At 38.8% G+C, this 129,281-nt stretch overlaps 1 protein-coding gene across 1 annotated transcript; it reads right to left on the reverse strand.

Annotated features, from left to right (window-relative positions):
• Positions 1–27,072: 27,072 nt before the first annotated feature.
• ENPP1 (ectonucleotide pyrophosphatase/phosphodiesterase 1) lies at positions 27,073–97,104 on the reverse strand. Its single transcript, XM_072813656.1, has 25 exons — positions 96,918–97,104; positions 64,761–64,833; positions 62,874–62,990; positions 61,929–62,054; positions 60,991–61,051; positions 58,949–59,046; positions 56,981–57,060; positions 55,853–55,972; positions 54,678–54,787; positions 53,711–53,776; positions 53,328–53,400; positions 51,001–51,109; positions 48,640–48,771; positions 46,840–46,871; positions 45,559–45,686; positions 44,140–44,209; positions 43,325–43,412; positions 41,533–41,702; positions 40,652–40,703; positions 38,597–38,751; positions 36,907–37,036; positions 32,230–32,310; positions 31,265–31,397; positions 29,534–29,696; positions 27,073–27,646 (listed from the first exon to the last, which is right to left on the reverse strand). The coding sequence occupies exons 1-25, from the start codon at positions 96,999–97,001 to the stop codon at positions 27,476–27,478; spliced, it is 2,622 nt and encodes an 873-aa protein (XP_072669757.1). The 5' UTR covers positions 97,002–97,104; the 3' UTR covers positions 27,073–27,475.
• Positions 97,105–129,281: the final 32,177 nt, after the last annotated feature.

A 129,281-nucleotide genomic window follows, 5' to 3' on the forward strand; every position in this document is an offset into this window, starting at 1 on the left:
AGACTCGTATAGAAGTGGATAACCTATGTTCACACAGGCATAAGGGGAGTAATATTTAATATAAAATTAATATTGTCAGTTTTCTGTTTTATAACTTCTCTTTTAGAGAATTACATTATCTTTTTTTTATTTATTTTTTTATTTTTTTATTTATTTATGATAGTCACAGAGAGAGAGAGAGAGGCAGAGACACAGGCAGAGGGAGAAGCAGGCTCCATGCACCGGGAGCCCGATGTGGGATTCGATCCCGGGTCTCCAGGATCGCGCCCTGGGCCAAAGGCAGGCGCCAAACCGCTGCGCCACCCAGGGATCCCGAGAATTACATTATCATACAGTACACCTCTCTCATGATTGGAGAAACAGGGTGTCAGCCTATCATCACACAAAAATGATTTCTTAAAAAGACCATAACAATGTTTCCAAAGTTGTATTGTAAACATGACTGTAATATTGTATGCTATGAAATTTTGTGATGACCCACTAGTCTATAAACTAAGCTACTGCAAAGCAAAGCAATGACATTGATTGTACAAGGCTCCCAGAAAACAATCATATTGCTACTTCATTATCACTTCATGAGTCATTATACTTGTAAATAAATGGGAATTTCTTTTTCATTTTTCGTTTTACTTTTTTATGTGTAGTGTTAGTAATATGTATAACATCAACAGTGTTGTATCATATTAGATAATATCTATGTAGGTTCTACAGATACTTCATTTTGTAAACAGATGACATAACTTTGCAGTATGGATAAATGCTATACTATAAGTGTATTTTCTCTTCCTTATTATTTTACCAATGACATTTTCTTTTCTCTAGCTTACTTTATTGTAATAATACAGTGTACAAGATATGTAACGTACAAAGTATGTTAACTCTGTTATCAGTTAGGCTTCTGGTCAACAGCAGGCTATTCATAGGTAAGTTTTGGGGGTGTAAAAACTTATACGAGGATTTTTTACTTCATTGAGGTTGGCACCACTAATAATATTCAAGGGTCAACTGTAATTATTTAAAAATAATAAGCTGCTTAAAAATACAACCAGAAAAAAATGTTCATTGACAATATCTGTGTACCTACCTATGATTAGATAACCTCTTATTGCTGAATACTAAGGGCAAGAATCCAATGTACTGATTATACCTCTGCTGAACTGCTTTACTACCTTATTTATGCCCCAGTTCTTATATGTCACTACAAGTGATTTCTATCAACTCACAATTCCTTACTGCATTTGATTTAATAATTCACATGTGTATATCATACTATTATATGTCAAACCCAATGTCATCTTTGAAACCTCAGTGTTTATTACAATGCCTGGCACATTATAGAAAGGCCAGTGAATGAATGAGCTATATCCAAATAAACAGTATGTTACTTTTAAGAAATGGAAGAACAAATGAATGAGTAATTGCAGATAATGGCTACAAGAGTTTTCAGGAAGTATTTTTGTGGATAAAAAGGTCTGTATTTTCATGGCAGGAAAATCTTGTAAGGAATGTTCTCACTCTCGCTGTCCTGGTTTTCGCCTAAAAACATTTCAAGATGGCCAGCAGGGGGAGAATTACTCCTTACTTTAGAGTTAGAATCCAAACTACGTAGCAGGCATCTTCCGCTTTTTGAAAGTTTGTGCTAGGCCACTTTGCTTTTACACACACACACAAAAATCCTACATTATTAGTACCTAGTTTTGCTAACCAAAAGAAGAGGATTTGAAGAGGATTTTTGCCTTTACAAAAAAAAACCAAAAATTCAAAAGGCAAAAGTAGCATTCAGCACTTGCTTTGCAGTGAGCCTTTACCCAGGCAGTGTGCACCTCCTGCAGCAAGAAGGGCTCCACCAGGCTCCTTCCTGAGAGAACTACATGGCATCTCAGCATCAAGCCACCAGAGCTTTGAACTGTCTGTGAGCATCTGTGCTTTATCTCGATTTATTTGGTGACTTTGTTAGCAAGATATGCCCTAAGGTACCAAAAAAGCCTATGAGAAGATATTGTTTCATCTGGGAACACTCAAAACAATTTCCACATACACTAATGGTAATTGCTTCTTCGCTCTATACCATTTCTACTTAGCAAAAGGTTCATAGGAACGCTCTATTTTCAGATAGTGGGGGGAAATTGTATTTGTGGCTCTCGTAGTTTCCTATGTTCAATTTTATTTCAATGCCAGCATTTATGGAGCTAAACATTTCTAAAGTGAGGATTGTCTTTCGGTATTTTTACTGCTGTTATATTTATTATTGCTGTGAAGCATACCTGTAAACTTGCAGATTACCATCTACCATCAGGATAGATCTATTCTGTCACCCTGTCCTCTCCCTCCTCATTTTTTTTTGTAAATTATTGTAAAACTGACAAATAAAATCATGTAACACAAAATTTGCCATCTTAACCATTTTAAGTGTACAGTTTCATAGCAGTAAGTATGTTAATACTGTTGTACAAAAGATCTTCAGAAAATTTCCATCTTTCAAAATTGAAGCTCTGTATTATTACATAACTCATATATCCTTCCTCTCCAACCCCTGGTAACTAACTACCTGGTAACCTTTCGCTTCTATGACTGACTCCGTTAGATAGTTCATACATAAGTAGGACTGTACAACATTGGCTTTTTGTGTCTGGCTTATTTCACTTAATGTTCTCAAGGTTCATCTCTGTTATAGCATCTGATATATTTTTTCTTTCATTTTAAGGCTGAATAATATTTTATTGTTTGTAGATAACATATTTTATTTATCGATTCATCTGTCAATGTACATTTAAGTTGCTTCCACCACTTGGCTATTGTGAATAGTTCTGCTACAAACATGATATGCATCAATATGGCCTTTTTAAAATTTTTTTATTGGAGTTTAATTTGCCAACATATAGCATAACACCCAGTGCTCATCCTGCCAAGTGCCCCCCTCAGTGCCCATCACCCAGTCACCCCCACGCCCTGCCCACCTCCCCTTTCACTACCCCTTGTTCATTTCCCAGAGTTAGGTGTCTCTCATTCAACATGGCCTTTTATTTTTTTATAAATTTATTTTTTTATTGGTGTTCAATTTGCCAACATATAGAATAACACCCAGTGCTCATCCTGCCAAGTGCCCCCCTCAGTGCCCATCACCCAGTCACCCCCACCCCCGCTCACCTCCCCTTCCACCACCCCTAGTTTGTTTCTCAGAGTTAGGAGTCTCTCGTGTTCTGTCTCTGTTTCTGATATTTCCCACTCATTTTTCTCCTTTCTCCTTTATTCCCTTTCACTATTTTTTATATTCCCCAAATGAATGAGACCATATAATGTTTGTCCTTCTCTGATTGACTTATTTCACTCAGCATACTACCCTCTAGTTCCATCCATGTCGAAGCAAATGGTGGGTATTTGTCGTTTCTAATGGCTGAGTAATATTCCATTGTACACATAAACCACATATTCTTTATCCATTCATCTTTCGATGGACACTGAGGCTCCTTCCACAGTTTGGCTATTGTGGACATTGCTGCTATAAACATCTGGGTGCAGGTATCCTGGCGTTTCATTGCATCTGTATCTTTGGGGTAAATCCCCAGCAGTGCAATTGCTGGGTCATAGGGCAGATCTGTTTTTAACTCTTTGAGGAACCTCCACACAGTTTTCCAGAGTGGCTGTACCAGTTCACATTCCCACCAACAGTGCAAGAGGGTTCCCCTTTCTCCATATCCTCTCCAACATCTGGCCTTTTAAATATAAAATCAATACACATACAAATGACTTAGATCTCAATTTGTAACTCAAACTTGTTGCTTTCACAAACAACTGAAGATAGATTTTTGAAGAATGCCAACATTATATACCACATACTAACATAGGTAGTCCTTTCTCTGCCTCCCACAATCTCTGTAGCATTTTCCAACCTCTGCCTACTGCCTGGTCCCAAAGTCAATGCTACATGTTTCAAGTTGTACTCGGGGAGGTGGGGCAAGATGGTGGAGGAGTAGGGTCCTCAACTCACCTGGCCCCACCAACTTACTGAGATAACTTTCAAACCATCATGAAAACCTACGAATTCATTAGGTTTAATGAGAGAAAAGTTGGAACACTACAGAGAGAAGGGTTTTTGCTTGTAACAAGGTAGGAAGGCAGAAAAAAATAAAATAAAAAAGACTAAAGTGGGGGAGGGGCCCTGCGAGGAGCAGGGGTAGGCCTGCGGCAAAAGCCTCTGGGACAGGAAAGCCCAGGCCAGGAGAAGCAGGACCTTTAAAAAAAAATCCGCATCAGATTCTGCTTGGACTGAAAGGTCCTTAGCGGGGAAATCGAACAGAATGGCAGGAGGGGCAGGGAAGCCTCCAGTCTCCCAGAGTCACCAATAGAGGAAGTGTGCCCAGGGGAGAGCATACCACAAACTGTGGGCTGATATCAAAGAGCTGGAGTGCGCAGCCAGTGGGGAATCAGGGAGAAGCCAGTGGGTCAGGTGGGCGGTTCCAGACAGAGGGGTCTGTGCCCTGCTGACTTTGGGAGCCTCGCACCCCGGGAGTGTGATTCCAGTAACACAGGCCCTGGATCCCAAGGCGCCAAGCGAACACAGCCCAGAATCCTGCGTTTCCCCCAGAGAGGCAGAGGACAGGAGGACACAGGACAGCGAAGACTCTCCTGCCTCTGGGTGCCCCCGAGCTGTGCAGATCAGTGCCACCACCACCACCCCGGAAGCATCTAGGCTAGTGAGGACTGGGAGACTGCAGTAGTTACTGCAGGGAGCTGACTCCAGAGCTGGAGACCTGGCCGTCAACAGTGTTGTTCCTCCTGGTGTCACCTGTGCCTGGGAAGGGCGAGGCTGCTAGGAAACAGAGGCCTCATGGAGTCAACAGCTCCCACTGAGCCAGGCACCCAGTGGGGGATGGGGCAGCCCCCCCAGGTACACACACCTGAGAATCAGCACAGCAGGCCCCTCCCCCAGAAGACCAGCTGGAAGGACAGGGGAAGAGCAAGTTCTTGACCCAGCAGCACTGAAAAGCTCCAGGAGAAGTCCAGGGATTTACAGTATATAGAACCAGAGGGTATCCATCCTATTTTTTTTCTTCCTTTTCCCAGTAAAACTCGTTTTTATATCAGACTGTAAATTTCCATTTTTTTCTCTTTTCCCACCTTAACTACAATACTTTACCACCTCTTCATTTTTAAGATTCTTCCTTTTTGACTTTCACACTTCTACAATTACAGGTCCTAGATATATTTTCCACCTCTAGATTCCCTTCAACATTCTCAACTTAATTTTGGGAGATATACAAGATACGATTTTTTTGTTTTGTGTTTTTTGTTTTTTCTGCCTCATTTTGTTCTACAATGGTGGAAGTTAAAACCTTTTAAAACATGAGCAGCATGTACCCAGAACCAAGTGGTATACCATGCTGGTTCATTCGATGAGATTCCTCATTCCCATGCTGCCCCCCTCTTTATCTCAATTATGTTTTGGTGGTCAATGTTGGGGCCTCTACAAGTATTTCTGCTTTATATAAATTTGGGACTAAGCATCTTCTAACATACAGAACTTACTATACTCATAACCAAGAGCATCATTCTCTAGAACCCATCAGGTAGACTACATTCTCCCTACACTACAACTCCATCACCACCACCATATTCCTGCCCCCACTCCTTTTTCTTTCTTTTTTCTCCTTTTTTTTTCTCTTCTTCTTTGAGATTCTTGGCCTATTTTTTTTCTACTTTGTTTTAAAATTTGCTTTTCACTTTAGTGGTCCTTTTGTTTTATTTCGTTCTGATCTTTGTTTTCAGTTTCTGGTCTCTGACCAAGCAGAATCATCTAAGGTGAAATTTACTTAGGTCATGGTTGATATTCTTGACTCAGCCTGCTCATACAGCCACTCTGCACTGAGCAAAATGAGTAGAAGGAAGAACTCACCACAAAAGAAAGAATCAGAAACAGTACTCTCTCCCACAGAGTTACAGAATTTGGATTACAATTAGATGTCAGGAAGTCAATTCAGAAGCACAATTATAAAGCTACTGGTAGTTCCGAAAAAACGCATAAAGGAATCAAGAGACTTCATGACTGCAGAATTTAGATCTAATCAGGCCGAAATTAAAAATCAATTAGGGATCCCTGAGTGGCTTAGCAGTTTGGCACCTGCCTTTGGCCCAGGACATGATCCTGGAGTCACAGGATCAAGTCCCAAATAGGGCTCCCTGCATGGAGCCTACTTCTCTCTCTACCTGTGTCTTTGCCAATCTCTCTCTCTCTCTCTCTCTCTCTCTCTCTCTCTCTGTGTATCTCATGAATAAATAAAATCGTTAAAAATTTCTATTAAATGAGATACAATCCACACTGGAGTTCCTAATGATGAGGGTTAATGAGGTAGAAGAAAGAGTGAATGACATAAAAGACAAGTTGATGGCAAGCTGAGGAAAAAAGAGGAAAACAATTAAAAGACCATGAGGAAAGGTTAAGGGAAATAAATGATAGCCTCCGAAGGAAAAATCTAAATATAATTGGGGTTCCAGAGAGCACTGAGAAGACAGAGGGCCAGAAAGCATATTGGAAGAAATCATACTGAGAAAATCCCTAATTGGGGGAGGGAAACAGGCATTCCAATCCAGGAGATAGAGATACCGCCCCCCAAATCAATAAACACCGTTAACAGCTTGAAATTTAATAGTCAAACTTGCAAATTACAAAGAAAAAGAGAAAATCCTTAAAGCAACAAGATATAAGAGATCCCAAACTTATATGGGGAGAAATATTAGAGTAATAGCAGACCTCTCCACAGAGACCTGGCAGGCCAGAAAGGGCTGGCAGGACATATTCAGGGTGCTAAATGAGAAGAACATGCAGCCAAGAATACTATATCCAGTAAGGCTCTTGTTCAGAATAGAAGGAGAGATAAAGAGCTTCCAAGATACGCAGAAACTGAGAGAATATGTGACCACCAAACCAGCTCAGCAAGAAATATTAAGGGGGACCCTATAAAAGAAAAAGTCCAAAGAAATAATCCACAAAAACGAGGACTGAATAGATATTACGATGACACTAAATTCATATCTTTCAATAGTAACTCTGAACATGAATGGGCCAAATGATCCCATCAAAAGATGCAGGGGTTCAGACTGGATACAAAAGCAAGACCCAACTATTTTCTGTCTACAAGAGACTCATTTAGAACTAAGGACACCTCCAGCCTGAAAATGAAAGGTTGCAGAACCATTTACCACTTAAATGTCCCTCAAAAAAAGCTGGAGTAGAATCATATCAGATAAATTGAAGTTTATCCCAAAGAATGTAGTAAGAGATGAAGAGGGACACTATATCATACTTAAAGGGTCTATCCAACAAGAGGACCTAACAATCATGAATATTTATGACCCTAATGTGGGAGCTGCCAAGTATATCAATCAACTAATAACCAAAGTAAAGACACACTTAGTTAATAATGCACGAATAGTAGGCGACTTCAACATGGCACTTTCTACTAATGACAGGTCTTCTAAACACAACATCTTCAAAGAAACAGAACTTTATTTTTTTATAATAAATTTAATTTTATTGGTGTTCAACTTGCCAACATACAGAACAACACTCAGTGCTCATCCTGCCAAGTGCCCCCCTCAGTGCCCGTCACCCACTCACCCCCACCCCCCGCCCTCCTCCCCTTCCACCACCCCTAGTTCGTTTCCCAGAGTTGGAGTCTTTACGTTCTGTCTCCCTTTCTGATATTTCCCACACATTTCTTCTCCCTTCCCTTATATTCCCTTTCACTATTATTTATATTCCCCAAATGAATGAGAACATATAATGTTTGCTTTAAATGATACACTGGACCAGATGGCATTCACAGATGTATATAGAACTTTGCATCCAAACACAACTGAATACACATTCTTTCAAGTGCACATGGAACGTTCTCCAGAATAGTCCACATACTGGGTCACAAATCAGGTCTCAAGTGATACCAAAAGATTGATATTGTCCCCTGCAATTTTCAGACCACAATGCTTTGAAACTAGAACTCAATCACAAGAAGAAATTTGGAAGAAACTCAAATACATGGGGGTTAAAGAGCTTCCTGCTAAAAGATGTATGGGTCAACAAGGAATTTAGAAAAGAATTAAAAAGATTCATGGAAACTGGGATCCCTGGGTGGCGCAGCAGTTTGGCGTGGGCCTTTGGCCCGGGGGCGCGATCCTGGAGACCCGGGATCGAATCCCACATCGGGCTCCCGGTGCATGGAGTCTGCTTCTCCCTCTGCCTATGTCTCTGCCTCTCTCTCTCTCTCTCTGTGACTATCATAAATAAATAAAAATTTAAAAAAAATTTAAAAAAAAGATTCATGGAAACTAATGAAAATGAAAATACAAGCATTCAAAGTCTTTGGGATACAAAAGCAGTCCTAAGAGGGAAATGCATTGCAATACAACCATCTCTCAAAAATTGGAAAAAAACTCAAATACACAAGCTAACTTCGCACCTAAAAGAACTGGAGAAAGAACAGCAAATAAAACCTACACCAAGCAGAAGAGAGTTAATAAAGATTCTAGCAGAACTCAATGAAATAGAGACCAGAAGAATTGTGGAACAGATTAACAAAACCAGGAGTTGGTTCTTTGAAAGAATTCATAAGATAGATAAACCCCTAGCCAGCCTTATTAAAAAGAAAAGAGAAAAGACTCCAATTAATAAAATTATGAATGAAAGCGGAGAGTTCACAACCAATAACAAGGAAATACAAACAATTTTAAAAACGTATTATGAGCATGTATACATCAAAAAATTATACAATCTAGAAGAAATAGACGCATTTCTGGTAAACCACAAATTACCAAAACTGGAACAGGAAGAAATAGAAAACCTGAACAGGCCAATAACCAGGGAGGAATTTGAAGCAGTCATCACAAACTTCCCAAGACACAAAAGTCCAGGGCCAGATGGCTTCCCAGGACAATTCTATCAAACATTTAAGAATAAACATTTAAGAATAAACAACACCTATTTTACTAAAGCTGTTCTGAAAGATAGAAAGGGACAGAATACTTCCAAACTCATTTTATGAGAGCAGCATCACCTTGATTCCAAAACCAAAGACTCCACCAAAAAAGAGAATTACAGACCAATATCCCTGATGAACACAGATGCAAAAATTCTCAACAAGATCCTAGTCAATAGGATCCAACAGTACATTAAGAAGATTATTCACCATGACCAAGTGGGATTTATCCCCAGGATGCAAGGCTGGTTCAACAGTCATAAAACAATCAATGGAATAGATCATATCAACAAGAGAAAAAACAAGAACCATATGATTCTCTCAACTGATGCAGAGAAAGCATTTGACAAAATACAGCATCCATTCCTGATCAAAACTCTTCAGAGTGTAGGGATAGAGGGAACATTCCTCGGCATCTTAAAAGCCATCTATGAAAAGCCCACAGCAAATATCATTCTCAATGGGGAAACATTGAGAGTCTTTCCCCTAAGATCAGGAACACAACAGGGATATCTGCTCTCACCACTGCTATTCAACATAGTGCTGGAAGTCCTAGCCTCAGCAATCAGACAACAAAAAGAAATAAAAGACATTCAAATTGGCAAAGAAGAAGTCAAACTCTCCTTCTTCACATATGACCTGATACTGTACATAGAAAACCCAAAAGACTCCACCCCAAGATTGCTAGAACTCATACAGCGATTCAGCAATGTGGCAGGATACAAAATCAGTGCCCAGAAACCAGTGGCATTTCTATACACTAACAATGAGACTGATGAAAGAGAAATTAAGGAGTCAATCCCATTTACAATTGCACTCAAAAGCATAAGATACCTAGGAATAAACCTAACCAAAGAGATGAAGAATCTATACCCTAAAAACTACAGAACACTTCTGAAAGAAATTGAGGAAGACATAAAGAGATGGAAAAATATTCCATGCTCATGGATTGGATATTGTGAATGAATATTGTGAAAATGTAAATGTTACCCAAGGCATTTTACACATTTAATACAATCCCTATCAAAATACCATGGACTTTCTTCAGAGAGTTGGAACAAATCATCTTAAGATTTGTGCGGAATCAGAAAAGACCCCGAATAGCCAGGGGATTGTTGAAAAAGAAAACCAGAGCCGGGGGCATCACAAGGCCAGATGTACTAAGTTGTACTACAAAGCTGTGGTCATCAAGACAGTGTGGTGCTGGCACAAGAACAGACAGATCAATGGAACAGAAAAGAGAGACCCAGAAATGGGCCCTCAACTTTATGACCAACTAATATTTGACAAAGCAGGAAAGACCATCTACTGGAAAAAGGACAGTCTCTTCAGTAAATGCTGCTGGGAAAATTGGACAGCCACGTTCAGAAGAATGAAACTAGACCATTCTCTTACACCAAACACAATGATAAACTCAAAATGGAAGAAAGATCTGTGGAGGCTGAGAAAATTAAGGCCATTTCACCTCAAGTTTAGTGTTAGCACAAGTACAGCCATCTCAGGCCCCTGTGAATAAGAGCTGAATTTTACAGGAAAAACCGCAGAATGCCCTTGACAGAAAGTCCCATATCAGAATGAAAACAGAGCTCAGAACGCCCTTGACAGAAAGTCCCGTATTGAAATGAAAACAGAGCTTAAGAAACTCCTCTACTCCTTCTGAAAATCCCGTAGGCCAGCCCATAAAAACCCAACTGTAACCCCCCTCGGGGTCCAAGTCCCTGCTCCGTTGTGTCGGGAATACTTGGACCCAAGCTCGAGCTTGTTAATAAAGTGCCATGTACTTGCATCAGTGTCAGCTCCTTGGTGGTTTTCTCAGATTCGCAATTTTGGGCACAACATTTAAGGGCTCGTCCAGGATCCGAGAGGCCCCCAGGACCCCATCTGGAGGGTTTCACACCTGGTGAATGTACTCAACTTTTTCTACCTGTGTCTTTGTTATTTTCTGAGAGCTCTAAACTGTATTTTTACCTGTAGGAATTCCAATCTGTATTAGGTCAACATTGGCTTAGGTGGTCGCGCTGGCAGGTTGTCGACTTGGGGTCTTGGGAGACATCCCTTGCCCCCGCCAGGAGGACGAAGTCCTCATTTGAGGGGGTCTTAGGAGATGTTCCTTGCCCGCTCCAGGAGGATGAAGTCGTCATCTGTGAGGAGGACAGGCTGTCATTAGGGACTACCTGCCCTTCGGTTTACTTTGTTTTGTCTCGGCAGCCGCACTGGAACATTTGTCTGTTTTACTGTGTCTTTGTTAATTGTCATAACTGTCTGTGCCTTGGTGTGGATGGGGGACATAATGGGGCAGACACAAACCACCCCCCTGTCTCTTATGCTCTCCCACTTTTCAGACGTTAGGGAAAGAGTTCATAATCTGAGCACAGACATATGGAGAGAAAAATTTCGAGAACTTACTGCATGTCAGAATAGCCAAGCCTTGATGCAGGATGGCCCTGAGAAGGAACTTTCCACCTACCTATTATCTTACAGGTTAAGGCCGTGGTCTTCAGGAATAAATCTGACGGCCACCCTGACCAGGTGCCCTGGCCTGGCAGGACATGATGAAGAATCCCCTTCCTTGGCTAAAACTATTTTTACCCCCAAGCAGGACCTACCAAGACTCTAGCCCTGCGAAAGGCCGAGAAGGAGACTGACCCTAAGCCCCTTTATCTGGTCTTGCAGGATTCCTCCCTGGAGGACCTGATTCTCCCACCGCCCTACCCGACGCCCCCTCGCCCTCCCCCCCATCAGAGGCACCGGGGGCTGCAGAAGGGGCACCACCCCTCCCTGATGAGGGAGTTCCTGTGCACAGGCTGGCAGCAGGGACACGTGGACAGACCCACCAGGCAGCCCCACCCCCTAATGCGGGGCCAGCCAACTCCACCGACCCTCCCCTCCACACCATGGGACCCCCAACGAGACCAGTGGACAGCCAATGTTATATTGGCTGTTCTCCGCCAGTGATTTATATAATTGGGAAACCCAGAATGCAAAGTTCTCTGATAACCCGAAAGATCTAATTGGGCTTTTAGATACTGTTCTCTTTACCCACCAACCTACAGCTCTTGCAGGTTCTCTTCACCACCGAAGAGAGAGAACGAATTCAGGTGGAAGCCCGGAAGTCTGTCCTGGGAGAGGACAGACAGCTGACTCAAAACCCAGACCTCATAAACACTGCCTTCCCCTTATCCCACCCCACCTGGGACCACAACTCAGCTGAAGGTAAGGAGAGACTCCGGGTCCACCACCAGACTCTAGGGGCAGGTCTCAAGGCTGCCGCACAAGCCGACCAATCTGGCCAAGGTATATGATGTGAGACAAGGTAAGGATGAGAGTCCAGCAGCCTTCTTAGAATCATAGAGGCTTTTAGGTAGTACACCCCTATGAACACAGAAGCCCCAGAAACAAAGGCCGCAATTAGCGTGGCTTTTGTTAACCAGGCCACTCCAGACATCAAAAGAAAACAAATGGGATTAAATTCTTTGGACATCTAGGTCTTTTCCAAACAGGAAAAAATGCTGAAACGTGCATTTGAATCTGTTGGTGAACATGCTTTGTACTTAACTGTTTCATAAATTTGCCGTCTAAAGAATTCTGGTGTGATAGTTCAAAATCGGTTACTCCTTAGTTTTCACTGGAGACTAAGGTTTCTAAGAATGAAAAACTGCTAAAATAAGACTGATGACTGATAAAGGAAGCAACTCTGTATGTAGGAAAGATGTGTAAGAAAGATATAAGGAATGGGAATATATTTTTGTTCAAGGTAAAAGAAAGCAATTTTGTCCTAAGTTAGACTGAAAAAAAAAAAAAAGACTGGAAAAAATGGCTTGGGACAAATTCTGAATGCAAAGGAAGGTGTAGAAGGTTTGTGAAGGGAAATCCTTGGAAAGGAATTTTATATATGGTCAAGACAGACTATCAGATATGCGGGGGCAGCTGTAACCACGGAAACGGAGACCATCTGGGCAGAGCCGTTGGCAGCCAGAACATCGGCTCAACAGGCAGAACTGATTGCACTGGCCAAGGCACTGACCATGGGAGAAGGTAAACGAATAAACATCTACACCGACAGCAGGTACGCCTTTGCCACTGCTCATATCCACAGAGCACTTTACAGAGAGAGAGAGAGCTTCTGACAGCAGAAGGAAAGACTGTTAAAAACAAAACAGAGATCCTTGAACTCCTGAGGGCCCTCTGGCTGCCTAAGGTACCAGCTATCATCCATTGTCCGGGCCACTGGATCAAACACTTGCCTATGACCCAGTGATTGTGTGACTGGTGGAGGGCCGCAGACTCCAGCATCATCTTGCCAGAGGAACTGGGACGGCGAGTCCTATCCAAAATGCATCGGAGTACTTGTATGGGAACAAGATGAATGGAAGACCTCATACGACATGCAAAGATCACTATTAAAGACTCTTGAGCAAAGATCAAGTAGATCGTGGCAAGCTGCCATACATGTCAATTAACTAATGCCACTGCCCATGGATCTAACCCGGGTACCCAGCTCTGGGGGGACCGCCTAGGAGCCTGCTGGAAAGTGGACTTCACTGAGGTAAAACCTGGGAAATACGGATACAGGTATTTACTAGTGTTTGTAGATACTTTTTCAGGATGGACAGAGGCATTTCCCACCAAACATGAAACAGCACAGACCGTGACCAAGAAACTGCTGGATGATATCTTACCGAGGTATGGTTTTCCTGTTAAGATTGGATCAGACAATGGCCCAGGATTCTTCTCTATGGTAACATGGGGAGTGGCACTAGTACTTGGGGAAGATTGGAAATTACATTGTGCATATAGGCCCCAATGCTCAGGACAGGTAGGATGAACAGAACATTAAAGGAGACCTTAACTAAATTAGCCCTGGAGACTGGCAGGGACTGGGTGACTCTCCTCCCCTTCGCCCTATATAGGGTACAAAACTCCCCACATAAGATGGGACTTACCCCCTACGAGATCATGTTTGGTATTCCTCCACCTATTATACCCAATTTAAAACCTGAGGTGCTCACTGAATTTGATGATCACCAGCTCCTTTTCTCCCTCCAAATGTTACAACAAACTCATGAACAGGTATGGCCTAAGCTGAGGGCCCTTTACAAGACCAGGCCACCCCCAGACCCCCATCAATGTCGGCTGGGTGACTGGGTGTACGTCCAGAGATACCAATACCAGACACTTCAACCATGCTGGAAGGGACCCTACCTCATGAGCCTGACCACTCCTACCACTCTCAAAGTTGATGGGATTACTCCCTGGGTCCAGTAAACCCACATCCGGCCAGCTGACCCACACGCCGTTCTCAAGGACTTTGTTCCAGAATAGAAAATTCAACCAGACAAGGACAATCCCCTAAAGCTAAGACTGTGCCGTTCTCACTTACACTACTAATGTTGCTTATGCTATGTCCTCTTCATGCCAGAACCAATCCCCATCAGCCATTTAATCTAACCTGGCAGGTAATAGATGTCTCAAGGGGAGAAGTAATCTCACCCAGTCACCTCACTTCCTCCCCTAGCCTACTATGGGGTTTCATCCTGTCGCCCCCTGCTTCGCTTCACACACACACACACACACACACACACACACACACACAAGGACAGGTGGGTACAAGTTCCACTGGAGGAAAAATGGCAAGGACTGACATTTTCCCCTTGTAAAAGGCCTTCATACCAGATAATGAGCTCAAAAGACTGCTTTCACTGTGATTGTGCACAGGAGGAACCTGAGCCTTGGGTCTTGCATGTCCCTGGCTCACTCACTGCTGAGGAAGAGGAAGGAGAGCAAGGCTTAAGCTAATGTGTAACTGGTCAGTTGGCAAGTGGCAGAAAGAGCCTGCAAGGGAAAATGTGGGGAGGATGTGCAGGCTATGCAGCAAGGCCCAGCATCCCAGGTGGGCAGCAACAGGTGAGGTGAGAAAGGCAAGAAAGACTATGTTTGGGATGCAATGCAATGAAGGGTATCAAAGGAAATAGTTGTGCTCTGCACTAGAAAATTGGGTTATGTAAATGATGGTATGAATGCTGAGCCAGAGGCGAGATCAGGGAGTTGGTATAAGGTCTGTTTATTAAATGGGTGAGTCTGGTGCCGTTTCTTTTAGCGAAGTCGGAATCGAAATTGAAGAGATCAGACCATGAAAATCACTGCACTCGTTTACCATCAGGATTAAAAATATGCACCCAATTCAGCCTTGCTTTTAAAGTCTTTTAAAGTTTAAAAAGATGGGAGCATCTTAACTATAGAGAGGCTTTTGCAAGCAAGGGGGGCTTAAACCCACAGTATCATGTTTTGCATTAAGAAAATAGACTTTCCCTTGGGTGACTACATTTTAAACATGCAAATCTATATGCTGCCTTTTCTTTACTGACCACTCAGGAATAGTCTAGGAATCTATGGCAAAAGTCAGAGAAAGTTGGCTAGACATAAACAGGAATGAGAACAGCAACAAGGTTGGTTCGAATCCTGGTTCAATCATTCCCACTGGCTCACTCTGAGACCAACCTGGACCCATGATTGGGTCCTTCCTTAGGTTCCTCTTAGAGGGGGAAATGTGGAGGCCAAGAAAATTAAGGCCATTCCACCTCAAATTTAGCATTAGCACAAGTACAGCCATCTCAGGCCCCTGTGAATAAGAGCTGAACTTTACAGGAAAAACCACAGAATGCCCTTGACAGAAAGTCCCATATCAGAATGAAAACAGAGCTCAGAACGCTCTTGACAGAGACAGAAAGTCCTGTATTGAAATGAAAACAGAGCTTAAGAAATTCCTCCACCCCTCCTGAAAATCCCCTAGACCAGCCCATAAAAACCCAACTGTAACCCCCCTCGGGGTCCAAGTCCCTGCTCCGTTGTGTCGGGAATACTTGGACCCAAGCTCGAGCTTGTTAATAAACCCTCATGTACTTGCATCAGTGTCAGCTCCTTGGTAGTTTTCTTGGATTCACAATCTTGGGCACAACAGATCTAAATGTAAGACAAGAATCCATCAAAATCCTAGAGGAGAACACAGGCAACACCTTTCTTGAACTTGGCCACAGTAACTTCTTGCAAGGTACATCTATGAAGGCAAGGAAACAGAGGGAAAAGTGAACTATTGGGACTTCATCAAGATAAAAAGCTTCTGCACAGCAAAAGCTAAAAGTCGACAAAACTAAAAGACATCCTACATAATGGGAGAAGATAGTTGCAAATGACATATCAGATAAAGGACTAGTATCCAAGATCTATAAAGAACTTATTAAACTCAACAGCAAAGAAACAAACAATCCAATCATGAAATGGGCAAAAGACATGAACAGAAATTTCACAGAGGAAGACTTAGACATGGCCAACAAGCACATGAGAAAATGCATCACTTGCCATCAGGGAAATACAAATCAATACCACAATGAGATACCACCTCACAGCAGTGAGAATGGTGAAAATTAACAAGACAGGAAACAACAAATGTTGGAGAGGATGTGGAGAAAGGGGAAACTTCTTGCACTGTGGTGGTAATGTGAACTGGTACAGCCACTCTGGAAAACTGTGTGGAGGTTCCTCAAGGAGTTAAAAATAGAGTAACCCTATGACTCAGCAATTGCACTGCTGGTGGTTTACCCCAAAGATTCAGGTGCAGTGAAAGACCGAGACATCTGCACTGCAATGTTTATAGCAACAATGTCCACAATACCCAAACTGTGGAAGGATCCTTTGTGTCCATTGAAAGATGAATGAATAAAGATGTGATATATACATATATATACACAATGGCATATTACTCAGCCATTAGGAACAACGAATACCCACCATTTGTCTCAACGTGGATGGAACTGGAGGGTAGTATGCTGAGTGAAGTTAATCGGAGAAGGGGAAACATTATATGGTTTCCTTCATATGAGAAATATAAAAAATAGTGAAAGGGATTAAAGGGGAAAGGAGAAAAAATGAGTGGGAAATATCAGAGAGGGAGACAGAACTTGAGAGATTCCTAACTCTGGGAAATTAACAAGGGGTAGTGGAAGGGGAGGTGGGCGGGGGGACGGGGGGACTGAGTGATGGGCACTGAGGGGGGCACTTGATGGGATGAGCACTGGGTGTTATACTCTATGGTGGCAAATCAAACCCCATTAAAAATATATACAAAAAAAGTTGCAACTCAGTACTACCCACTCTCAGGCATCAAATGTATATGATTGCATACAAGCACTCTAATACATAGTAGCTTAAAAAAATGATTTAATAATTCTCATGATTCTATAGTTGTGCTCAGCAGAGTGGTTCTTCTGTTGGTCTCTCTGGGGCCATTCATACCACTGCCGCCATCGGGCAGCTCCATTCACAGTGGAGGGCATAAGATGGCCTTACCCTCTCCTCTGTTGGGGCCTTGTACTGGTTGTGACCTCAGCCTTTCTTCCACACAGTTTCTTGTTATCCATTGCGTTAGCCCTGGCTTCCTACCTGGTGGTAGGAGTATTTTCAGAGCCTAAAGCATAAGGTACAAAGACCTTTAAGGATCACATCATAAGTGAAAAAAATGTCACTTTATGTCAAAGCAAGTCACAAGGCTAGCCCACAATTCAAGGCTGGAGCAACAAAGTCACACTGAAAAGAAGCATGCAGGACAGAAAGAGAGAACAATCTATCTCAATGGTGGAATGGGGGAATATAATGAGAATTATTCTGGGAGAAAACTCAGGGACATAAGGAAAGAGAAAAGGGAGTTGAAAGAGATATGCAATCTCCTGGGTATCCATCAAATTGAGAAAATGAGCCACAGTCCAAGAGTATCGAACACAAGAATTGTTTACTCTCCAGACAACGTGAACATTTGTATGAGACACAAGCTCAGAAGAGGGAAGACCAAATATATAGAAAGTCCAAGACAAACTCAAACTCTCTTTTCTCCCACCACTACTTTACCCCTGGGCTTCAAAAAAGTGGATGGGAGGCAAAATATTTCTCCCTGAAACTATAGTTTAAAGGAATAAACACATGACTCTCAGATACGATTGGAAGATGGTCACCCACTCCATCTCTGAGTATAATAGCGTGACAAACAGGAGGAAGATGAAAAGGAATGGCATTAAACCCAGCAAATATATTATGGGCTAAGACAAGAGGAAAGAAAGGAGGGAGAGACAGAGGCAGGGAGGCAGAGGGGAGGTGAGGAAGGAAAGCTTACGCCATCTATTCCACCTAGAGGAGAACATAGGTCAAACAATAAGAAGATAGACACATGAATTCAATAAATAAAAATAAGCTCAAAGAAGATATGATAAATAATAAAAGATTTTAAAAGAGCAGATGGCAGGCCCAGAGAAATAATACTACAGAAATAATAAATCACAAATAGCAAAGAAGAGAGTAAACATACTGAAAAATAGATTCAGGGGCATAAAGGGATTCTTGAGATAATTACAGTGATTGGAAATATATCTAAGAAAGATTAATGCAATAATGGAGAAACTAATGAAGAAGCCAGCATGTGAGTAGAGATCTGCATGGGATGATGATTATTTCTCACCTATACTTTGCAGAATATTGTTACATTTCCAAAATAAAAATGAAATCTGTCAATTAGGAAATCATTGTTCTTTTTTAAAAAGAGCGGTTATGGGAGGTGGGGAGGGCTGGGGAGGTGATCAGAAACCAAATTATTAGAGTTTCAAACAAGGGGAGAAGTTAGTGAGGCAATAAGGTCAGGGGCTATAAGCCAGGCACCTACTGGCCCTGTTTCACTGTTTGAGCTCCAGGGACAGATGCAACAAGGGGGATGCATAGGGAAAAGGAGGGACCAGTACATACAGGTATCTCTCTAGATGGCAGCAGCACAGAGGTGGGAATCACAGATGGTGGCTGAGGAAGAAGGGTTAATAACGAAGAAACAAAGCCCTGGGAGAAGTGAGAACTCAGGTCTCAACAAACAAACAAATCCCATTTTCTCCATGAGAGACTAGAAGTTAAGGTGGCAGGTGCCAACACAGAAGCTTGGAAGGGAAAGAAAGAGGACCCAAGACAAATGTTTTGTGTCATATGGTGAAATTCAAGTCCAAGTGAGCTTTTTTGGAAGTGTGTGAACATCAGCATGGTGAGTAGCAGAGCAATGAGGGAATATCGCTCATACACTACTAATATGCACCCAAGCAATATCCTAGGTACTGGGTACTGTCTGCTGTTTGGATGCTTATCACCACATATATAGACATGGGTGCAGTCACTTCAAATATTTTCTAAGATTCAAGAGTACTTTTTGTCTAAATGAATTTTACTGGTGTTTTTTTCCCAGATTATAGAAAAAAGGAATTATAGAAGAACAAGACAGTGAGGATCACCCCAAACCCCCAGCACTCAGTTAAAATCATTGTAAATATTTTACTGTGTACTAGAAAAACATATAGAAGAAGAAGGGGAGGAAGAAGAGGAAAGGGGATTTTATTTTTCCTTTCACCAAAATGGATACATTATCATATGATATTTTAGAAGTTCATTTTTGATTCCTGTATTGTGAAGTTTTCCACTTTAGTAAATTCAGATAAAGATCACATTTGAGAGAATATTCTATTGTATGAATATACTATAACTATTTCTCTAATAAGAGTCAACAATTTCAATTGAGCATCATTTTATGTCTTCGTACAATTGTACAATGGCTTCAGAATAATTTGAGGAACTGAAATGTGAGTCATAGTTCATGAACAGTTTTTAGACTTTTGGAATGCAAATTATCAAATTTTACGTCGGGCTCCCGGTGCATGGAGCCTGCCTCTCCCTCTGCCTGTGTCTCTCCCTCTCTCTCTTTCTCTCTCTCTGTGTGACTATCATAAATAAATAAAAATTAAAAAAAAAAACAAATTGTGTTCACATGGGCCATAACAATTTGTGCCGCCACCCTCAAGGTGTGACTCCTGCCGATTAACTTCCCAACTCTGGAGATCTGCATCTTTTAAAGCTTTTCCCACATGGTAAGCACACAAAGATGTCACTTGTATATCTTTGTTGTTGTTGTTGTTGTTGTTTTTTCACTTGTATATCTTTATGAACTAAAACACTTTTTATGGTTTTGCTTTCTTTTACAGCTCTTTTCTTTATGAATGTTTTAATCTAGACTTTTTCAATTTGAGAGTTAACATTTTTTTAAATTTTGCTTTTAAGTGCTCTTTTTAAAATAGCGATATTTCAAGTTCTTAATACACTATTAATTTAATTCAGAACTGATTTGGAATTCAGCTGCTGATGGAGTAGACCTTGATGAATTTGAACACTTTTAATGTTCTCTTCAAGAAGGTGGTGTAACATGCTGTTTAAATATATGAGCTTTACCAAGACGTGGGCTCAAATCCCTGCCAGTGATAACACACTAGCCAGGGTTAGGATTACTATTTTCACATTACAGAGTTGTTGAGAAAATACATGTAAAATGTCATTTGGTACAATGTCTGGAACACAATAAGCACCCAGTAAAGTTAGCCATTATTATAATTATCATCATATTTGATCTAGTTTCAGAGACATCTTTGTTATCATAATGATGAATACTAGGTACACAAATAATCAAATTGTCTACTATCAACTTTCCATGATGGAAAGGGATGATTTCATATCACTAACATCTCTTAGTTCGTCACTATCTTAGCCAATGCTAGATTCAATTACCCTAAACTTCACAGATAGTGAGAAGATGTAGGAGAATCTCTCTTGTCTTCAGTAAAATGAAGTTGCCTGAAATGTTTGTTTTAAGGTGCTCCAGCATGGTTCCTACCAACTTATTTCTTCCAAGCTGATATGTTTTTCTTCATAGAAAAAGGTGTTACCTGAGGTTGATAGAGGAGATGCTCCCATGCTTTTCCACCTTTGCCACTGAATGTTTACGACAGCACTTTGTTGCTGGAAAAACACTACATGCTTTGTAGAGAGGTTTTCATTTGAGATGTCAAAACTCTGAACAAAGTTCATTCTTTTCCTCTTCAGTTCACCAGGCAACATACCTTCCACAGGATGTAGTCAATGAAACTATGAGTGGCCCTTGAAAGGCATTCTTGATCTTATATTTATTGTATTTTTATTTTTATTTTGTATTGTATTTATTTTTAAATTATGCCTTGTACACTAGGAAGACATATACAGATGCACTCCTTTTAAAAAAAATACCCATCTGGCACATAAAAACCACAGATGCAAAGAATAATTAATGTCACTGTGATGTCCCATAGCTGCATTCTATAACCTGTGATTCCCGAGCTACCTTAAATGAATGCTTGGGTAGGATTAGCTTATTGGGTTTTATTCATCTGGACTTTTTTTTTTTTTTCATTATTAATAACCAACGACTATGTGCCAGGCACTGTACTAGAAACAGTGGCTATAAAGATTATTTCTGTTCTCAATGACAGTTTTGGAGACAAAATGGAGAAATACATGAAAAGGAATTTGTCAATTTAAAAAATATATGCTTAATGTCAAATGAGAGTTACAACCACTGTGGGGGAAAGTTCCACAGGATTCAGTTGTATTTCTTATGAAACAGCACACTCTTGACATAAATCTCATCAAAGTTATAGTTTTAGAGAAGAAATTCAAAGGGTATATTCTTAGCAAATTTAACAGAAGACCACAGGCTGGAAATACTTAGATAATGCAGCTTCTTGGGACTTCTCAATCTCAAGAGGTTGGTGGAATGTGTTCTCTTTAGGATAAGACCCTGCCAGGTCCCTGAAAGCCCTAGGTGGAAGCTAATACTTCTCTTATACCTATAACCACATCACCCTGAAATTATTTCCTTTTATGGTTGCAGACTACCTTTAACAAGCCACACACTTGGATCTAGTATCAGGGCCTGAGTACAGTTTCCTAGTAAGTCACAGCGCCACTTAGTAACATTAGGTACAGATTATAGGACAATAAAATGCATTACACATGTGCAGTTGGTTACAATGACTAGCCTGAGGGCCTGTGGCCTGTCTTCTCTGAAGCCTGGGAGGGTCTGATCACATGACCATGCTTTAAGGATAAAGAGAACTGATGTCAAAAGCAAATGGGCCTTGAGCTATATCTTGAAATCAAGGTGAAATGTTGGTAAGTAAGTATCACAAGGGCAGGCATCCCATCTGTTCTGTTCCCCAATTTATTCCTAATGCCTATTTCCTTGACACAGAGTAAACACAGCTTTGAAATCTGTTGTCAGTCTTGATTTAATTGAATTTAATCTAGTTGAAGGCAGCAAAGTGTCCTATTGAGTTAAACAGTGATGAGATCTTGAAAACACACAAGAACATAAAAGACCTCATGGGTTAACCACTGTTTCTGTTTGGACCTTCATAAAAGTGAGTAACTCTTCAAAACAGTGAAATTGTGTCAAGATCTAGAATAGTTTATGAATGCAAAATTGTAGATTTTGATCTCAGATTTTTTAAATTGTAAAAATTTGAGCAATGAGATCCATTCATTGAACTGAGAAAATACTAGTCTCATTTATTTAAAATAATCTCCAGTCTCTATTAATTTATAAACCTTCAGTTCTGACAGGTTTATATTACACTTATTACAATGTCATCTAATTGTAGGCATAAAAAATTTTGATAGTGAGAAATACCTGGATGTCCTGGGGCAAAATTATTAAGAGATATAAAAACTCATTTCCTGGATATTTATTAAATTGTTTTGTGTCTCTATCTGTGAAAGCTGAAATCTATCCTAATTCTGAGTTCTGAATTTGTTTCAATGAAATTCTATGAGAGTTTTAAATGAATGGGTTATTTTTAATAAAATCCTGCCCCCTGAGTTGAAGTTTTATGGGCAAGTACGAAATCAAATTTAAAACGATGACTTTGGGGTAGAATGAAAGGCACATTTTTTTTCTGTTGCTTCCTTTCACATCTCAGGAAGAGATTCTTTCATTTCTAGCAGACCAAGACTAATTTTATGCACCTATAGTTTCTGCCATAGCTATAAATTCTAGTAAATATTTTTCCCTCAATTGCTGGTTATACACAATGGAAAGGAGAAGTACAAAAATTTCATACTAAAAAATTCTATGGAAGTTACAAATTGGATACTTTCCCTCTGGCTTCAGACCATTCTAAATATTGGAAGGATGTTTATACATGCCAGTCTTTTGTTTTTACCTACAAGTATGATTCCAAATAATTAAAAACCAAAAACAAGAATAATAAGTCACAGATCAGAAATTCATGTTTACTCTGTGAACCTGAAATGAACTTTGGATCTTTTCTCCCCTACCATCAATACAACTGTGGCTGTCTACAATCCTTGCATGCAGTACCATCCCTGAAAAAAAATCACCATCCCATTCCCTGTCCCCGCCCTCCACACACATGCACACACAGGAAAGCAGCCACGCTTCTGCATATATCACTTTTATTGGTAAATCCGCATTTCTTAGCTTAGAGACATATTCTGTAGATTATTCCCCTCCCCCTTACAATATCTAGACTGCCAAAAATCAAGGAAAATGTCACTGGACTGCAGTCATGTTAAAATTTTACCAAATGCTTATTACGAAAGCACCAACACACCAGATTCCTGTGATAGGCTTTGGCATGAAGTGTAATCACATTTAGTTTCAAAAGTTCAAATGCCTGTTCCTGTTATACATAAGCAGGTACCCACAAGGCAAGGTAGGACAGTTACTGTAGCTAATGAAAGAAAAAAGTCAGGGTGAGGAGAAGTAACCGCCTTTCCTGGAGGAGTGGGTGGTCTCCGCTACAATCTCATCTGCCTCCTCTCCTGAAACAGGACTGGGCCAACTGGCCTAATGGTCCTCTACACATTGATCTACCGTGCTGGAACATTGGCCTTCAGCCCCCTAAGGTTTGCCCTCTTTTCTCTGAAACTTCTAGGTATTTTTAAGTTCCAGCTGGTTCTCTGCTCTGCCATAAACGAGCTGACTGAGCTATGAAATCTTATACGGAAGTTACTTACATCATTTAAGAAGTACTAATCAGAGGCATTGCAATAAAATGAGGGAAAAGTAAAGGTTTTGCTTTGTATATGAAAAGCAAAGACCAGCCTTTACTGTAGAGAGTAGGATAAAGACATTTTCATACATAGTCTTGTGACTTTACCATTCAAATTGAGAGAGTGAAGGCCAGTCTCTTAAATTGATAATATGTCAAAGGAGAGATCTCTTTCGAGACAAAATAAGAAAAAGAACACTGTAAGAGGAACTGAAAAAACAAGCTCAGTAGGAATAGATGTGGGTGCCCTTTAAAGAGCCAGCATAGCATTTATAGTCTGACTTTTAAGAATAGATTATTATAACAAAGCAGAAAAAATAAAGCGGTTGTACATCATAAGTTGGTCATAGCAACACTCGTAGGAAATATCAGAAGTAAAAGAGTAAATGGGAAGAGGCCAAGGATGTATTCGTCCAACGGATATTAAAATGTCCTTTCCTGGAATGCCTGGGTGGCTCAGCAGTTTAGCACCTGCTTTTGGCTCAGGGCATTATCCTGGAGTCCCGGGATCAAGTCCCAGATTGGGCTCCTTGCATGGAGCCTACTTCTCGCTCTGCCTGTGTCTCTGCCTCTTTCTCTCTCTGTGTCTCTCATGAATAAATGGATGAAATCTTTAAAAAAATTAAAAATAAATAAATTTGAAAAATGTCCTTTCCTTACCTGTTCACCTGAAGAGTTCCACTTCACACCAAGTTCCAGTCCAAATGTCACCATCCATGGGAAGTCACTGATAAGACTACCACGTACCACCCAGTGTCTCTTCTCTCCTCCCTGGCACCCTGCCTGGCTCCATTAAAACAATTACCACCCTTTTGGGATCATCTACACTTCTGCTATGTCCTCTCCCTCCCTAAAACTGTAAGGATTATAACTTGTCCTTCTTTGTATCCCTGGTGACTGGCAAAAGGGAGAGACATCTATCCATTTAATTAAGATCTGCTAAGATACTTTATATAGAGGCAATCATGTGTCTGCATGTCTTTTGAAGAATATATAAAAATCAATGAGACACTTCTATAAAGAAGTAGATATTCTTCTGCTAAGTGCAGATAAAAAGCTTAGATATTACATATAAAACAAAAATAGGAAGATTCTGACAGGTGGAGAGAAGGAGGCAAACAGGCTAGGGACCTTGGGACCCAAAAGACAAAGCTGTGATGAATTGCCCTGAGTTTGCTTTTTAGTTCCTATGTCCCAGACTTGGAGTGAAAGAAGTCACAACCTGTACATGCCAACAGAGTGCGCAGAAAAATGTCGGAAGAAAGGCCTACTCTCTAGCCAAAGGACTGGAAGAGTAGCCTACCAAGAGAGAAAAGAGTAATGGCTCCACTCCAGGAAACACCACTGAAAAGACCATGGCCCTACCCATGCCAGCAAAGGCCAAGTGGGGAGCCTAGACTTCCAGCCTCAACAGGTTGTAATGAAGTATCCTAACTCCCCTGAAATTGCGGTGTCTGAGAAGGTTGAGTAGGCAACTGGTCATTTCATCCCCTCTTGGGTCATAATAATGCTTTCCCAGCATTCCTGCCCAGTGTCAGTGGATACCACATGGGAGCAAGGACACGGCTCACTGCACACCCTAGCCAGGAATGCACTCAATGGAGGCCCAGTGGAGAGCTGACCTCCCACCCTACACAGCAGCGACAAGGGTCTCATCTCGCCCCGACCATCACTGGAGGCTGAGTGGGAAACCTGGACTCATAGCCACGCGTGGAAATAACTAGACAGTGCTTCTAATTCGCCCACTGAGCTGATGTCAGAGAAAGTCTGCTAAAACAGATGGTTTAAAAAAGATCTATACTCACATAATACCTAAATTATTCAGTTTTCCACTGAAAATCATTCATCATGCCCAGGACCAGGAAAATCTCTTTCAATTTGAAAAGAGACAACATATGCCAACCTTTAGATGACACAGATGCTGGCATTATTTGAAAAGAATTTTGCAGCAGCCATCACCAAGATGCTTCAGTGGGAAGTATGAAGTGCAATGGAAAAAAATGAGAAAATAGAAAATCTCAGCAAAAAAAAAAAGAAAATTAAAATTCTCAGCAAAGAAAGAAATGACATGAAGAAGAACTAAGTGGAAATTTTAGAAAACAAAACAAAACACAATTATTGAAATATAAAAATCAGTGGGTGGGTGGGCTCAACAACAAAATGGATGAGAGAGAAAAAAAAAATCAGTGAACTTAAAGACAGAACAATAGAAATTGACCCAAATTGAATAACAGAAGACAGATTGGAAAAAAGTAATCTACAAACTCTCAGGACCCTATGGGACTAAGACAAAAAACAACCCAACTATATAAGTCATTAAATAATTTCTAGATACAAATTATATTATCTAAAGGATTCTGTGCCCTGTAGTCTGTTGAAGAATGATTATTATATGAAGAGCAAATACAGATTTCTGGTGGACTAATATATCACTGAAATCAAACCCAGGTTGCCTAAGAGTGAAGGCCAACTCTGAACGTTCACAGGTTGGGACTAAAAGATACAGGCTATGTGGTGGAGAGGTCAGGTTCCTTTATGACTGATGACCAAAAAGACGTAAAGCAATGGTTACACATTCTCTCCATATCTGGGGAACTTCAAAATGAACAGCTCAGCACAGTTCTGCTGTTGGCGGGGTCATTTTTGTGCAGAGGAAAACAACCTACTGTCTTGAAAAATGCCACGACGCATGTGCTGACAAGTTCTCTGAAGTTCCACCAAGTCATTTTTAATAGTCTAAAAGAACCACTTTTAGAGCTATTTTCCACCTATGTTAATTACCAGTGAACAGGATGGGAATCTCTTTTTGTATAAATGTAGAAGAAAATTTTATAGCAGGTAGATCTACTAGATTACTCAATTCACACATCTTTCCTCGAAGTTTAACTTGTTAAAGACTTTAAATCTGAAGAAGCCAGTCACAACTAAAAAAAAAAAAAAAAAAAAATACCCACAGGATGACATATTTTGGCTTTTGAAGGGGTATAGGGCAAAGACAGAAAGAGGGCCTTAGAAATATTTTTGCTTCTACTAATTTTTTCAGTTAAAACTAAAATGAATGAAACTCCAAGTTAGAAAGTATCCAGAATCACTTTTTAAATCCTTGTGAAAATACTAATGTAACACAGACTATTCCAATCCTATCCATTCAGTTGTGTTTGCCAGTTCCATAAAAGTTTATTAAAGAAAATAAAATTCAAATATCTGGTGTCCAGACAAGGTTCACAGCTACTTCTGCCCTTAAGAGAAGTAGAAGAGTAGTTTTAGAGATAGTCTGTCTTTATTCCCCAAATTGGAACAATTAAGAATTGTTCATTCAACCGTGTGTGAGATTCAGTAAGAGCATTTTTCTACTGCCAAGCGGAGGCCACAGGGTTCCCTGAGATGATTGTATCGCAGAGGATTCTCAGCTCTGGTAGACATTTTCCAAACAATGTGACAGCGTGAAGAGAGGACTGTATAAAATAAAAGGTTCTTTCCAAAACATTGTGCTATGTTTTTAGAATTAAAAATATATCAGTCTTCAAAAAAAAAAAAAAAAAAAAAAAAAGAAAATCAGTCTTCTTGGTCAAAGGCTGGCAGCTGTGTTTTCAACTTTAGAATGTCTGAAATTGACTCTCTTCTTTCTTGATAGAAGCTGAGTCCAGTGAGGTGTTCAACATCTGTGATCCGAGCTCTGTGTAACCTCAGTAACTCTTCAACCCACAGAGACTCATGCTTTCCATGCTATGAAAGTGAGGGGGGAGAAAGAAGTCACTGGAGAGAACAGTCAGTTCACTTTCCTTACAAGCACTCCATCTTCACATTTCAAAGATTTACATCACTCTAGCTCCCAGAAGGCAGGTGCTACAAGCTTTGTTAGGCATGATCTCTGCTCTCGAGTAGCTCACCATCTAATACATACCAAGCAGGCTTATTTAATTAGATGTCTCAAGTTTGGGAAAAGGGACATTTACCTGGAATCGATGCTCATGTACTGCATTGGTGCAAGAACCTTCAACAGTGTGGGAATTAGCAGAGAGAAACTTGGATTTAAGTCCTGGTCCTGTCACCATCACACCATGTAAACTGAGGCAAGTTATTTAACATCTGAAATCTGATGCTCCTACCTACACCCTCCTGAGACGGTTGTTCTGAGGACCAAATGTCATGATGTGTGCAAATGCACTATGAGAACACCAGTTCTAATCAGAATCAGTTATTTACACAGTTGCAATGCAGAGGGGATCTGGGGACATAGTAAAACACAATTTCCTTTCTGGTGGGGTAATGATGTCGCGACAAGAAGTAAAGACACATGCTCTGGCACATGGAAGCAGAGCCAGTAGCTGAGGCAGGTAACAGAGATGGAAATCATACACTTATGTGTAACTATACATTTTTCTGAATATGCCTCCTGTTGGAGTAGGATGAAGAAGGTATGCATTGCTGGTGGGCTATAATTGTACTTTAAAGACATCCTCCAATAAAGATTTCTGTACCCTTGGGGCATTATATTAGTTGGAAATAATTCAGACTTTCTATATAAAAAGGGAATGGATCAATCATTTCCATTTTCCCATTAGCCTCCAATGATCACTATACCCAGTGCTACTTACTACCCCACCCAAGCTCTTTCTCTCCAACAATCTTCACTCTGGCTCTTAGAGGAATAACCCTGACTCAGTGGACTACTAGGCCAGTAGATACTTTCCATTCCTGTTGTCCCAACACATAGAGATAGATAAAAAGTACAGGTAATGCATCTTCCTCTCACGTCAATATCTTGCTGATGGTTAGTCACTACTTCAGAGATGAAACAGAAGCGATCAGTCAACATATGTGATACACCTTCCAATAATCCTCTCTCTGGTTCAAGTCCAATATTTAGTGTGTTCTAGGTATACTGCTATTATAGAATTTGGTTAAATGTTTACATTTAAGACATTGGTACAATAGCTTTTGGAATGGTAGAGATGGAAAAGGAGCCCAGTGCCTAATTAGGGACAAACGTGATTTTTATAATGAAGTTATATGTAGAAATTAATCTGAAATACTACCTAGCCATAACTTTAAGACTAATTTATAACAGTGCTGACACTTTGAGAATTATCAATCTAGTTTTGAAACAAGAGTAAATTTGTAGTTTAAATAAACCTGGAATTTAGCAGCTAAGCCAAATGCAGGTGCTAAGATTTTATTTTATTTTTTTTTAAGATTTGTTTATTTACTCATGAGAGACAGAGAGAGAGGCAGAGACACAGGCAGAGGGAGAAGCAGGCTCCATGCAGGGAGCCTGATGTGGGACTCGATCCCGGGTCTCCAGAATCCCAACCTGAGCCGAAGGAAGATGCTCAACCACTGAGCCACCCAGGCATCCCTTAAGGTTTTACATTTTGATCTGTTTTTTTGTGTTTTAACAGACAAGAGTGGTCTTCGCCAAAGATCTATCATCTCGAAGTTTCGAATTCAAAACCACTCTGCAGAGTTCATATAAAGTACATTCTTTCAAAGTACATGCATATTCACATTCTGTTTTTGCCCACAGTAATGTCAGATACGATACACACAAATATACTTATATTCATATTTTCTATTCAAATTAACAAAGGTAAATTAACAAAGGCTTCTTACCACACAGCTCTCACTGTTGTCAGCCCTGTGAGGCAAAATGAAAGCTAAGCTGTCTAAATCATCACACTGTGAGGGAGTCTGGAATGTGTCTTTACAATTTGTCAGCACAATGAAGAAGTGAGTTGGGATCAGAATTTCTTGATTATGGATGAGTCGGCTGTTTCTAGAAAACATGAAAATCTTCACTTTAAGAAAAACATAACCATCTTTTTTTAATGAATATGTCAGTAAAGTATATTTTTAGTACAATGCATCTAAAAATAAAATTCAGTCAAATAATTAAAAATATTGTGAAGAAGTTAGTGATCATAATACCTCAACATGTTCTGCCAGATTGAGAGAATTAGAGCTAGAAAACAGATGAACATGAGCCAAGAAATTTTTATTTCCTATAAAAATTTACTGAACTTCAGATTTTTTTTTTTGTTAGTTCTACCTTAACACAGTGGAATTGGGACACTAAAGAAAAAAATCTATCATTCTCGAATCCCTACAACCAGGATTCCAAAGCATTATTGTCTTCCAACTCTGTGCTGCAGTACACAGATGGCAGACAGAGAGGGAACTGGTTTGGGATGTTTTCTACTCCAGCCCTGCCAGAGAAGTCATGTTTCTGTGAACCCTCCTTGCTTTTAAAGGGATTTTCTTTCTCATCCTGAGAACTTCTTTTAAATTGCAGCACATTTTCCAACATGTCCCTTTACCTCATCTTAATGCTATTTCCTTTGGCCTCAAAACCAGGTTTATTTATTTGTTTTTCAGTATCTTTCCAAATTTAAGTTAGTGGGAGCATTGTTTTCTATCATAACCTTATGCAGAACCATAATATATAAAACTTATTAAAACTGAGAGCTCTGGTGGAAGGGGAAAGGCATGAAATTCTCTTCTTTACCCATTCTACTGCTATGACCTCTGAGGCAGTTATGTTGAGACCCTTATTTATTTATAATAAATAAACAAACAAACAAAACCTGTCATTTTACAAACCAATGTCTATAAATTATACAGGACAAACTAATGTGTCACCGGTACATGTGTGTAAGAGTAATCCCTGAGCCCGCCTGGGAGAGCAGTTCTCCAGAATGAGCTGAACATCAGCATACATCTCATTCTCTTTTTCCTGTAAGCCTTAATAGCAATATTGCTTCAAAAAATCATGCTGTTATTATTTTAAGAAAAATCAAGTGGTTTTGAAAATGTTCTGCTGCTCTCCTTTATAAAAACAGCACCCACTGATGGTTTGAGTCACTGATGGTGACTCAGCCTCCCTCTAAGCAAGGCTAGGTAAAATCTGTGACATTCACCCAAGGTCTATGCTTAGATACTACATCTTTATTCTTCCATTCATGATGCCTCTAGCCACACCACGTGGTTATCTTCTAATCACTTTATTAAGACAGTATCGTAACAATTAGCCACACAGAGAGATCTTAAACATGTATCTTAAACCTTCTTAAAATATGGCAGACTTCAGTGTTTGATCTGAACTCAGGAATTACTCATCTAAACTGAGTGGGGGAGAAACACTCTTTCTTTCCTCTAAAAAAACATTTTACTGAACACTGAGCAAAACATCAAAATTAATCAGATATTTCAAGGGGCTTCCAGTGTAATCAGAAATGTCATGTTCAGCAATATGAATAGTATCAGACAGAAAAAGCTCCACTGACTCAACTGGATGGTAATCTCACTTGACAGCTGTTTTTAAGAGTAAATGAAATATGTTCTTACTGCCTCAAGGTCTCTGAGGAATCATAACGTCCATCATAATCAGAGTCAAACACAGGACCGCTGACAACATTGACACCATTTCTTTCCTCCACATATCTTTGCAGAAGGGTACCATGAAAGTAGTGCCATATAACTGAAACAAGAAGGAAGTCATGCCGCCATGTTAAATAACTCAATAATCTTATTCAAAATTAGAATCTGTAATAATTAAAGACAATGTCAAATCTGACTTCAGTCTTAGTGTGATGCCAAAAATACATTGTTCAGCTTTGGCCTCTGGCAGAAGAGACAGATGTTGAAATCAACACTATTTTGGGCATCCCTGACCATGTGCATCACCATGAATTTGTGATCACAGATCACCATTAGGCATTAAAAACCATGAACCTAAATGCAAGGCAGGTTATTCAGATATACTGTTAATATCCAAAAATTCCCTTTGAAATATTCACAAGTATTCTACACGTAGAGTAAAAGCCTCCTTGTGTGCTCTGTATTTTGAAATTCTATGACATCTAAAGAAAAAAATGTGTATTTATTTTTGTAAGAGTTCCAAATACTGTAATAGTTAATGATGATGCAAAAATCTATTCATTTTAAGATCAAAAACAATTATCAAGAACCTCCAAAAGTTAAATGGGAAAACATATTGAAAGTTAATGTGTTAGTAGGCTATATTAGCCAGATAACTTAGGAAAAATATTACATACTTTTTCCACCAAAAAATGTTTATAAACATTTAAATACAAAGTAGAATAATAGACATTGGAATATATCATAATTCTAAGAGTTGTAGAAGTTTTGTGTACTGATATTGTTAAAGTTAAGAACAGATAAGAACATATACCTGTAAGAATGTGTTTGATAGTCATTTAATTTAGAGGATAAGTCTTATTAATATAAATTATACCTATAATATACAGAAATTCATTGAAATTGTGAGATACAGGGTTAAAATTTTTTACCTTGAAAACTCTGGTACATTGGCACTATATTAGTACTAAGCAGTGCTTCAGAATATAGTTGATTTGAACCTTTATTTAGTTCTACAAAGAAAATTAAAAAAAAAGTAACTATTTCGTTCTTCATGAATAACATTAGAAATTATACTTTCTCATGGGAGGGCATTTATTTTTTATTTCTTTTTAACTTGTTTCTTTTTTTTTTTTTAATTGGAGTTCAATTTGCCAACATATAGCATAACGCCCTGCTCATCCCGCCAAGTGCCCCCCTCAGTACCCATCACCCAGTCACCCCAACCCCCCACCCACCTCCCTTTCCACTACCCCTTGTTTATTTCCCAGAGTTAGGAGTCTCTCATGTTCTGTCTCCCTCTCTGATATTTTCACTCATTTTCTCTCCTTTCCCCTTTATTCCCTTTCACTATTCTTTATATTCCCCAAATGAATGAGACCATATAATGTTTGTCCTTCTCTGACTGACTTATTTCACTCAGCATAATACCCTCCAGTTGCATCCACGTCGAAGCAAATGGTGGGTATTTGTCATTTCTAATGGCTGAGGAATATTCCATTGTATACATAGACCACATCTTCTTTATCCATTCATCTTTCGATGGACACCGAGGCTCCTTCCACAGTTTGGCTATTGTGGACATTGCTGCTAGAAACATCGGGGTGCAGGTGTCCTGGCGTTTCACTGCATCTGTATCTTTGGGGTAAATCCCCAGCAGTGCAATTGCTGGGTCATAGGGTAGCTCTATTTTTAACTCTTTGAGGAACCTCCACAGTTTTCCAGAGTGGCTGCACCAGTTCCATTCCTACCCAAGAGTGCAAGAGGGCTACCCTTTCTCCACATCCTCTCCAGCATTTGTTGTTTCCTGTCTTGATAATTTTCACCATTCTCGCTGGTATCTCATTGTCATTTTGATTTGTATTTCCCTGATGGCAAGTGATGCGGAGCATTTTCTCATGTGCTTGTTGGCCATGTCTGTGTCTTCCTCTGTGAAATTTGTTTATGTCTTTTGCCCATTTCATGATTGGATTGTTTGTTTCTTTGCTGTTGAGTTTAATAAGTTCTTTATGGATCTTGGAAACTAGCCCTTTATCTGATATGTCATTACAAATATCTTCTCCCACTCTGTAGGTTGTCTTTTAGTTTTGTTGACTGTTTCTTTTGCTGTGTAGGAGCTTTTTATCATGAGTAAGTCCCAATAATTCATTTTTGCTTTTGTTTCCCTTGCCTTCATAGAAGTATCTTGCAAGAATTTGGAGTGGCCAAGTTCAAAAAGGATGTTGCCTGTGTTCTCCTCTAGGATTTTGATGGATTCTTGTCTCACATTTAGATCTTTCATCCATTTTGTGTTTATCTTTGTGTCTGGTGTAAGAGAATGGTCTAGTTTCATTCTTCTGAACGTGGCTGTCCAATTTTCCCAGCAGCATTTATTGAAGAGACTTTTTTCCAGTAGATGGTCTTTCCTGCTTTGTCAAATATTACTTGACCATAGAGTAGAGGGTCCACTTCTGGATTCTCTATTCTGTTCCATTGATCTACGTGTCTGTTTTTGTGCCAGTACCACACTGTCTTGATGACCACAGCTTTGTAGCACAACCTGAAATCTGACATTGTGATGCCCCCGGCTCTGGTTTTCTTTTCCAACATTCCCCTGGCTATTCAGGTCTTTTCTGATTCCACACAAATCTTAAGATGATTTGTTCCAACTCTCTGAAGAAAATCCATGGTATTTTAATAGGGATTGCATTAAATGTGTAAAATGCCTTGGGTAACATTTACATTTTCATAATATTCATTCTTCCAATCCATGAGCATGGAATATTTTTCCATCTCTTTGTATCTTCCTCAATTTCTTTCAGAAGTGTTCTGTAGTTTTTAGGGTATAGATACTTTACCTCTTTGATTAGGTTTATTCCTAGGTATCTTATGCTTTTGGGTGCAATTGTAAATGGGATTGATTCCTTAATTTCTCTTTCTTCAGTCTCATTGTTAGTGTATAGAAATGTCACTGGTTTCTGGGCACTGATTTTGTATCCTGCCACACTGCCGAATTGCTGTATGAGTTCTAGCAATCTTGGGTGGAGTCTTTTGGGTTTTCTATGTACAGTATCAGGTCATATGTGAAGAGGGAGAGTTTGACTTCTTCTTTGCCAATTTGAATGTCTTTTGTATTGCTGAGGCTAGAACTTCTAGTACTATGTTGAAGAGCAGTGGTGAGAGCAGATATCCCTGTTGTGTTCCTGATCTTAGGGGAAAGACTCTCAGTGTTTCCCCATTGAGAATGATATTTGCTGTGGGCTTTTCGTAGATGGCTTTTAAGATGTTGAGGAATGTTCCCTCTATCCCTACACTCTGAAGAGTTTTGATCAGGAATGGATGCTGTATTTTGTCAAATGCTTTCTCTGCATCAATTGAGAGGATCATATGGTTCTTGTTTTTTCTCTTGTTCATATGATCTATCACATTGATTGCTTTATGAATGTTGTACCAGCCTTGCATCCCAGGGATAAATCCCATTTAGTCGTGGTGAATAATCTTCTTAATGTACTGCTGGATCCTACTGGCTAGAATCTTGTTGAGAATTTTTGCATCTGTGTTCATCAGGGATATTGGTCTGTAATTCTTCTTGGTGGGGTCTTTGTCTGGTTTTGGAATTAAGGTGATGCTGGCCTCATTGAACAAGTTTGGAAGTATTCTGTCCATTTCTTTTAGAACAGCTTTAGTAGAATAGGTATGGTTTCTTCTTTAAACATGTGACAGAATTCCCCTGGAAGCCATCTGGCCCTGGATTTTTCTATCTTGGGAGGTTTGTGATGACTGCTTCAATTTCCTCCCTGGTTATTGGCCTGTTCAGGTTTTCTATTTCTTCCTGTTCCAGTTTTGGTAATTTGTGTTTTTCCAGAAATGCATCCATTTCTTCTAGATTGCCTAATTTATTGGCATATAGCTGCTCATAAGTTTTAAAGATCGTTTGTATTTTCCTGGTATTGGTGATAATCTCTCCTTTTTCATTCGTGATTTTATTAATTTGAGTGTTTTCTCTTTTGTTTTTTAAGGCTGGCTAATGGTTTATCTATGGGAGGGCATTTAAAAAAATTAGCTATCACCTTAAACTCATAAAACATTCCTAGGTACTGAGTCAAGGGAAAGTGCAGTGTGTTCGGTCAAGTCCCTTAAAAAAAAGTAAAATATAGATCTTTTCTTTTTCAAGATGAATTTACTAAAGAAACAAAAGTTTAATAACAGCCCCAATTGGGGATCCCTAGGTGGCTCAGTGGTTTAGCACCTGCCTTCAGCCCAGGGCATGATTCTGGAGTCCCAGGATCAATTCCCACGTCGGGCTCCCTGCATGGAGCCTGCTTCTCCTCTGCCTGTGTCTCTACCTTTCTCTCTTTCTATGTCTCCCATGAATAAATAAATAAAATCTTTAAAAAAAAATAACACCCCCAATTTAAATATATTCAAATTTCAACTAAAATGTATTGACAACCCTCTCTCCTTAAACTCTTCCAATAGTGAGAAGAAAAAAAGAGAATATATGGCTTCAGAACAGTACTTACTACCCAGAAAAAACATCGCAGGATGCCTGCCACTAATTACTGTACAAGACTTCTTTGTATAGATTTTTGGCTTGGGCCTGGTCTATTTTTATAAAGCAATAGTCAAGTTCTGACTTCAGACACTTACTCTGGGGATTGGACTGGATATTGAGAATATTTGAGCACCTGGAGCCTTCTGATTTTTGCCTTTTTTAAATTTTTTTATTTTTTTATTATTTTTTTTTATTTTTGTCTTTTTTTTTTTTAAGATTTTATTTATTTATTCATGAGTGACACAGAGAGAGAGAGAGGGAGAAACAAAGGGAGAGGGAGAAGCAGGCTTCATGCAGGAAGCCCGATGTGGGACTTGATCCCAGGACTCCAGGATCACGCCCTGGGCCAAAGGCAGACACTCAACTGCGAGCTACCCAGGTGTCCCTGATTTCTGCCTTTTAAGGCCAGCCTCAAAACATCTTCTCATTAACCCACAAATGTGCCACATTAAAAATAAACACAACTTCAAAAAAAAAAAAAAAAAAAAGCCATTCCCTAGCAGCTCCATCTCCATGAAAGAGCAAGTACACCTAGGCTCTGCCTATTCCTAATTCTTTGACAAATTACATTTTCCCTTTTTAAAAAATTTTTATTAAAAATTTATTTTATTTGCGAGAGAGGGAGAGAGCATGACTGACAAGTGGTGGGAGAATGAGGGGCAAAGGGAGAGGGAGAAGCAGGCTCCCCGATGCGCAGGGAGCATGACATCCCAGGACCCTGGTATCATGACCTGAACCGAAAGCAGACACTTAACCGACTGGGCCACCCAGGCACCCCTACATTTTTCCTTGTAAGAAACAAAAGATATTTCCTTCCTAAGAAAGAACCCTGATATATCCTTCTGATCCAAGCTTTCTCAAATTCCATGTCAAAGAAATGTAGAAACGTGAAGAATGTTCTATTTTCTAAAATTCAAGTTTTAGGCACTGTACACTTTTCCCTAATAGTTATACTTTTCATTCACAATTTTCACCAATAAAAAAAAACAAGATATGTACCCTGCCTCATAAGGAAAAGAAAAGGAAGACAGAAAGATGACAAGAGGGAGAAAAGGTCAGAGACTTAGAAACTTACGTGGTGGATAGAGGAACCCATAACTCAGTTCAGCATTATTTTTATAAAAGGAACACTTATGGATAGGACTCAGAGGAATTCGAAGATCCTGGTAAAGACAGTTGGAAAAGTCTTCTGTAGAGAAACTGTCCTGAACAACAAAATGAAAACAGCCATCAAGTATCACACATATAAAAGAAGATTGCTTTGAGTAGCTGAAGGTGAATAACACCATACAATTATAGAGCTCCAGCTGTCCTCCACCATTTCCCCATTTTTCTAGTAGTATATTCATCTTTTTACTAAAGATGTAAATGTAAAACCTCTTTAAGATATTAAGGATATTAGACATCTGTCGTATATGGGCAAATATTTTCCTATTATGCTGGCTCATTTTGTGGCACTGCTTTTGTTTGGTCAATTGCAAACCGACTGAGGATGAAATGCTGTTTTGGGGGAGACCTGAGTCTCTCTTTCATACACAACTACACAGACTATAAAGCTAGGAGTGGGGAGCCACTGAACAATAATGCGGCATGAAAGCCTCAGGAGTAGTGATGACAATATATGCGGCTTTGATTATATAAGAAAACTGAACATTTGAACAGAATTAAAGAACACTGTAATTAAGGCTTTAAACAACAGTACATCTGCTGGGGACCTACAAAACACCACACAGACTCTCATATATCACAAAGTCAAGTAAAAAAATGTATTTACAGTGTTGGAAAATAGTCTTCAAAATTACAACAATCAAATTTATGGTAGAAACTTTATGTAATCATGTGAATATGTGCAGGTACATTGTACATACACACACACACACACACACACATATTTAACACAGAAATTACATATATACACACACATATCCCTATCTTTTTATTTGGCTTTCTCAGTGAGTATTAACAATAGTTTTATTCTTTAAATCCAGCTGCTACACTCAGTTAAGCTCTCTCAAATCCCCTTTCCATCTCTTAAGGGCATCCTGTAGCTTGCCAGGCATTCACTTTCTGAAAATCTGGTCTAGTTTAAAACTTCAATTTGATTAAAATCTAAATCTCATCCCCTCCTCCATTCTCTCTTCCAAGGCCCATCTTCCGTTTCTCTTTATATCACAGCAGCCAGGGAGCAGGGGTGAGGGGGAATGATGGTCTTATTCTGAGGTATTTGCCCTCTTCACCCCCAACTCTTTTCAAGGCCTTCCTATGTTCTGGGAGGTGGACAGGACCCCAGCCTCTCCCTGGTTTGGTTTGGGGGTCGTCCTGTGAGTGGTATATACAGGGAGGTTACTGAGCTTTAACAGCCTCCCCCATTAGTGAGGACCCCCTCAGGTGCGCGCAGCTAAGGAAGATCCTTTGTGCTCACACATCTATGTATTTAGAGATGAAGAACTGTGCCTGACTAAAAAATTGATTTTGCAAAATTGTAAATTAGAATCATAAGATAGTAAAATGAACAAAAAGCATGGGAGGAACTCCTATTACATGCAATCCCTCATTTCACAGAAGAAATCTGTGGAGTCGCATAGCTAGTTAGTGGCAGAGCTAGAACCAGAACCTAATTTTCAGACTCCCAGTTTAGTGACCTTCTACCTCAGGAATTGAGTATAGAGCCAAGATTAACTGACCAAAATTAACTATGCTTTCAATGTTTTGCTTCATGATAATTTGAAATATCCACAATAGCTAAAGAGGAGACCAATACTTGCATTTCTGTCGACAGTGTAAGATGTCCAAAGGGGCATCAGGATGTCATGGCTGTAACCACTCACAAACTGGTGCTGGTATAGAAGACAGACTGTGGTGTTCTTCTGGATAACTCTGGGTCTTCCATAAGGTAAAGTGCCGCGCTTAATAACCTTCTCTTGGGTCATAGGGGAATAATGAAACCACCATTCAAACATACTTACTGTGAGTTCTAAGACAATATATAATGATACATTCATCCAATTCTTTCCTCTACTTTTCCTACTGAAAAGTGATTTTTAAGTGTAAAAAAAACCCCTAATTACAAAGACCAGAACCATGAACAATTAAGAAAACAAAAGAGATTCACTATAGTTTTTGCCCATGAAGATTCTGAAAGATAAACATAATATCAAGATATCACAAGAGGACACTATATGAAATTGCTAGAAATTTCAGCAACTAGGACTTAAAAGAATATTACTAAAATTCTTAGCATTATTTTAATGATTTATTCTTCAGGGAAAACTACAGACAGAGAAATTTCTGGGTGATGCATGTGCTTAGGAAGTAAAAAATTCACAGCCGAAATTATGAGACTGAGCTGAATGAAGCATTAATAAGATAGACCATTTATTGTATTTTTGCCAAGTATCAAGTGCTTTGTAGAGTCTTTTATATACATCATCTAACTTAATTCTTACCTAGCCCTATGAATTAAGGTTATATGCCCCATTATACAGATGAGTAGTTTACAGGGATTGAATACTTTATCCATGGACATACAGTTCCTATGCTCATATTCAAACACTGATCAGTTCCAGAAGTGTCATCCTTTACCACAACTCTTTGCCATTACAGAGCCATCAAAGATTTCTCTAAACATTTACAGAGCTTTTTTATTTCATTTGATTTGATTTTTATGTTATGTTATTCTATTTTTGAGAGAGAGTGAGAGCATATGCAAGAGGGGGGAGGAGCAGAGGGAAAGGGAGTGAGAGCATCCCAAGCAGACTCCAAACTCAGTGTGGAGCTCGATGTAGGGCTCAATCTCATGACACTGAGATCATGACCTAAACCAAAATCAAAATCAAGAGCCGGATGCTTAATTGACGGAGCCACCCTGGTGCTCCAAATTTAAAGAGATTTTATATAAGCAAATTCAACTTGGGAATGATGCTGAATTCACTTTTATTCCAGAAGGAAAAAACTGAGCCAAGTAACTTAAGGATCAGAGACTATATCCATGTGTATCAGAGACCATATCAAAGTGATGCTGAACATCCCAGTCACAACTGATGAATGTTAACAGTTGTCTGTATATTAAGCATACCTAATTTTCATTCAAAAGTTATGAAGAAATAACTTTAGATAAATAATTTATACACTCTGAACTAAGAACCAAGTGAAATAGAAATTTAACAGGTGTTTACAATGGAAATCTGAAGATCTCTTATAGACCTATTAAAATCCTCAAAATCTCAAACCACCTCCACTGTGTTCATAAAGAGTAATTCAGCTTCCATTAAATATATGATGTGCTTTAAAGATTCCTTCTTTCTTTATGATGAACAGTCTAGAGTGTTAAGCAATGACCTCTCTTTGTTTCCTCAGGTGGTCCTCCACCACTACTACCTTTAAGTTATTGGTTGTTCTCTCTCTCTCTCTCTCTCTTTTTTGGAGTTCTCTATAGTCTTTTTTAAATTTTATTATTTTTTTTATTGGAGTTCAATTTGCCAACATATAGCATATCACCCAGTGCTTATCCTGTCAAGTGCCCCCCTCAGTGCCTGTCACCCATTCACCTCAACCCCCCACCCACCTCCCTTTCCACCACCCCTTGTTCATTTCCCAGAGTTAGGAGTCTCTCATGTTCTGTCACCCTCTCTGATTCTTCCCACTCATTTTCTCTCCTTTCCCTCCTATCCCCTTTACTATTTTTTATATTCCCCAAATGAATGAGACCATATAATGTTTCATTGTTCTCAACTAATGTCCCCAAACCAACTTTCTGTGGTTGATACTGTTGAGAAAAAGCCTGCTTCCACATTCCAAGCTCAAGAGTAAACATGTCTTACCTTCTGCCACAGTCAAATTCAACTGTGTCTCAAAATCTGTAACTGGCAAAACCTAAAAAGGTAATAGTACTATTTTAAGTAACGAGAGACATGGGGTTTTATTTTGTTTTTGTCTTAAGACATGCTTTAATCTTGAAAGAAACAACTTCTACAGCCATCATGGGACAAAGGTAAAACCATCTTGTACAAGTGAAAGTTATTTTTTTGAAGAATAGGATAAAAGGTCAGATGACAGCTACAAAAAGGCAAAACTGTTACATAAGCCCAACAGTATGAATGAAAAATGAGAATTGCTGCTTTATCATTTTATCACTATTCTTATAGTCTTTCTTTGAGCCTAAAACAAAATGGAAAGCATAAAATCAACTGCTCCCCAAATCTCTAAGGACACTCTCAGTTTTGTTCACTTGTCACATATTTTTATCTTCTTACAACTGTATGTGAAGATAGGAGTAAAAAAGAAACAGTGCCATATATTCATTTCATACCAAAAGAAATGTGATTTTCCCTCTAACTTTAAAATAAATTGAGATATATTTTAGAGAAAGAATACTGTGATTGGTTTATAATAAAGACCTCACTGCTAGGATAACAGCACAGATTCTCATGATTCAAGATGCTCTAGGACTTAGCTGGACTTCTCCCAACCTGCACCTAAGTCAAGTCACAGCACCAAGGGATAGAGACAGAGGTGAAAATGCAAAAACTAGGGAGAGGAAAAATAAACAATAAAAGTGGTGCAGTGTTCTACCAGAATTAAACATAAATATATATTTATGCCCACTCATAGATTTTAATTTGACCATTAATTGTTTCTAGAACACAAGCTATGCAGAGGGTGCCGTAAGATCAAACTGGGCTACGTTTTTGAAGATACTTACTGAGGGATCGCATGAGCAGTCAAGGTTATGTCTGGGGGCTCTTGTGAAGGGGCACTGTACCATGGGATGAACTTCTTTGGGGTTCTTTGGGGTGTAGACAGGATTCTTTAGAAGGTGGTTAAGACTTCCATGAGTTCCATTATTAGGAGCAGGTGTCAAATTCAGTAAATCTGCATAATTCCAAGAATGATAAATCGTTAGAGGTTTCAAAATCAAATAAACAGTAGACTTATCCTTTGATTTTTATTTTTTTAAACCCTATCTATAAAAGAGTTTACTCTCTACCTAAAATGAAACTGTAACACTCTCTTGAATTTTAGAACATTTATGACTAAGGTATTCTTAATGGAATTACTAATATGTATGCTGTAGTTCTCTATAGAAACTTCTGAATTTTAATGTGTAGGATAGTTACCACCATTAGTATGCTTATTATATGCCAACCACTGTGCTAATATATTTTTCTTACTTAATCCTCAAAACAATTTAATAAGTTATTGTCAATACTTGGTAGATGAGTAATCACAGTGTTTTGCTCAAAGCCTCAAAGCTTTAATGGAGTAAGACCTAGGATTCAAAACTAGCTTACTCTGAGTCTGACTCATGCTCTTGGTAATAACAACAGCAAACACGGGTGCCTATGTGGCTTAGTCAGTTAAGCATCTGCCTTTAGCTCATGATCCCAGGGTCCTGGGATCAAGTCCCACATGTGGCTCCCTGATCAGTAAGGAATTTGCTTCTTCCTCTGCTCCTCCCCCACTTATTCTCTCTCTCTCTCTCTCTAACACACACACATAAATTAATTAATTAATTAATTAATTAAATCTTTAAAAATAAAATAGCAAACACTTCTATAGTAAAGCACTTAGGATGTGCTGGGCATTGTTTTAAGTGCCTTAGGACATATTAATTCATTTAAATATATAGGTTCCCACTGAAAGAATTACACTGAGGACATATTTAAGTTTTGCAAATGCCTGGTATCATTATCAGAAAAAGGAAATAATATTTAAAACACATATCTGACCATAAAAGTATTAATTATATGGTCTCATTCATTTGGGGAATATAAATAATAGTGAAAGGGAATAAAGGGGAAAGGAGGAAAAATAAGTGGGAAATATCAGAAAGGGAGACAGAACATGGAAGACTCCTAACTCTGGGAAACGAACTAGGGGTGGTGGAAGGGGAGGTGGGTGGGGGGTGGGGGTGACTGGGTGGCGGGCACGAGGTGGGCACTTGACAGGATGAGCACTGGGTGTTATTCTGTATGTTGGCAAATTGAACACCAATAAAAAATAAATTTATTATTAAAAAATAAAATAAAAAAATAAAAGTACTAATTAAGAAAGTACAGAGTAAACCAAGAATGTATCTAATGAGTCCTCCTCAATTTCTACCACCTTGACACTGTCATCCATTCAACTATGATTACTACCAGAGGCTCTGCCTGTTTGGTGTACCCTTCACAGACTCCAAACTCTCTCAGGCTTCCCCCCAGGCCTGTTTCAAATGTTATATAATTAAGCCCAAGTCCTGGCAAAGTGTGAGGCATTGGGGATGTACCTGCTCTGGATGTTCCAGTTTACGTGTGTGCAGCCTAGTGGAAGAAACATTTGTAATCAGATGGCATGGTCCCCATATTTTTTTTCAATCACTCCAGGTCAGGAAGAAGAAGGTCTGTTTCCCCTCATCACCCTCTCTATAAAGGAGCCCACCACGTGGCCTACTTTGGATAGTCCTATATCAGCTCTGTTTTCAGACAAAATGAAAGAAGCCTGTTCACACTTACCACACATTAAATTATAGACTTCAATATTTTCAAAGGAGTCAACTTCAATGTTGTGCTTGAATCCAGGTCCATAGCCAATAAAAAGTGCCTAGATTGGCCAGAAAAGTGAGTTTGTCAATTCATTTCAGCTATGTATGTAGTCAGTGACAAAAACTATTTTATATTATCCACACTGTATATGTATAAACTGGTTAAGATAATGGGAAAAATGCTTGTGTCCATGGACTCCACAGGATACTGTTTTAACCCGTGGTGCACATTTAATCTAAGGACACATGGGCTATTTCTCTCAGCTTTACTGCAATCCTGACTTGACAGTCAGAACAGATGATGAAATCATTGCTCATCTGTAAAATGGGATATAAATGTCACCCTGCTCACCACACACTGTGCAGTAGAAATCAAATTAATCATTGTGAGTATATTTTGAAATTTTAAATTGCTAGTTAAATATAAGGCATTATCTTCATTTAGGAAAAAAGCATGATATCTTTTCCCCTATTAAATCACTAGTTTTCATTTACTATAGAGCAATATTCTTAATGGAGCAGAAATACAGGCAAAATAATTATTAGAAATTTAGTCTAAGGTAAAAACCACAAGTTCATGAAACATGAATATAACATTTTAACAAAATTCTATTAATGTAATGCCCAAAGTAAAACAGCTGTATAAAATTATATGCTTCATTAATTTTCCTTCAAGACATATAATCACATTCTATGTTTCTAAGTCTATAACTTCATACAGTTTTCTTCAGATATAAACTTTTTTTTATAAACTATCATTTTTTAAAGTATAACAAGTTTACTTACTTGCATATTTGAAAACAAATTGTCAGAACCATGGAATCCACTTCCACAATGTTTTCTTTCTGAAGGATTCCTAATTTTGACATAGTATGAATTAATGACGTAAAGTCTATTCATAGTACCAAATTTATAATCATGACATTATTTATGTTAATAAAGAATAAGGCCCTATTTTGTTAAAGCAAAAAAAAAAAAAAAAAAAAAAGCAAACAAAGTCACCTGGCTTGGAAAGAATTAACTGGCCACCCTTATCTTTTATTTTGTAGATAAATCAACTCTATAAGCAATATAGCATAGAGGAGAAAAGACATAAGCATTGACACAGAGTTGATTTTGAATGCTGACTAGGCTATTTACTAGCTGTGACTTTAGCAAGCTAGTTTTCTTTTCTTGGTTTCAATTTTGTCGTTTTTGGTTATTTGTACAAATTAAATGGTTTAGTCTAAAGAAATCTTTGGAATATAATAGATGTCATTGAAATATTAGTTCTCTCATGAGGGTAAAGACCACCACTTCCTTCATATTTTTCTTCCAGACACTAAAAGTACAGCTCTCTAGTAAATGGAGTGAAACATTAACTGAATCCTTGTTCATTGCTTAGGCTTTGCTTTATCATCCCTGACTTCCTGGCAACCATCAAAAGAGTTAATTATCATGTTTTGAGATATTAACAATATTAACCATTCAAATAGTTTTCCAACACACCAAAAAACTGAGGTGAAAAACAACTCTGTAAAATGAAGAAAGTAATCGTTCATTATAAAGAGGTTTTACCAATTAGTTGCTGGATTTATTTTTATTTATTTAAGTATTTATTTGTTTGTTTGTTTATTTATTTATTTGGCAGACAGAGAGAAAGAGTAAGCACAAGCAGGGGTAGTGGCAGAGGGAAAAATAGAAGCAGGTTTCCTGCTCAGGAGCTCCATCCCAGGACCATCGGATCATGACTCGAGTTGAAGGCAGCCGCTTAATGAACCACCCAGGCACCCTATTTGCTGGATTTAAAGGTATTAGTAGGACAGCTGTAATGTGCAGCAGGGATACAATGGTAAGTGGTAGAGCATAAGAAATAATCATATGGATGTGAGCAGAGGAGTGGTATCTAGCTGGGGGTGAATGGCTCTCCCCAGGGAAACTGGCAATGTCTAGAGACACTTTTGGTTGGCACAACTGTGGAAAGGGTGCTTTTTAATCTAATGGTTAGAAGCCAGGGATGCTTTCAAATATCCTGCAATGTGAAGGACACCACAAAGAATTATCTGACCCAAAAGGTCAACAGGCCAAGGTTAAGAAATTCCAGGATAGTGTGAAGAGAATCTATTTGTACAATTTTCATATAACAAGATTGTTGGAAAGGGGCCAATGGTTACATGGAATTACTAACATATGAGGCTAAGTTTATCTGGAAGCCATCAAACTTACAATGCGAGTTGCCACTGAGGGTCCAAATAGAATGTCAAGGGCTCAATCCTGTCATTTTTGGCAAAATGCATACGCTTTGGTAAGAAATGTTTCAGATAAGGTTTGAAGTGCTGGTTTGGTTCCCGGCACTGAAATTATAGGAGGTAAAGAAAAACTCTTATTTCCATATCTTTTTAGGTGTAAAATTGCTTAATTCTGTATGAATTTTTTCTGATAAAATTTTTACCAGACTGCTCAATAAGTCACAGATACAAAAATAACTGAGTTCTTACCAGTTATATAATGTACCAGTTGACCATTCCCAACAATTCAACACTCATATTTTTTACAAGAAATCAGACTTCATAAAAACCCACAAACTCTTAAGACTTTGGCACTCAGTTTTGTTATTACTGATTATATTATTTTCAAACACTTAGAACTACAATGTCAAGAATTTTAATACTTAAAACATACCATGTAAAAAACTGTACTGTAGATAACTTATCAACAAGACAGACATTTATTTTTTAAATAGGTATAAAAAGACTGCTAGGAAATATGTAATAATGTTAACAGTACCTATGGTAAAATAGCTATAGATTTTTTCCTTCTGTTTTTTCCAATTATTTCTTTTCTTTTAAAAAAAAAAGATTTTATTTATTCATTCATAAGAGACACAGAGAGAAAGAGAGAGAGAGAGAGAGAGAGAGAGGCAGAAACACAGGCAAAGGGAGAAGCAGTTTCTATGCAGGGAGCCCAATGTGGGACTCTATCCTGGATCCTTGGGATCATGCCCTGAGCTGAAGGCAGACTCTCAACCACTGAGCCACCGAGGTGTTTCTCCAATTATTTCTTTACTGTCATAAAAATGAAACAATGACAATAAACGAATTCTTTAAAATTTTTTTAATTAATTAATTTATTTGAGAGAGAAAGAGACAGTGTGCATGCATGTGTGTTGGGGAAGGAGGAACACAGGGAAAGAGAGAAGCAGACTCCCTAGTGAGCAGGGAGCCTGACATGGCCTCAGTCTTGGGTTCCTGAGCTCATGACCTGAGCCGAAGGCAGATATTTAACCCACAGAGGCACCCAGGCACACCCTTAAAAACTTTCAATGCTAGCTTATTGGGACATATCCTCAAAGTTATTTAAAAACAACAGAGCATATAAATGTTGGCCCATATACTCAAAATTCTAATGCTAATTCTAATGCTAAAACCCCAAGAACTGAACCCCCTTTCTAAACACATATTAAACAAACAAACAATAACTAGATAATGGAGACATAAAGATACTTACAGAAAGATTTTTGGCAAGATCTTCATAATTAACTGAAGGGGGACAGAGATAAGAATTATTGTTGATGGTATGCTACAATTAAAACAAAAATGCTGCATGTCAAACTCAAACTCTATATTAAAATATCAAAATATGTTTCAAGCACCTTATTTAAATCATTAGTTATTGGCAAGATTGAGAAGGCAACCACCTCATGCCTCTAAAATTATGTCATATTGTTCAATGAAAAGGCAAGTTACAGAATAACTTTCTATCCATTCATCTGTTAATTTATATATGTGTCCACCCATCTGACCACCCACTTATCTGTCCATGCACCTAGATCTAGAACGATTTCATGGTATAAAAATTAAAAAACAAACATGTTTTGTATACACATACCAGATATCTGGAAAGACATATCCCAACCTAACAAGATTTATCTCTAGAGAGAGGAAATGAGTCATGAATTAGGGAGATTTAGGGAAACTGTTATGTTTTACTTTACATATTTTGATATTCAGTAATTCTAGAATTTCCAAATAAAAAGGAAACACGGGAACTTAGGAGAGGGCAAGTAGACTAGCTTTGAAACTGAATTTGCAAAGCAAGATTTAGTGTATTCTGTGCTACAAATCAATAAATGTCTAGCTTTCCAAAGATCCTTCTAGTATACTTTATATAAACTTGAGAAAATTACTCAGATAAAAGAACATGTATTATAAATATATTTTATGTATGTATACTGATAAATAAATATAGATACAGTTTTTGCTTTAATTTGGGAAACAGAAGCCTAAGGAGATAAGGGTGTGGTCAAAGCTTAGCCATCCCATCCTAAACAGCTCTGGGCACTGCCTCTGCCTGCATAGTTCTTATAACAGGTTTTACAATAATTGTATACTACTTTTATAAATTAAAAAACTACTAATTAAAACTTGCCAGGCATATACAGAGTCTATGCTTAGTGTCACTACATTAATAGTTTAATATTTGCATAAACATTTTCCTGCAGTGACATCTACTTCTCCTCATGAATATTCAACATGACACATACAGCATCACACTGCCCAAACCTAATTCTGATAAATGTCAGACAAGCTTTTTATCTCTTCTATTTCAAAGTTTACTGTAGTAGAGAGATAAACAGGACCTGCTGTAGGCATCTGGAAGTTAACAAAGATGGCAATCAAGAAGTGGGCTACAACAGAGGTTCAAACAGTTAGCAAACGGACCTCACTTGCCAAATAATTAATATTTAAAACCATTTCTTGGCAGGTGGGGTTCCACATGTGTCAGGACAGAATGTGAAGAAATTTCTTCTCCATTTGCAAAACACATTCTTACTCTGTTTTGGAATGGTCAAGGAAAAGTCATTTATGAGGACAAAAACCAGTTGTTTATAGAATTTTAAGAATTACGGAATTGCCAACATTCCTCCTCATAATGGAATATTATTCTATAACAGCTCTAAGCTATTTTAATGGAATGTTATTAAACTTGAATACGTGTAGCTGAACTTTTCATTTTTTTTTTTTAGTACAAGTATTCTTGAACCTAATACAAGTAACACACACACTTCAACATAAAATTGTACTAAGTTCATCAAATAATATATTAGCAATGAGCAACAAAGATAAGTGGTTGGACCTGTGTCCTCATACCCAGTCCCCTTATAGAATCCCTTTGAGTGCCAAAGATCTGCATTGGAGAACTGATCATGAAAAAGAAATTAACTTTGATGCACTTTAGTGAAGAGACATAATAATTTAGAGGAAAGTATTATAAATATAATCCAAGTTAGCATCCATGTATACTTACATGAAAAGTACTTATTTGGGACATCAGAGGGTCTCAATCGAGCTGCAGGTCCATATACAATTTTGATATCTTTAACATCTCCCAAATATTTATTCAGATATACATATTTCTTGCAACTGCCTTGTTCCATGCCTGGGAAGAAAAAAATTCCCAAACATTTTGCAATTTTAATAAGGAATTTAAATGTAGAAGAGAATTTCTTTTACCTCCAGAATTTAACATCTCCCAAATATTTATTCAGATATACATATTTCTTGCAACTGCCTTGTTCCATGCCTGGGAAGAAAAAAAATTCCCAAACATTTTGCAATTTTAATAAGGAATTTAAATGTAGAAGAGAATTTTTTACCTCCAGAATTTATTTCAATAATTACATGCTCAGTGCTTATGTTTGTTAAACATCTAATAGGTAAGACATAGAATTTCAGCTATATATACCACTCCACTTCAAAAAAAACCAAAGAACTTTTTCCCTTCTTTCATCCACAATTCATTTACTGTTTCTTCTTATTTATGTAGTATAGTAACTTTATGTGAGTGAGGAGGAATATCAGTTTCAGACTGAAAAGGAAAGCCCACTTATTTTCCCTAAATCACCCAAAATACTAATGGTAGCATAAAATTCTCAGTCTCATTCCAGAACTGCAGCTTCTTTGGCATAGAACTTCTTACAACTGTTTCTAGAAATAGCTTTTAGTAATTATTTCTGAAGCAAACAGTAACAAGAGAAAACAAATAAGAATTTGTTTTCTATTTTCTTATATACTCATTACTTCTGTACTCCCAAGGCTATTACTGTTCTAAGATCAAAGTAAAAATGAAATTAACATAGTGCTAAAATTAATTTATACTGCTTCTGAAATCAGATTTATCATGGTAAAGAAAATAGAAAAAGCACCCAACAATGTGCTCAAAGGAAATCTAAAATTGTTAGACTAGATTTACCAAAATTTATTATTAAATAACTTTGTTTTAACTATTCAGAATTCCTGGTATAAACCTTCCCCAAACTTCATCAAGATAAGAAGCTTTTGCACAGCAAAGGATACAGTCAACAAAACTCAAAGACAACCTACAGAATGGGAGAAGATATTTGCAAATGACATATCAGATAAAGGGCTAGTTTCCAAGATCTATAAAGAACTTATTAAACTCAACACCAAAGAAACAAACAATCCAATCATGAAATGGGCAAAAGACATGAACAGAAATCTCACAGAGGAAGACATAGACATGGCCAACATGCATATGAGAAAATGTTCTGCATCACTTGCCATCAGGGAAATACAAATCAAAACTACAATGAGATACCACCTCACACCAGTGAGAATGGGGAAAATTAACAAGGCAGGAAACAACAAATGTTGGAGAGGATGCGGAGAAAAGGGAACCCTCTTACACTGTTGGTGGGAATGTCAACTGGTGCAGCCACTCTGGAAAACTGTGTGGAGGTTCCTCAAACAGTTAAAAATATACCTGCCCTACGACCCAGCAATTGCACTGTTGGGGATTTACCCCAAAGATACAAATGCAATGAAACGCCGGGACACCTGCACCCCGATGTTTATAGCAGCAGTGGCCACGATAGCCAAACTGTGGAAGGAGCCTCGGTGTCCAACGAAAGATGAATGGATAAAGAAGATGTGGTTTATGTATACAATGGAATATTACTCAGCTATTAGAAATGACAAATACCCACCATTTGCTTCAACGTGGATGGAACTGGAGGGTATTATGCTGAGTGAAGTAAGTCAGTCGGAGAAGGACAAACATTATATGTTCTCATTCATTTGGGGAATATAAATAATAGTGAAAGGGAATATAAGGGAAGGGAGAAGAAATGTGTGGGAAATATCAGAAAGGGAGACAGAACGTAAAGACTGCTAACTCTGGGAAACGAACTAGGGGTGGTAGAAGGGGAGGAGGGCGGGGGGTGGGAGTGAATGGGTGACGGGCTCTGGGTGTTATTCTGTATGTTAGTAAATTGAACACCAATAAAAAATAAATTAAAAAAAATAATAAAGTGAGGACATGTGACTCCTCCTTTCACTTAAACATAAAAAAAAAAAAAAAAAAAAAAAAAAAAACGCCTTCCCCAAATCAGGAGATGGGTGTATTGTAATTTTTTTTTTTTTTGGGTGTATTGTCATTGATAGGCTTTTAGGTTTCTGTGAATTTTGTGTTTTACTCGTACTTTATGTTTAATATAATTTTTTTCTAAAAACTTTCCACAAAAAACTACATTAAAAAAAAAAGAATTAACTATAACAATCAGAAGAAATAATGAAACAATAACCAATCAAGGAAACTTCTTTTTGGCACCATTTAACCTGAAGGGTAAATGATACAAATTCAGATTACCATGGTCTGATATAAGGATGAGGTTCAGGCATCGATGCAAGTTCAGCCCTTTCAGGCCATCCATCAGCATGCCAACCATGTTGTCAACCCTCTGCAATGCTCTGATGACCTAAGAAAGGGAAGCAATTTCATATGATGGATTCCATACTAATGGCTATTTCTATATCTGTTAATAAAGGGAACGTTCAGTGTATGCTATGATGAACTGACTTACATTAGGCTAAGACAGGTCAGTTAAGACAATACTCATTAACAAAAGAAGGGCCCAAATCCCATATGTGCTCAATTATAAATATTAGGAATGACACCAGCTGATCTGATTGTCTTAACTGCCAGATGTCAAAATTATTCATGAAATGCTTTTTATAATTCTTTGTATTTGATTTTTAAAATTAGAATTCTTAGGAATACAACCTATTATTTCCTTCCAAACTACATGTATTTTGCACAAGTTTATCACAAGGACACAGAAGAGCAAATGGTTTTAGCAACTTGCTTTTTGACATTTCCCTTTACAGCTCTCTTTGCAAAGCTGCCTGAGGAAAATTCTTTGCAGTTCTACATGTGCTTTCTGTTATGTATCAAATCAATCTTATTTCTATGGTCAATGTATTTCATCTCTACAGTCAATGTATTTCACTGAAATATGAAACAAGCTCCTTCAATACAGTCTTTCATTCATCCAACTTGAATTCAAAGTTTAAAGTATTAAAATAAGGTGGGTTTTGATGTGCCAGAAATACTAGAATTTAACAGCTAATTAAAGCTAATTCAAGCTATCCAACTTGAATTTGAATTTTAACAGAATTAGAATTTAACAGCTAATTCAAGCTAATTCAAGCTATCCAACTTGAATTCGAATTTTAAAGTATTAAAATAAGGTGGGTTTTGATGTGCCAGATATTAGAATTTAACAGAGTTTACAAGTTGGCGACTATGATGAAAAGCAATGGGCTCAATCTTAATGCAGGTGAATCAAAAAAGTAGTCCTTTGGCAAATCTTCTGTGAAATTAGAATAGGCAGACTTTACAACTTCTAAGAGCTGATCATCAAACAATTACAAAATGATCCTCAGACTTACTTGTAGACAAACTGACCTCGACAGGAATCTTAAGTGTCAGGGTATTTAGTGAACAAATAAATAATAGGCATCTGGCCAACTGTCAAACCAACATAACACCAACAAGAAGGTTTTCCCTTCCAGTTATGACATCATTGCATTGTCAGCTGTGTGTCTTCTTTACTCCACCTCTCAGGAGCATTTTGTCTTAGTGGAAGGCCAGAAGCAAAGCAAGGCACATGGAATTACTAACTACATTAGAGCTGCTGCAGATGGGTTTTGATGGAAAGAACCTAGAGAGTAAATACTGACCTAGACTGAGGATCAACTTCCCTCTCTCTTTGTCTCTTTTAGCTGACAATGTGGCATCCAAGAGGAACCTATGCTTTAAGAGAGGCAAATCTGGTGTAAAGTAAAAAATCCCTTCCCGGGGCAAGGGAAACCAGAAGATGGTGTAGGCAGGTGTTTTAAATTCAAATGAGAAAAAATGAGCCATGTTTTCCCCTCCTCCTGCTGCTGCTGAAGGAAGCATTTAGAGCAAATAGCACTCTCAAAACCAGAGCTCACGACAGACAGTGGTATAGGCTCTGGTCTGGACTCTGTGCTACAGAGTCTTTGAAGCTCACAAACTATCCATCCTGAGGGTGAAATTCTAGCTATTCCTGGTCTTTTATCTCTTGGAGTCACATGGGGAAAAAGAAAACAAGGATTCTGAGATTAGGGTCCCTGGCTATATGGATTCTCCTTTCATTATGACCAACAATATTCACAGATCTTATTTCTTGTTTCTTTTCAGATCCTGGGTTACAGATAAAATATACATCATAAGGGAAGTCAGCTTAGAGGTACAAGGAAAGAAGTTCAAATCATCATCTGTGCTATCGCTTCCTCTGCTCCAAGAAACAAAAATTACATAGCCACTCAAAAACTGAAAGCAGTATTTGATCTTCTAAATCTCTAAATCTCTTTTCTATTTACATAGAAAATTGGAGTCTTACCCATTTTCAGCATTTCCAAGGAGCCCTTAGTTTTTTAAGTTGATGTAGTGAGAAATGGAGTGAATGAAAGCTTTGGAAATGAGAATACGCAATTTATCACCAGTTCAATTTAGCATTGCAAGACGTTTAGATAAGACCAATTCTCCCTACTATTTTTACTAAAGTGCATCTTATTCATTCCAGAATCATGGAATCTTACAGAATGGTCCAGAAGCCTGCTTCAAAGCAAGGTTTAGTTAGAAGTAATCACTGATAAAAAGGCACTTACTTCACTGCTGACTGGTCCATATGAATGACCTGAAGAATCTGGTTCTTCTAAATACAGAGTGTAAAAGTGTGGTCTAAATCAAACAGCATCAAAATGTAATATTTTATAAACACATTGTAAAACAGAATGGAAAGAATAATTTAACAATCGACAGTGAGTAAAAAGTCTACAACACTGGGGTAACATTTCTAAACTTCCTAAGAAATAATTTACAGATTTGGAGTTCTTCAAAATGTGGCTATTAGAGCTACATTAAAAAAATTCATTTGGATATAAGATGCCAGAGCCAATCGCAAAGTTTTTTTTTGCAACTTATTTAAAAATATTGTGTGATTTCTGTAAAACAAAGCAGTATTTATCATAGAAATTAGTCCTCTACATACCTTTCATCTTTAGGAAGCTGTAACCACTTAAGAACAGCTAAAATCCTTTCTTCAAATGGTATTGAACTAAAATTAAGGATAAGCAAAATGAAACAATTTGTGACAATGGTCTGAGTTTAAAATGGCAGTGTTTTTCTTACTCAAAACAACACTGAAAGACTAAAATAATCCCTTGCATTGTGTTTGAAACAATGTAAAAGTTTTATTTGAAAACTCAAATTTCTTTTCCCAATAAAGGAACAAAGGTTAAGATTTACACATATGAGAACTGTAACTGGGTTTAAAAATTTGCTTCTTGGGGCTCCTGGGTGGCACAGTCTATTAAGCATATGACTCTTGATTTTGGCTCAGGTTGTGGTCTCAGGGTCATGAGGTTGAGCCCCCATGTAGGGCTCCCCACTCAGTCTGCTTGAGACTCTCTTCCTCTCCATTTCCCCCTGCCCCCTGCTCACATTCTCTCTCTCTCTCTCTCAAATAAATAAGCAAATCTTTAAAAAATAATAATGAATAAATAAAAATAAAAATTTTTCTTCTTATATCTACTTGAGGATATTATTTCTCTGAGGACAGTAACTGCTTCCAGGTGAATGACCCATGTGTTGATACATTCTACAAAGGGTACCTCTTGGATAGTTCACTCACTTGTGACTCTTACATAAAAGTTGGAGTCAGTCACCACAACTTCATTTTTTCCTCCTGCCCAAAGATCTGAATGCAAACTCCAACACATTACCAGCACTTTCTAGAAAACCTCTAGAACAAGACTGTCTAGTTTTACTGGCCATCCATGTATCCAAAACTTACTTATCTTCCACCTAAAAGGTAGCTGAGATAGAGTTCTTATTCTGACCATTCTCATTTTTCAGCCAACGCATCACAGAAATGCTGGAACTTAGACTTGATAACAAGGAGAAGCTGAGATTTAAAACAAATAAGCTATTCTGAAAAAAAATACAACTATACATACCCATTATACATTTTATAGATGTCTGGGAGAATTCCTTTAATTTCCACATCTGATCCTGGCCAAAAAAATGTGCCACTTTTCAGGCCTTGATATTTAGTGGTGAGCCAAATCTGGGGAAGAGAATGAAGGCAATTCAGAAAATTATAAAACCGTGCATCTGTTAGGAAAGTATATGTTCATGTGACATCAATGCACTCTTCTCAAGTGCTACAGTATTTTTGAGGTTAGTAAGCTCCTGCAGTGAGACTAAAATAATCACTTAATAGGACTCTGAATAGCAGCAAAATGAAATGAAATAATTAGAGATTAAATTAGTCTAAAAAAATATAGACACCATCAGTTGAAAACCTCTGCAACTTTCAGAGCCCTAACCCTACCTACTTAATGGGCTCCCCTTGAAAGAAGAAAATATTCCCAAATATTCATCTGTTTAATTTGTTGACATATTTGTTGTATAACTAACACTTATTAAGTACTTACTGCCAATTATAGTTCTAAATAATATCCCCATAAGCATCCCAATTATTAATTTAGATAATCCTCACAATAACCCCATGAGGTAGTTAATGGTATCATCTACAGGATAAATATGAGAAAACCAAGCTATAGCAAAAATTGCCCAAAGTCACATAATTTTAAATATCAGTACTAGAATTTGAATTTATTTCCTGAAAATTAAACATCATGCTCTTTTTCCTTCTAAGAGGAATATTGAGACTATCCAAAAAAGTCTCCACAGAATTTCTGGGGCAATTTTTAAAAAATACAATGAACACATCTAAATCACAGCAAGAAAGAATCTTCTAAGTTAGCATATATAAATGAATTCAAAGTTTACCTCCTTTGGAAACAATTTGTTATATGTGGATCAAAATGTGGCCCCCAGACTACAGTTATAAACTACTAGTACAAGAAGGTAGAATCAAGCAGAAAAGAAAAATGGTTCAGAATTTCCCCAACCCAGCTATGAAATAAAATTACTCTCATTATACAATGATACAAGCTGTATTTAGGATTATCAGCATTCATCTCCATCACCAAAAGGATGACCACAGATATGATAAATGATGTAGGTTATTAAAAGCTTCAGTAAATCTGTTATTTTACTGTGATTGAAATAGATTAGAGTAATTTAAAAAAACTATTTTATTAGCTAAAATGAACAAACAACTCACTGGTTCTCCTTTGTACCACTCAGGATTAAATTTCTCCTTACTTTTAAGTGCAAAGAAAGCATTCATTTTGGGATCATATATCTTATTGTCAATTATGCCATGGGATTCTGGATAAAGTCCCTAAAAAATATAAAAACAAGTTTTATGCAGGTTGTGAGGTTTTTAATGTTAAATAAATTCAGAGAACAAAATCATCGAAGAGAAACAGGTAATTAAAGCTACAAGAAACTTAACATAGGTTAAGGAGAGAAAAACAAAGAAATGGAATTGTCAAAACACAATCAACCACTCAAGATGTTTTATAATATTTGTGTTTTAAATTATGTAATAAGTAGGAATGCTATGGATGAGGATCTAGATAAATAGGCAGCCTCCCCAATGTTTTTAAAGATTTTAATTAATTAATTAATTAATTTCTTTATTTATTTATTTATTTGAGAGAGAGAGAGTAGAAGCAGGGGGAGGAGCAGAGGGAGAGGCAGACTTCACAAGGAGCAGAGTCTAACTCATGCTGGATCTCACAACACTAAGATCATGATCTGAGCCGAAATCAAGAGTCAGATACTTAACCAACTGTGCCACCCAGGCATCCCTATAACCTCTTCAATTTTTAAGAGTGTTCTATTTTCCTTTCACATTGCTGAGTAAAGTATTTTTGTAGAATAAACTTTGTTTTAGTTGAGTCTGAGAATAGCTTGCATTAACACAACCTCAGGAATTAATTTTCTGGCTTCAACCCTAATGCCTAATATATTTGACTTTTTTTCTGGACTCCAATTAAATTGGGAAACTTTGAAACAGAAACAGGATTGTAATCCTGTCTAGAGTCAGGCAAAGTGATTGCTTAAACTCAAACATCAAGATGACTGGAAAGGCAAAAGGAAGTCAAGAAATCATTTCTCAGAGACTTTAGTCACCTCTTTTCAAGATGGAAAAATTGAGACCAGAAGGTAAAATGACCTTCCCCAAACTGCAGCAGTAGTGGCAGAGCAAAGACTAGGTTTCCTTGCTTAACTACATATTGGAAAAGTTATCCTTTTCTGATCTGATGTCTAATTATTCCCTCGAAAAATGTAACATTTACATTTCACTTCTGTGAACATACAAAAGTTGAAACTTGGAGCTTACAGTGACAATGCTGTAGTGATTAGGAAAAGTTTTTGTTGGATATACTGGTCTCATGTTTTTGGTATATGTTCCACAGTTTTCTATAAGGGAAAAAATTAAAGATTGTTATTAAATACAATTGATAATCGGTTTACATCATCTAGCTTTGCTACCAATAAGTCTAAATAGTATTAAAAAATTAACCCAGGAGGAATTTATAACCATATAAAAATTTAGGGCTACTTATAAAGCAACACTGTAGATTCAAATTCAATGTTAAGAGTTCATTTTTTTCGGAAAAATATCAAACAAAATAATTAAGCCATTGAAATAATTATCCCATACTCATCAATAACCTTAAGTTCTAGGTGGACCATTTGTAACGAGGATGCCTACTAGATCTCTGTCTGATATTACTTGGTGCTTACATACCTAAATTATAAGAGGTAGTTTAAAAAAAAAAACTCCACTGGTAGCAAAATCTGCAACATTAAAACATGGGTGAAACAGTAGCTGGGATGACAGTATCCCAATCTGAAAATCCACAACCAACTAATTCAGGACAAACTCAACACGGCTCTAAAGATAAAAGATATCTTCTGGCTTTAAGCTAGAGAAAGCACAGAAGTCAGACTGCTCCAGATTTAGCCTTGGTGTCATGCTCCTTTTCTCCTGCCTCTACTATTGAAAAAAGAACACATAAACTAATGATTCTAGCATTTCAGTACATCATTGCTAAAAATGTTCCTGAACTGGCATGTGTCGATCTATCTCAATGCCTTCCAAACAGTGCAGAATTACAGAGTATGTTCCCCAATTATGCGAAGCTGGGGCTTAGGCTAATTGTGTACTGATTTCTTTTTGAATTTCGCATATAGTTAGCTACAGCTCCTTAATTCTGAACTCAAGATGCCATGTTTGCCATCTTTCCTCCTAATGGTTGCAAAGGACTAGATTCAAGCTTCAAAGCCCATGGGCCTAACTGATAAGAACAGAGCCTTCCTTGCCCATGCATGCTTTTTGCTATGGACTTTTTTCATGTCAAATGATTATTTATAAAAATTATTTTCTTCTAGGTAGAAATTAAAAACTGAATTTTTAAAAAGTTTTCCCAAAATTTTGTCATAAAAGTAAAATAAATGCACATGTGTATTTACTGAGTGTGATTTTAATGTTTAAACTAATCTCAAGTACTCAAGAGTCTAATAAATATTTTAGAATTCCAGAACACTAAAATCACTGTATTTGCTTCTATTTCAGTCTTGTATTATACTGTAATGCTTAACTATTGATCACCGATAATGAGCAAATTTCCACAATTTTTAGATCCATAAGCAATCTTTTTCCTTTTTCAATTAACAATGATGATACAAATGGTACCCATAAAACTGGGGGTTAACTTGACTTAAAACTTTAGCATTAATACCAAGAAAAGACCGTTCTACTATTGCATCAATAACTTATAGGACAATCATTAAATTAAGGCTTTGTATGAGGCAAAGAAATTTGGAAGGATGCTACATGATACTATAGGATAACTGGGAAATATTCAGTGTCTACATTACTAGAGTGATATCAGAAATACTTTCAGTTTTTGAAATTCTATTTTAAAATGTAATAATTATTATTTTCCACAAAATGAACCCAAAAATTCTAAGAAAAAATACATACATGCCTATAGAGATCTAAATGTATATATGTATGTATGTGTGTGTGTGTATATATATATATATATATACACACACACACATAACTGTATTATCTTAGAAGTAGTTAAAAGGCAGCTTCAAAGTAATTACAATATTGGAAACTAGCTCCTTATCATCAGGTTCAACTACTTCGCAATAGAGATGCTTGGTAAAACACATTCTGCCAGTACTTTTCCAAAACAAAACAAAACAAAACAAAACAAAACAAAACAAAAAGTCTGCTTCATCTAGTTCACTGAAAACGGTGACACCTCCAACAGGGAACTCCAAAGTTACTCACTTAGTTTGCTAATAACAGGAAGAAGGCCACCCCAAGTGTGTAAATATTCTGCCCTGAAGCCATCCAAGGAAAATAAGAGGGTAGGAGGCATTTCAAACCTGGGTAATGAGAAAGAAAAGAAACAAATGTATAAAGAAGCAGAAGGAACATACACACATCCAATGAAAGTTCTTCTCCTTCTTTGGCAAAAGTCCAATGAAGACTTCTCCCTGAGATCATTTTGTAATCTAAAGTAAACAAACTTACAAGCTCAGCAAGCATCCTTATAAAGGAGATTTTACATTTATATCATATATGTGCTTATACATTCCATAATGTATATATATGATATATACATACATCATCAAATAGTATTTCTCAAACACTTCTACCATTTTGAGCCACTGTATTGAGAATATCATTCACAGTCCCTGCTATTCCAAAAACTGGGCCAAATGCTACTAAAATATAATATTTTCCCAATTTGTAGGAATATAAATATTAATAAATAGGATTTTTCTAAATTATGTTTTTGCTTCCATTAAGTTTTTTCCTGAGCAACCACTTCCTGACATTGTTTCTATGTGAATCTAATATATGGTACCTTATATCAGATAAATTATATATAATATTTAGTTTCTAAATTTACTAAATTTGAAAGATACTATTTTGTAGAGAGATTTGAGAACTACTTACACCATAGCTCAGTTAGAAGTTTCCAGAATCAGCTACATAGGGTCTCAATAGTCCAGAACTGTATAAAATCATTTGTATTCAAGCAACATAAAATATAAGTTTCTTGTGCCACCAGATAAATATACTGGTATAACTTCCAGTATAATAACACATGTTCTAAATTATAATCTTATTGTAAAGAAAGGATTTTTTTTCCACTAAAAAGATCCACTAAAAAGATCGACATTACAAATCAAAAATAATGATCAATATGTAGAAGGGAAAGAAAGATTCAAAATTCACTAAATCTAAATTTTCCAATATACCTTGGACTTAAAAGACAGCTTAAGGTATAAGAGAGTTCCCTTTGAAAAAAGTCTCTTCTGTTTTAATCTTTTGGTTAGGGTTTAGTTTTTGCACCTGCTATTACTGTTGTTTCCAAAAAAATGTACTCTCTCATCCCAAAGGAAAAAAATACATTGTATAAAGCAAAGATAAATTATATACACAAACAACGTAAGCTAAAAGTACAGTTTTAAAATTTTCATCCTTTGGAAAAATATCATTATTTTAAAAAGGTAAAAATGTATTTCTGAAGACGAATAATTCAAATTATATGAGGTAATAGATCTCAAGTGGAGCCAAGATAAATATATCTAACATCTTCATAAAACTCCCCCCTTTGAATTCCACACAAATTGTTTCAATGACCTACCTAGTACACATAAGACACTGTGCAAAATACTTTAAGGACAAAAAGAACAAATATGAATTATAAAAAAAATTTAAGATTTTACTTATTCATTCATGAGAGACACACAAAGAGAGAGAGAGAGAGAGAGAGGGAGGCAGAGACACAGGCAGAAGGAGAAGCAGGCTCAATGCAGGGAGGCTGATGTGGGACTTGATCCCAGGACTCCAGGATCACGCCTTGGGCTGAAGGCAGGTGCTAAACCGCTGAGCCACCCAGTGATCCCTAAATTATAAAAATTATGTAATATTCTCAGATAGACACATTGCTTATTCCCAAAATTTATAAGTGAGCCAAAATACAAAAAATAAAAAGGAAGCTATAAAGTAATTTGCCAAAGGTTTAACTCTTAAAGCTACAAATGAAAGTAAAAAGCCTTCCTTCCCAAGTAGAAGGACAAAAGATTTCCACTCAATGCTTACAAACACTAAAACCTAAAGTCATGGCCTCTCTTTTTCTGTGAGCTTCCAGAGGGGGGAGGTCATTCCATAGTCAACTCTACACCATCAGTGCCTGACCACAAGGCCTGACTAAAAACAACATTTAATGAATCAAAAATGAATTATTATCTTTTCAACTTGGAAAGAGAAAAAAAAAATAGTACCTTAAAAGAATAGTATCTTAGAATATATCTTACCCTGCTGGACACTGCGGCTCATCAATGCTCTCACATGTTTCTTCTACCCAACTTTTCTCTCCTAAAGTATTTTCAAGAAATAAAACAAGTTGAACACACTAAACAGTTAACAATAATTGTGATGTTGTGAGGCAATGACAGATTCCAAAACAAAATAAACCAGATATATAGGTAATATGTGGCATGATTTTAGGGAAATACAACACATATAGAAAGCAAAATAAGAGCCTATGAGGAAAAAAAAAATAAGAGCCAGTTGATACCAGGAAGAAAAAAATGTATAATTGCAAGACTACAACATATTACTGAATTTGTGAGAACTTAAAGGCATCTTTTTCATTCTTTAGTTGTTAATATTTTTAGCCAAAATTTATAGCCCTCCTTTTATCCACCCGACATATTTTAGTACTAAATCCTTGATGTCTTAGTTCCCTTCATATTAATTTCAAAGAATCCTGTAACACTTGGACAAGACATCACAATAGCATCAGTTTACATAATACTCTACAATCATGGGCAGTAATTTCACATCTATTCTTTCAATACCTGGCAGACACTGTCCTCATTTACTACGAGGCAACCTGGGACATGATAGTCAGCCACGACTGCAGAAGTCATCTTTCCACAAGGCATCATTAAATGTATAGCTAATATCAAAATAACATGAAGGGGTGGTAGTGGCAGAGTGAGTAACTATAGATAGAATGAGATTTGCTGTGCGTAGATAATAGCAATTCTTCAACTGATTGATAGGTACAAGATTCTTTGCATACTCTACTCACGTTTGAATTTTTCTTTAATAAAGTATTTTTTCAGCTAACATAGTTGGTCAATAAATATGGCTCCTAATGTAAAAAAACAACACCTATGCAAAACCCCGCCACCATGTAGGGGGATGTCCGGCTGCTGTGGAACCAGATGGGCATTTGAAACCTCACCTAGGCATACAGAACTATAGTTGACACAGCAGTCGCCCTTGTCCCTGCAGTCATCTGAACAGGAGCAAAGACTTCTGGACAACCTTTTCTCACCACACCTGAACTTGCTGCATGTCCATATGTGTTCTAGAAACAAAGAACAACAAAATCCATGTTATGGTCCAAACTGAATACATCTAAAGTGGACACACAATGCCTCTCTTCTGGAGAACAATCCATGAGACGCAATGAGCTCTTTCATAACTTATAGTTACTCACAGAATCTGCCACCACAGTGGTCGATCTGAACTAATAGAAAACATGCAAGCAGTAATTGTTATTATGTCACTAAAAGAACCCAGAATTTCATCATTTTGAAACATGGACAAATATTATTATTATCAAATCATATACGGATCTTTCTTGGCTTTTTTCCACCAGCCATTTTCAGGGTTCTGAAATTTAAGCTCAATCTGGTTTATTCTCATTTAAATATTAAATACCCATGTCAGATGTAGAGAAGTCCAAATCAAACTGAGAAAATTTACATATTCTGATGGTTTTATTTTGAAGTATAAGTAGACATCTACATATACTTGAAACTAATGTAACATTCTGTGTCAACTATATACTTCAATAAAAAGAAGTGGCTATCTAAGAACTGTGTTTTAATGAGCCCACACTGAAAAGATTCATATATTTCAAGCAACCTTAGGTTAGTTTAAGTGCAAATTAGATTATGTTGGCTTTCAGCGTACATTAAAAACAAGCACAGTTTTGCTAGCCCTAAAGTGTTGAACAAAGGCAAAACACATGAAATTTTTTCTCTAAGGAAAAACCAAGGCCAAATTTTTAAAAATCTCAAATGAGTTAGATAAATCACATACCTAAAAGATGCAGAACTTTTCTTTGATCTTTTACTAAATGCCCATGGCCCCATCTTTTGCCCTGAACATTTTTATTTACCTGGTTCTATGCACGTCTCCTGGTAATCCAGACAGCAGTTTCCAAGGTCAACACAAGCAACATCACAGCGGCAGTTCCCAAATGTTCTCTCAAAACAACGACCTTTGCAACTTTTAACTGAAAATATTGAATAACAAGTTAGAGGTTTCTGATCATAGAAACACAAAGCAAACATCAACTAATATACCTAAGATAAAATCAAATCCTACCTTAGAAAACACAGATTGGGGTAATAAAGTTACCTAAGAATATTTTCATAAATATACATAGGAAGTGGCACAACAGAAGGCATAGAGTTTTGATTTTATCTCTTGCCATAGAAAAAAGGACTTTTAAAATTTATTACAAACCCAACTGGGGCTGATAAGATTTAAATCCTTATGGCACGGTAAAGAAAAGTCAGAATAAGGACTTGTTCTGAATGTGTTATGCTCTGAGAAGTTTGGCTTACACAGCCATAAAGTTCTCTAAAATCTCAAAATGTGAGGTAAAGTTTGTTTTTTTGTTTTGTTTTGTTTTTTGTTTTGTTTTTTGTTTTGTGAGGTAAGATTTTAAAAGTGATTATCTGAGCATTTCAGAAAGAGAAAGAATGTCTGACTTAACTCCCCCCCAGTCTTGGTATATAAAAGAAGTAATGTCCATGTGCGAATGTTTTGCAAGACTGTCCCTCCCATCATCATCCAAAATACCCATTTCACCTTCAGATCCAGCCTGGTGCCCAAACTCCCCAGTCAAGGTCTGATTTCCTTGTTTGAAGCTTGTATAAAACCTTGTCCTTCCACTCCATCACTTAATTCCATTTGAACCAGAGTATTTGGTTAATATCCCAGTGTCATACTACACTACCAGCTTCTTTTTTTTTAAGATTTTTATTTATTTATTTATTTATTTTAAAATTGTATTTATTCATGAGAGACACATAGAAAGAGGCAGAGACACAGGCAGAGGGAGAAGTAGGCTCCATGCAGGGAGCCCGACACAGGACTCAATCCCGGGACTCCAGGGTCACGCCCTGGGCCAAATGCAGGCGCTAAACCACTGAGCCACCCTGGGATCCCAGACTACCAGGTTCTTAAGAACAAAGACCACATGTGGAATTTGCCCAGCACCCTACAAGGTGCTTGACTATAGTTAGTACTAGCAAGTTTTTGTTAAATAGATAAATGGTGGATATGAAAGGAAAACTTTTTATTAAGAACAATAATTTTATGTTTTAATTGTTACTAGATATCTGAAAAAAGATAGGTTTTCATTAGATTACTAAAAAAATCAGGATGGTGAGGAAAAAATCCATTGTAAAATAATGCAAATCCAACAGAAAAAAAGGAATAATTGTAGCTTTTGACCACCAAGGCCGATAATTTTAAAAGCCCAAAGGGCGTGTAACCATTAAGTTTCTGGTTGCCCAATGATGCTAAGTGATTACCTAGTAGTACTGTAGGGCTGCTTCAGTAACTAACTCCTTGTGAAAAAAAGAGTGCCCTAGGAGTCCCTGGAGAAAGTGAGGGAGAGGGCTCCAGGGGCACACCACCAGAATCTCTAGGCCATATTTGCCTATTTGCTTCACCGTTCTTAATTTATTTTTTGTTGTTTTGGTGGTTTTCTCTTTGGTTAATTTTTTTTGGTCATAGCCCCTGTTTGTTGTTTTAGGATGAAGTTTTGCAAGTAAATACAATATTTTTTTTTTGTAAATACAATATTATGGCTAAAATAATAATAATAATAAAACTTCAAGAAGGCTCAAACCAGCATGAAATCTGCAGTAACTATGGAGTACCCACAGATCAGGACATAACACTTTTCTCAATCACATTCTGAAGAAGTCTAAGTAGCAATACATGTGCACATATGCACACAGGCACGCACACTCATTACTGTGGTAATTACCTTCTTTGGCACAGCTTGGTTTCAAACCAAATATACAACCAAGAATTGTTGTTAACACACAGACTGACAATACCTGTAGAGAGAAAAAAGAAAATTATATAGCTTCAAAATCCTTTTATTTAGTCAAATGTTTCTAAACTTGCTGGTGCTGCTCTGTTTCCTGATGTGGGTGCAGGTCACATGGATACATGTGCTTTGTGAAAAATTCAAACTGCATGGCTATGCTTTGTGCATTTTTCTGTATGTATGTTAGAGTTCAAGAAAAAGTTTATTCAAGTGTTAGCAAACAAATCTGTGCCATTGAAAATGTTTCCAGAAACTTCCCAGTTGATGCAAATGAATCCAGTCAGAGAATTCTGAACTAATTAAGGAAAGGAGAGAGGAATAAAATCTATTTAGAGATTCAATTTCTTATTTGTTAATCCATAAAAGGCAACATGAGAATATTAGATGCTTCCTTTATATAGTTTACATAAACCTAAACAATATCCTCATAGGCCCCGTGCCCCACAGCTGCTCATGGGAACAGGCACTAGATAGGGCTGGGTAACTCCAATGTGGGCCCAAACATCACCACAAACTGGTTGTACAACTTGGGGGAGATCACTTACAATAGTCTAGACATCAGATTACTCACTTATACAATCAAAGGGCTGGACTACATGGATCTCTAAAAATCTTCCCAGCTCTAACATTTTGCCGCTTTCTCATTCTCCACTCTTTTAAAATAAGTAGATACACCAAATAGAATTTTTATTTGAAAATTAGAGAGAGAGAAAAAAAAAAATCCAGAGAACAACTCTCAATATTTTTACTGGAATGGAGTTCCCTTGACAGCTCCCTGGAGTCTTGCTTTGCAGAAAATCCAACAAACTATGCATTCAGTACCAACTATGTGTAAAGACTGCTATGCACAGGAAAGAACGGAGAGATACCTCAGGGAGCTTCTATTTGTGTGGCAAAAGATAAATATAACAGCATAAATGGCTCATATTTGGCAGGTCCAAGGAGGCAGCTGCAGTTCCACGGTTATTTAAAGAAGGAGAAAAGTTGCAGTTTTTGGAGAGAGGATCAGAGAAGACTTCATGGAGAAAGTCCTTAGGTGGTGCTCTGAAAGGGGAAAATGATGGTGTGACATGATAGGTGATAATGATGGAGCAAACTTCTAGGAGGAAGGCCAGCATTAGGATGTCTGAAGGAAGAAGTGGAAGGCAGCAAATGAATAAGCAGCCTACTTTAGCTAGAACAAAGAATATGCAAAGGGGAATGGATGTAGTGGGGACAGGTAGATTGGTGTTTCCCAAAAGCCAAGCTAAAGAGATAATAGAAACAAGAGGAATGAGTAAATGGGACAGGGTGGATGCTGGGTACGGGCATTTTTGAACTCACTCCCTCAAACAAAACATATCAAGTATTGACCATATATGCCAGTCACCATATTAGGTACTGGATACTCAGTAGTAAAACACACATGACCTTTATCCTCGAGGTGCCTAATGTCAAGTGACTACAAGAACTAAAGAGAAAGGAAATGGCAAACTGAATCAGCAGGTCTAATTTATTTCAGAAGAAAATGAGGGTAAAGGAAGAGAGAGCAAGAGTATAGTGGGTTTCAAACACAACAGGGTCTAGGTGAAGCTTTTTTCTTAGGAAACCAAAAACCTAAGTGTATCTATGTCCATCAAAATAGGGAGCCATCCGAGGAAGAGCTTCAACAAACAGGTAAATGATGGCAAACAGAACGAGGCACCAGCAGAGAGCACTAACAGATTGCCCTGAACCTTTGATGGTAGTATAAGTTGACACAAACATATGAAAAGTAATTTTTAAGTCTCTATCAAAAAACACTAAACACTCTTATTGTCACATAGGGAAATGAAACAATTGTAAAACTAATCTGTATTTAGTATATTGTAATTTAAAACCTGGAGAATTAAAGTTTTCATTGTAATAAATTTATAAGAATAGTTTGAACAGTGCTTTATTTTCTTGTCATATAGCTTACAATACAGAATGAGAATCTTTTCCATGCCTCAGCACCCTGCCACATTCCTTTCTAAACTTAGTGATGGTGAGTTTATGGACATAGTGAGGAGTGTGGTTGGATGGATAGGATAAGGATGTCCCAGAGAAAGAGACACTGGCACAAGAAATCATACTAAAGGAAGTCTTGGAGATACTGCACAATACTTAAAGTGCAAAGCCTAAAACGAGGGAAACTGATGTAAGTTCCTCTGGCTGCATAGCTGGAGTCTGCTAAACAGAGGCAGTGTTAACATGCACACAGTTGGCTTTTTCTTCCATAATCTCATTTACACTTGAACTGAATTTCACTTCTGGCGTCATCACTTTTTTTTTGCCTTTACTCAATTTTCATCTTTATTGGCCAATACTCTCTTTAAATTACACATTTTTATAAAAGGTCATGTACGTTTGCCACCGGCAGACAAAGAAGCAACATAACTACTTGCTTTGCTGGCTGTGAACTGACCAACACATGCATAGTAACCAATCACTGACAGACTTTTTTAATATTTTATTTATTTATTCATGAGAGACACACACAGAGAGACAGAGATACAGGCAGAGGGAGAAGCAGGCTCCCTGTGGAGAGCCCAATGTGGGACTCGATCCCAGGACCCCAGGGATCACTGTGTGAGCCAAAGGTCGATGCTCAACCACTGAGTCACCCAGATGCCTCTCACAGACTTTTAAAAAAGCCAGTTGGTCACAGACCACCATACACATCTGTTATTTACACAGTGATTTGCAGGCTGAAAAAGCTAGCAGCAAAGACTCTACTCTGTGCAACTCTTTACAGTTAACAATAAATCTTAGTAACTAAAATGATCCATGTTGTTGGGGGACTGGTGTTATTAAACTGTGGTTACTGAAATTGAGCATGCCACTGAGTCATGCAAAACTAGGGCTGCCTGCGCTCTCACGCATGGGCAACATGGCTGTCCAAGGCGGCCTATTTCAAAAATGTTTGTCTTCACAATAAATACACAAACAAACAAGAACCAAGAAATAAGTTCATTTTAAGAAACTGCCTTAAAAGGTCAGTTTAATCTACACAATCTCAGGAGGTTAGCCTCAAAGATAGGCATGTCAAAAGAAGGCCTGAGAAGAAACTAAAAAACAAAACAGAGATGCAGACAGAGGAAGCTGGAAGCAGCTGATGGTGGACCCCCTCAATCTCCTTGGGCAAGTAAGAATATCTTCCGGGAACGAAGAAGTCTAGCTGGGGCTCTGTAATGAGAAGGCACAGGATATCACAAATGAAGAATGGCTGCAAAGCCATGGTAACAAAGGAGGCTGAGTCAAGATGGGAAGAGTAGAAAGACCTTCAAGCTCTGGGAGCCCAGCTGAACCTGAAATCATGGATTCTAATGGACACAAATAACCTGAAATTCCAAGGCTGGGAATGAAAGGATAGGACCAAAAGATAACATGGCATGGGGAGATGCAAAGGCAAGGGAAACAGAGCAGAGAAGCTTACAAGAGTCAAAATGTGGCTGCAGTGGCTGAACAGGTTTGGGACCATGTGGACACAGATGTTTGACAACTGAGAGAAGATAGGGCATCAGGCAAAAGTGAGAGTGGGAATGAGGGAGGGAGCAAAGAAGGAGGAAGAATGGAAATTATGAACTTGAAAGGAATTTCAGAGTCTACATTCTCAGAAGTGGGATAGTTTGGAATGGAGATGAAATCAAAAGGAGAAATCTGAAATTGGCATAAAATACTTGTTGGAGTAAGAAGACCTGAAAGTTCCAGGACTTTTACTAGTAATCACAGTTAAGTTTTTACCAACAAAAATCACAGTAGGAGAACTTTATTTATATTCTGAAAAGTATTGGCTTAAAATACACATTCCCTCATTACTGTAAGAAATTTAGTCATGGAGATATATTACCAACAACCATACTACTCTTACTAAACATAAAACAAACTTGCCAATGGTTCTGTTACAATTAAGTCTCATCTTGAGGAAAAGTATGGGAAGAGTTGATCACAGGTAAGCATTTAAATCATAAGAATTAGGGGAGCCTGGGTGGCTCAGTCCATACAGCACGCACCTCCTGATCTTGGGATGTTGAGTTTTAGCCCCTTGGTGGGCAAGGAGTCAACTTTAAAAAAAAAAGTAATGAGGTGGTCACGATTTCAGGGTCCTGGGATCGAGCCCTATTTCGTTCGGGCTCCTTGCTCAGACAGGAGCCTGCTTCTTCCTCTGCCCCTCCTTCCCACTTGTGTGTGATCTCTCTCAAATAAATTCTTTTTTAAAGCAATGTCAAGATTCACTACTCATTTTCACCTCTACATCAATTTAGGTACTTTTCATATTTTGATATTCTCTTAGAAACTTGAGACAAAACATTTCATCTTTGAACACATGGAGCTACCAGACACAAAAGTAAATTGTTGGAATGTTTTACCTCTACATCAGAAGAATATTTATTTGAGAGTTTCCTGCTTCTTCAGTTGGAGTACTTAAATAATTAGGCCTTTCTTGGACATTTAGTGAACCAAAAGAAATAGATACAAAGAAAGCACTCGGTTTTTTTCACACAGATTCCCTCAAATACAGTGACATTAATATAACATGTATTATTCTTTATTGAGCATTCATTCATATATGAGTGTCTACTTGTACCCAGTCCCTTCCCTTTGCTAAAGGTCAGAGACAAATAAAAGTAACTAGTAACTCCTATCCTGACAGAGAAATGAAGCTGGTGGGGGGAGGGCATGGAAATTAATGATTACGATGAAAAGGGACAAGAGCTACAGAAGAAATATGTAAAAAATGTTAACACACAAATAGCACAGTAGAGAGAAGCAAAGGAGAGAATGGTGATTAAAAAAAAAAAATACTTGGGATCCCTGGGTGGCGCAGCGGTTTGGCGCCTGCCTTTGGCCCAGGGCACGATCCTGGAGACCCGGGATGGAATCCCACATCGGGCTCCCGGTGCATGGAGCCTGCTTCTCCCTCTGCCTGAGTCTCTGCCTCTCTCTCTCTCTCTCTCTCTCTCTCTCTCTCTCTCTCTCTGTGACTATCATAAATAAATTAAAAAAAAAATACTTGATAAAGAGAAATTTGGAGAAAAAGGGATTTCCTCCTCCATCAATAAATAAATGTCCCAGTGTCTGCAGTAGGAGCTGTATTTAAGTTCTATGGGTAAGTACAAAAATAAAACAAAAAAAATTTTGTGGTGAAATCCCTAATCTCTTAGATTACCATCTAATCAGGCTGATAAGTAGAATCTGTTGATGATAAAGACAGCAAGTGGTGAGTAGCAGTCTAAGAATTAAATCACATGGCAGTGACGTGCAATTGACACCTCGTGCAAAGCCAGAAAGGTACAGAAGATAGCACCAGCCTGGGAGACAGAGAGTAATGACCTAAAAAGTGCACTTCGCCAGAACTATGCGCTAGGCACTTTTCTGAGTTTTATACCAAATCATTTAATCTTTACAATAATGAGACATTATTGACATTAACTCAGTTTAAGGAAACAGCTGTGGAGAGCTGACAAGTCACATGGAAAAGATCTGAACTCAGGCAGTCAGGTTGTAAAGCCATGGAGCAGAAGGGAGACACAATAGTGACTGAAGGGGGGCTGTGGTCCTGGGGGCAGTCAGTGAGGAGCCATTGGGGTGTTTATATATGGAAGTGACATGACTGGATTTTCAAATTCTAGAAAAAGCCTTTGGCAACATGTGGAAGGCTCTGGTATGAGTTCAAGTGTGAAATGAGAGCTTGGGCTGATCGATCTCTCCTTGATTCTCAGCAGATGCTCTGTCCTCCTCTGTCTTCCTCACCCCCAAGCACTACAGCCCTCACTATGCACCATGAGACTCATCTGTCTCTGACTAGACTGTAAATTCCAGAAAGGGGTAATTGATGCATTTCTATAATCTCCATGTCTAGCATGGTGCCTAGCACACAGTAGGCATTCAAAAATAATTGTTGAACTGAAAATCAAACTGTGACTTCATTAACCATAATTTGAGGGAAAACCATAAACTTCTCCTTTTCTTCATCTGACTTGACAAAGTCAATCAGTTCAAGTGTCTTGGTATCTGCTTTATATAAATGCCTACAATAAATATACATGAAAAACATTTTTTTCATGAAAAACATTTTTTAAGGAAATGGTAGATGGCTGGATTTGGTATTCAACTGTGACAGATGGAATATAAATGCCCATGTGATGTGAAGATAAGTTGGCTGATCACACTGCCTATCAGTCCTCTGACCTCTGACCAGAGCTACATGCTTTCGGAAGAGAACTTTGTAAGAACTCAGTTCTACAGTGCTAAGTCTTCAGGGAAATTTTTTTTTCCTAGAAGATGAAGGTTAGATCCTCAGAAACTTTCATAGGAGATTCGAAGGGACACCAAAGAAAATGTCATATTCTTGAAGAACTTTTAAGTATTACAGAGTTCAAAGTGCACGTTAGAACAACCGCTTGCATGGATTTAGAACTTTTCAAAAAAATGGTTCTAACTTTTGCTTGTCCTCTTCTACACTCAGTATCATTTTAGTTATGTCTGACATAATTGGAGATTCTCCCAAATGGCAGTGACATTTTATGTAAAGCAATTTATATAAATGATCAAGTGAAAATGAGGGAAGGAGATATCAAACACTGAATAAGCAAAATCAAGTAGGATGCTTAACTGACTGAGCCACCCAACAACCCCCCTAATCCCACATTCTTAAATATTAGTGAACAGCCATGATTCACCACCATACATCTGAGGTAAGCCTACAATGAGATAAACAAAAAGTGTAAGATCAACACAACAGAAATAAAGGGAGAGGGAAAGAAAAATACATAATTACACCTAGTTGGTTTTCTCAGTGGGTCAAGAGGATATACATAAATCTTCAAATCAAAGATTCTATCAAGTATCCAGGATAATAAATCAAAGAAGGCTCAAACTTATTGACATCATTGTAAAATTCCAGAACACCAATGACAAAAAGATCAAGTAAAAGTATGCCAATATTATAAAAATTTAAATGAGCAGTAAAGATGTATAAGATCAGAGTTAGTTTTTCCTTGGAGGTTTAGTAGAACTTACTGGTGAAGCTCTCTGGGCCTAGAAAGATCTGTATAAGAAGTTTATTGATTTCTGGTTCAATTTCTTTGTGGGTTATAAAATTACTTACATTTCCTAATTTTTCTTGAGTCAGTTTGGTAAATTGTTTTTATTCTTGGATTGTTCACTTCATCTACATTTTCAAATATATTGGTATAAAGTGATTTATAATAGCCCTTTGTTATTTCTTCAGTGTCTGTAGATCTGTATTTGTGGTCCTTCTATCATTTTTTACTTTTTGGCTTAATTGCTCACCAGAAGTAATATTCCTTTATAAAGAAGTTACTTTTTGCTTTACCAATCTTCTACATGTTTACATGTTTTTTATTTTATTGATTTCTGGTCTTATTTTTAATTTCCTTCCATAGCCTACATTTAATTTTCTGTTTTGTTTTGTTTTTCCTAAGTTATTGATATGGCTACGTAGGTTATAACTTTATAGATTTTCTCTTTTAATATTACTTGTATTCTAATTTTCAAACTCCTTAAGGCATTGTTGTTATATTACAAGTTCATTTAGATTTACCCAAATATTTATGACTTTATGCATTTTAACACACTTTCTTTTGAACCTTTCATATGGAATTTTCTGAAATCTATTTCCTTCTGCCTAAAGTGTATTTCTTAGAATTTTCCTGATGGCAGATTCTCTATTTGTTAGTGTGTATATGTCTTTATTTTGTTCTCATTCTTGATAGGTATTTCTTTTAGGTATATACCTAAATATATACCTAAATATATGTTGCCATAATATATTATGTTGCCAAAATAACTGGCAACAATTATCTTCTTTCAGCACAGTGAAGATATCACTGCATTCTCTTATGCTTTTAATCATTGCTATTGAGAATTCAGCTGTCTGTTGCACTTTGGAAGGAAACATGTCTTTTTCTCAATACCTTTAAAATTTTTCATTTTTATGTTTACATTTTACAATGTTATTCTATCATGTGTTGATGTATTTCTCATATTTATTCTGCATAAGATTCAATGAGCTACTTAAATCTGAGGATTGGTATCTTTCTTCAGTTCTAGAAAATTGTCATCTCTTCACATAGTATCCAAAATAAAAGGAAAAACGGATATTAGCAGGAAAACCTTAAACTACAAAAAGTGGCCCTAGAAAGTCTTTAAAGAACCAAATAAAATTTCTAGAAATAAAAAATGAACAAAATTCAGTAATAAGGCTTCACATCAGAAGAGACAGTGAAAAATAGAATTGGTAAGCTGGAAGATAGTTCAGAAGACATCGTCTAACATCACAAAAAGAAAGATCACAAAAAATTACCCTTCTTCCCATTCATTATTATTTCTTCTACATTTTCTTCAAAAATAGTCAAGAATTTTACTATCTATGTCTGATAACAATACCATCCGATGTTATTGTGTGCTTCTGTTGTGTGATATTTCTCCTGGTTTCGCTCATGGTGCTATTTTCCTTTGGGTGCCTGGTGGTTTTTAACTGCATTCTGTTCATTGATGTTAAGAATTTTCAGGATTCTATGAAGCCTGGGATGAAAGTGTTTTCTTCCAGAAATGATTTATATTTGCTTCTGTCAAAAACATTAGAGAAACTTCAAGTTTGAGAACACCTTTATAACTTGAGGTAGATAAAGTGAGATCAACTTACATATATCTTTATTTATGGGAAATACACCATAATTACACAATAGAGCTAGATCTTACAGAGTGTTCCAACTTCATACAACCTAATATGTATATAATACATTTATAACACAATTCACAGCATATAAGATATGTAAGCCTGCAAAATTTCTTTACAGAATGAAGTTTTGACTTCAAAATATTATTTCTGATTTATGATAGCCTCCAGAAATATACCTCTTATATTTCTGTCTCTCTTTTCTATGGTCAAGCTCATCAAATTCTGTTCAAGAAATATTAATGCCTGCCTGTACTGTATCAGGGAACATCTAGTATGCTGTCTTTTTCTTTCTTTCTTTCTTTTTTTTTTTTTTTTGTTTAAGATTTTACTTATTTATTCATGAGACACACAGAGAGAAAGAGAGGCAGAGACACAGGCAGAGGGAGAAGCAGGCTCCATGCAGGGAGCCTGAGTGGGACTCCATCCTGGGTCTCTAGGATCAGGCCCTGGGCTGCAGGCGGCGCTAAACCGCTGAGCCACCCAGGCTGCCCTGCTAACTGTCTTAAGTAAAATGTCCTTTATGCTCATACTTATGCTAGTTATAACGTAATTTACTGAAATAGTGGTATTTTTTATTACCTCAATAACAAGTCTCAATTAAGAGTCACAAATCATTATAGGAATATTTATTATCTTCTGACTAGAATAGGTTAAAGACTACAATGACAGAAGGAGGATCACGTGCTAAAACAAATGAGAAATTAGTCATTTTCAAGTTTGTTTTTTTTAAGATTTCATTTATTTATTTGGAATAGAAAGAGAGTGAGGAGGGGCAGGGGCAAGGGAAAGGGAGAAGACTGCCCACTGAGCAGGGAGCCTGACATAGGGCTTGTTCCCAAGACCCTGGGATCATGACCTGAGCCAAAGGCAGACACTTAACCAACTAGGCCACCCAAGCGCCCCTCATTTTATGAGCTTTTAGGCAATAACTAGCAATTTATTGAGACACACACACACACATTGACAATAAAACCAAAACAAACAAACCAAACCCAGGGTCTTAATGGACAAGGCCATTTGCTACCAAATCACTGCTTCTAACAGTAACTAGAAGGACCAATCAGAAAACTAATGACAATGTAACAGAGGGGGAACACTATAGTGGTTCCTTTGGATCTGCAAAGATCCGTGCATGAGGCACTACTTATTATTACCTGCTCAACCCAGCTGCTAAAGTATTTCTAGGACCTCTCTATTACAAGCAAGCTAACCTCACAAGCCATAGGACTGTCCCTCACAGAGATATCTAGCACTGTGGATAAAAAAATTCTCTGCTACATGGATACTAGTTCGTCACTTTCCACAAACATAAAAGGGTAAATATTGGTTTTAAAATAAGAAATACTGGGAAGCCTAGGTGGCTCAGAGGTTTAGCGCAGCCTTCAGCCCAGGGCATGATCCTGGAGACCTGGGATTGAGTCCCAGGATCGAGTCCCATGTCGGGCTCCCTGCATGGAGCCTGCTTCTCCTTCTGCCTGTGTCTCTGCCCCCTCCCCCTCTCTCTGTGTGTCTCTAATGAATAAATGAATAAAATTTTAAAAATAAATAAATAAAATAAGAAATATTAAGACAGGAGAAACAAACAATCCAATCATGAAATGGGCAAAAGACATGAACAGAAATCTCACAGACGAAGACATAGACATGGCCAACATGCACATGAGAAAATGCTCCGCATCACTTGCCATCAGGGAAATACAAATCAAAACCACAATGAGATACCACCTCACACCAGTGAGAATGGGGAACATTAACAAGGCAGGAAACCACAAATGTTGTAGAGGATGCGGAGAAAAGGGAACCCTCTTACACTGTTGGTGGGAATGTGAACTGGTGCAGCCGCTCTGGAAAACTGTGTGGAGGTTCCTCAAAAGAGTTAAAAATAGACCTGCCCTACGACCCAGCAATTGCACTGCTGGGGATTTACCCCAAAGATACAGATGCAATGAAACGCCGGGACACCTGCACCCTGATGTTTCTAGCAGCAATGGCCACAATAGCCAAACTGTGGAAGGAGCCTCGGTGTCCATCGAAAGATGAATGGATAAAGATGTGGTCTATGTATACAATGGAATATCACTCAGGCATTAGAAATGACAAACACCCACCATTTGCTTCAACGTGGATGGAACTGGAGGGTATTATGCTGAGTGAAGTAAGTCAATCGGAGAAGGACAAACATTGTATGTTCTCATTCATTTGGGGAATAATAGTGAAAGGGAATATAAGGGAAGGGAGAAGAAATGTGTGGGAAATATCAGAAAGGGAGACAGAACATAAAGACTCCTAACTCTGGGAAACGAACTAGGGGTGATGGAAGGGGAGGAGGGCGGGGGGTGGGGGTGACTGGGTGACGGGCACTGAGGGGGGCACTTGACGGGATGAGCACTGGGTGTTATTCTGTATGTTGGTAAATTGAACACCAATAAAAATAAATTTATTATTAAAAAATAAAAATAAAAATAAAATCATTCAAAAAAAAAAAAGAAAGAAAAACCATATACTCTTCTTTGGAATATTTAGTTCCTTTTCTCATATCTTAAAAAAAAAAAAAACAGAAGAGAAATAATGTCAGAAGGAGGTAGAACAGTTTAGTAAGACATAAAATAGAAATCCTTAAATTATTATTATTTTAAATACTGGCTCTCTTAAATGCTACCATGTGTTACTCTGGACCTCTGGACATTTAACCCATTTAACCCTTTCCTAAGTGAGAAAGAAAGAAAACAGCAAATAGATATTTTGAAACATTCAGGTATGATACTATGTACATGAAAGACAGAGAAAAGCAGCAATGCCTTCAGTCTCACATGAATCTGTTAGGAGATGCTTATAAAAGAACATGCAGTTCAAAACAATTATTTTGAATAAACACATTTCATATTTGGTTGAACTAGTCTCTTGGGTTGATAAAACTACGAGATTCTTCCCCAAACTAGAATTAGTGGTCCAGAAAATGTTTTGGGGTTTTTTTTTTTGGCACCTTTGATATTTAAGCAAATAGTCATTTCATCAATTCCCTGATTTTCAAAGACTTATCCTAGTTAAACAAGCATTTAAAGAAAAGTATCCAAAAAAGCTCCTATCTACAGCCAATAAAAGCTGGTAATGATAACTGAAAAATAATCTTTTTTAGGACAAGTTAAAATAAAATATCAAATTAAAAGGCTGGCTTTAAAAATAGAAATAATGTTACTACTTTGCCATAAACTGCAAGGAAATGATTAAATCCTAACCATTTTCAGTTAAAAATATAAGTATGGCAAAATCATGGCCCTAATCACAAAAAGATCAACAACTCTCATGCCATTATATCCAAAGAAGGATGTGTATTATACTTCGAGCTTTGTGATACAGAAGAAGCCACATCATCTGTAGTTCCCACATTGGACTGAATATTTTCTATGGTCCCTGATAAATCTAAAATATCTACCAATCAACTTCTGACAACTGATCCTACTTTTATTTGGATTATTCCTGACTCCATCTCCTCCACCCTTCTCTCTTAAGGAATATTACCTCAAATATGAACATGTATTAAGATTCTTGGCTGACTCTGGAAAACAGTATGGAGGTTTCTCAATAAGTTAAAAATAGAACTACCCTAAGATTGGGCAATTGCACTACTAGGTATTTACCCAAAGGATATAAAAATAGTGATTCAAAGGGACTCATGCACCCCAATGTTGATAGCAGCATTATCAATAATAGCCAAATTATAGGAAAAGCCCAAATGTCCACCGACTGATGAATGGATAAAGATGTTATGGTGTATACACACACATACACACACACACACACACGGGCTATTATTACTCAGCCATACAAAAAATGAAATCCTGCGATTTGTTAGAAAGTGGATGAAGATGGAGAATATTATGTTAAGTGAAATAGGTCAGTCAGAGAAAGACATATGATTTCACTCATATGTGGAATTTAAGAAACAAAAAGGTGAACATAAGGGGAAAAAAAAGAAAGAGGCAAACCAAGCAAGACTTTTACCTATAGAGAATGAAATGAGGGTTGATGGAGGGGAGGTGGGCAGGAGGATGGGCTAGATGGGTGATGGGTATTAAGGAGGGCACTTGGAATGAGTACTGGATATTGTATGTTAAGTGATGCATCACTAAATTCTACTCCTGAAACTAATATTACACTGTATGGTAACTAACTGGAACTTAAAAACTTGAAAAAGAAAAAAAAAAAGACTATTAGCTAAAAATAGTATAGTGGAATAACTATTAGGTCTGCTATGAAAAGAACTGGAAACATCAGCCCTGGAGACTTAACTTCCTCAGGTGAATCAGAAGTACAAGTGGGCGGGGCAACTCACCTGAGCCATATCCTTCATAGTCAAAATTTTTCCTGGAATGCTGCAAAGCCTCCAGAGAACTGAACCATCTAGGACAGCAATTCTTTTCTCTATTATGTTCATTTATTTATTTTCCAGTTTTAACAGGAAATAATTGACATCACTATAAGTTTAAGGCATACAACATGATGGTTTGATTGATACATACTGTGAAATGATTAGGTTTGGTTAACATCTATCATCTCATATAGATCTAATAAAAAGAATAACTTGTTTATTTTTGCTTCAAAAAGTACCAAGCCCTTCATAGGGAAAAATATCCAGTCTTTTTAACTTCTGGCTGAGTAATCACTTTTCTCAGATCTCATCAATTGCTTTCACAGACCATTTCTCTCTGAAGTTAAAGGTCAAAGGGTAAAGCAGTCATTTGGTGGTATAAAGTAATGGTTTCAGTAGATTTAGCTTTGATGGCAACCTTCACCCCATGACCTGTATTCTCTCCTTTAATCTTGAGATATAAACACTTAATTAACAAGATCAGTAACAGAAAATACCTCAACATGAAACAGGATCACTCTTAAAAAGGCTGGAGGTTAACTCAGACACAGCCTTCTGCCACTAAGGCTTCTACTTATATCTACAAATGCATAATACCCACAAATGATCACAGAACATTTTTGTGGTTTTCCTTTATGTAATCTTCTGACTCCAGTCTCTTAAGAAAAGTAATCTATCGAAATAAGATCTTGAGGAAAGTGTTTAACAAACTGGATTTCTATCTCTTGACTTTTAACAAAATAAAATGATGGGGAGTACTTGGTGGCTCAGTTGGTTAAGAGTCCTCAGACTCTTTTTCAGCTCAGGTCATGAACTCAGACTCAGGTCATAAGGTCGGCTCTGCACTAGGTATGGAGCCAGCTTAAGATTTTCTCTCTCTCTCCCTCTGCTCCTCCCCCATCCCACTTAACTGTAGCCTCTCTCTAAAAAATAAAGAAAAAGTTTCAAAGTAAAATGATATGGAATAAATAAAGATTTAACATGAAACCACTGGAAGAAAAATATGAGCAAATATTTTTATAATTTTAGGGTGATGAACACCATTATAAAGATGGCACAAAAATCCAAAAATTAGAATGGAGACATTAATATATTTGATCCATAAAAATAAGGAATGCCTGTAATGCCAAAGAAAAAGAACATCAGCCACTAGAAAGATGGGGTGGGAGAAACTAGGATAAAACATTTCAAAAGGAGCACCTGGGTGGCTCAGCAGGTTAAGTGTCCAACTCTTGGTTTCAGCTCAGGTCATGATCTCAGGATTGTGGGATTGAGCCCCACATCAGGCTTTGCACTCAGTGAGGAGTCTGCAGGAGATTCTCTCCTCTCCCTCTGCCCATCTCCTGCTCTCTCTCTCAAATAAATAAATAAAATCTTAAAAAAATTTTTTTTCAATGTATGACAGGTTAACATCCATAATAATGAGCACATAAAAATCAAGTAGAAAAGATAATCCGCAGTTTTAAAATAATAAAAATAATAAATAATAAACTATTCTATGCAAAGTAAAACAGCTAATAAAAACATATTTGCCTCCATTAAAAATCAAACAACTATAAATCAGAGTCCTTTTTCAGCTAATAAGATTAACAATTATTAAAAAGATTAATAATTGCAAGTATTGGCAAGTATATCAGGTGAAACAGACACTTTTGCACTGCCTTCATAGTATATGTTCCTTTCTAAAAGGTTATTTAAAAAAAATAATAAATAAATAAATAAATAAATAAATAAATAAATAAAAGGTTATTTAGATTAATCCACCTTTCTAAAAAGTTATTTAGATTAATTTATGTAAATTCAAAATGTACATAATCTCCACTCCTGCAATTCCAAATTTAATAATTTGCAGAGAAATTTTCACATAAATGCATTAGGCTATGCACAGAGATATTTATTGTAGCAATTTTTGTAATAGCAAAAATGTGCAAAAAACCTAAATTTCTGATAATAAGCAACTGAATAAATATAATGCATTATGGTAAACCCAAACAGTATAAAATACTGATCAATTCTTTTGAAATTATGTAAATCCATCACTGAAATGCTTACTCTTAAAGTCTTCAGCCCCATGTAAGCTGTCTACTCTGAGGCTATTGTGCCGTAAGCCCAAGCTATCCTATGCATAGATCAGACCACATGAGGAGGTCCCGAAACTATATGAAGTGGGAGGAAGATGCCTGGCCAGCATCTAGATGCTCCATCCCCTGCTGTTACAACTCCAGACACCATCTGACTATAACCACATGACAGACCTGAACCACATCTGCCCTACCACACTTTCCCCAAATTCCTGACCCATCAAATACCATGAGAGGGTTTTGAATCTATACAACTGACAATCAGATACTGAACAGAGAGGAATTTATCAAGCTGGTAATACCAACCAGTATGGCTCTCTGAGCATAGGAGAGAACACACTTTCCTTCCTCCCAGATTTTAAGCCTACATCATTCCCAAGATAAAATGATCAATGGAGGAATGAGTTAACTCTGCTTAAAGTGCCCAATGGCCAGCTTCTTTCAGAGGTAATATTTGTTCCTCATCACTTCATTGAAGGAAGGGAAATGCCTGAAAAATACTTCACATAGGGACATAAGCATGTAAGTGATGTGATGTCTATGTTGCTTCCTTTGGTATGGGCACAGAGAATTTAGGCACAAGTATTTATGTAAGTCCACTCCTAATTTTCAAGTGTAGACTTTTGCTTATGAGTATCAAGAATATTAGTAAACATTTAGGGGAAAAATAGGACAAGATGAGGCTGAAAGTCTGAAACATCTTGTCTTATACGAGAAAGTAAAGGAAGCGCTAAATACCAAACACACACACAATGATGGGGGGAGTGCCAAAAGGTACAAACTTTCAATTATAAAATAAGCAAGTTATAGAGATGTAATTAATGTACAGCATGGTAACTATAATTAAAAATACTCTATTGTAGGGATGCCTGGGTGGCTCAGTGGTTGAGCACCTGCCTTTGGCTCAGTCGTGATCCTGGGGTCCTGGGGTCAAGTCCTACATTGGGCTCCTTGCGGGGAGCCTACTTCTTCCTCTGCCTGTGTCTCTGCCTCTCTCTGTCTCATGAATAAATAAGTAAAATCTTTAAAAAAAAAATACTCGTATATTTGAAAGATGCTAAATCTTAAAAGTTCTCAACACAAGACAAAAAAAATTATAACTGTGTGATGATGGATGTTAACTAAACTTACTGTAGTGATCACTTTACATGTATATTGAATCATTATGTTGTCTACCCAAAACTAACATAGTTATATGTCAATTATACCTCAATAAAAAAATTATGATCCAATTACATTTCACATGGTCAGCCCTCAATACTTTGAAAGTAAAGCAATTATTGTTGTCAACTATATTCAATTTTCTTTAAAAGCCAACTATAATTTAATTTAGAAAAACTGTATTAATCCGTAAGGAAAACAATATTAGTAAACACTTGGGGGGGGTGGAATAGGACAAGATGAGTTTGAAAGCCTGAAACATTTTGTAGTACCAGAAAATAAGGAAGTGTTAAACACAAACACATGCACCACACAAAGATGGGGGAGGTCAAAGGGACAGAGGTGCCAACTCCCAATGGCCAAAGCTACAATAATTTGTGTAAAAATACAATAACACATTTTGGGGTTATAGCCCAAAGTATAAAATAAACATCAGTAAGTACAAACTGAAACAAATGACTGAGTAAATAAGCAATATATGGGAAAGAAGAGACAAATCTCTCATACAGAATTCCAATTAACTTCTGTAGATACTTTACCCTCAAGACAGAACATACTCTAATAAAAGCGTTGGCTGGGATTTCAGAGTACAGGATGGAAAAGTACAAAACAGAGTATCTCGAAGAGTGAAGAACACTGGAAAACACTACCTCAGGGCTCCACCTCCCAAAAGTGAACATTCCCGCTCTACTCATGAGAAAAATGTAGGGAAATCCCAGTTGCAAGACATTCCACAAAATACATGACTAGTACTGCTGAAAACTGTCAAGGTCATCAAAAACAAGAATAGTCTGTTGTCACAGAGATGTGACAACTAAATGTAATGTGGTGTTCCTGGATGGGATATGGGAACAAACAAAAAAGGACAGCAGAGGAAAGATAAGGAAATACAAACAAAGCATGTACTTTAGTTAATGAGGCTGTATGAATATGGGTTCATCATATTGATGATATTGTGACAAATGCATCATTCTAGCATAAGATGTTAGTCATCTCAGCTCCGGTTTCACCATTCTTTCCCCTTTGCCCCTCTTGCCCTCAGGGTGGTAGCAGGTTCCTTCTGTTACCTTTCCTGGAGCTGCCTCATTGCCACACCAGCCCATTTGGATTTCAGTTCTTCAAATACCTTTGCAACCTGTTTCTCATACTAAATTCTCTGGATGAGATTACCAAGTATGGCCTTTGTTTTTCTGATTGGACCCTGGCCAATAGAGCTTGGAATTTCTCTCTCAATGCACCCTATACACACACACACACACACACACACACACACACACACACACACAGACCCCTCAAGGCATAACCTAAAGGTATAATCTAAACTAAACTGAATATAGGCAAAGAACTTTCCATTTTGGGGATTCATTTGTTTTTAATTCTCTATCTCCTAGATACAAAAGATACATATATTTTAATTAAGTCTGGCTTCAGTTGGATTTCAAGAAGAAAAAAAAAAAAAACACTGCCAAAATAATCCTGAAAACAGTTTGTTTCTTTTGAAGCTATGATCAAGAAAGATGAGTCATTAAATGAAAAGTATTATTAACTGATTTTAGAAAAAAATGTTTTAAGTCAAGTTCATGAGATAGAAAAGGGAGGAAAATTAGTTCATTTACAGAACAGGACAGCCCTTTCTCCCCTCAGGCTGAGGACAAATGGACAAAAAAGGTAAGGAACTATGGATTTTATCCAAAATAGTTTTTCTTGCCTAGACAGGTATCTTGCCTTCACAGATGAAAGGTCTGAGATAAAAACAAAAGGGAGAAAGGGCATTGTGCTCAGTTAAGTATATGTGATTTGTTTCCCCTTGCACCCCAAATAATTTTTGCAGCATAATGACTACAGCAACTTATATTTATTCTTAAAAGATGGTGGCAGGAGTGAAGGGAATAGACAACAAAAAGACAATTTATCCAGGGGATTCCTGGCAATTCTTCCCAAGGACAGGAAACAGGATAATGCAAGATAATGCAAGATAATGCAGTGGTTACTCAATCACAATTACAGTAGAAACTTAAAAGACAGAACTTAAAAACGGTAAGGGATACATGGGTTTATAATTTAGGAGGCAACATAATTTTAGAAATGTGTCACCTTTTAACGTGCAGATTTGCTGAATGGCTGAAACCAACTTAATTACACTCATTCAGTTGGATAAAAAAAAAATCTTAAAATTACATTTGGAAGAACATTTACAAAGTAACCCTTTTGAACAATTTCTTTTGTTCTAAAAAATGTCTCTTGAACAAAGAACATTTGTTTTAGGTACATGTTCATTATTACTTCCTGGAAGAACTATAAAAGTAAAAACAACAACAACAAAAACCCTATGATACCACGACCTTCAAGAACTACTAGCAACAGAAGTTTTTAAGATGCTCATGTTCTAACAGCTTCTATTGCCCAGTATGGTAGTGACTAGCACTTAGCTGTGGAGAACTCCAAAAGTGGCTCCTGTGACAACGAACTGGATTCCTTTTTATTTAACCTTACGTAACAGAAATTTTAATTTAAATAGAGACATGCAGAACTTACAATCTAGAGGAAAGGAGAAAATAGTTCTGAAACAGCCAGGTAAAAAAGCAGGCTCTTCCTTCACCCATGTTCCTACTGATGTGGTTTTGGAATGTAGGTGAGTTGGTTGGTGGGGTAAGGTCTGGAGCCAATGAGCTAATTCTTGAGAAGTCTTTGGTGCAAAAAGGTGATTTTATGAAAGCGTGGGGACAGGACCCATGGGCAGGAAGAGCTGCTGCCAAGGGCTTGTGAGGGGTTGTGATTATAATCTTGGGAGTTGGGGGATGCAAGGCAAAGGGAGGTTTCAAAAGGATTTTCACATGCCATTGTCAACTTAAGGCTGTTTTTCCTTCTAGCAAGGCATTAATATGAAGACAGTTGAAATTCTTTCTGGGTTAGTTAGGGTATTGATAAAGATCCTTTTTCTTGTAAATCACTAAGACATTTTGTAAACTGAGGGAGACTTCTGTCTTGCAGGACTGTGATCTCTATTAGTTAAGCATTTCTTTTTATCCTTCCCTTAGTTTTCAGGCAGCCAGGAGTGCCTGAGGAACCTTACATAGATCCCACCTGGGGGAGGGAGGTTTGGGAGGTGTCAACATATGTTTTGCCCTCAGCTTGCCTCTGCTCCCCTCATCACTACCGCTACTGATCTTTCCAAAATGTAAATCAGATTTTGTCACTAAGAATGAAAATAGAAACAAAAACAAACAGTGATTTCCAATTTGCAATGCCCTGCGTGGACCTGGCCCCAGGCCTCCTTCTCAGCCATATCACTCATCACACAACCTCTGCTTACCAGCCACCTGGTTTCCTCCTAATTCTGAGATAGACCGTGCTCCCCGCTATCTCAGGGGGCCTTTGTACATGCAGCCACCTCCTCGGAAGCCTCTTCTGCTCCCAGGTCACTGCCCCCAGGACACCTTCAACCTCTGTGAAGGTGCCACCTCCCCCTCAGGACTCTCCCTCACAGCCCTGGGTAAGGTTCCCAGGCAATTCTTATCACTGCTGCAATGGGAGATAATCATATAGATTCTTTGATAACTGGTACTACGGAGGGTGGACCTTGAGAACAGGGAGGAAGTCTTTCCCTTCTCCTAGCCACATTTAGCCCTGATTCTTGCATGAGACTGCTTACACAGTAGGGACTTGAAATAGTTAAGCTACCCACCCTAACAATAACAATCAACCATAATTAATTCATTTAATCTCTAGACCTATGAGGTAGCTAGCTACTATTTTTCTCCCCATTTTACAGGTGAGGAAACTAAGGCACAAGAGAAGTGAAGGGACTTGCCCAAGGGCACACAACAGTTCTGGACAAAGATGATTTCATACCAGCAGTTTGGCCCTTAACTACTAAGTTCTATGGCCTCTATATGATTAACAGAGGCAAGATAAAATAGCAACTGAGTGCTTCAGGGACAGGGGAGATGGTGCCAAAGAGCAGCTAAGGAATGTTTCCTGTGGGATCCCTGGGTGGTGCAGTGGTTTGGCGCCTGCCTTTGGCCCAGGGCGCGATCCTGGAGACCCGGGATCGAATCCCACGTCGGGCTCCCGGTGCATGGAGCCTGCTTCTCCCTCTGCCTGTGTCTCTGCCTCTCTCTCTCTCTCTCTGTGTTTGACTATCATAAATAATAAATAAAAATTAAAAAAAAAAGAAAAGCTTTAAGGAATGTTTCCTGTGAGAGGAGAAATGGAGTTGGATCCCAGGGAGTGCCTCATGTCAGGTAAGAAAAAGAGGTTTAAAAGAAAAAAAAAATCATTCTTGGGTTAGAAAACAGAAATAGTCAAAACAAGTGTATCTGTAAAACAGTATATATAGGCCTGAGCTGACTATAATGGAAGGTATGTTCCAGCAGAGCTGGGGCACTGTGAACAGGGATATCAAGACCTGGGCTGCCTCCACTGGCACAACACCGGGAGTACAGAAGGGGATATTGATCCGAGTCCTTCAAACATCTAAACCCACGTTAGGCATACAACATCCACATATCCCATATTACAGAAGGGACACAGTGTCCCACCTCCATTTGGGTCCCAGACCTGACTACCCAGCCATCAGATGTGATCCCTGTTAGGTCACACAATCGTGCCGATCAAAGGCGGAAAAGTGCTTCACAGAAGTCTGACACAGAGTCCACTCCATAAAGGCATGTACAAGTTCATCAAATACTTCACAGCTCCTACCACAAGCAAGGGTCTACTCTAAGAGCCTGGCGAACACTGACCGCCCAACAGCCACACATATGCGTCATGGACCTTCGGGGCTGCTATGAATGCATGAAGCTATTCACGCCCAGCCCCCATCGGTAACACTGTTACTCAGGCAATGAGAAATAGGCAAAAAGATTGCGCTTAGGGGTATGCATTTCCCCTTGTAGGTTATATTCAGGAAAACTAATAACAATAAGAAAGAGATCTGAGCAGTGGAGGTGAAGCTGAGGAATGAATAAAACAAAACCAAACAAAAAATGTGTTCTAAATTTTTGAATTCTTGGGGACTACGTCTGAGGTATGAGCAGAGATGCTTTCAAAGATTACCCCATGATTTAACCCCATAAAATAAAAGTCTCGAAACCCTATTCCTGAAAGGTTATAAAGCTGTCTAGCAATAACAAAATCTCAATGGAACATAATTTAAAAAGGAAATGGAGCAGTATCTGTAGTATAATTCTATTTTTGTTAAAAAAGTGATACATACACAGAAAAGTCCTGAGGTAGAAACCAGAAACAAAAACAAAACCCTATAAATAGCAGATAAGAGGAATGCAATCTTTATTCTCTTCCTTATATTTCCCCACATTTTCTGAACTTTCTGTAAGACATGGTATGTTTCTAACAAGGTGAAAATACTCTGAGCTCTCTATACTATACAAAGATTTGAATGTACAAGAGAGTCACCTAACCCAAACCTCCTATAACGTGGTTAAAGAAACTGAAAGTCAGAGAAGCAAAGCACATACGTGTTCAAAGGTCACACAGCAATTAATTGCTGTGACTTCACATGCCCATCTCTTAAAATTTGCTTGAATCATCCCAGAAAACTCAATGTTCTCTTTTCCTTTAAAAGTTTCCAAGAGATGACAAATGTAGCAATACTTTCATACATCACCATTCCTCACCTTTACTTCCTTTGAGCTGTAAGGTACTTTAGTGTACAAGTACAGTTTCCTACTTCTCTTTTGTTAATTCAGAGACAAGACAAACACAGTATTCATGATGCAAACCACACCCTTCCCACCTGAATACACTTCATTCACCTGCTTCCAAGGCCCCAGAAGATTCTAATCGAAGTGATGCTGGGTGGCACTCTATAAGAAACCAATGTGTTTGGATGATGAAGTATTATGGAATAAATTCTATGCCAAGGACATTTAATTTGATTCAGTGCCACCTGAAAAAACCCAGGTCCAAGATCTCTTTGTTTTGGTGTTGCATTGGGTATATTGTTGATTGTTGAGAAGGTGCTGGCCATGGAAACTCTGAAGAGTTCTATTTGGTGGTGCAACGTAAAACTGAAATCAGCTTGATATTCTGATAGATGGGTGTCTGAATTGAAAAGAACATCTGAATGTTATCAGATCCCAGCAACCGCAGAAGATTGGCACAGCCGAGAGTAATAAGGAGCAATTAAAGGACAAGCTAGGGCAGAGGCAGGAAAAGGCAGTTAAAGTACAAGAAACAAATGAGAGCACAGGTTGGCTCCTGAGAGACAGTGACTGTACATGTGAAAGGAGGTAAGAAAGACTGTACTTCATGTCCTGTCCACACAAGGGCAAGGGCTACCATCATCAATGCACCGAGGTCCCAGGAAAGAATGAGGCCAAATGCAACAAGCAGTAGCACCACATCAACCCAAAGCCAACACAGCTGAGATCATTAAGGAACACTTAGTAATTTTATTCTTAACTATAACATCATGTATGAAGTCTGTGGAAGCCCAAAGGTCAATGACCCCCAGCCCGAGACATACGGGTTGAAATGCCTCCTGTACCACCCACTTCAACATCCTTAGGAGTGCCACTCCTCAAGCTTTAATGTGTACACAAACCCCTGGTGATCTGCGAAGATGCAGATTCTGGTTTGGGAGGTCTGGAGTGGGGCCCAAGGTGCTGCATTCTGCACAGGCACCGAGGAGGTGATGCCACTAGCCTAGCCTGCAGACTGCTTTGGGTAGCAAGGATATAAATGTCTTCTGAATAAGGAAAAATAAAAAATTCAATCACACTGAAGCATGTCAGGAAGCACAAGAAAAATGAGCACTTATTCAGGGCACATTTTGTGTCCCACTTCGTATACATTGCCTAATTTAATTCTTACACCAGCCAGTATGATTTGATCATCTCTACTTTATTGCTGTGGAAGCTGATATTCAGTAAAATTATTTGCCAGCATTCAAACAGCTAATAACAGTTCCAGGATTTAAACCCAGTCTGAAAAATTAAATAAATAAACAAACAAACAAACAAACAAACCCAGTCTGTCTGACTTGAAAACTGTTTGTCAATAAGCTACAGGGAGGGATCCCTGGGTGGCGCACACCTTTGGCCCAGGGTGCGATCCGGGAGACCCTGGATCAAATCCCACATGGGGCTCCTGGTGCATGGAGCCTGCTTCTCCCTCTGCCTGTGTCTCTGCCTCTCTCTCTGTGTGTGAATATCATAAATAAAAATTAAAAATAAATAAATAAGCTTGTCAAAGTTTAAAAAAAAATAAGCTACAGGGATAGGATTAAGGGAAGTATTAGAAATTCTTAGAGTCCCCCAAATTTCTGAGCCATGATTTTTTGTCCCTAACACAGAGATAATGGCAGAACTATGGCATAGAACAAAAGAGGTAATGGATGTATTTAGAAGTCTAGAAAGGATGTTATATGAAGATACAGTAAGTTGTAACTAGCTTCTAGTTGTAACTAAGAGATATGTCTAAATCTCCTTTCCTTAAAATAGTATTGAATGTATACCTTTCCTTAAAGCAGATATTCTTAAAGCTTTTGGTCTCAGAATTCCTTTATACTCTTACAGAGGACTTTTCAGACAATTGTGGGCATTCTTTAAAATGATTCCAAAATTCTACAAATGGTAATTTCTTAAAGGCAAAATGCAACATGCCACTTGAAACAATATTAATACATTTTTCATACTGCTACATTAAAATCCATTGGTCTATCCTGTACTTTGAATGAAACTTACACTCATTCATAGTTTTGTAAATCATCCATTGATCCCAAAATACTGATTTACTGAGTTACACGGTTCTTCCAAATGTTGACACGTTGTTTTACCCCATGCGAAAAAAATCACACTCCTTACTATTTCCACCAATTTCTATAGAAAAGTTGTTGGGGTTTTTTTAAAGATTTTATTTAGTTAGTTGAGAAAGAGAGCGAGAGAACACAAGCAGGGGGAACTGCAAAGGGAGAGGGAGAAGTAGGCTCCTTGGTGAGCAGGAAGCCTGATGTGGGGCTTGATCCCAGAACCCTGGGATTATGACCTGAGCCCAAGGCAGATACCTGATAGAGCCACCCAGGCACCCCTGAAGAAAGTCTTTAAAAATTGGGATGCTATCAATCATACAATGGCAGCTACAAAGTTCTCCAAAATTCTGATTTTTGCTGAAAAGACTGGATTTTATCATAGGAAACAGGCATCTTAATTTGTTGTCCTTAAAGTGACAAGCTAACATTATGCATTTTGAGAAAATGTGTGCCAAATATTAAAATCTAAAATCTAATCTAAAATATGAAAATCTAATCTAAAATCTATGACATTTATATTATGTGTGTCGGTTGTTCCTTCCAATAAAAATGTTCCATGAAAAAAAAAAAAAAAAACCCACAGCTAGTTCAACTCACAACACAATCAGTTTTCCCTCCAGAAAACCACAGCACTCCAGTATGCAGCAGATATGCGGCATGCGTACCTCCAATTTCACACCTATTAAAGAGAGAGGTAATTTAGGGTTGATATTTAATAAAAATCTGCTTCCTTGAGGACATTTTTACTGCTTTATCTAGTATACTCTTTTAAGTGAAACTGACTTCTTTTTGTCGTGATCCCAAGTACATGACTACCTGTATTACTGGGGCCACTCATTGCCTTTATTTCTGCTAAGGCGACCACAGAGGCACTTGCCATTGCTTTAATGTCATCAGTGTAAATGTCAGCACAGTTAAAAGGGCAAATGACAGCATGCTACTGTTAAAATCATTTGGAACTCGTAGTCCTCCGAAAGGCTTAACTTAGGGATGGATACCCCAGGAACCCACACACCACACTTTGAGAGCTGCTGCCTGAAATATTTTGGCTTTTGAAACTTCATTCTACCTGTGTTGTCTTTTGCTTATGTGAAGATTTATTCAAAATAAAGGTAATCCGGAGCAACAGGCAACTATTTGGAAAAACATCATAATGAAAGTTGTATTTATTTTGCTGCACGACAGCACCATAAAAACTGCTTAAGTCCCTTCCATGTCTGTCTCTCCATGACAGACCATAGGCCCCAGATGCTTGCTAATGGCACAAAGCTTTTCAAGGAAAAGAAATCAGCTTTAGGAACAAGCTACTTTCTCTGAAAGACTTCCTGAAAACCAAAGTAGAATGCTCTTTAAAGGATATCAAATCACACCTGTGATAGAATGTTTGCCACCTAAATCTATGTAAAGACCTAAGACATGGTGAGAAAATGATCCATCCACATGAGATATGCTTGTGAAAATTCACTCCCTCAAAATGACTTTTTATCATGACTCTCTATTTTCCTATTCTAGTACATTTAAAAATGTATTAAGAAGGAAATTCAAATGAAAGATGAAAATCATTTTCCCAAAAATTGTATACATTGGAAGCTCAGAGTAACATGTGATTACTGACATCACTCTGATAAAAAGGCAAACAAATAGGATGCCATTCACCAATAATTCAGAATAAAAATCCATAGTTAAAAGTCCTTTTGGTTATCAAAGTTTTCTACTTCCAAATGGTATGACTTTTGCCTATAAATTTAACCCACTCTTTCTAGAAGTAGAGTAAATGAACCAACTATGTCTGAATTACTTGAGGTACCTAATATGATGCAGATTCTTTGGGTCCATTCCTATCTTAGTCTTCCCAAACTACTGTGACAAAATATCATAGACTGGGTAGCTTACACCGCAGAAATTCTTACAGTACTAGAGCCTGGCAAGTCAAAGATCAAGATGCTGGCCAAACTACATCCTGGTAAAGACTCTTCTTCCTGGCTGCTCTTTCATTATGTCTCCACAGAACCTTTTCTGTGTGTGTTGCAGAGGGCATGGGGGAAAGGAAGGGAGGAGACCACTCAGCTCTCCTCTCTCTTCCCCTTCTTGTAAGGCCACTGATCTGATCCCCACAGCTGCACTCTCATAACCTCATCTAAGTCTTGTTACCTCCCAGAAGCCCCACTTCCAAATATTATCACACTGCAGAGTTGATTTTACCATGTGAATTTGAAAAGGACACAAACGTGTAGTCTGTAACAATTCTTTTTTTTTTTTTTTAAGATTTTATTTATTTATTCATGAGAGACACAGAGAGAGAGACAGAGACACAGGCAGAGGGAAAAGCAGTCTCCCTGCAGGGAGCCCAATGTGTGACTCAATCCTGGGACCCCAGGATCACGCCCTGAGCCAAAGCCAGATGCTCAACCACTGAGCCACCCAGGCATCCCTAGTCCTAACAATTTCAAGCCTTGTACACCATAACCTCTAGGACTGGAGCCCAACAATGTTTTCCTTAATAGTTTCTGGCTGTTCTCCTAAGTATGCTGCAGTTTGAGAAACCTGAGTGTGCCCCTGTGTGCCTGTTTCCTAATCTGTAAACTGGGATTGATAGTCACCATACTTTCCTGTTTCAGAATTGCTGATGTGTTGAGGATCAGTTAAGAATATGTGAGAAAATGCTTTCTAAGACTGCAAAGTGCTTTGTGAATGATAATCATCCAAACTTTTATCACCTACATTTCCACCAGGTCATATTCTAAAAACTAAAAGTAAGGGTGCCTGGGTGGCTCAGTCAGTTAAGTGTCCTACTCTTGATTTTGGCTTAGGTTATGATCTTAGGGTTCTGAAATCGAGCCCTGCAATGGGCATCATCCTGGGCGTGGAGCCTGCTTACGATTCTCTCTCTCTCTCTCTCTCTCTCTCTCTCCCTGACAAAAAAAATAAATAAAAATTTTAAAAATTAAAATAAAATAAAAATTACAAGTGAGGGTTACCTGGGTGGCTTCAGTCAGTTAAGCATCTGACTCTTGGTTTCATCTCAAGTCATAATCTCAGTGTCCTGAGATCAAGCCCTGAGTCAGGCACTCTACTCAGTGGGAGTCGGCTTGAGATTCTCTCCCTCTGCCTCTGCCCCTTTCCTTCCTCTAAAATAAATAATCTTTTTTAAAAAACTGTAAAAATGAATAAAAGATTATTACAGATATTATATTAATTCTTACCATAAAACCTCAGATAACTAAAATACACAGTAAATAGAGTGGTCTAGTTAATAGCTGAACATCCTGGTCACTCTTTTGAAAAGTGATTTTAAATATATTATTAAAGTATAATTTCCATGGTAAATACATAACAGATTTTATTTGACGCCAAAGGGGGCTTTTATTTGACTCAGTTTTCTGAATATCAATTCTTGCTACATAAAAGTCAAGCTTAAAAGACTTGTTCTGCCTTGAACTCATTTGCTAAGGGGTCCCTTATTTACTCCCTGTTGTTTGGGAATATTTCATAGCTGATAAAGGCATGTTTATTTTAACCAAAGATAGATCTCTAATCACAAGTTGCATTCCAAAAGCTTACATCTTCCTAAATCATTTGAAACATGAAATGCCTCTCCCTCTACCAAATAAAAATTATGAATCACAATTATATTCTCTAACTTGTCCAAAAACCCATAATACAGATGAAATACATTTGCTATGAGTTAGAAATCACAGGGATATTTTGCCATGAAATTTATCAAACTCAATCTGAGTACATAACTATTCTCATTTACCTTTAACGTTTGTTTGTATCTGAGAAAAAAGCTAGCTGGAGGAAGAGAAGATGATAGGTAAAAATTTCTTTGAATATTCTAAATGGATCAATGGTCCTCAGTTCTTTATTACACAGAATGCATCAGGTCCCTCAACATGGCCATTAGGGATTCTCTTCAGAATCATGAACAGGATATAACAGAGGCAGGGGACAGCAAAACCAAGTGTCCAGAGTTAACTGAACAAGCAGAATGCAAGGGAAAAATAAAATGTTGAAAAGATGTCTGTATCCATGGAGCAGAAACCGCTGAGTATCAATGGTGAGAGAGTGACCAGAATGCATAAGACTCAAACCAGAAAGAATTGAAAGCAATGCTGGAGAAAACAGCCCACAAAAGCCATGAAGACTGAATGGCAGGGTATGCCACAAAGTCACGAAAACAGAAGAGGCCTTGACACAAGTAAAGGAGACTCTCATTTGTACCTGCAGGATGACCTAACCTGTGCATGCCAGATGCGGCCACACTAGGTCATTCATACCTGAGAGGATGGCCAGTGGTTAGATCCTGATTCTGAATCCAAGTGATCACAGAGGCCTTGTTTGGCCTGTCCTAAAGCATGATGGCCTTGGCTGGAAACTTTTGTTTATGGCTTATTCACTGCCTCTTCCATCTGCAATGCCCTAATGGAATGGTATCCTACTTTTGATCTTACCCTGAATTTCTACCCAAGTGCCTTATCTATTGGTGCATCTATATTTAGATTCCTGACTTTCAACTGGTCATATGGGTCTGTGGTTGTATATGCAACTTCTCATCTACCCATTTTCTAAAGCAAAGTGTCACCTGGTCTAAGTAAAAATGCAGTGCATTCATTCATTCAACCAGAAGCTGACACTGTCAGGCACCATCTGAGAACCAGTGGTAAACACAATCATCTTGCTTGCCTCCTAGAAATGTTTGATTCATTTTATCACATGTGAAACAAATACCAAAAGGCATAAACAGGAGGCTTCTTTGGCCTCTAAGATGCTCTGGTCATTTTGAAATATGCTAAACTATGGCTGGATGGATATTAAATTTTACAAATCAAATAACAATGTTGATTCCAAATCTGATTAAGGGCAGAGAACCAGGGGCACCTAGTGGCTCAGCCAATTAAGTGTCTGATTCTTGATTTCGGTTCAGGTCCTGATCTCAGGATTGTTAGAGTAAGCCCCACATCAGGCTCTGCGCTCAGTAGAGTCTGCTTGAGATTCTCTCTTCCCCTCTCCTTCTGCACCTCTCCCTGCTCAGGCTAAGTAAATAAAATCTTAAAAAAAAAAAAAAAGGCAGAGAATTATCTTGAATGTTCTCAATGCTGTATTTTAGAGATAAGACAATGTGTTGTAAAAAAAGGAGAAAATCTAAAAAAAAAAAAAAAAGGAGAAAATCTTATCAGATTAATAGCTTTCATACCCAAACTTCTGATAAATGAGGGCAACCTCTGCCACTTACAAATAATTCTTTCACTGAAAGGCGAAAGTAGTCTTTAGCCACCACCACCCACACATAAAGCCCTTTACACATACACAGGTATATCTATTCATAAGCACAGCAGGACGTCACAAACAAAATAAAACTGCAGAACGACTCACTGGTGAATGGAAAAATGTACTGCATTGTGGCTGAAAATTCTCTGCCCTTTCAAATGATACCAGGGAACAAGGGTTTTTTTTTTTTTAATAACTCTTCAAGTCTAACCTCAGTGGAAGTCAAAATTTCAGCTCAGAATTTATTTTGGAACTAAGGAAAGACATCCAGTATTTAACATATCATCTAGAGCACATACAGAGTAATTCTCCTATTTGCCCTCTGAGTTTTCTGCAGCCTAGCTCAGTGCTTAGGCATTGGCATTTCCAGGGCCCAGGGCCAAAAGCCACCAGAACCTGCAATTCTTTCCCTGGACTCAGACACCACACTAAAGAGAAGCAAGGATAGAGTGGGTTCTTTCCTTCATCCATTCTCCCATTACTACAGCATTTAAACTTATCGGAAATGTCTTCAAAAATGCAAGAGTTGCCACTGATTATCTCTCTGGAAAGCAACTGCAATTATCCTGCTAGGTAAAGACTGTGTGCCCCACGACTAGGTCAGTGGTTGGCTTCCAGTAATCCCAACTCAGGATACAATTAGTCAACACATTCCTTCAGCTTTACAAAAAAGGTGTTGATCTTGACGGGATGAGCACTGGGTGTTATTCTGTATGTTGGTAAATTAAACACCAATAAAAATTATTTCACTAAAAAAATAAAAAATAAAAAATAAATAAATAAATAAATTAAAAAAAAATTAAAAAAAGGTGTTGATGACCAACTTGAAAAAAGGAATCCCATAATTGCAGCTCCTTTCTAGAAGACTTGTCCCAGAACTCTTTGATGTCAATTGTCAGATTCCTTCAGGAGACTTTTCCCTTTGTAAGTGCATCATTTGGGAAAGCGGGAACAGTTGCAGAGGAAAGCAGAGTATTGAAGTAGGGAAGAAAAAGAATGGGTAAAAGTTTTCACATTCACTGGAGTTATTGACATTTCAAAAATACAGCAATGAGTTTAGATGTATATTTAATGTCCCACAGTGTTACATCAAAGACGTGAGATAAGAATTCTTTGCCAATTCATGTTACAGCAAAGACCCACCTAACGGGAAAAGAAATATTCATAACTGTACTACTTGTGAAAGTGAGACCTAAGACACTTTCATGTCCAGTATCCACAGCTGCATCATCAGAGCACAGTGGAATGCTGTCTGACCAGTGACTGCAGGTGTCAGAGACTGAAATGCAAGTTTCAGAGGTAGACCTTTGCTCATACCTGAACGTAAACGAGTAGGAAAAACTTAAAAACAGATATAGTAATTGGCAATTTAGCTACCTTCTAAGACTACAGGCATTTAGGAGTGATTTCACATTAGTTTCACACAGATTCAAATGTACAATTATGGAATAGCTAGGAGTGTGCTAAACCTGAAAGTACAGATACTAAAGAATTTAAGTGATCGTTATAAAAGCAAAGGTCTCCCATTAACAGAAACCTAAAAGGAGACTCAAAAGACCAAAAGTAAGTTCTCATCCTGATGCAAGAATATGTGTTGAGATACACTGTGTGGTTAGTGACTCTCTGAAATTTAGGCTTAGGTTGACTAAGCATACAACACCATCTCTTTAGGAATGTTGGCTCCTCAAAGTATTGTAACAACTCCATGAAACCTGAAATATAGTGAAAATGGAAATGCTTATGAGAAGAGGTAGGTTTCAAATATCAGGAAACGTATTCTCTACACAGCATTGTTCAATCATAATAAGTGATGTTACTTCCACATAATGCAATAAAAATAATGTCTCCTTGTAATTTTCAGTTTACTTCCCCACAAACATTGTTCCCATTGGATCCTCATAATAATCCTACGCAATGGGCAATGAAAGTAATGTCCTCATTTTAACAAATAAGGAACTGAGGTTTGGGAGAGTTATACAAGGACTCAGCAATCACTAACTCAATCAAGAACCCAGGCTCTGACTCTCAGCGCCCCCACTTTCTACCCTAGGAATGAAAATCCCCCACATTTCATAAAATTGGCTGTGGGTCTTGCCACTGTCACAACAAAATAGCAGAGGAATAATGACTACTTTTGTTAGCAACAAAAGCCATGTAACCTACGGTAAAAAGAGTGGACAAAGAATCGTACGCGCTTCTTCACATTCGCATAACATGAATATTGATGGGATTTCTGAACAGCTGCACGGAAATTCCTAAGCGGAGCCAAAAGAAAAGGCATTTCCTAAAGCTCCCCATAAAACTTAGGGAACTCTATTAAATCTTTTCCAGTGAAATAGGTTAATGCAAAGAAAGTCATCAATACTACACCCAGGGTCGCCTAAAAAGAGACTGAAAAGGGGAAAAAAAAAATGTTGGTCCTTCTTAAGACCAGCAATTCTCCGGCTGGCTGGTTATTTTCCCCCAAAAACAACTTCATTCGCTCTTGGGGGACGAGCGGTATTTACAAACAGCGCAGTTCTAACAGCCTCATTTCCCAGCCGGGCCCTCCGAAGCCTCCGCGGCGCCCGGGAGCGTGAACTCCTGCCCCGGGGAGCAGAGGGCACCGAGCGAGGGGCCCGCACAGCGGCCGCAGGCGAGCGCGTGGAGAGGGGGCGCAGGAGCCGGCCGCGCCCTCCCCGCCCTCCGCGCCCTCCGCGCCCTCCCCGGCGCCCGCCGGCCGCGGACCTACCAGCGAGAGCACCTTGTAGGTGTTGGGGTCCTTGGCCGGGCGGGCGCGGGCCGCCTTCTCCAGCGGCTCCTCCCCCAGGTCCATGGGGGCCAGCAAGGCCGCGGCTGCCTGCCCATCCCCCGGCGCCGCGGCGGCTCGAGCGCAGCCCGGGTCGGGGCCGTTCCCCGCCGGGCCCTCCCGGGAGCCGAGGCCCGCCTGGCCGCCGCGCTCCATCGTGGCCCCGGCGCTCTGGCCCGGCCGCCCCGCCGCGCCTCTAATAGGCTCCGCGCCCGGCCCCGCCCCGCGCCCGCCCCGCGCCCGCCCCGCGCCCGCCCCTCGCCGCCGGACCTTGGCTCGGCTCCCGCCGCCCAGCGCTACTCTGAAGGGAAAGCGACTCAACGCCCCGGATTATTTGCTTCCTGTCTGATTTCGGGCACTCAGCGTGTCGGTTATTTTAGGTCCTGCCCGTGGGCGAGTCTTTAACTTCCCCCAAAGCCTTCTCCTCCCCGCGCCCGGGCACCTTCCGAACCCTTGCCGGAGTCGCCCTGCGTGGCCTCGCGGCGCGGGCTGCCCTGGAATTGCAGAGTGTGGTCTGCAGAGGGCATGAGCTCATGGGGCCCCAAAATAGAGCGGGAGGAGGAGAAGGATGCGGCCGGCGGCGCTGCTTCTCCGTGGCCAGCGAGAGCGGTGGGGCCGCGCGTGTTTCTAGGTGCACGTGCAAGCGGGCGGGAGGGTCCGAGGTGGGGTAAGGCCCTCTTCTTTCTTCTCCTGCGTAGAAGCAAGTGAGAACGCCTTCAAAGTCCTGCCACCCACTACCACTCTCCTCTGAGAAACGAATTACCCACCTCTGGTCTAACAAAAGCACTCATATATAAGGGATACTTAGTTTTCCACGGCTTTATGTGGTTTCTGGGGTTTTCTAGCCGATCTTGCCTTAATATATTTGTTAGTTCCTTTTGACTTTCTGTGTTGAAGGCTTCAAAGTGTCCGTGCTGCCTCCTCCTGAGGTTGATCCTGGCACTTGGTTAGCAATACTGAACATTTTAACATCATCTGAAATACTTTGATACTTTATTTTTGATCAAGGACATGAAGCGTAGGCTGTAAATCTTGATGGGTTTTGATTCACCTTTTATTCTACAACTTTCACATTTCCTTCCTCATCAGAAAAACCGCAAGTGTGTAGTGAAGTGATTCTTGTCAAGGGGAAACAGACGAGTGGCTTTCAACAGCTTTGCAATACTAGGGACTGACTTTGAACACCAAGGAAAGTTTCACAGTCCAAAAACATTCATTCTCAATTCATTTTGACTACACGAATGCATACAATTTTTTTTTAAAGATTTGATTTATTTATTCATGAGAGACACAGAGAAAGGCAGAGACACAGGCAGAGGGAGAAGCAGGCTCCCTGCAGGGACCCCAAAATGGGACTGGATCCCAGGACCCCAGGATCAAGCCCTGAGCCAAAGGTGCTCAACCACTGAGCCACTCAGGTGCCCCCAGATATTTTTTTTTTTAACTGAGGATGACTATTTAACAGAAAATGTTTGTTGTTCCCTTTAAAACAGTCAATTTAGGATGCTTTCCATTTATATTGACTCTTCATTCATTCAGTCTTTTGGCCTCCAACTTTGTATACCATATTGAAGATGAAAAAAAATTTATGTATTTCTCAAGTAGCTCTCAGTCTGATGGAAGGGGGTAAAGACAACAAACAAAAAAAAATTTTAAACCCAAGTCCTAAATACAAAATAGTGTCACAAATCAGATATTTTGAAAGTTTAGTGGAGAGGTAACTGACATTTGGAAGGAGTAAAAGGCCATCCCTCAAAACGTTATTGAGCCCACTTTTAATTACCTTTGAGTCAGCTTACAAATCACCCAAAAGAAACACGTTTTCACTGTTTCATAGTCACACATATTTTTTTACCCCAAACTTGGCTCCAAATTTTCCTTTAACTGTTTCCAGAAGTCAGATTCAGGGACAAAGATTTGTGCCACAGAGACTGGTCAAATCAGTGTCAAAACTTCTAAAGGAAACTCCTCAGAAACTTCTAAAGTGGCTTTGAACCTGACAAAACAAATGGAATCAGTATATTGATCGTTCACGTTCCAAGGCAAAGAATCACTTTCAAGGTTTCACCCATTGGAAATGTGAGCGGACACTCTGGAGTCACAAACTCAAACACCATAAAGGAGTGAGGCAGCCCCGGGTAGGTGAACTGTGTGCCCTCGTGAGAGGGGTGAGGCATGTGCCTATCATGGCTACTTAGATTTCTCAAGAGAAACAAGAAATGTAGATGTTTGTGCGAATTCTCCAGATTGCAAAACTGTGTCTACAAAATTCAGAAAAACAATTTATTTAAACACTTGAAACAAAATCTAACACATCTGCAGGGTGGGCCTGGCAAACAGGCCACCAGGATGTGGCCTCTGCCTTATACTCAGGCCTTGCCTGTGCCAGTCGGGACTTGTATGGGTAACTATAAAAGTCCCATTGAAATTTTAAAATCAGGGATGCCTGGGTGGCTTAGCAGTTGGGCGTCTGCCTTCTGTTCAGGGCCTGATCCTGGGTCTGGGGAACGAATACCCCATCAGGCCCCCTGCGAGGAGACTGCTTCTCCAATGTTGTGCCCAAGATCGCGAATCTGAGAAACCGCCAAGGAGCCAACACCGATGCAATCACACGAGGGTTTATTTACAAGCTCGAGCCTGGGCCCAAGTATACCCGACGCAGCGGAGCAGGGACTTGGACCCCGAGACTAAGAGGCTTAGCAGCTTTATAGGGGCCAGTGGCCCATGGGATACACAGAAAGTTGCATAGTCATGCTGGTCCATTGAGCCGGATTTCCGGTTAGGCTGTGCCCTGGTCTTTGACTAGGGCGGGGCAGTGCCCTAGGTAATAAGCAGTCAGCACAAGGCGGGTGCAGCCCTAAATAGAGTCAGTCCTGCTCTGCTTGTCCAGGGGTAGGGGATTTTGTTCAATTTCCTGGGTCTCACATTCCCTCCTTTTTCAGAGGATCCTATGCAGGATCCAATCAAGGGTCCAGGTTGCTCTCAGAGTGAGCCAGGTGGAATGATTAAACCAGGATTCTCACCAACCTTGTTGCTGTTCTTGCTCTTATTTACAGTTAAGGCAGCACATACCCCCCCCCCCCCGCCCCCCGCAACCCTTTGTTGTAAGAAGACTAATTCTAGTCTCCTTCTATTTTGAAGGACAACCTCGGACTAGGGAGTCTTGGAGTTGGGAAATAAGTGAGAACGGCACAGTCTTAGCTTTAGGGGATTGTCCTTGTCTGGTTGGCTTTTTTTTTATTCTGTAACAAAGTACGTGAGAATGGTTTGTGGGTCAGCTGGCCGGATGTGGGTGTAGTGGACCCAGGGAGTAATCCCGTCGACCTTGAGAGCGGTGGGAGTGGTCAGGATCACGAGGTAGGGTCCCTTCCAGCGAGGTTGAAGTGTCTGGTGTTGGTATCTCCGCACATACACCCAGTCACCTGGCCGATATCAATAGGGGTCCGGGGGTGGCCCAGTCTCATAGAGGGCCCTCAGCTTAGGCCATACCTGCTCATGGGTTCATTGTAACATTTGGAGAGAGAAAAGAAGTTGGTGATCATCAAATTCATCAAGCACCTCAGGTTTTAAATTGGGGATAATGGGTGGAGGAAGACCGAACATGATCTCGTAGGGAGTCAGTCCCATCTTATATGGGGAGTTCCTCACCCTATATAGGGCGAAGGGGAGGAGAGTCACCCAGTCCCCGCCAGTCTCCAGGGCTAATTTAGTTAAGGTCTCCTTTAATGTTCTGTTCATCCTTTCTACCTGTCCTGAGCTCTGGGGCCTATATGCACAATGTAATTTCCAATCTGCCCCAAGTACTAGAGCCACTCTCTGTGTTACCTTAGAGACGAATCCTGGGCTGTTGTCTGACCCAATTCTAACGAGAAAACCATACCTCTGTACGATGTCTTCCAGCAGTTTCTTGGTCACGATCTGTGCCGTTTCATGTTGGGAAATGCCTCTGTCCATCCTGAAAAAGTATGTACAAACACTAGTAAATACCTATACCCGTATTTTCCAGGTTTTACTTCAGTGAAGTCCACTTCCCAGTAGGCTCCTGGGCGGTCCCCTCGGAGCCGGGTGCCTGGGTTAGATCCATGGGTGGAGGCATTTGTTAATTGGCATGCGCGGCAGCTTGCCACGATCTGCTCGATCTTTGCTCGAGAGTCTTTAATAGTGATCTTTGCATGTCGTAGGAGGTCTTCCATCTTCCCTGTTCCCGTGTGAGTACTCCGATGCGTTTTGGATAGGACTCGCCGTCCCAGTTCCTCTGGCAAGATGATGCTGGAGTCTGTGGCCCTCCACCAGCCACGCAAGCACTGGGTCACAGGCAAGCGTTTGATCCAGTGTAAGTCAGCATCAGTGTAGTTGGGGGTGTCAGGCTGGGTCAGTGCCCCCGGATTGGGTAGCGTGCTAGCTAAGACCTGGGTCACCAAAAGGGACGCCTCCTTTGCTTTTAAATCGGCTAGCCGGTTTCCCCTGGCTACTGGCGTGTCTGCCTTTTGGTGCCCCGGACAGTGGATGATGGCTAGGGCCTTGGGCAGCCAGAGGGCCCTCAGGAGTTCAAGAATCTCCGTTTTGTTTTTAACAGTCTTTGCCTCTGCTGTCAGAAGCTCTCTCTCTGTAAAGGGCTCCGTGAATGTGAGCGGTGGCAAAGGCGTACCTGCTGTCGGTGTAGATGTTTATTCGTTTACCTTCCCCCATGGTCAGCGCCTTGGCCAGTGGGATCAGTTCTGCCCATTGAGCCGACTCCGTGGTTATGGCTGCCCCCGCATATCTGAATCCTTCTTGAACAAAACTGCTGCCGTCCGTGTACCAGGTGGCGTCCGCATTCGGCAGTGGCTGGTCCTGGAGATCAGTTCTGATTCCGTGCACCTGGCGGACGGTTTGCGGCTGTGGGATTCTTAAGACAGTTTCCTTCCGTGCATCCGTCAACCATCTTTGTCCATCTTTTAATTTGTACCCAAGGTAGCTCACCTCTGTTCTGCACATCTGGGCTTTTTTAGCTGAGGCCCAGTATCCTAGGGCCGCTATCCTGGAGCAAGTCCCTGGTGCCTTGCAGGCATGTGTCCTGGTCCTCCGCTGCCAACAGGATATCATCTACATATTGTAATAAAGTTAAATGTGGGTGCTCGGAACGGAACTCACTCAAGTCTTTGTGTAAGGCCTCATTGAAGATGGTCGGTGAATTTTTAAATCCTTGTGGTAGTCGAGTCCAGGTGAGCTGGCCATTGATGCCTTTCTCAGGGTCCATCCATTCAAAGGCGAAGAGGTCTTGGCTTCTGGGTGCTAAAGGCAGGCTGAAAAAGGCATCTTTTAAATCTAATACTGTATACCAAGTTTTGTCTGGAGGCAGGGTGGAGAGGAGGGTGTATGTGTTTGGGACCGTAGGGTGCATATCCTCTACCCGCCGGTTGACTCCCCTCAAGTCCTGGACTGGCCTGTAATCGTTAGAGTGCGGTTTTGGAACCGGCAGCAAGGGAGTGTTCCATGCCGATTGGCAGGGCCTTAATATGCCCGAGTCCAGTAGTCGCCGTGTGTGGGGTGTGATTCCCTTTCGTGCTACTAGAGGCATGGGGTATTGGCGGACCCTGACAGGGTCGGCCCCCGGCTTTAGTTCTATGTATATGGCCGGTAGATGTTGGGCCCGCCCGATTCCCCCAGTTTCTGCCCACGCTTGGGGAAATTCCCGCAGCCAACGGTCAATGTCAGTCATTGACACTGAGGGTATTTGGTGGAGACAATATTCATCTTCTAAACTCAGGACAAGCACCTGAATCGGGTGCCCCTTCTTGTTTAGGACTTTTGCCCCTTCAAGGTGGAAGCAAATCTGTGCCCCCATCTTGGTGAGCAAATCCCGACCTAACAACGGGTAGGGACACTCAGGGATGACCATGAAGGAGTGGGATACCTGGCCCGTGCCGAGATCCACAGTTCTTCGGGTAGTCCATGAGTACTGTTTGGTGCCCGTGGCCCCTTGCACCCATGAAGTTTTGTTTGCCAATTTCCCTTGGGGTTGTAATAAAACTGAATGTCATGCCCCAGTGTCCACTAGGAATTCAACAGGTTGCCCCTCCATTTTAAGAGTTACCCTGGGCTCGGGGAGGGGTGCCGAACCCTGACTCCCCTAATCGTCCAGGTCCTCCATTTCTAAGATCTTGGCAGCGGCCTTAGATCTTTTGTTAGGGCAGCTTTTTAACCAATGGCCCTCCTCTTTGCAATAGGCGCATTGGTTTTTGTTCAGCTTAGGGCACTCCCAAGGGGGACCAGGGCCATCCTCCTTACCTGTCCCTGGAGCCAGCTTCTTGCGGTGCCTCCGTTTTTCCTGTGGGTCGTCCATGGTTGTGGCCAGCAGGATCTTGGCCAGATTTCAGGTCTGCCGGTCACTTAGTTTGGTTTGTTGTTCTTCCAGACTTTCTCTATTATTATAGACTCGTTCTGCCACTATCACTAAGTCCTGCAAGATCTTATCTCCCAGTCTCTCTACTCTTTGTAATTTCTTTTTAATATCTGGAGTGGCCTGGTTAACAAAAGCCATGATAATTGCAGCCTTTGTTTCCGGGGCTTCTGGGTTCGTAGGGGTGTACTGTCTAAAAGCCTCTATGACCCTCTCTAAGAAGGCTGCTGGACTCTCATCCTTACCCTGCCTCACATCATAGACCTTGGCCAGATTTGTCGGTTTGCACGGCAGCCTGGAGACCTGCCATTAGAGTCTGGCGGTGGACCCGGAGTCTCTCCTTACCTTCAGCTGAGTTGTAGTCCCAGGTGGGGCGGGATAAAGGGAAGGCAGCATTTATGAGGTCTGGGTTTTGAGTTGGCTGTCTGTCCTCTCCCAGGACAGACTTCTGGGCTTCCACCTGAATTCGTTCTCTTTCCTCGGTGGTGAAGAGAACCTGTAAGAGCTGTTGGCAGTCATCCCAAGTAGGCTGGTGGGTAAGGAGAACAGTATCTAAAAGCCCGATTAGACCTCTCGGGTTATCAGAGAACTTTGCATTTTGGGTTTTCCAATTATATAAATCACTAGTGGAGAACGGCCAATATAACATTAGCTGTTCGCCAGTCTCATGGGGGGGGGGCCCCATAGTGCGGAGAGGAAGGGCGGTGGAGTCGGTCCCCCCGCATTCGGAGGTGGGGCCGTCCGCTGGGTCTGACTGTGTGTCCCCGCTGCTGGCCCGTGCACAGGGACTCCCTCGTCAGGGAGGGGTGGCGCCCCTTCTGCAGCCCCCTGTGCCTCCAATGGAGGGGCAGAAGCGGGGAGGGATGCCCAGTAGGGCGGCGGGTCAATCAGGTCCTCCGGGGAGGAATCCTGGAAGACCGGACGAAGGGGTGCTTCGGGCATAGAGTCGATCTCCTTTTTGGCTTTCTGCAGGGCTAGAATCTCTGTGGGTCCTGATTTGGGGGGTAAAAATGGTTTTAGCCAAGGAGGAGGATTCTCCATCATGTCCTGCCAGACCAGGATGTAGGGCACCTGGTCAGAGTGGCCGTCTGGTTTGTCCCTGAAGATCACGGCCTTAACCTGTAAGATAATAGGTAGGTGAAAAGTTCCTTCCTGGGGCCATCCTACGTCAAAGGTTGGCCATTCTGATACACAGTAAATTTGGAACCTCTTTCTCCTTATGTCTATGCTCAGAATACAAGCTCTTTCCCTAATATCCGAGAAGTGAGAGGGCATAAGAGATAGGGGAGTGGTTTCTGTCTCCCCCATTATGTCCCCAATCCACACCAAGACACAGACAGTAAAGATGATTAACAAGGACACAACAACAGAGACAAATGCACAAACAGTTAGCAAGGACGTACTAACACAGACAAACGTGCAGACAGGTAACAAGAACACGGTAACAGACGAACGTTCCGTGCGGCCGCGGAGACAAAACAGAAAGTAACCTGAAGGGCTCGCAGCCGGCCCCCCTTATAGATGGGGACCTCTGTCCTCCTTACAGATGAGGACCCCGTCCTCCAGGCAGGGGCAAGGGACGTCTCCTCAAGACCCCCGGTTGACCGCCCGCCAGCGCCCGCCTAAGCCAAGGCCGCCCCAACACAGATCGGAATTCCTACAGGTACGGCCCAGTTCAGAGCTCTCAGAAAATAGGCGCGCCAAAGGTGGAAAAGTTGAGTGCGCTCTCCACGCGTGAAACCCTCCGGATGGGGTCCTGGAGGTTTCTTGGATCCCAGACGAGCCCCCAAATGTTGTGGCCAAGATCGCGAATCTGAGAAACCGCCAAGGAGCCGACACCGATGCAATCACACGAGGGTTTATTTACAAGCTCGAGCCTGGGCCCAAGTATACCCGACGCAGCGGAGCAGGGACTTGGACCCCGAGGCTAAGAGGCTTAGCAGCTTTATAGGGGCCAGTGGCCCATGGGATACACAGAAAGTTGCATAGCCATGCTGGTCCACTGAGCCGGATTTCCGGTTAGGCTGTGCCCTGGTCTTTGACTAGGGCGGGGCAGTGCCCTAGGTAATAAGCAGGTCAGCACAAGGCGGGTGCAGCCCAAAATAGTCAGTCCTGCTCTGCTTGTCCAGGGGTAGGGGATTTTGTTCAATTTCCTGGGTCCTACACCATCTGCTTATGTCTCTTCCTCTCTCTGTGTGTCTCTCATGAATAAATAAATAAAATCTTTAAAATTTTTTTGAAAAAAAAATTAAATCAGAGGGATAAGAATGGATCAATTGAGCATGCCACTCATGTTGCTTAGCTACAGACATAGCAATGCCTGTAGTGAGTCTTGCCTCGGTCTTGTTTGTATTCCACACTCCCAAGTACAACAGAACCTTCCTGGTTAGTGCAAGGTTAATAATAAGTTTGATCCTTGACCCTAAATACTCTGCTTTAATGATTGAAGACTATAATCTGGTACAGCAGGAAAGATGAGAATTTAAGATTTTATAAGATTTCTGAAGTTTTATTCTACAGAAATATGTATGTATGTATTTATTTATTTTATTTATTTATTTATTCATGAGAGACGCATGAGAGAGGCAGAGACACAGGCAGAGGGAGAAGCAGGCCCCATGCAGGGAACTCGATGCAGGACTCTATCCCAGGACCCTGGGATCACGCCCTGAGCCAAAGGCAGACACTCAACCACTGAGCCACCCAGGCATCCCTCTACAGAAATATTTCAATGTTTCTCTCCCAGTGCCTGAAACTTGAGACACAGATAGGACCAAAACACCAAATAAAACCAACTTATTTGTGTGTTTGAATTCTGACTTTCACAATGTGAGGAACAGTTTCTGGGTTTTAAAAACTGAAATATGCTGCAGAGTAATTATTTTACCAGCTGCTCCAGAGCTTGTCCAACTTTCTCCGATTCTCCAGTAAAACAGGAAAGACCTCTAGCCCAGCCTAAAAAAGAAAAAAAAAAAAAAAAACTTTGGCTCTTCAGTCTTCGTGAGACTTAGAAAAAAAAAAAAAAAAAAACATTTTCCATGGCATTAATTTATTTTTAAGATTTTTGTAGAATATCCTTTCTCTTTCCTTTTCATAAGCACAAAAGATTTACTCTCTGGGAGAAGCTTGGATAACTATGTGACCTTGTACAGATTACAAGGACTCTCTGAGTCTCGGCTTCCTCATTTATAAAATGATGTTACAAATAATACCATAAAATTACACTGCTGTCTCCAAATGCCAACAACAACAACAACAAAAAATTAACATTTCCCTACTGTCACAAAAATTTGAATGTATTCTTTCCATATTTTTTGTTTATTTTTTATTGGAGTTCGATTTGCCAACATATAGCATATCACCCAGTGCTCATCCCATCAAGTGCCTCCCTCCATGCCCATCACCCAGTCACCCCATCCCCCCACCCATCTCCCCTTCCACTACTCCTTGTTTGTTTCCCAGAGTTAGAGTCTCTCTTGTTCTGTCACCTCTCTGATATTTCCCACTCATTTTCTCTCCTTTCCCCTATGATCCCTTTCATTGTTTTTTATATTCCCCATATGAATGAAACCATATAATGTTTGTCCTTCTCCGATTGACTTACTTCACTCAGCATAATACCCTCCAGTTCTATCCACATCGAAACAAATGGTGGGTATATGTCATTTCTAATAGCTGAGTAATATTTCATTGTATACATAGACCACATCTTCTTTATCCATTCATTGTATCCTTTCCATACTGAAATCACTCAACTCACACCCCTACCAGAGAGAGAATAAACAATTTCATTTTCACGTAAATAATGCATGGTTAACACTTAATTTCTGGAAAGGTTCGAGAGCTGCCAGTGAAAATGCAACTACAAAGGTAGAGCCTGTGGGGTCAGGAAGAGATGCTTGCCCCTCTGGGATGGAGGAGAGACAGCTTCTTAGCAGGCAGATAGCAAAATGAGTGGAGTGAACCACGAAGTGTAAAATGCAGTTGAGAGTTACAGAAACCATGGAAACATGGAAAATACATATCCCATCTAGAGGGAGCTGCCATCCAGGCCTTCACTTTCTGGTACTCTGAAGTCTCTGCCACTCCTGTTTCCTTTTACACCTCATTTCCAATAAAGCCTTGGTTGCACGTGATGTGATAACACTGAATGTTACACTATATGTTGGCAAATTGAATAAAAAAAAAAAAAAAAAAAAAACCTTTGGTTGCCAGTAATCTGAATTCATCTCTGCCACTCTGCTATTTGCTTTCCTCGTGCCTCATGTCTTATCTTTCCCTCTGTTCCTCCTTCGCTTCTATAAATTTGTGGTAATTTTTTGTTATACCATGCTATTTCCTCTGTTGAATTTTAGCTTTTTTAAAGGTGTTTTTTCTTAGTAGTTGCATCTTTAACTTACCATCTGCTTCAGATTGATACTGACTTAATTCTGGTAAAATATAGCAATTTTTTCTGTAATACATTTCCCTTTCCTCATCCTTTTCTTTTACTATTGTTGTTATATATATCAATCTGTATGTGTTATAAAGCCAATGATTCAGTGTTATAATCATTTTAAACAACCATATTTTTTTTTAAGAAATTAAAAGAATGGGGATCCCTGGGTGGTGCAGCGGTTTGGCGCCTGCCTTTGGCCCAGGGCGCGATCCTGGAGACCCGGGATCAAATCCCACGTCGGGCTCCTGGTGCATGGAGCCTGCTTCTCCCTCTGCCTGTGTCTCTGCCTCTCTCTCTCTCTCTCTCTCTGTGACTATCATAAATAAATAAATAAATAAATAATTAATTAATTAATTAATTAATTAATTAAAAGAACTGGAGTTTAAAAAAAATTAAGAGAACACTCACATATAGACACACAGATTTTTTCCCCCTTGAATATGTGTTACTTTTTCTTGTTTCTTTGCATGTAATATAATTTTTGGTTGAACACTGGACTTGTGGGACTCTGTTATAGCAACTCTGGGTTCTGAGTATTTTTCTGACATTTTTTAATACTCCCCTGGACTTACAGCTACAAATTTGTCCTGCTGTTTTATACCTTTGCCAGGGGACTTTTTGGAGTGATAGAAATGACTTATATCATTACTCCATTTATATATACACCAAAAACTCACTAAATAGCACACCTACAATCGAAGAATTTTACTGCATACAAAATATACCTCAATAATAAGGCTGATTAAAAAAAATGAAGTAATATGGACAGGGATTTCTGGGCAAGGTGTGGATCAAACTCTTTCACTTTCTCCCAAACCACACTCAAACAACAAAATGATTTTTTACACACATACAAGGACAAAGAGAACTGGAGAAGAGATGACCAGAATAACACAACTTTAGGTGGAAAAAGAGGTGGACATTTGATAACTGCTTTAGGAGATGAAAGAAACGCAACCCTAAGCCAAAAGCCAAGATGCAACTAGACTTCTATGTAAAATGGGCTGCACTGGGTACCTCTTTTAGAGGATATAAAGGTTGGACTTAAAAACAGGAGAATTGGGTAAAAGTCTGTTTTAGAAGCATTGAGAGGGCCAGAGTCTCACCCCAACTCCATGCAATTGGTCTCTCTCTTTTCCCTTGTCAGCAGAAAACTGGATATTTATTCTGTGGGGAAAATAAAACACAGTCTTTGGACTCAAGGACTCCAGAAATGAGAGGCAAGGAATTACCATATTAACATATCTATCTAGTTACCATTATTGGGAACACATTTATTGATTATCTACTGTATATCAAGGGCTGTATTGGAAACACATGGCGATAAAACAAAAACAAAAACAAAAACAACCAAAGAATTGTCTGGTTCCAGGAGAATAATCTACAGAAGTATTGTTGTGTGTAAATATCCTACTTAGAAAATTAATTTGGGGGGGGGGTATCTTCAAAATATCTTCAATATCTTTGAGCTACCAGAGAATTCATTTTAAGAAATTAAATGTAAGGGATCCCTGGGTGGCTCGGCGGTTTAGCGCCTGCCTTTGGCCCAGGGCTCGATCCTGGAGTCCCGGGATGGAGTCCCACGTTGGGCTCCCGGCATGGAGCCTGCTTCTCCCTCCTGTGTCTCTGCCTCTCTCTCTCTCTCTCTCTCTCTCTCTCTCGATTAAGTAAATAAAATCTTTAAAAATAAAATAAATGCAATTACTTTATTTAAAAAAAGAAATTAAATGTAAGATGAATGGGATGCTAATTATCCACAGGTCTCAAATTTTCCATGTGAATCTAAAACAGTGATTCTGAGTGCTCGCTGTCAATTCACTGAGAACTGAAATTAAGATTAACATTATTTATTTTATTTATTTATTTATTTATTTATTTATTTATTTATTTATTTATTTTATTTATGATAGTCACACAGAGAGAGAGAGAGAGGCAGAGACATAGGCAGAGGGAGAAGCAGGCTCCATGCACCGGGAGCCCGACGTGGGATTCGATCCCGGGTCTCCAGGATCGCACCCTGGGCCAAAGGCAGGCGCCAAACCGCTGCGCCACCCAGGGATCCCAAGATTAACATTATTATAACAGAAAAATTAGTTACCCAGAAATGTTCCTATTCTTGAAATTATCATACTTCTTTATAAAACAAAATGAAGGTCTTAAACTTGCAAATTTTATTAAAGCATGCAAATTAAAGTAGAGAAAATTGAATTTTCAGAAAAAAATGTATGAATAATTAATTTTATTTACTCTTGGCCATATATTTCTTTTTTTTTTCCAAATATTTTATTTATTTATTTGAGAGAGAGAGCATAAGCAGGAGGAGAGGCAGAGGGAAGGGAAGAGCAAACTCCGCAGTAAGCAGGGAGCCCAAAATGGGGCTTGATCCCAGGACCCTGTGACTCTGACCTGAGCAGAAGGCAGACACTGAATCTACTGTGCCACCCAGGCACCCCTTGGCTATATATTTCTTGATCGTAGAAATCTTCATCAGACTAATAAAACTCATACTAAAAATTTTATTGTTTTAGAAAATTAAGAAAAGTCAATATGAATATACATTTTTAATATGCATGACTATTAAATAGAAAAATATTTTACATGTTTTACATCTAAAAATTAACTGATTTATTCTTTATTATTATGCATTCACACATACACATACATATATGTATATCTTTCTATGTCTATACATCCATCCATTGCACAACTATAGGAAACATTAAGATGGTGGGAAACAACATATTTGAAGGAGCACATAACTTTCAGTTTCTGAAGCCATAATCAGGTCTTTGATGGACTAAAATACTCAGCAAATTTATTTGATCTGGCATGGAGACTAACAATAATAATATTAACTTATTTTATTGATTGTCACTGTGTACTGGTCATGGTTCTGGAGACTTAAGTCATTCATGTATTTTTTTTCATCTCTTTATTCATTCATTTATTTATGCATGTATTCACCCAGTATTTATTGAATTCCTACCATGAGTCAAGTGTTATTATAGGCTTGGTCTACAAGAGTAAAAGAACATCAATCTTCTCAAGGAGTTAAGAGTCTTGTGAAAGGAGATAGATATTAATCAAGTAAGTGCTTAGAATTATATTAAAAAGTGCAATAAGCACTATGATGAAAGAGTACAAGAGGCTAGAATATAGATACTGGAATATCTAAACTAGTCTGCGGTAGTGGTAGGATGTGGTTAAAGGATTCCTTGAAGAAGTGATGCTTGGACCAAAATTTGAAAGATAGGTAGGGCTTAATTAGAGGAAGTGAAAATAAGACCACAGACCCAGATGATTTTGAAAAATGCTTACACCGGTTGTGTAACATCTGTATAAAGGAAGAAATGAGATAAATGGGCCATGAGTCATAAACTGAGACAATTCAGGTATCAGTTCTTTATCTGCCAATTTTATGGTGTCCTTTTATACATGAAAACAATTCAAGATCTCTCTAACATTGCCCAGAGTTTTGGGATCTGGATAGGGAGAAGTACTTGAATTTACAAGTGAAAAAAGAACTTCAAAGGGATGATAACAATAATATACATTTGTATGTGTGTGTGTATGTGTGTGTGTGTGTTTAAGACTTTATTTATTTATTCATGAGAGACACTGAGAAAGACAGAGATATAGGCAGGGGGAGAAGCAAGCTCCTCATAGGGAGCCTGATGCAGGACTCAATCCTGGATCCCAGGGTCACGCCTTGAGCCAAAGGCAGACACTCAACTGCTGAGCCACCCAGGGGTCCCAATAATACACATTTGAAATGTGATCCAGGTATATGCATTTTGAAAATAGAAAGTGAAATAGCAAATTAGATAAAATATACATTTGAAAATAGACTCAAATATGTATTTTGAAAATAAGGGAGTCATATAAATGAGAAAAGTTATACATCAAAAAGGAGATTCAAAAAGAAAGCAAATCACAGAATGATGTCGAGAAAGGAAATCTGTAAAGATATTTTTGTTTTGATTTACCTTGAGTTCCGAAGCACTGCAAGTAACAAGTGACCTTTATGAGGTTTTAACAGGAAATTGAATGTCTTGTACTTTTTTTGCTTCAATCAAATAAAGTTAAACTTTCTAAGATATTTCATAGGAATGAATGCTTGGCAAACTGACAAAGCAATGTGAAGATTTATTTTTGCTTTTTTTGCACTTTGTTCAGAGATACTTGAACTTTGTAAGTCACAAATTGTAAAATGATTCAAAATTTCATTTTAGTAAGTTATTATATTTTTCAAAATAGGAGGATGAGGATTCTGTGGGTCACGATGTTAGGCCTTTGTGCATAAAGAAGCAGTTGGCTTCCCAGCTCAGAGGATGGGCAGATCCTCCTCTCTAGTAGTTGCTGTATTGTAAACACAATTCCAAAGAGAGGCAAAAAGGACTTTAAGGATTCATTCAGACATCCTCTTCAGCTCCCTGGAAGTAAGCCATGATTGAGATTGGCTGGAAAACAGCTGTTGGTAACAGATCCATCTGGCAAGCAGCTGAGACATGAAGTTGCTTTTTTTGAGCAAAGGCTTAAAGCCAATGATATCTCTAACAGGCACTGATACAAACAACCACAGTCGCCTTGTAGAGCCTTGTTGCTATGTAACTGCATATTACGGGGAGAAAATAAATGATGATAAATAATAAAATAATACTGGTTACTACTTGTGGGTTTAATGGGGTTCAGGGCAGGCTGCCCCAGAATATGCCATTTTGGCATATTATTTTGAATTAAAGTTACTTGAGAAACAGCCAACACAAGAATACTCTGACTCTCTTTTCTGTCTCTCTGAAAGCAAGAAATAAATCTCCCAGGTAAAATGCACCCTCCATGCACCAGGATATAGAGACATCCTTATTGTTAGAGATAGGGAGTTCAAAGCCATGTAGGCTTTTTGTAAACAAACTCTGCTTAGTTTCCTCACTAATGAGTACTCAAACCTAAGTTTCCTTGTCTTGTCAGTTCTTCACAAATGTATTGTTTCTTTGTCTGAAAGGTATAAAAGCTGCCTTCACTGATCACTTCTTTGAGTCTCATATTCTTATGGGGTTCAATATATACAAAATTAAATATGTGTTTCTCCCATCAATCTGTGTTATGTTAATTTAAGTATTAGACCAGCCAAAAGAACCAAGAGGGGTTGGGAGAAACTGTCCCCTCCCTGACAGTTTTGGCATAGTAGGAAGGGTACTTTGCTGGCTGGACACTACTTGCTCCGGGGCTACAACTGAAAGGTCCTAGGGCCCTGACGCACCAACAGAAAGTAAAGAATTCTTACTTTGTCAGCAGGTCTCTGTCTACAGGGTTCAATGGAAACAAAAATGATAACCCTTCTGCTGTTTTGCAAAATTTAGATTATCAGGAGAAAATATTTGTGGAACTAGTTCCTTGGGTACAAGGACACAGGTATAGATTTTGTATGAGTGCTGTCATTTTGTACTGATCCTTTTTTCCCCAAAGATGGCTACTATTTCTCTTTGTTTCTGTCTATTATATCATTTATCATAAGGAGGAAAAATCAAAGGGTAAAACACTGGCATAGGACCTATAAGCCTGCTGTTCAAGCTGGTTTCACAGACTGGTGAGGTCACACTTCTCACCAGATCAATGTCTGTTTACCATAAACTTTGCTATGGGTTCCCTGTGTAAAAACTAGATCAGGCTTTTCCTTTCATCTTGTTCTATGTCCTGAGAGTGTGCCTTTATGACCAAAGGGAATATTCTTTCTGGTCTCCCCCATCCAGAAGATGTACTTACCAGGGTACACTTTTGTGGTCAGTTGAATGGACTGGGATTCCAAGACACGATGTTATAAGCAACATTCTCTTTGTCTGACCATGCCAACTCTCCAGGGAATTTGTCCTAACACTCCATAAGTGGCCTTTATCATCTCAATGTTTCTGTCTGCTAATCTAATTCCACCAGCACCTGCACAATGTCACAGATTAGCAGGTCTGGGACTGGAGAGGCATCTCATGTTCCTATCAGAGAACAGAAATAGCATTTTCAATTCACCATCCCTTATTGCCTATGCAATGAAGGCCTTAGCTTTCTTAGACTGTCTGGATCTGTGAGGGCTGCAGTTCTTGTAGTCTCTCATAGGATACCTCTGGCATCTTTGGTGAAGCCATAAAAAAGCTTACTGGTTTGAGTCACTATTAGATTAGTATAAGATTCTATTCATCACTGATCACACAATGGATCCTTTGAATTGGAAAAACTTCTATATTTTAGAGAACCTAAACAATTGTCTTATTGATACCAACTGAAAGACCAAATTAAAAAGTGGGTACAAAAAATTATGACAGCTAACTGTAAGGACTCTGTTAACAAGATAAAAGAACAGAAATTAAGCTTAAAATGAAATTAAAGTCCACATCCAACATAAATTCCCTTTCTTAAAATCTGGCCCTATCTCCTCAAATTCCTCTAACTCCTCAAACTCTTCCACCTTCCGCAGAAAATCCCTTAAACACTCAGCTGCTTGTTTTAACTTCCCTTCCCCTACAAGATTTTCAGAGAGCCCTCCAGCATAATCCCTAGGCCCAAGGTCTACAAGTTACTTAGGTAAATACTAAAAGCCAGGAAATAAATCCAGAAATACCCAGGATGAGCAATAAGGTTCATTTTGCTGGGCTTTATAGTCAGACTTTACCAGCTTCAGGTCTTTCTATGCAGAGATCGTAAGCTGTAGGATCTCTGTTTATGTTGTCTGTATGTATGTGTATAATATGTACATTACAAATATGGTATTTTTCTACCTCTGGATGGTATTGCCAAAACTAATTCATAAAAGAGCTCTATTTAATGGCTTTAAGTGCTTGTAAATTAAGTATTTCTGATTCTCAAAAAAGATAATAGAAACTAATCGTATTGATTTTCAAAATCACATGCCCTGGGAAAATATTTGGTATTAGAGCAAGTTTAAGTTTGTTGGTTTAAATAATACAGATGTTTTTAGAGTTCTCAGCATTAAATATAATGCTTTTATTCTGCCTAAAGCTTACCAAAAGTCAAATAAGTTCATGTTATCTCTGTTACAAAATGTGTCAGCAAGAAAAAAAACTTAATGGTTAACTGCTTTAATGATCTCAAGAAATTCTCATGAGTAATCTTTTTTTTTTTTCTCATGAGTAATCTAAGTATGATTCTTAAAAACATATGAGTTAAATGTGAGAAGAGTTTTAAAAACTGAATTTTTAAGTAATGATTGCATTGGAATATGTTTACTTCTAGTTTTCCAAATCTACTTGATATCTTCCAGAACTCCTATCCTTAGGATTTTGCTAAGTTAAATCAAATTAAGGGAGCTTGTTCACTGTCTAGATCATTTCCAATAAGATAAATACGGAAACATTAATTGCTGAACAAGCCTAAGTAAAGCTACTTTTGAAGTCTTTTTACAAAGGAACTAGAGAAATTTGGGTGTATTAGTAAATATGCCTTGTGCTATGTTAAATACATTTTGCTACTTCTGTATTTATAATTTTGTCAATCTAAGAATACTGATGTAATAGTTCATAGTTGCTTACTTTTTAATTTTCACTAGAAATTAAGGTTCCTAAGGGTTAAGAATTGTAATTAGCATATGTAATTAAAGCTTTTAGAAATAAGAGAAATAACTGTATGCAAGAAAAGTAGGATAAACATTTTTAGAAAGCAAACATATGAGGAATAAAGATGCATTTTTGTTGAGTTGGAAAAAATAATTCTGTCCTAAAGTAAAGCTGATTATTTTCTGAGCAGGAAAGATAACAAGGACAAATTGAAATAAACATAGGAAGTTGTAGAAGGTTTATGAAGAAGGAATCTTGGAGACAGAATTTTATATGTGATCAAGTTTGATTAATTGAATTAATTTGTTATAAGGGTTAAGGAAATAAGTTTGAATATCAATAGTGTACTTATGTCAAACAAGAACTTAATTTTCTTTCAGCTTCTAAAAGGACAAATAAATTTGACTGGACTATTGGTCTACTCCTCATAAGAGTTTATACTCCTCATCAGAAATTATAAAAAGGTTTTTCTTTACCTTTTAAAGTAATTTGCTTAGAAAACAAGAATTTTATGTTTTTCCAAAATAATTTCCAGTGTTTATCAGGTCTTTGATTGCTAAAGTAAACCTAGTTCTCTTGATATTAAAAGAACTAAGTTTTGCTTAGAACTATGTAACCTATATTTGCCTATGAGGTCTGTAATTGTCACTTTGGTTAAAGAGATAAATAACTAAAGATTATTTCACAGGGAACTATGATCCTATTTTACCAAGTGTTTTAAAACCTTTTGATATTTTTGACAAGCTTCCCCCAAAGCAAATTCTAAATAAAGTCTTTTTGACCTCAGACAAACAATTTTAAGAGGGTCTCTGGGACATCTCAAAAGATTTATCTCTCCTCTTATAAAAGAGAAATGTTGGGGATCCCTGGGTGGCTCAGCAGTTTGGCGCCTGCCTTTGGCCCAGGGTGTGATCCTGGAGTCCCAGGATTGAATCCCACTTCGGGCTCCCGGCATGGAGCCTGCTTCTCCTCCTGCCTATGTCTCTGCCTCTCTCTCTCTCTCTCTATGTCTATCATGAATAAATAAATAAAATCTCTAAAAAAAGAGAGAGAGAGAGAGAGAAATGTTACACAAATTATTCTAATTTAGTATGTTAAATTACATGGGAAGGATTGTCAAATAATAATGATAACTCTTCTTAGGTTATAGGGTATAAGTGAATGTTAATAATATGAGTGCTTTAAAATTATATAAAATTCCTAGAATTCTGATATATCCTGGTATAATGTTATCAATCACAATTCTGGTTATTATTACCTGAAAATGTTGTGTGTCACAGAAATAAATTATCTTGTCAAATTTTCTCATCAATTGTATTATAATGAACTCTCATCACATATTTAATTATGGCTACTTTTAAGTCTTTTGTTATTGTTTTATTCAGATGTTTTTACAAAAGCTTCCTGCAAATTTGTTTCATCTTCAGAGAAATTCATGGAAAGGAATCTGACAAGTACTCTAGAATACAGCTTTCTGATAACTTTCAGAGCATATCACTGAACTAAATAAGAATTTATAGCAGCTTTATTGGGGAAACTGATGGCTTCTTAAAGCTTCTGACAAAAGATAGATCAACAAGAATTAATTGCGTGGGACTGAATAAACTGAGGAGGTTGATTATAATTTTTAAGACTTTCTACTTGAAACCTTGCTATTTTTTTAATGTTTTGTTTCCAGATGTAAGGAAACCTTTTTCTCTTTTTCTTAGGCTTCCTGTGACATGGAGCAAAGATAAAACATCAACAATCTTTTCCTCCCTACCTGATCCCTCCAAATTTGGCAACTCTTGGTGAATATTTTTCTGTTTTTATGGCAATACAGTTATTTGAATAAGTTCAGTAACTGTTGAAGAGTCAAAATTCTCTTTGGCTGAAAAGAAGGGAAAGGAAAAGAAGGAAGCAAAGAAAGTATGTAATTCGGTGGTGCCTGATATCCAGTCCCTACTGGACTGCTCCCAAATGCATTATTCTGAAGGGTCTGCTGCTGTTTGTAAAGATAGCTAAAGAAGTATTGTTTTGTAATGAGAAGAGGCTTTGGACTCAGAATATCTTTTTGGAAGTTCTGGTTTCCCTATTCAATAGTTGGATGACCTAGCCAAGTTACCTAACATCTTTCTGCTTTGATTTCCACATTTGGAAAATGAAGATAATGGTACTATCTGTTCTGCCCATCTCAAAAAGGCTGTTTGAAATATAATGAAGAGTCTAGACATGAAAGCACTCTGTAAGTTTTAAGGGACTAGTAGAGTTGGTGATGATGTTCCTGTTATAATTAACTGTAGAGTAGATGCAAACTGAAGCCAAATCATTTATTCGTGAAGGGGAAATTTGCCACTTTGGAGTGGTGGTTTGTTTACCCTAAAATTTCTAGGATTTTATTTTTTAGTTTCAAACAAAGTATTGGTAAACATAACTTGCAAACATTATGTATTTTAAATTAACGCTCATTTTAAATTTCACATCATGACTGCTGAAAAAAAAATTATTCCCTGAAGAAAATTTTACAGTTTATAACCACAGAGAAAGCAAACTTGTTTTTCTTAATTGCTCCAAAGGACATTCTACCCTGAAGTGATAATTGTGTGAATTTGTAGACCTGTCTGAGGATCCAAAATAAATTTCTAAATATACAGAACTCTATGCAAGAAAATAACCTTTTATTTCAAAGTAAAATTTAACTTTAAAAATAAAAGTCAGGGGGGATCCCTGGGTGGCGCAGCGGTTTGGCGCCTGCCTTTGGCCCAGGGCGCGATCCTGGAGACCCGGGATCGAATCCCACGTCGGGCTCCCGGTGCATGGAGCCTGCTTCTCCCTCTGCCTATGTCTCTGCCTCTCTCTCTCTCTGTGACTATCATAAATAAATAAATAAAAATTAAAAAAAAATTAAAAATAAAAGTCAGTGTGCTTTTTTATAAGATCTGTGGCAAGATAAACAGATGTGCCCACCCTTTCCCCACCCTAAGTACGATGACCTTCATTCCTAAAGAGATCCCATGACTTCTTTGTTGCTTAATATCACTTCTTTTTTACCCCATTCTGTTCTATATTCTTTCCCTCTATGCCTTTTATTCCAAGGTGACATCAGCTTTCAGGTAAAAAGCAATATTCACATATTTTTTCATGAGGAAGATTCTGGATGCTCCTTGATCCTATTGCCCTACCCTCAATATCCCCTGTGCTTTTCTTTCCAAAGATGTATTATTATTGTATGATACACATAATATAGTTTGTATATCATACAATGATTTTGCTGATTTTAAATTACTCTTTGGCTAACAGTGGAAATAAATATTTGAAAGATATCACAGTATTTTTAAAAAATAGAACTTTGTTTTTCTTTTCTTTTTTATTGAAGTATAATTGACATACAATATTATATTAGTTTTAGGTGTCCGAGGTAGTGACTCAACATTTATATATGCTACAAAAATGATCACCTAATGTCTAGTTACCATCTGTCACCATACAGTGCTAATATAATATTATTGTCTATATTCCCTGTGCTGGAAATTTCATTCCCATTATTTTATTTTATAACTGAAAATCTGTAACTCTTGATCCCCTTTACCTATTTTGCCCAACCCCCAACCTCTTCCCTGGCAATCACCAGTCTGTTCTCTGTATCAGTGAATCTGGTTTTGTTTTATTATGTTAGTTCATTTGTTTTATTTTATAGATCTCACATTTAAATGAAATCATATGATATTTGTCTTCCTCTAGCTAACTTATTTCACTTAGCATAATACCCTCTAGGTCCATCCACCTTGTCAATAATGGTAAAATTTCATTCTTTTTTTTTTTTTTTTTAAGAGAGAGAGGGTACACGTGTGTGCACATGTGTGTCCTTTGGGAGGGAGGTGATGTAATAGAGGAGGAGGGGGAGAGAGAACCTTATGCAGGCTCCACACTGAACAAGCCTGATGCAAGTCTCCACATGGGACTCCATGTGGGGCTCAATCTCATGACCCTAAGATCATGACCTGAGCCTAAATCAAAGTCAGATGCTTAACCAACTGAGCCACCAAGGCTGGCCGGAGATCTCCTGCCCCCTTTACAATCAGATGTTGTTTTTCTTTCTTTTGAATTCTATGAGTTCTTTACATTTTTGGATATTAGTCCCTCATAAGATCTATGATTTGCAAATATTTTCTCCCATTCAGTAGATCATTTTTTCATTAAGTTGATAGTTTCCTTTGCTGTGTAAAGCTTTTTAATTTGATATAGTCCCATTTGTTTAGCTTCATTTTTGTTGCCCTTGCCTATGGAGTCAGGTCCAAAAAAAGATCACTAAGACAAATGTTGAGAAGCTTACCGCCTATATTTTCCTCTAGGACTTTTGTGTTTTTAGGATATACATTCAAGTGTTGAATCCATTTTGAGTTAATTTTTGTGTATGGTGTGAGAAAATGATCCAGTTTCACTCTTTTGCATGTAGGTGTTTAGTTTTCCCAACAACAGTTATTGAAGAAATTGTCTTTTCCCCATGGTGTATTCTTGTCTTCTTTGTCATAAATTAATTGATTATACATGTGTAGGTTTATTTCTGGGCTCTTAATTCTGAGAAACAGTACTTTGAAATGATTCCCTGCAAACAACAATCTTACAAAAGGAAATAATTAAGCCCATAAAAAAATCACTTGGCTTGCATAGCATCCTAGGTTTCCAAATTTTCCACCAATATTAGAACCTGTCTACACAAGTTTTACATTTGGGAAACATTTTTTTAAAAACTAAGGAATCATGACTCTATTCCATAAACAGCAGGCAAACTAGAAGGGAACCAAAATACCAGGAACCAAAATACCAGGAGTGTTTATAGAGGTGAAACCCTTATAGGGAAGGGGACTAAGACATTCCAGTGTTTTTTTATCCCCTCTCTGAACCCCCGAGCCCCAGGGTGACTAGGACCCCTGGTGAAATCATCCATACTTGAGACTGAAGATTTTCTGTGGGGTATATTAGACTTTCAGTGAGGTATGTGTGTTTTAGGGGGAAAAACAATATTATGATACAATTTTATATATTAAAAAGCCAAATAATTTTTATTTTGGAGGCACCTGGTGGCTCAATCAGTTAAGCATCTGACTCTTGATTTTGGCTCACATCATGATCTCAAGGGGCGTGACTGAGCCCTACCTCTGGCTCTGTGCTGGACATGGAGCCTGTTTAAGATCCTCTCTCTGCCTCTCCCTCTTCCCTTGCCACCTTCCCCTCTCCCCACACTGGTGCACATACACACACATGCTCTCTCTCTTTCTAAAAAAAAAAAAAAAAAAAAAAAAAAAAATCTGAAATGTCAAATTATTCTTAATTTGGTTTTCCAAGAAGGCATAGATTTTGAAACATTGAGTTCTGTGCAGAGTTTTTCCTCCTTTCAGCTTCCTGTGGGAATTTGCCTGACTTCTCATGCCAGAACCAAGATCTGTACTGAGAGTGGGTATCAATAAGACCACCAGTTTCCCAGGGTATAAGCGAGAGAAATCCAGCCTCCATAAGCTCCCTGGCCCAGGGCACAGATGTTCTACATTTGCCTCCACTCTTCTTCTCAATAAGCCTTCCAGTAGAAACTATAAACCCAATGCCCAATGGTCCTACATGAAGCTTGAGTTACATGTCTGGACAGCAAGCTGATGGAGCTCTGGATGAGAGTTTGGCTACATGGAGGGTTGCCATTTCCAACCAAGCAATTTTATTCCACACAATCTCCTGGGAGAGAAGTAAGACAGAAGTGAGGAAGGAGAAACTTGGCCCACATATATCAATATGGGCTTACCTAAGCCTTTTGCTAAGTAACCATAGAGAAATACATTGAAACAACCAGACTTCATTACTACAACCAGAAAGTATTTTTTCATGATTAATTGCTTCTTGGTTTCCAATTCCTGGAAAAAAGCTCTGCCAATGAGAATGTGCTAATAGTTCTCTCACAAAAACAAAAACAAAACAACCCATAAGCAAAGTTAAAATTCATATGCTGGAATTATCAGGAAATATTAACACATATATGTTGTGTGTTGGTCATTTCTTATAGAGAAATAAAGATGGAAGTCAGTTTACTGCACAGAGTAACCAATGAGAATTAATAAGAAGATTGATGAATTGGCTAGCCTTCTTGATCAATGGTGATTCCAGAGGAGTGAAGTCTAAAGATTTTGTGGTCTTCATAATCTGTAATAAAAAATGGAGCATCTATGATACACAGATCAGTACTCAGTCGACTCTGAAATCAACTCATTCATTTTCTAGTCTCATTTTATTGAACCTTACCTCAACGCGTTCCCCCTTCAAGATAATGTTGGTTATCTGGATAAAAGAAAGAAGCAGAAATGAGTGAACAAGATAAACCAGGATTTCGTATCTAATGAGGCAGGTCAAACAAGATGGAATATCTCTTGGTTAGGAGGGGATTAAAAAATCCACAACAAGTGGCTAGGCACATCTGGAGAAGGGTATTGCAGAAAACAGGTGTGGAAAAGCTTTAAGAACACAAACAGCCTTGCTATGAACCGATGTTCTACATTCCCAAAGTACTCTGGTTGTCCTGGTTTCTGCTGTGTCCCAGTGTCCTCTCTGTTCCCCTACCCACCTAGAGCTTGTCACATCTATTCTTTAACAGCCTGTGATTTCCTCCATCCCAGTGACCCTTGGGTTTCTAGGTTGTTTTCCTCAGAGTTCTGTTTTAAGAAAACTGTTCTCTTCATAAATATCAGCAAAATGGCTGCTCAGAAGTCCATACCAGTGGTCAAATCTACTTCCAATGTAAAGCTAGCAGGCCAAAAATTGGTTTCATCTCACCAGGCCCATCAAATCCTCTCAGCCCCTCCATCTGCCTACCTTGCTACCTAATGAACTATTTTAATCTCCACTACCACCACTGCCACCACCATCAAGGCCCTTATACCCATTTTTAAATAGACATCCATCTCTCTGTGAGACAGATATTGGGAGCCTACCACATGGCTGGCACTGGAAATATAGTAATGGTGGGAAAAGACACCTTCCTGGCACTTCCAGTTTATTGGGGTGGAATGTAGACAACAAGGATAATAAATAAATAAAACTACAGTCTGTCAGCAAGTACTAAGTTCTGTGGAGAAGAATAAGTGGGGAAGGAAGAGAATATTAGGGAGACGTGGCTATAATTTTCATCATAGTGGCCAGAGAAGGCCTTACTGACCCTACTGAGAAGGTAACATCTAAGTAAAGAGTAATAAAGAATGAGGTGACAAAAGGTATCTGGGGAAGGAGTGTTGCAGAAAATGAGAGCTGGCAGGTGCACAGCTCCGAGGTCAGAGCCTACATGGCCTTTCTGAAGCATACCCAAGAGACCAGGGTGGCTGGAGCAGAGCTGGGGAAGAAAGATGAAAGCAAATGAAGTGAAAGAGGTCAGGAAATTGGATTTTGGAGGTGAGAAACAACCCTTATCTACAAATCCCACAAATACTGACTACCATTGTGGGACACTCCCTAGAGAGCTTCTTCTGGGATTTCATATCTTTTATTGCCAAGTGCAGCCAGTGGATTTACTGTACATATGTAGATGCTCTGCCCTCTGTTTGGAGCCTCTGCCAATTTAAGGCAGGATCCTCATGTATTTCTTGGTTCCCTTGAGGGCAGTTACATGGATAGGTTTTTATCTGGACTTGTGTTTGTCCTCAGTTGCTAGGAAGCTATAAATCTGCAGAGATTTTTTTTTTTTTTCTGTTGACTTTTCTGCCAATTAATTCAAGAGCAGAGGAAGTATGCAGGAGGATTCACTATCAGGGATATGGGCATTTCTGAACCGTGACACTAAGAATATGGAGATAAGATAATGACCTGAGGAGGGTGGGAGAGGCGGTCATGAATTCTCAAGGGGCCAGCCTGGCATGTGCCTGTTGCAGTGTCCCCACTACTTATATTAGCTCATCGTTCTTCCCACTGCTGAACAAATGAATGCTTTTCAACAAATTAGTAATATTTTGATAGTTAAGACTTGCTATCTTTTGAATTATTTTTAATGATATTGTATATTTCATAGTACTCAGATGCCATTGTAACTTTTTACCGAGAGGTCTTTTTTAAAAAAGCCCAAGATTGAATCCATGGGTAGGAAGCATTCAGCAGTGAACAAAGATGAACTGACTCTGGTTTCTAACCCCATTCTTTTTTTAAAACCACAATGATGTTTCACCCAAGTTTTCTGTATTAAAAACAATTATTTAGAATACTTATTCTGTACTGGATGCTATCATAAGCACATATTAACTCTTTACATGCATTAACCCATAAAAAAATTTCTGATGTATTGTTATTGTACCATTTTTTAGATTTAAAAAGTTGATGCTTAGAGAGTTTAAGAAAATCTGCGCAGTGTTTCTATGTGTAGCTGCCAAAGGGACATATTTTCATTTACTCTGCAAAGGGAGGTATGAATAACTGGCAAAAATATGTTGAAATCTTAAGAAGCAATAAGCAGACTGTTATCATTAGATCAGTCTGTAATGTTTAATTCAGTTTATTCCTTGATGGATGAGGGATACACTCCTTTTAGGATCTGGTAGAGATTAGGAAAGCCAAGAAAATCTTACAGGCCCGCAATTGGCCTGAAAACACTGTAAAAATAGCTATAGACACATTATCTCACTTTTTCTGTATCTGAGTCCAGTTTCAACTGAGGAAGTCAGAATTATGTGTTCAGGGAAAAATCATGGAAATAAACTAACTGGGAACACCTGGGTGGCTCGGTGGTTGAGGTCTGCCTTTGCCTCAGGGCATAATCCCGGAGTCCTGGGATCGAGTCCCCATCCAGCTCCCTGCCTGGAGCCTGCTTCTCCCTCTGCCTGTGTCTCTGCCTCTCTCTCTGTGTCTCTCATGAATAAATAAATACAATCTTTTTTTTTTTTTAAAAAAAAGAAATAAACTAACTGAACACCATCAGTTATGCTGGAGCTTTTACAGCACTATTACTTTGTGAGTTATTGTCTTTTCCTTATCCAGGGGTTAAGAAATCCAGAGATATCTTCAAGAAATTAACTAAGATATACATGAAGAATCTTGACCATTCTTTTTTTTTAACCACATCAGACAAGGGAGTAGTGACACTAAGACTCAAGAAAGGCTCCCCACTGGGGATACCGATGAATCCAAGGACACATGGTTTACTTTTCTTGAGGTGGGTCATATGGGAGTACACAGAGTCACAAGTTCCTCAAAATCCAACCTCCCCATGGTTTTTGCATCAAGATCTTCTACCCACTACCCTCCCACCATTTCCTTGCTCTCATATCATTGCCATCAACTTAAATCCAAAACATTTACATAAAATGAGTTTCTCTTTACAAGTTTGTAGCATTCTAGAAAAGTTCTGATTTACTTTTTTTGCTATTATTATAAGTCTTATTAATGTTCTTCCTTGGGGCACATCATCATTTCAGACATGCTTTCTCACTTGAAGAGCACAATTTATACATATAAATATATATTTTAAATTTACATATGTATATATGTTTAATATACATATATTATTTTACAAGCTACAGTCACATGTCATGATGCCTCAACTTTTCTGAAATGTCATAGTTAAGAATATAATTTCTGATAATATCATTGTATAATCCTGAATTAAAGTGGGTGGATACTTGTGGTAAAACAGCATGGTAATAACATTTGAAAAATTCCCAAATTTTTTTTCTTATCTCTATTTTCAAATCAACGCTCCTCTTGTAAGCTTAAAAATATCCATTGTTCTAACAAATATCAATTTATTTAATAAATATGTCTTGAGTAGTTGGCACGTGCCTTGAGCACCTACCACCTGACAGAAACGTTTGCTGGGCAATGGATATGCAATGAAGAAATGAGCACCAATGAAGGTGAACCTAGCCCTCTCAACTAATCCCACCAAGGAATATAATTATAAGCAAATAAAGATGAAGGCAAGATATTTAGGACTTCCCAATAACTCAAGCCACTTATATGATAAATCATTTCATTAATAAACTACATGAGGATACATAGCAATTGTTTAGGAAGTATCCAACTGGTTGCCCAACAACTGCATTTAGAGATCTACTCAGCATATAAACCTCAATAAGGCAAAAGTAAGCCCCATATCTTGTCCCCAGACTTTCTGTTTGAGGACATCTTTATCCTTTCAGTTGCTTCAGACAAAACCTTGGTGCCATCTTGACTTTTCCTTCTCCTTCTTTTATCTAATCTTTCAGCAAATCTGTGACTCTACCTTCAAAAACATGTGAAACCTGACCACTTCTCCCTCCTGCCACTGATGCCACTCAGGTCTGGATAGTAGAATTCAAGTGATATCAAATCTTGCCTGGATTTTTACCCCCAAATGGCCTATCTTCTACATTGTCTCTGTTGGCAGTCAATTCTCAATGTGGGTGATATAGTGACCCTGATAAAGTCTAAGTCACTCCTCTGCTCAAAATGTTCCAGTCCACACTCCTCATACATTAAATTCACAGTCCTACAGGGGCACATTTTTTTTACTACGACTTCACCTCTTGCTCCTTTGCTCCTCACTCTTTTTGCTCTAACATCCTGGCCTCTTGCTTATTCCTAAACTGGCCAGGAACATCCCTTTTCACGGAGTCTTTGCTTTCCCTGTTCCTCCTGCCTGGAATGCCTCTCCTCAGAGATCTGCATGGCTCCCTCCTTCCCTCACCTCCTTCAAGTCTTATTCAAATGACATCTTTCTAATGAAGCTCATCTTCTATTTAACATGGCAACCTGTCCTGGCCTCCACTCCCAGCATTCCTGACTCCTCTGATTCTGCTCCTCTTTTCTTTTCCCCCAGTACTTAGCGTCTATTAACAAGTATATAATTTTTTATAAAATTACATTGTTTCTTTGTCTTTCCCCCTAGAATCTAAAATTCATGAAGCCAGGAAGCTTTGTCTTTTTTCATTCATGTATTCTAAACATTTAGAACAGTGCCTGGTACTTAATAGATATTTTTCAAATAGATGAATGGAAGTTAGTAAGCAGGGAAATGTAGTGGAAGAGTGCAGACTTGAGTAGGCAAACCTGGGTCCAAATACAACTTTGCATGTTCTAGTTGGGTGAGCTTGGGTGAATTACTACATACACTGAAGCTTTAGTTCCTCCAGCTGTAAAAAGTGTAAACCATAGTATCATTGTTGTCAGCGTTCAGTACATGGACATGCTGCTTCTTGCCACCCCTGCCTTCTACCTTCCCCTTTGCCACCCTCCATCCAAGCCCTCAGGGCAGCTGCTGGTTCACTCCTGCTTGCTGGGGGTCTGGGAACATTTGGATACCTCTGGACACTCTATCCAGTGTTCTGACTTTCCTACATGATCTTGGCCAAGTCACTTATTGACAATTACCTGATCTGCATGAAGTCACAAAGGGTCCTCATGTTGTGATGTTACAGGATCCTCTAATCATGCTCACTGTGCACATATAAACTCATTTGATTCTCATGACAACTCTGCAAGATACTGTTAATGTACCCACTTCATAGTTGAGAAAGCAGGCTGTAGAGAGAGGTGGTTATTAATTCCCTAAGGTCATATGGCTAATAAATGGAAGAACTGGAATTCAAACTTACTGAACTCCAAAGCTTGAGCTCCTCTGTAATTTCAGGATGTAGAACAGAGATTATCACTATCCTCACCAAAGAAAGGAAGAAAAAAAGAACAGAAGGAAGGAAGGAAGGAAGGAAGGAGAAAGAAGAAAGAAAGAAAAGAAAAGAAAAGAAAAGTAAGAGAAGAAAGAAAGAAAGAAAGAAAGAAAGAAAGAAAGAAAGAAAGAAAGAAAGAAAGAAAGAAAGATCTTTGTGAGAATTACACACGAAACACCCAGGGTGACAGGTTTTCTAGGTGTGGTTATCAGAGATCTCATCACCATATTTTTATATGAGATAGTTAACAAAACATATAATGCCATATTTTTTCAAACAATGGTCTATAAGTCATGTAGATAGCTTGTTGAGTGCTCAAAAATATGTGCTCATTTTGGCAGCCTAGGCAGTAGTCAGAACACTAAAGCTCATCAACAGCATGAGTTCTTCAGGTTTCATTGCTACAGGATTTGTGCTCCTAAGTGCCCAGGTTCTTGGTCACTCCACTTCAAAGAATGAAGAGGTAGACCAGACCAAGAGTGGTGAGCAGCAAAGCAAGGTTTACTGAGCGAGAATATAGAACTTCCAGAGAGAAGGGGGAGCCTGAGAGGGTTGCTCCTGGAGTTTCTAAGTTTAGGGATTTTTAAGAGCTCTTTTGCAGAACTATCTTAAGCAATCAGGGTGTGCTGAGTCCTGCCAATCAGGGCTTTGGTCCAGTATCTGTCTACCTATTAGGTTAATGTGTCTGTGCTGTTGATGGCCTTTTTATGCTGATATCTGGGGGCTTAGGTCTTCACTGCCCCTTGCCCGTGACATTGACAAATGCTTTGTGGCTAATTGTCTCAATTTAGGATGTTTTGCAGAAGTCATTTCTGCAAGGGCTGCAAAGCAGAATGTGAGTGTGGTCCCGTGTAATCTGTAGAACAGGATGTCAGTAGTGTTTTTCTATCTGTCCTGACTCCATATTTTTGTGTTGGGGATCCTGGTCCTGACTCCCTAACTGTTCAGCTAACTCCTAACAAAATGAGATAAAGCCCCAGAGGAGAGTCTGCCTCAAAGATAGTTTATAGATATTCAGCTTTTTCCTAGATTTCACCCACCTTGTAACACCCTTTCTAGAATGGAGGTCGCTATTACATATCCCCTGAATCTTCTTTTCTCTCAGGATGAACACATGTGGGGTTTTTTCTTTTCAGCTTTTCCTTATATGACAGAGTCTGTGCTCCTCCTCCTCATACTTGTATTGTCCTTGTTTTAACAAGATTCCTTTTATTTCAATTGTGCATGGAACTGAACTCATACTTCAGGTGATGTGACCTCCACAGAAGGGAGTGACCTTTCTATCCTCTCTGAACAGGATTTCTCTCTCAGATCAGACCAACGTCACCTTTGGGGTTCCCTCAATGGTCTATTGACCTATAACAAGTTGAGTCTCCTACATTTTTCACCATTCGTTGCTCAGGGGCCTGCCATGGCTGTGAGTACCCGTGATAGGCTTTGTCAGATGCTTTCTGGAGATCCAGGTGTGCTCTGACTCTGGCATTGCCTTTATTTACTGATTACTAAAAATAAACAAAGGAACAAACAAAAAATACATGATGTTATTCTCCATAAGGGTGGGAGTTTTTTCATTCAGAAGACATATACTGGATGCCTGGCACATGATAGGCCCTCAGTGACTTTTAAATAAATGCATGAATCTGTAGTTTATGAGTTGATTGGCTCCTGTTACTCTCTTGTGGTACAGGGTTGTGGGATTCTGGTCTCATGGAGTCAAAGAATGCACCTCGCAGATGCAAAAGGGTGAAGTGAAAGTTTATTAAGTGAAAGTGAGAACAGAAAGAAAAGAAAAAGCCCTCTGGAGTAGAGGGGTTACTAAAGGGTTGCCACTGTGGGCAACAAGTCTTATTGAGAACCAACCAGGGAACTTAAATCTTCTTGACGTCTCTATCACTGATAGTGCCATGCTCACTTTTTCTTTGATGTTTAGTAATTTTTAGTGGTCCAGCTGTAACTATAACAGAGATATCTGGTCTCTGACATTAATGGCAAATGAGGTAGTCTTGTTAATCTTGTTACGTTCCCTTATCTCTGGTTTTGAATGCCTCAGGATTTCTCCACAGCTGGGATTTCTGTGAGCCTGGTCACTGGACCCCTGCATGAGCCTGGTCAGGGGAGTCAGGGGCTTCTATCTCTCCCTGTCTATACCTTAACCTGTCCCTTACTTAATTGCTTAATACAGGTTTGAAAGGCAAGCCATGGCCTGTGCAATTTACTTTAGAAAATTGTAACTATAGCAGTTTCACTTATCTCTTATTGCACAGCAAATATATTTCAGTT

The sequence above is a fragment of the Canis lupus genome, chromosome 1 (assembly GCF_048164855.1).
Source record: "Canis lupus baileyi chromosome 1, mCanLup2.hap1, whole genome shotgun sequence".
In the NCBI taxonomy this organism is placed as follows: Eukaryota; Metazoa; Chordata; class Mammalia; order Carnivora; family Canidae; genus Canis; species Canis lupus.

What these genes read in the sequence shown, in the direction of transcription:
- ENPP1 (XM_072813656.1), bottom strand. Translation starts at nt 97,001, where the DNA reads ATGGACCTGGGGGAGGAGCCGCTGGAGAAGGCGGCCCGCGCCCGCCCG. An exon ending in ATCACTACAGCATTGTCACT is followed by an intron (nt 55,973 to 56,980) that starts GTAAGCTCCAAG and finishes TATATTTTTTAG; the next exon opens with GGACTTTATCCAGAATCCCA. An exon ending in ATCTATAAAATGTATAATGG is followed by an intron (nt 53,777 to 54,677) that starts GTATGTATAGTT and finishes CCTTAATTTTAG; the next exon opens with TTCAATACCATTTGAAGAAA.